The sequence below is a fragment of the Talpa europaea genome (assembly GCF_964194135.1).
Source record: "Talpa europaea genome assembly, chromosome: 2".
NCBI classification, from domain to species: domain Eukaryota; kingdom Metazoa; phylum Chordata; class Mammalia; order Eulipotyphla; family Talpidae; genus Talpa; species Talpa europaea.
This window is the reverse complement of record NC_140068.1, coordinates 36,753,865-36,898,043: the sequence shown is the minus strand read 5'-3', so window position 1 is coordinate 36,898,043 and position 144,179 is coordinate 36,753,865. Positions and strand designations below refer to the sequence as shown.

The 144,179-nt window shown below is 44.2% G+C and overlaps 2 protein-coding genes across 2 annotated transcripts; both read right to left on the bottom strand.

Annotated features, from left to right (window-relative positions):
* Positions 1–38,536: 38,536 nt before the first annotated feature.
* LOC311186970 (amine sulfotransferase-like) lies at positions 38,537–102,091 on the bottom strand (the record flags this gene model as incomplete). The annotated part of the gene is made up of 7 exons (XM_084258172.1): positions 38,537–38,658; positions 40,662–40,845; positions 45,096–45,190; positions 46,295–46,421; positions 54,235–54,443; positions 55,266–55,319; positions 102,004–102,091. 7 exons carry the CDS (start codon positions 102,089–102,091, stop codon positions 38,537–38,539), a joined length of 879 nt encoding a protein of 292 aa, XP_084114298.1.
* On the bottom strand, positions 87,467–101,703 carry LOC311167592 (amine sulfotransferase-like; the record flags this gene model as incomplete). The annotated part of the gene is made up of 3 exons (XM_084228682.1): positions 87,467–87,588; positions 94,504–94,630; positions 101,674–101,703. The coding sequence occupies 3 exons, from the start codon at positions 101,701–101,703 to the stop codon at positions 87,467–87,469; spliced, it is 279 nt and encodes a 92-aa protein (XP_084084808.1).
* Positions 102,092–144,179: the final 42,088 nt, after the last annotated feature.

Here is a 144,179-nt window from a genome sequence, read left to right as displayed (position 1 = left end):
GGGAAGATCTAGGGTTTATGGGGGCTGGAAGCTTATATAATTTGGAAGTGTCTTAAGAAACAGAGCACGGGGGCCTCCCCTGGTGGCATAGCAGTTAGCGCTGGGTTGCGAGGCTGCCCGCAGCCTCTGCAGTGCCAGTTTGATACCTGGCCACTGGCGAGGGTCCCACAAAAAAAAAAAAAAAAAAAAAGCCAGAGCACAAAATAATGAATTTAAAATTAAGTGCAAGCTATGGCAATGGGCCTACACAAAATGGTACACTGAAGCTTAAATCTCAATAGCTTCTTGATAAATATGTCTCTGATAGAAAAGGTGCAGATCTAGAGAAGTTCTAAATGCAGGTGTGTTTTTGCAGTTAAGACTGTAGCTCTAGGTTAAAGGTAATAATTTCTAGAGTAAAAGTTATCCTATTAAAAGATAAACTTTCTGGCCTCCCTGGAGGCGCAAGGGGTTAAGCACCACACTCTGAAGCAATCCACAGCCTCTGCAGCACAAGTTAGATCCCCGGGTGGCCAGGGAGCAACCCACATGGCAAGGCAGACCTCTCCTGCCTCTCCCACTGCTCCCCTCAGCAGTGTATTTCAGTCAGTCTGCCTGTTCTGTTCCCCATTCTGTCTCTGATGGATCCTCTGACCCCCCCCATCTCTGCCCTGTACCCCAGCTCTTGTATGCATAAATAAACATTTTAAAATATAAATAAATAATAAATAATAAAAAGATATACTTTCTGAAGTATTATAAACAATGGATATAAATTCAGATTTGTGAAAGACAGAGATAGGAAAGTACTTTCTAGAAAAAAATATTGGTAATTCTTAAAGGAGAAGCATGTTCCTCTCAAATGTTACTCTAAAGAAAAGCAATGTTTTCCTAAGCTAATAAAAGAATGTAATGGTCTCACACGGATACTACATTTTGTACCCAGACAAAAACTGAATGGGGGGAAATGATAAATTTCAAAATACTAGTTTGAGATATCTGACATTTTACTAAATTAAGGAAGATAATATGAGTTATAATTTGGTTGGATTCTGATAACATCATTGTAATTCTTCCTTCCACAAAATATCCAGCAAAGTCCATTGGCAAAGTAACTGGTGAAAAGTCCGCCATAACTTCAATAGGAATAATAAAACTAGGGACTCAGTGCTTCTTGAATATATAGAACATTAATCTGTGCAATGCTAAGGAATGTCAAGTTAGGAATCAGTGTTGCAAATAAAGTCAATATTGTAAACTTTAGCCCAATATGAACCTTATCTGAATGACAGTTAAGCAAAAAAGGCAAAATGAGTGCCATAGTATGATCATACTATAAAAGATACTAGAAATTCAAATATTGTTTTAATTCCAGATGTGATATGCATATCGTGTAGAAATATGCAAATCAATATGCAAGGAGAAACACTTTTTACTATACATTCAATTCATTTGTGCCTACCTATGTATTCACAAGACCTACCTTGATTATTCTATTGAATAATGCAATTTGTTCAACGTCCCCTCCCTACACTTCTGATCATTGATTTCCTACTCAATTTTTCATCTTCCAGAGCATTTATCACTTCCCAATATACTAAACATTTCTTATTTATTATATTCACTGTCTAGTATCCTCTTTCCCCACTTTACATAGGTTGCAGGAGAATAAGACTTTTAGTAGGTTTTTCCCAGTGTTTCCTCAGACAGTATCCAGAATGGAGTAGTGACTGGATACATTTGTTAGATGAGAGAATAATTGAGTAAATTTTTGCTGTTGCCTAACTCAAAAGTAAAAACTTATGATGGCCTAAGGATAAATTCAACCCATGTATTTTTTAAACTTGTAATTACATTTCACTCATTGATAACCTAAACATTTTTAATCTAAAAAGGCCTTTAGCAAGTATACATTAAAAACATGTGCTTAATTTCAAATGTTTACATAACATTATATTTATATAACATCCTTGAAACAAAATTATAGAGATGAAGAACAAATTAATGTTTGCCAGGAATAATGTGGTAGCCACATATGACAAACCCACATAAAACTACACACAAACACACACACGCACACACATGCTTGCTAAACTGGTGAAATCTTAAACTCTGGGGACTGTGCCAATGTCAGTTTTATCCAGGAGAGATTACATGCTGGGTCACAAAACAAATATCAGTAAGTTCATAAATATTAAAATCAAATCAAGTATCTTCTCTGATCACAGTGGTATCAAGAAATAAACCACAAAGAAAAGTGAGAAAAATTTCTAATGTATGGAGACTGAACAACACACCTCTGAAAGACTGAATAAATGAGGAAATCAAAGAAAAAAATTAAAAATACCTGGAGATGAAGACACAATGTATCAGAAATTATCTATCAGCAAGAGTGATACTGGGAGGAATTCAGGAACACATCAAGTAACAAGAGCTCAAATAAATAAACCTTATCCTCACCTCAATATATTAGAAAAAGAAGAACAAATGAAACTAAAACCTGGTAGGAGGCAAGAGATAATAAAAATTACAGCAAAAATAAATGAAATAGAAATCAAAAAGATAGTTCAAAGGATCAGTGAAACCAAGAACTAGTTCTTTGAAAGAATCAACAAAGCAGGGGCCTCCCTGGTGGCACAAAGGGTTAAACACAGCACTATGAAGCAATCAGCAGCCTCTGAAGCATTACTTTGATCCCCAGCCAGGGAGCTACCCACATGGCACAGCAGACCTCTCCTGACTCGCCTGCTGCTCCCCTCAGCAGTGTATTTCAGTCAGTCTGCCTGTTCTGGTCCCACCTCTGTCTCTGGTGAATCCTATCACCACTCACACCTCTGCCCTGTACCCCAGTTCTTGTATGCACAAATAAATAAACCTTTAAAAAAGAAAAGAAAAGATCAACAAAGATAAACCTCGAGTTAGACCAACTAAGAAACACAGGGACAAAACTCTATAAGCAGAATCAGAAATAACAGAGGAGATACACTACAACAGATATTTCAGACATACAGATTATCATATGAGATTACTATGAGCAGCTATATGCCAACAAAGTAAATAACCTAGATGAAATGGAGAAATTTTTAGTAAGCTACAACCCTCCAAGACTGAACTAGAAAGAAATAGAAATCCTGAACAGACAAATGACAAGCAAGAAAATTGAAACAGTAATCAAAAATCTCCTAAAGAACGAAAGTCCAGGCCCAGATGGTGGAACAAGTGAGGTCCACCAAATCTTCAAACATGAACTAATACCTAATCTACTCAAAGTTTTCCAAAAAGTAAAGAGGGAAATCTTCCAAATATAGTTCAAGACCAACATCACTCTGATATAAAAACCTGACAAAGGGGCCTCGCTGGTGGCACAGGGGTTAAAGTCTTAGCATTGTCAAGCTAGTGCCAGCCAATGCAGAGAGTTGAATCCCGACTAGGGAGCCAACCCACATGGTGCAGCAGACCTCTCCTGTCTCCCCACTGCTCCCCTCAGCCGTGTATTTCAGTAGATCCACCTGTTCTGCTCCCCACTCTGTCTCTAGTGAATCTGCTCACTTCCTGCACCTGAGTTCCTTTTACTTTTTTATCTTTGCTTACATGCATGCCTGAGTTGGATTAATATTTTATTTAATAAAAAAAATTATTATATGAAACTAATTTATTGTTAACCATGAGTGATTACTTGTTCTGATAAGCTCTAGTAAACAAAACAAGAAATAAAAGAGAAGTTGCAAAAAGTAACACTGAAATATAAAGGATCATAAGAGATTAGTGTGAGTATCCATATATGGACAACCTAGAAGAAATGAATAAATTCACAAATTATGTAATTTCCCAAAATTGAATCAGGAAGAAATAGATCATCTAAATAGACCAATCACTAGCAAGGAAAGTGAGAGTAACATAAAATTTTATTGTGGGATTTTGCATCTATGTTCATTAGAGATCTTGGTCTATAGCTTTCTTTCTCTGTGGTATCTTTGTCTCCTTTTGGAGTCAAAGTAATGTTGGTCTCATAAAATCTGCTTCTAATTTTTGGAAAAGTTTGTCAAGAACGTCTAAAAGAACTTCATGAAAAGTATGGTAGGATTCAACAATGAAACTGTCTTCTCCTGGACTTTTTTTTTTCGGTGGGGTTGGGAGGACTTTTGATTAGTCTTTGACTTTGTGAACTTGTATTTTTTTTTCTTTATGCATACAAGAACTAGGGTCCAGGCCAGAGGTGTGGGGGGTGAGAGGATTCACGGGAGACAGAGTGGGGAGCAGAACAGGCAGATCTACTGAAACAAACTGCTGAGGGGAGCTGCTGGCAATGCAGGAGAGGTCTGCTGGGCCATGTGTTGTGCTTAACCCCTTGCGCCACCAGGAAAGCCCCTGAATTTTATAGTTTTTCATTGTTCAGGTTTCTCTTCTCCTTTATTAAATGTTTGTGAAGGCGTTTTTGGAGAGATGAAGTCGCTTTTGGAGATGTTGGATTTGGAGTGCAGGATCCCTGGGTTCACTCTGGGAAAAAATTCATCAGAGCTCCCCCCTCAGTGGCACCAGTGAGTTTCCCAGGCAAGATTCTCCACCACACAGATGTTAGTTATATCCAAAAGGGCAGGTTTATTACAAAAAGGGAAAGGAGGAGAAAGACACTTGCATAGACACAGGGGGAAAACAGGCTGCCCGAAAAGGACAGGTTTGCTAAGAGAGGCCTGCATGGTCACAGGCTGGCAGCCTCAGGAGGAAGCTGCCTCTGCTGAGGGGGTCAGTGCAGAGAAGCACCAGGATGGTACAGGTCTCGGGCGGCCAGGACGGCTACTGCCCTGTGGAGGGAACACGCTGATGAAAAGAGGTGCCTGCACAGTGACAGTGGGCAAAAGGCCTGGTGCCTACCCCCCTCCCCCCACCCCAGCAAATTAGATTTGGTTTACTATTTTACAGAATTGGGATGAGGGTAGAGAAAGATGATTCTCAGTCACGATTTATACTAGTCTCTGGTCCTCTTCAGTGAGGGCTGTACCCTAAATGCCGTCCTCTGGAGGAAGGGAAAAAGCCATCCCTACTACATTGAGAACTATGATATGTTTTACACCTTATTACAGCCACACTGCCACCAAAGCCTTAACACATGTCAGGAGCTGCAGCACCAGCAAGCGCAGGCCTTCCATGCATGGTCAGCCCCCACCACCAGGACAGCAGGAAGCAGCCAGAAGATGCCAGCCCCTTTCTCCCACAGAAATGGAAGGTCACAAGAGAGAGTGGGGAGCATGATGCAGTTACAGATGACTGGTCTCTCAGATTAACATGAACCAGTTTGTCTTTCCTGCAGTTCTTGCAATTTCCCCCTTCTTTGCCACGTCTGTCTTCTTGCATTCCAAGAAGAAGGGCATTAAACAGCAGCGCTTATGAAAAAACAAACTGGCGCTGACCCCTTTGCTGACCCCTTTGCTGACCCTTGCACATCTTCCCCCCTTTTCCCCTTTGCATAAAGACCCCCGCCCTCTGCCAAAGAGCAGGACGGTGGTCTTTCAGATATGAGTCTGAGGCTCAGTCCTCCTCCTTTGTCGACAAAAACAACCACCTGCCTTTTCCTCAAACTCTTGTTTCCTTTCATTGGCTTAGGGAAACTGAGGTCACCCTTGTGTATCATGGAGACACTTAAAACCAAACGGAAAAGAATGGAAAATTCTACGCAAAGTGGAAACAGCCGATTTGGAAGAGAACCCTATTCTACACTGCAAAATAATTGAGTTAACTGTGCTTACTTGATTAAATTGGTAATGACAAGTATATAAGTGTAATCAAGTATATAAGTATATAAGTGTAATCAATGAATCCATCTATAGACGTGCAACATGGCACCTTGGCAAGCAGAAATAGAAGAAAATTCGGTCAGCGTGGATGAGAGACGCGGGGCGAGCTGAGACCACCACAGACACAAGGAGGCACAGGCGCTGGCTGGTGGCCGCGAGTCTGCGAACCCCCAGCGGCCTGCTCTCCTGAGCTGCAGCTCTGCTCCCCCGCCCCAGGCAGAGCCGCCAGGGCCCTCGGTCAGAGGCCAAGCGGTCAGAGCCCAACCTTAGGAGGTACCTTTCCAATCCACCCTGAGCTCACGGCCGGATCGCTCCGGGCCGGTTGTGCCACGAGGCGTGGTGGGGACGGCTGCCCGCCGCCCGCCCGCGCGCCTGCCCGACAGCCCAGGGGCCAAGGACCAGGGCAGGACAAGGCGCCAGGGAAGCTGCTCAGCACGCCTCGCTGATAAGAGGGAGGCCAAGACCCGCACGCGCCCGCCGGGTCTCCTGCAGCTGAGAAGCGCCTGGGGGCAGACTCCGGACCCCTGCCGGCCGGGTGATGGAGCACGTTTTCTAGCTGCACCCCTCCCTTCTCTCCTGTCCAAAGGGAAACTAAATAAGTGAAATCCATGCAAACTTAAGAAGCGGGACTCCCTGGTGGCTCCGGGGCTAAAGACTGTGCTGTGAAGCTCTCCCCAGCCACTGCAGCGTGAGTTCGATCCCCCGCAGGCCAGGGAGCTACCCACATGGTGCAGCTGACCTCTCCCGCCCCCCTGCTGCTCCCCGCAGCTGTGTATTTCAGGAAATCTGCCTGTTCTGCTGCCCACTCTGTCTCTGGTGAGTCGTCTCACCTCCGCACCTCTCGCCTCTGGCCTGCACTCCAGCTCTGGTATGCATAAAGACATAAAACTTAGGAAAAAAATCACACACACAAAAGGCAACCAACAGAAAGGGGTAAAGTGTTCGCAAACCATGTGTCTGACCAGGGCTGTATCTGCAACACTGACACAGACACACACTCTCACTCACACAAGCAATGAAACTAATGACCCCAATACACAGCAAGCAAAGGAGCCCTGTGGTCACTTCTCAGAGAAGAGACCCCATCGATGTAAACGTGGGCAGACACTTTGCCATCCTTATTCTAGGAGGGATGAAATGAAACCAGGAGAGGGGCCCAGTGAGAGAACACTCCTCACTCCTGACATGCTCCCGTGGTGGGCCCGTGGACAACAGCCCAGCAGACCCCACACACCTCCAACTGTGAACACGGACCTGGGAAACCAGGACACCCAGCCCAGAAGCACAGGAGGGGGCCAATCATGGACAGAGTAACCTCTGCCTCTGGGGCCCAGGGTGGGGGGTTCTGGCTCTTTTGGACCCTTCCTGACTTGGGGCAGCTCTTGGGCTCAGTGGCCCTGCTTTGAGACAACCCTTTTGGGCTGGGCCTTTCCCCACAGGGCGTGGGGGTGGGACGGGATCTCTGGGTGCTGGATTTGGACACCGTCTCTGTCCCATTTTCTTCGCTGCACGCTCATTATAGTAAAGTTCCACGAAAGGCCTCACGCACCAGCAGGTGTCTTATATCAAGGTGCTGGATGGCAGACCTATTGAGAATGGGCAGGTTTGGGGGTGATGGGGTGTCCTCACCCTGCCCTCCCACCCTTTGTTGGAAAGCAAGTGAGAATGACAAAGACAAACATCCTCTGAGGACTTAGCAGGTGAGGGGGGAGAAGTAAAATTCCTGGGAAAAAGAAGGGACTCTAAGAATCCAGCGAGGTAGCTGAGGGGCAGAGCAAAGGGGAGGGGGGGAACGTCAGGGACTAACAGGTGTTGGGCAGGAAAGGTCAGGTAAATAGATTGAGGTCACGGGGTGCTGTTACAGAGGGATCCTGGGTGAGGGGGTCTCTGAGGAGCGAATCCTGGATAATGACATGAATGAAGTGACACAGTGGGCTCTTCAAGCAGAGCGAACCTCCCGTGCAATCAGTCAGTCAATCAAAATTGCACAGACATGAAATTCAAAGAGGAAGAGAAAACAGAAAAGGGCTCCCTGGGGGCGCAGGGGTGAAAGAAAGCACCATCAAGCTCTTGCCAGCCACTGCAGCAGGAGATGGATCCCCCGCGGCCAGGAGCATTGCCTAAGGGGGCAGCAGACCTCTCCCGTCTCCCCGCTGCTCCCCTCACCAGGGTACTTCAGTAGATCCGCCTGTTCTGGCCGCCACTGTCTCTGGTGCCTCCTCCACAACCCTCTCCCCTAGTCTACACCCCCGTGCTTGTAGTATACACAATACATAACTCTTGGGAAAAAAAGAAAGAAAGAAAAGCTTCCTCCCCACCACACACACCTCCCACAGCGCCCAGGGACACTAAACCCGTCGTGGTTGTGAAAAGGAGGAGCCTTGTCAGGAACAGTTGCCAAAGAGGAAAGTCGATCAGAGGGAAGCGGAGGCTCTCACCCAGGGGAGCAGGTGTTGACGGTTGAAACGGGCCTGGGATTGGATTCCACATGGGAACAGAGATGATTTATTTTTTTGGGGGGGTGCGATGTGCTGGGTCCCTGGAATGTTTTGGTTAAATGCAAAGTGGAGGCCTGTGCTGAGAACACGCGGGGTGCTGGTGTGAGGTTAACTCGGCGGCGAGGCGGGTTCCGAGAGTGACCTGGGGAGCCCCTGAGCTGCTGGGAAAGTCTCCCGCGCGTTTGCAGCCACCGGAGGGTCCGTTACTTTTCCAGCGTCTCTCCCGAAACACACACGACGCTGCGATCCTTTGCGGGGAGGCCCCGAGCTGATCCAGGGCGCGCCCGGTGGGGGGCTCAGGGCCAGAGCTGGGGTCTGTGGCGTCCAGGCAGCCGCTGGGGCTCGGGCGCCGGGGCCTCTGCGGCAGCACCAGGGCTTTAGGCGCGGGAGGCGCGGGAGGCGCGGGGGCGGGCGAGGGCGCACACCCGGGCGCCGGGCGGAGTAAATAAGGCGGCGTCTCCGCTGCCGGGCGGGCTCCGGCCCCCAGCGAGAGCGGACGCGCGGCGGCCGGGACAGGAGCAGACCCCGCGGGAACGCCGGGGAGAGCCCAGAGAGAGTCCAGACCCTCCGGGCGCTGAGGGGGCCCGACCGCCCTTCAGCCCCTCCCCCCTCCTCAACCCCGCATCCGCGGCCCCTCAGCCCCCGCCCGCCTGCGCCGCGCCCGCCCGGAGAGCGCGGAGAGTCGGGGTTCGCAGGGGCCGGGAGCCTCCCCCCTGGGCTCGGGCCTCCTGCCCGCCCTGGCCCGGGGCGCCCAGCTCAGCTGTCGGGAAGAAGGCGAAAGGCCCACGCCAGCCCCCGGCAGCCCCGGGACCCTCTGTCCGTGTGCCCGGAGCCCTCCGGATCCGGCCCGGGCGGCAGGGCCCGGCGCCGACCGGAACGCGGTCCGCGAAGACCTGGGGCGGGAGCGGGGCTGGGCGGGGGCTTGGGGGTGCGCTCCTCTCCGCGTGCTCCCGACCCGGCGCCGCGAGGGGTCGGTGTGCACTGCGAGGGCCGCCAACGGACTTTGGCCCCGCTCAGAGCAGGTCTGGGTGAGCGCCCAGGACCCCGAGCCGCAGAGCGGCCGGGGAGCAGGAGCCCGACGCCCCATCCGCTCGCCCGGCGCTGACTGGGCCCTAGCCACGGACGGCGGGGACCCCCGAGCACGCGAGAGGCTGAGGCGGGGGACGCCTTCTCCGCGGTGCCCTGGGAGGGGAGCGAGGGTGTGTTCTGGCGCCCCTGGAGAATCGGGGCGGCCTTAAGTGGCCTGGGGGGAGGATCTCCGCAGCAGGCGGGGGAGTCCCAAAAAGCCGTCCAGGGACTCCCCTGGTGGCGCAGCATTTGAGCACTGGGCTGCGAAGCTGCCGGCAGCCTCTGCAGTGACGGTTCTATCTCCAGCTGCCGGCGAGGGTCCCACATGGTGCGACAGACCTCTCCTGTCTCGCCCGCTGCTCCCCTCAGCAGTGTATTTCTTCCGTCTGCCTGCTCTACTCCCTGCTCTGGCTCTGGTGAATTCTCTCACCCGCGCTTCTGACTGTACCCAGTACTTGTATAAATAAATAAATAAATAAATGGATAGATAAATAAATAAATAAAACTTTAAAAAAAAAAAAAAAGCCTCCCAGACGCGCCAAAAGCGGGCGCCGAGGTCAGGAGCCCCGAACGTGTGGGGCGCAGCTGCTCAAGCTCCCCGAGCAGCGGAGCCTCCTCCCGGCACCTGTGGGCGAGGCCCGTTGGCTGGAGAGTGAGGGTGAGGGCCGAGGATCCTCAGGGGGCGGGTGGGGCCTGAGCCTGTGGGGGACCCCACGGCGGGGAGGGGGCGGGAGGGGCCCCGTGGGGAGCGCGCTCTCCCTAGGCGGGCGGTGCCCAGGGGCAAGGGCTGGCCTGAGCGCAGGGGCCGCCTGGCAGCGGCGGTGATGAGACCTGGTGCGGCGGGGACGGCAGTGAGTACCCCTGGGGCTGGGCGGGTTCCCCAAGAGAGCTGAGGGTCTCAGACCTCAGAGTGCTCACACCTGGGGTGGGGGTGTGGCTTGCGCTGAGACCAGAAGAAGGCGCGGGAGCCAGACGTCCCTCCTTGGGACGGCGGAGTCCCCCGAGACTGAGCAGTGGTTCCCCCTGGAGGGAGCGGGGCTGTGGGGGGCAGTCCAGAAGGATCATGGGGTGGGGGGTGTGTGTGCAAAGGAGCTGCTCATTCAGCCTCCGGGGGGCCCTGGCTGGAAGGAGCCAGGTTCTGCTGTGTCTGTTGTGATTGTGCTCAGTTGCGCCGCTCACCTGTGTGGGTCGTGGCTGCAGGTGCAGTGGCCAAGGGAAAGCCAGGTGGCGATTGTGGAGAGACAGCAAATGGCTGTGTGGCCATTTGAGGGGTGGGGGAGACTGCTTCCCTTGGGGGTGTGCGCCGAGAACCTTTGTGGCCAACCCGGGGTAGTGAGAAAAAGGGGCGTTTGGGAGTGTAGGCTTCGGTCGGCAGCCTGAGGTTGCTGCAGACAGCAAGGAGCAGTAGAGACCGATGGGAGCGAAGCAACTGAAAATGGGGGTAGAGGGTGGAGGGGGTAGTGGGTCCCCTTCGGCGGGACTTCGCCCTGCTGGGCTCTGGCGCCCTCTACCCGCGCCCCTTACCGGCCCTTCCGTCGTGGGCAATGTTGGAGTCGGCCTCGGGCAGCCCGGGGCGGTGGGCGGGGCTTCTTCCTGCCCCTAAGGCCGCTCCCGGCGGCTTCTCCTTTCTGCCGCGTCAAGGGCGGGCTTTTCCCCATCAGGGGTGCCGGTTGCCCGCGGCGCGCGCGCGCTGGGGTGTCAGGGTGGGGTGATTTGCATTTCCGGGCTTGGGCCCTCCCCAGTGCCGTGACCCCACCTCCGGCCCCCGCGCCCTCCCCGGCCAGGGAGCCAGAGCTGGGGACCGAGCGCCAGTGACCGGGCGCCCTGAGCAGGGCAGCCCCTCGTGTCTGCTCACCCGGTCCTGCTCCAGGGCCGGGACTTGTAGACAAGGGAGTAAAAAAGGGGAGAGGGGCGAGGGTCGGCCAGGGAGTGCTAAGCAATCCCTGGTGATGCAGCAGCTGGAGATCTGGGGAGGCCGGGCGGGGTCCGTGCGCCCCTGCTCTGAATGGAGACCGCCCTGGCGTGTCCTGGTCGCGGCCCAGGCGGGGCCTTCGCGGCGGGCGCGGCCTCTGCGGAGGGCGGTCGGGGAGAGAAGCCCTGGCCCGCGGCGGCATCGGGACGGGCGGGCAGCCGCTGCCTGCGCAGGGAGGGAGCTGGTGGTCAGGAGCCCCCGCACCGTCCCTGGGGGCAGAAGGACGCGGCTCTGAGCTCCCTCTCTCCGTCGTGATTCCAAAGGCGGCGCCTGGGGTTGTGCCCAGCTTCACCATGAGAACTGGGGGGTCCGTTTTATGTCATCTTCATGGGCCTGTCGGGGGGGGGGGGGTCCTGACGGCGCTCTCCAACTCTGGCCAGCCCCTGCAGGACGAGATCCCCCCGCGCCGGCCAGGAGCAGCCCACAGGGCGCAGCAGACCTCCCCGGTCTCCCCGCTGCCCCCCGCAGCTGTGGATTTCAGTCCATCCGCCAGTTCAGCTCCCCACTCTGTCTCTGGTGACTCCTCTCGCACCCCCGCACCTCTGGCCTGTACCCCAGTTCTTGTGTGCATAAAGAAAGAGAGCTAGAAACATCAAGGAGGAGACGTGTCACTAAAGAAGCGTTTTATTATGAATCCGAGGTTTCGCTTGGAGCTGCTGCAGCGGGTTTTCTGAAACGCATATACAACCTCTCAGTCTCTGATAGGTGTGTAAATTGTCAGTGGCGATTGGCACCTTGTAATATTGTACACTTTCGTTGCTTGACATCTACAGCAATTGTTTCTGGAGAAAATAGGGGGAAAAGGCCTCAACAGGTTCCTATTAATGGAATTTGATGGGTTAAAATTTTTTTTCCTACATTCCAGTCTATTCCAGACTGAATAGACTGTTGGAGATACAACTGATTTTTACTAAGTTTTGGCATAATACTGGTACTTTTGTTGCATTTTGTTCTGATTCAACAAAGCTTTCTTGTTTTGACTGACCAGGACCTGTAGCAATGTTAAATTATTATTTTTTCTTTTTCCAGAAAGCTAACTTATATTTGCATTTTCTCTTCCTTTGATACCAACGCAACATGAAAAGAGTGGTAGTAATTTTTACTACTCACGTCAGTGTCTATTTTTGCATCACTTCCATAGGGTTTGTGTGTGCTTCAAACAAAAGCTACTGGAGATGAGTGTCATTGTGTGACGAGAGAGGTGTTCTTCCAAGAAGCTGAAACAGAGCCCGACCAAGAAGAGGAGAACCCGCTGCTTTGTCCACAGGGTTCCAGAAACCCCCAAGAGAGTTGAGGAAGCTGCCTCCATGGGCAGGACTGGACAACCAGGAAAAAACAAAAGCCCTGGTACCCTGGAGAAGAGGAAGCCCAGGTGGAGTCTAGTGAGACCAACTTTGTTCTTGAAGCCCACGTGGACCAGACGTCAAGAGTTCGCTCTGATCCTCTATGGATTGTTCTGACAGAGCCAGCCACATTGCTGCTTGGCTATTCTGCCCTGTGATTGTATGCAAAAATAGGTGATATGGATTAAAAGTAGATTCAGTTTGCAGACTTTTGCTATGCTGTTGAAACAATTTGGAATCAAGTTTGAGAGAGAACTTGTTTTTAGATAAGGTGAACCAATTTTAAGAATTTTTTTCCCCTATGATTTTGATATATTTGCTGTCTTGTTTTGTCTAATGCCTCCTGATGTTTGTTGTTTTATTTTTCCTTTTGGCTTGGATAATGTACTATTTTCCAGTAATGGAAAAGTGTCATACTGGACCTTCATGGACAATGCTGCTGAATAATTGTTGCTTCTCTTACATACTTTGTCACCCTGAAAAAAGACTCTCCTAAGACTATACCCTGAGATCTCTGCCACCATAGATAATGGTGGAATAAAAATTAAAAGGGGTGATTGTAACATGTGGTAGAGGGTCCTCTGGACTAAGATTTGGCATTTCACTGCTGAGACCTGGCTTTTCCAGCTAGTGCTGTCAGTGAAGTCTGGCCTATGCCCAGGCATAAGTGTTTGAGGCTGTGTGTGGGGGGGGGGAGGGGGCGCAAGCCTTATTCTGGTGTTAAGTGTGTGTGGGGTGGCCAGCTCTGTCCCCCTGCCTTGGAGCCTCACCCAATGTCCCACCTTACCACTTGAGCCCTGTCTGCACCAGTGTAAGGGCCTTCTTCTTCCTCTAGTTGCTCACCCCTGACCCACACATTCCCAGCGCGTAACAGGCTTCACTTCTTGCTGTCTCCATTTTCACTAAGCCTCACGGTTGCTGTGCACGGTTGCTGTGCAAGGTGCTCTGGAGTTGGAAGAGGGGCCTTCCTTTTCTGGCTTAGCTGAGCAGGTTTACCAGCCTAAGGTCTGTTGACACTACATGCTCTCTGGCTATCCTAAAAGGGAGTGGGCGTTTGCTGAAGACAGTGTTTCCCAGCCAGGGTTCTGTTGATCCTGAGGATGCAGTTAGTCCCAACAAGGTACATTTTTTGTATGAAAGAGTTGGGGTGGGGGGTGTGGGAGGAGGAGAGTGGGCCAGGGGGGTGGCCTGAGAAGTGGGGGAGGGCGGGAAGTGGATAGAGGATTACACCAGAGACAGAACATGAATGCTGCAGCAGGCAAACAGAGAGGCCTGCTGCGCTCTTATGTTCGTCAGCTCCCTGAGCAGGGATAGAACTCAGGCTGTAGGCGTGAAAGCGCTGAGCCTTAACCCCTAGGCCAACCAGGGAAGCCTTCAAAGTGATTGTTTTACTGCTGAGTTGCCTTTCTTAGGTGGGGGAAAGCCTGAAAATGAATGGGAACACCTAGGTTTGGGCCTCAGCCCAGCAGGAAGACTCTGGCTTAGGCCAGGTGAGCCCCAAGGGCACTAGGCTCAAGCTCAGTCAGCCTCACTCACACCTGCCACCTCATACCTGCTTATCCTGGTAGTGGGAAGGGTCCCCCATCTACCAGTGGCTAGAGAGGGGGTGTCTTCCCTGGAGAAGTGACCTCTAGGCCCCCTGCCCACAGCGTCTTTGGGACACATGCTGCTCCTGGAGGTGTGAGTTTGCGGAGGGTGGAAGTGAGGGCCTGGGTCCGACTTCAGCGTGAGCAGGTACTTTTTTCAATTCTGGGGCTTACCCTGTGGTGTTGCCCTGGTGTCTTTTGAGGTGGAAATAGTTCTCAAGTTTGCACTGAGCTTCCCTGTTGAGCTTCCCATGGTTTCCACCTCCCCTAGGCCTGACTCCACCTCCGGCCTTGTTTCCTCCCCAGTGGCAGGGAGCCAGCGCTGGGGAAAGCAAGCCTGTGACTGTGGGCACTGAGGAGCCAGCCCCTCATGTCTGCTCACCCCGTCCTGCCCTTGGGCTGAGGGCCAGGGCTTGTAAACAAGGGAGTAAAAAAAGGGGGAGATGGGCGAGGGTCAGCCAGGGACAGGGGGTGCTAAAGAGTGTTCTGAGTCCTGGTGGTGCAGCAGCTGGAGATCTGGGGAGTCTGGGCAGGGTGCCTGAGCCCCTGCCCTGCTTGGAGATCCCCCCTGGTGTCTCCTGGTTGCAGGCCAGGCAGGGCCTTGAACCGCATGGCCTCAGGCAGAGAAGCCCAAGAGGGAGCACCCCTCCGCCCCTCCCTACCCCCCCCCCACTGTCCCTGGGGGTGGGAAGATGCAGCCCACAAGGTGCAGCAGACCTCCCCAGTCTCCCTGCTGCCCCCACCTCAGCCATGGATTTCAGTCCATCTGCCAGTTCTGCTCTCTACTGTCTCTGGTAAATCCTCTCACACCCCCACACCTCTGGCCTGTACCCCAGTTCTTGTATGCATAAAGAAAGCAAGCTAAAAAAATCAAGGAGGAGACATGTAACTCAGGAAGCATTTTATTATGAATATGAGGTTTTGGTTTGAGCTGCCGGAGCACATGGGATGCAGTTACATGTGACCGGTCCCTCAGATAGGGATGAACAAGTTGGTCTCCCCCATGTCTTGCAATTCTCCCCTAATTTGACAGGTTTGTCTTCTCCCATTCCAAGGAGTTGAGAAAAGCACCTAGGAGCTCGCCCATCTGGCCCCAATCCCTTCCCCCTCCCCTTTGCAGACACTCCCTCATCTTCCCCTTTTTTCCCCTTTGCATAAAGACCCCTGCCCTCTGCCCCAAAGCAGGAGGGTGGTCTGTCAGAGTCTGCTGCCCTCCTCCTTTGTCCACAAATAATTCAACCACTTTCCTTTTCCCCAAACTCGATTTCCTTTTGTTGGCTGAAGGAAACTGAGGCCTAAGTTCAGTAACAATGGGGCAGGCCAGAGCCAGCAGCAGGATGCCACTTGGACTCTGCTGGCCACAACTCTGACTTCCCAAGGGCTGAGCAGTTGCCCGCCCACAGCAAGACGATCCAGGCCACCCTGTCACCTGGGCATCCCAGGTAGTGTCTGACCCCCGTGCTCAGAGGGAGTGACCTCTCAAGGGAGTGGGGGAGTCCCAGCAGCTGTGGGGTTTTTTCCTCTGGGGAACTTCCCAAGTCCTCCTCAGGACAGGCACAGTTCTTTTCTGTCCCCTGGATTCACCTTGGCAGAGGTGGAACCGGGGTGGAAAACCTTGGTCCCCTGCCATTTGGTGTCAGTTCCCCAGGGGTGCAGCCAAGCCCCTGGCCTGCACACATTTGGGAGGAATCAGAGTCCCTGTCAGGGAGGGGATCTGAGTCTCCCTCAATTTGGGGCTCCTTTGGTGGTGTCAGGCCTGGGGGAATGGGAAACATTCCATATTTTTGTTGGGTATCTGGTATTTGGAGTCCTGTTCGTTTTTTGTGCCAGGGATTTGGGTAGAATTAGGAGAGGCACCATGTTTGTTTCATCTGCAAGCCCCTTGGGGACAGTGTTAACTGAGTTGGGGACCTGTAGCTACCAACCCATGTCTCAGAAGCAGCTCCTATTGCTATTTCCCTGCAGGAGCCCAGGAGCAGCTGACAGTGGGGAACAGACAGGTGCTTTTCTAACACAAAAGCCAGGCAGAAAGCACTTCTTTTCCACACTGGCTGGCTCAGGCATGAGTTCCTTTTGGCTCTCCTCTTCCACAGTCTCCCCCTGACATCCAGGGTAAATAAATTGTAGAACAAAGAGGTATCAATCATCTACCTTATTGAAATTCTATAATAAAAAATGAAAATATATCATAAAATGAATGTTACCATGGACTTTATGTATGCAAGTGCTCAGCATAATGAATGCAAAAATCTTAATTATATGTTTGAGAAAGAAAAATCTTTTAAAATGAGAAAAGTAATGCAATTACAAAACTTTTTCAATATAAGACAACTATAGTATTGGGTGCTACAAGAAATGAATAAATATCCCCCCAAATTTGAAACATAATAGCCTGGAAGTCATAGGTGAAATAATGTATCAATTTTGAGAATAAAGACATATTTTAGAAAGTCTCCAAAAGTTCTGCTCCAATGATCTCTTTTGTCAGAGGGTGAAGTCTACAAATCTCCGTACCGCGACCTTAGAAAAGGCAAATGTGGGATCCTGAATACAGAGCATTTGACAAAGGACAATGATAAGGCGCATTCTGAGAACGAGATGACAAGATAAAGCAGAAATACAGGCATCGAATGGAAAAAAGTACCTGCACATGCTGCGTGGGACGCGGGCGTCACCTCCACCCTCCGCACACACTCACACCTCCAGGAGCAGCGTGCAGCGCGCCCGAGGTCACTTCTCCGGGAAGACACCCCCTCTCTAGCCACAGGCAGGCGGGGGACCGTGCCCACTGCCAGGAAAAGCAAATTGCCCCCCCCAGGCACCCCAGCCGAGGCGCACCGGGGTAACCGGCATCCCTCGTGAGGAAAAGGCCGCACACGACGAAGCAGAGCTGAGAAACCTCCAGGTGCAGCCCCAAGGTGCTGCCAGAAGCCCCCACCAACCCACTGGGCTGACGCCGGCACGAACAAAAATCGACAATGCCAGAAGTGTCGGTAGGGGGCGCCAGATCCCCTGAAAGCTAAGCCCGACTGCCGGGCCCCTGGAGCCCTCGACCCCGCCCGCTCCCTGGGCTCTCTGCATTCCCCCTCCCGTATTTTCAGCCGCTGCGCTCCCGTTGGTCCTCTTCTGCTCCTTGCTCTCGGCTGCAGCCTTTATTTTCGCAGCCCCCCAAGGGTCAGGTGTGCCGAGCAGGCATGCCCACCCCTCCCCCCAGGTGCCCACCCTCAGGCAGCCAAGGCTAAGCCCACACTCCCATAGGCTCCTGATTGCCACCGCTGCAGGTTTGCCCCAAAGGCGTTCGGCGCAAACCACGAAAGAAGCAGGCTTCCCTTACCCCTCCGTACGCCCCGCCATTTGCTGTCTCCGGACAGTCTCCACCTCGGTTTCTCTTGGCCACGGACCTGCAGCCACGACCCACACAGGTGAGCAGCACAACTGAGCACAACCGAAGGACAGGCAGCAGAAACCTGCCCCTCCCAGCCAGGGCACCCCAGAGGGCGCAATGACAAGCTCCTTTGCAGGCCCCGCCCAGGATCGCTCTAGACTGTCCCCAACAGCCCCGCTCCCTCCAGGGCAAACCACACTGCTCAGGCTCCACCGACTCCGCCATCCCAGGCGGGGGCGTCCGGCTCTCTGGCCTTCTCCCGGCTGCGGTCTCAGCGCAAGCCAACCCCCACCCCTCACCCCTAGGTGTGGCACTCTGAGGTCTGAGACCCTCAGCTCTCTTGGGGGGACCCGCCCAGCCCCAGGGGTACTCACTGCGGTCCCCTCCGCACCGGGTCTCCTCAACCCGCTGCCAGGCGGCCCCTGCGCTCAGGCCCTGGGGACCAGCTCCCCGCGGGTCGCTCCGGGGCCCTCTCCGCGGTGGGCTCCCCCACAGGCCATGCCCCCCCAACCCCGCCCCTGAGGTTCCTCCGCCCTCACCCTCGCTCTCCAGCCAAAGGGCCGCGCCCACAGGTGCCGTGACAAGGCTCAGCCACTCCGGGAGCATCCGCGGCTGCGTCCCACATATAGGGCTCCTGACCCCGGTGCCCACTCTTGGCTGCTCTGAGCCTCTTTTTGAGACTCTCCCGCCTGCTGCGGAGAACCGCCCCCCAGGCCACTGAAGGCCACCCCGGCTCTCCTCTCCCGGGGCACAGAGGATCCCCTCGCTCCCCCGACCAGGGCACCACGGAGAAGGCGTCCCCCGCCCCAGCCCCCAGAGTGCTCGGGGGTCCCCGCCGTCCGTGGCGGGGGCCCTGTCGGCGCCGGCGAGCGGGTGGGGCGTCGGGCTCCTGCTCCCCCGCCGCTGCGTCTGCGGCTCGGGGTCCTGGGCGGGCCCCGCCGGCAGCTCGCCCCCTCCCCTCCCGGTGTCCTGCGGCAGCTCCCGGGCCGCGTCTGCCTCCCGGGGGTCCGCGGCGCCTCCAGGCTCGTCCTCCCCACGCGGGCAGAGCTTCGAGGGACGCTCACCCCAGACCTGCTCCGGGCCGGGCCCAAGTCCGTCCGCGGCGAGGTCTTCCGGGTCCGCGTCCCGGTCCGCGCCGGGTCCTGCGGCCGAGCAGGTCGTGGGGGCCGCTGCACGGGCCGGCTCCGGAGGGCTCCGGGCACACGGACAGAGGGTCCCCGGGTTCCCGGGGGTTCCGTGGTTTCGCGTCCTCTCCGACAACGAGCTGGGCGCCTCGGGTCAGGGCGGGCAGGAGGCCCGGCCCGGGGCAGGCTGCCGGCCCCTGCGAACCCAGACTCTCCGCGCTCTCCCGGCGGGCGCGGCGCGGGCGGGCGGGGGCTGAGGGGCCGCGGATGCGGGGCTGGGGGGGGCGGGGGCTGAAGGGCGGAAGGGCAGCCCCCGCCCCCCCCCCAGCGCCCGGGGGGTCTGGACTCTCTCTGGGCTCTCCCCGGCGTTCCCGCGGGGTCTGCTCCTGTCCCGGCCGCCGCGCGTCCGCTCTCGCTGGGGGCCGGAGCCCGCCCGGCAGCGGAGACGCCGCCTTATTTGCTCCGCCCGGCGCCCGGGTGTGCGCCCTCGCCCGCCCCCGCGCCTCCCGCGCCTTCCACGCGCAGGGCCCAGGTGCTGCCGCAGAGGCCCCGGCGCCCGAGCCCCAGCGGCTGCCTGGGCGCCACAGACCCCCGCTCTGGCCCTGAGCCCCCACCGTGCTCGCCCTGGATCAGCTCGGGGCCTCCCCGCAAAGGATCGCAGCGTCGTGTGTGTTTCGGGAGAGACGCTGGAAAAGTAACGGACCCTCCGGTGGCTGCAAACGCGCGGGAGACTTTCCCAGCAGCTCAGGGGCTCCCCAGGTCACTCTCGGAACCCGCCTCGCCGCCGAGTTAACCTCACACCAGCACCCCGCGTGTTCTCAGCACAGGCCTCCACTTTGCATTTAACCAAAACATCCCAGGGACCCAGCACATCGCCCCTCCCCAAAAATAAATCATCTCGGTTCCCATGTGGAATCCAATCCCAGGCCCATTTCAGCCGTCAACATGTTATAGGGCAGCCGCGATACAAAACGGGGTGCCTGACTGTGGGTCCTCACCCGCGCGCTTAAACGGACTTATCAATGCTCTACTGCAGGCACTCGTGAAAGGTTAATAAAAGGTTTATTTACAAGGGAAGGGCAAATGAGGAAATGTACAACTCAGGGAGAAAAGTGGGAGGCAAAGTTTTAAATGCGTCCTACCCGATCTGCCCATCTGGAATCCCAAATGGCGCTCTGAGAGCTGGCTGCGAGCCAGGAGCCCTGAAGCCAGGAGGCGATTGAGAGACCCCAAGGCCCACGTGTTTGGTTTTTATACCCAACCTGGCTGCTTAACCCCACCCTCAGGTCCCAGCCACCTTCCCTTTGGTGGGGATGGGATTTGTCTTTCCCAATGTCCTGATGGCTTTGGTCTGGAGTGGGGGTGGGGTCCACAAAGCCTGCAAGGGATTAGCTCAGGACATCCTTTCCCCCTAGCAGACACCTGCTCCCCTGGGTGAGAGCCTCTGCTTCCCTCTGATCCACTTTTCTCTTTGGCAACTGTTCCTGACAAGGCTCCTCCTTTTCACAACCAGGATGGGTTTAGTGTGGGGGGGGGGGTGGTGGTGGGGCTTTTCTTTTTTTTTCTCAAGAGTTATTTATTGTGTATACAAGCACTGGGGTGTAGACCAGAGGTGGGGGGTGTGGGGGGGGGTTGTAGAGGAGGCACCAGAGAGAGTGGCTGGCAGAACAGGGGGATCTACTGAAATACCCTGGTGAGGGGAGCAGCGTGGAGGCGGGAGAGGTCTGCTGCCCCCTTAGGCGCTGCTCCTGGCCGCGGGGATCCATCTCCTGCTGCAGTGGCTGGCAAGAGCTTGATGGCGCTTTCTTTCACCCCTGCGCACCCAGGGAGGCCCCGTGGGGGTCTTTTCTGCTTGACTCTTACCCTTTGGAATTCATGTCTGTGCATTCATTCATTCATTCATTCATTGGTTTATTTCCCTCATGGCTGCTGATCAGTCTGTTTCCCCAGACTTGGGGCTGACTTCCTAGGCGGTGTCCTCCAAGGGGAAAATCAAATTGCCATTTCTGTGGCGGGTTATCCAATCAGCATGACTGAAACAGGGCGGTATCTCAGCTTTCCTCCCACTCTCCGCCCCCCCCCCCCCACAGGCCCCATGAACTTCGCTGACAATAAGCACATTTTCCGTGTCAGACTTTTGCGCGGGAGCTGCCTTCTGCTTGAAGCGCCCGCTGTGTCACTTCCTGGATGTCACTGTCAAGTCATCGCTCCTCAAGACCCCGCCCCCCAGGATCCCTCTGTAACAGCACCCCGCCCCCAACCTCTATCTCTTTTCCCGACCTTTCCTGCCCTACACCTGTTAGTCCCTGACATTTTTCCCCTCGCGCTGTCCGCGCTCCCCTTTGCTCTGCCCCTCTGCCACCTCGCTGGTTTCTTAGAGTCCCTTCTTTTTTCCAGAATTTTACTTTTCCCCCCTCACCTGCTAAGTCCACGGAGGGTATTTATTTGTCTTTGTCATTCTTGCTTTCCAACAAAGGGTCGGAGGGCAGGGTGAGGACACCCCATCACCCCCAAACCTGCCCATTCTCAATAGGTTCTGCCGTCCAGCGCCTTGAGACCAGACACCCGCTGGTGCGTGAGGCCTTTCGTCTAAAGGAACTTTACTACAATGAGTGTGCAGCAAAGAAAATGGGACAGATGGTTTCCAAATCCTGCACCCAGAGTTCCCTGTCCCTGGCAACACCTTTTTCCCCTCCCCCCCAAAGGCCCAGCCCAATAGGGTTGTCTCAAAGCAGGGCCACTGAAGTCCTAGAGCTGCCCCAAGTCAGGAAAGGGTCCAAAAGAGCCAGAACAACCTCCCCACCCCCCCCTCCCCGGGGCAAAGGTCATTCCATCAGATCCAGCGCCCCCTCCTGTGCTTCTGGGCTGGATATCCTTGTTGCCCAGGCCCATGTTCACAAGGGGAGAGGTGTGGGGTCTGCTGGGCTGTTGTCCATGGGGCCTGCCCACGGGAGCATGTCAGGAGTTAGGAGTGTTCTCTCCTGGACCCCCTCACAGCACTGGACCCCTCTCCTGGGTTCATTTCATCCTTCCTAGAATAAGGATGGCGAAGTGTCTGCCCACGTCTACAGCGATGGGGTCTCTTCTCTAAGAAGTGACCAGGGGGCTCCTTTGCTCGCTGTATATCGGGGTGGTTGGCTTCATTGCTCTTGTGTGTGTGTCTGTGTGAGTGCTGCAGAAGCAGCCCTGGTCAGACACAGGGTGTGTGTGAACACTGCATCCCTTTCTGGGGGTTGCCTTAGAGCTTGTGATTTTTTTTTAGGATTTATTTCCTTTATGCATACCAGAGGTGGGGTGCAGATCAGAGGTGGGGTGGGGGAGGTGAGAGGACTCACCAGACACAGAATGGGGAGTGGGACAGGTGGATTTCCTGAAATACAAAGCTGAGGGGAGCGGCAGGGGGGTGGGAGAGGTCAGCTGCACCATGTGGGTAGCTCCTTGGCTGGTGGGGGATTGAACTCATGCTGCAGTGGCTGGGAAGAGCTTTACCGAACAGTCTTTAGCCCTCACACCACCAGGGAGTCCTGCTTTTTAAGTTTGTATGGATCTCACTTGTTTAGTTTCCCTTAGACAAAGAGAGAAGGGAGGGGTGAAGCTAGAAAATGTGCTCCATCAAGGGCAAGTAACATCAGGGATTGGGAGTCTCTCCCCCCAACCCCCCGGCACTTCTAAGCTGAAGGAGGCCAGGGCAAAGGTCACAGAGATCATGGCCTCCTTATCAGCAAGGTGAGCCCTGAGCAGGTTCTGTGGTGCCTTGTCCTGCATGGGTCCTTGGCCCCTAGGGCCGGTGGAGATGTGGCCATGAGCTCAGGGTAGATTTGAAAGTCACCTCCTAAGATTGGGCTCTGACCTGGGGCAGGAACTCAGAGCTGCAGTTTGTAAGATGGCGGCCGAGCAGGCCACTCAGCTTCGCAGACTCCGGGACACTGGCCCATGGCCTGTGCCTCGTTCTGTTACAGAGCAGAGAGAGGGGCACCCCAGAACCTGCAAACCTTCCTGCTCTAATTAGTTCTGCCATCTGGCACATCAACACAAAACACGTGAGATTTCGTGAAAGGAACTTTAATACAATTAGGAAACAATACAGGAAAGGCAAAGAATATAGTTTCTAAACCAAGCACCCAAAGTTACCTGTCCACTCGTGGGTAAAAGTTCACCCAAGCAGGATTGGCCCAGAGCAAGGCCCCAAACCCTGCTACAGATCTAAAGCATCTTCCAATGGGGACCCACAGAAAAGGATCAGAACAACCAGACAAGTCTGGGAGGAAAAGAGCAAAATCAAGACAAAAACCGCCATTGTCACCTCCCCATGGGTCTCTCACCCACATCTGTTTCAACCAGTCCACCACTAACAGCCAAGTGCAGTTTCTTCATGAGTCTCTCAGCTCCATGCGCCTCCTCCAGATCTCCTTCTGGCTCTGCATCCTGCTTCCTTCCTCAATCTACTCTGCAGCTTCCTCTCTCCTTGCTCAGCCCCACCCTCCCTTTGGTGGGGCAGGGAACCTGGAACCTCCCCCTTTCCTGGGGACCACATGTTACAATCCCTTTTCATTTTTATTCCACCATATCTATGGTGGCAGAGATCTCAGGGTGTAGTCTTAGGAGAGTCTTTTTTCAGGGTGACAAAGTATGTAAGAGAAGCAACAATTATTCAGCAGCATTGTCCATGAAGGTCCAGTATGACACTTTTCCATTACTGGAAAATAGTCCATTATCCAAGCCAAAAGGAAAAATAAAACAACAAACATCAGGAGGCATTAGACAAAACAAGACAGCAAATATATCAAAATCACAGGGGAAAAAAATTCTTAAAATTGGTTCACCTTATCTAAAAACAAGTTCTCTCTCAAACTTGATTCCAAATTGTTTCAACAGCATAGCAAAAGTCTGCAAACTAAATCTACTTTTAATCCATATCACCTATTTTTGCATACAATCACAGGGCAGAATAGCCAAGTAGCAATGTGGCTGGCTCTGTCAGAACAATCCATAGAGGATCAGAGCGAACTCTTGACGTCTGGTCCACGTGGGCTTCAAGAACAAAGTTGGTCTCACTAGACTCCACCTGGGCTTCCTCTTCTCCAGGGTACCAGGGCTTTTGTTTTTTCCTGGTTGTCCAGTCCTGCCCATGGAGGCAGCTTCCTCACCTCTCTTGGGGGTTTCTGGAACCCTGTGGACAAAGCAGCGGGTTCTCCTCTTCTTGGTCGGGCTCTGTTTCAGCTTCTTGGAAGAACACCCCTCTCCTCACACAATGACACTCCAGTTGCTTTTGTTTTAAGCACACACAATCCCCATGGAAGCGATGCAAAAAGAGACACTGACGTGAGTAGTAAAAATTACTACCACTCTTTTCATGCTGTTGGTATCAAGTGGAGAGAAAATGCCAGGGGACCAAGGTTTTCCACCCAGGTTCTGTCTCCTCCAAGGTGAATCCAGAGAGCAGAGAAGAGCCGTAACTGTCCTGAAGAGGACTTGGCATATTCCCGGAGGAGAAACCCCACAGGTGCTGGGACTCTCCCCTGTCCTGGAGAGAGGGCACTCCCTCTGAGCATGGGGTGGGGTCAGGAAGACACCTGAGATGCCCAGGTAATGGGGGGGGCCTGGAGCACCCCACTGCAGGGGGGCGGGCAACTGCTTCATCCCTGGGAATTCAGAGTTGGGGCTGGTAGAGCCCAAGAGACATCCAGCTCCTGGCTGTGGCCTAACCATTGGTACGGAATGCTGGCCTCAGTTTCCCTCAGCCAACAAAAGGAAACCGAGTTTGGGGAACAAGGAAAATGGTTGAATTTGTGGACAAAGGAGGAGGGCAGCAGACTCATGTCTGACAGACCACCCTCCTGTGCTTGGGCAGAGGGCAGGGGTCTTGATGCAAAGGGGGAAAATGGGGAAGATGAGGGAGGGTCCGCCAAGGGGCCAGAGCCAGATGGGCGAGCTCCAGGCTGCTTTTCTCAGATCCTTGGATGGGAGAAGACAAAGCTGTCAAACGAGGGGGGAACTACTAGAGATGGGGGAGACCAACTTGTTCATCCCCATCTGAGGGATTGGTCATGTAACTGCATCGAATGTGCTCCAGCAGCTCAAACCAAAACCTCAGATTCATAATAAAACGCTTCCTGAGTTACACGTCTCCTCATTGATTTTTTTAGCTTTCTTTCTTTATGCATACAAGAACTGGGGTACAGGCCAGAGGTGCAGGGGTGCGAGAGGATTCACCAGAGACAGAGTGGGGAGCAGAACTGGTGGATAGACTGAAATCCACGGCTGAGGGGGGGCAGCCGGGAGAAGGGGACGGTCTGCTGCACCTTGTGGGCTGCTCCTGGCCAGCGCGGGGTGGGGGTGGGGGGATCTCGTCCTGCAGGGGCTGGCCAGAGCTGGAGCTTGCCATCTGTAAGCAGCCCCCCCAACCCGCCCCACGGGAGGCCCATGAAGGTGACCTGAAATGGTCCCCCAGTTCTCATGGTGAAGCTGAGCACAACCTGAGCTGCAGGAGAATTGGTGTGGCCATTGTAATCACCACGGAGAGAAGCAGCTCAGGGCAGCATCCTCCTGGCCCCAGGGACGGTGCGGGGGCTCCTGACCACCAGCTCCCTCCCTGCTGCCCGCCCCGCACCCCGGGCCAGGGTTTCTCTCCCCGACCTCCCTCCGCAGAGGCCACGCTGCTCTAGGCCCCGCCTGGGCTGCGACCAGGACACGCCACGGGGGTCTCAATTCAGAGCAGGGGCGCACGGACCCCGCCCGCCCTCCCCCATCTCCAGCTGCTGCATCACGAGGACTCGCTGAACCCTCTTAGCACCCCCTGGCCCACCCTCGTGCATCTCCCCTTTTCTTAGTCCCTCGTCTACAAGCCCTGGCCCTCGAGCAGGACGGGGCGAGCAGACACGAGGGGCTGGCCTCCTCAGTGCGTCCACAATCACGGGCTCTCCTTCCCCAACTCTGGCTCCCGGCCACGGGGGAGGACAGGAGGCCCGAGGCGGGGTTCCAAGACTGGGGAGGGGGACTGAGCCGCCGAACTCGTGAAGGAAGCCAAGGGAACCTCCACAGAGTCAAGGCAAACCGAGAACTCTTTCCACCCAAAGACATCATCTCCCCACAACAGGCACGGCCTGCTTCAGAAGCGGGCGTCACCTCCACCCTGCACCCCGCCCCTCCCCAGGAGCAGCATGCGCCCCGCACACGCAGTTGGCAGGGGGCCTGAGGCCACTCCCCGGGAAGACACCCCAGCCCCCTAGGCACAGGCACTCGGGTGGGGTGACCCAGCCCACTGCCAGGAAGCTCTAATCACCCCACCCAGACACCCTACCCCCAAGAGCCGCCTGCAACCTACAACCCTAAAGGGGGAGAAGACCACACCTAACCCAGCAGAGCTGAGGAGGCCCCAGGAGGCTCATCAGATGCTGCCAGAAGCCCCGCCCAACCTACTGCACAGGCGCGGGGAAAACAAAAATTGACGGCGCGGAAGCGTCGGTAGGGGGCGCCAAAGCCCTGCCTTGCCCTGCTCCCCCCCCCCCACCATCTCCCCCATTCTCAGTTGCTTCGCTCCCATCGGTCCTCTACTGCTCCTTGGTGTCTGCAGCAACCTGTATTTTCGCAGCCCCCAGCTCAGGTGTGCCGCGTAAGCATTCCCGCCCCTTCCCACAGGCGCCCACCCTCAGGCTGCCGACCGAAGCCTACACTCCCAAACGCCCCTTTTTCTCACTACCCCGGGTTGGCCACAAAGGTTCTCGGCGCACACCCCCAAAGGAAGCAGTCTCCCCCACCCCTCAGTCCACACAGCCATTTGCTGTCCCTCCACAATCGCCACCTGGCTTTCCCTTGGCCACTGCACCTGCAGCCACGACCCACACAGGTGAGCGGCGCAACTGAGCACAATCACAACAGACACAGCAGAACCTGGCTCCTTCCAGCCAGGGCCCCCCGAGGCTGAATGAGCAGCTCCTTTGCACACCCCCACCCCACCCCATGATCTCTCTGGACTGCCCCCCACAGCCCCGCTCCCTCCAGGGGGAACCACTGCTCAGTCTCGGGGGACTCCGCCGTCCCAAGCTGGGGCATCGGGTTCTCCGGGCTTCTCCAGGCTGCGGTCTCAGCGCAAGCCACCCCCCACCCCCATCTCCAGCTGTGCGCACTCTGAGGTCTGAGACCCTCTGCTCTTTTGGGGGGACCCGCCCAGCCCCAGGGGTACTCACTGCCGTCCCCGCCGCACCAGGTCTCATCACCGCCCCTGCCAGGCGGCCCCTGCGCTCAGGCCAGCCCTTGGCCCGTGGCACCGCCCGCCTAGGGAGAGCGCGCTCCCCGCGGGGCCGCTCCCTTCCCCACCCAGCCATGGGGTCCCCCACAGGCCCGGGCCCCACCCTCCCCCTGAGGATCCTCGGGCCCTCACTCTCCAGCCAACGGGCCTCGCCCACAGGTGCCGGGAGGAGGCTCCGCTGCTCCGGGAGCATGAGCAGCTGCGCCCCACACGTTCGGGGCTCCTGACCTCGGCGCCCGCTGTTGGCGCGTCTGGGCGGCTTTTTGAGACTCCCCCGCCTGCGGCGGAGAACCATCTCCCAGGCCGCTGAAGACCGCCCCGACTCTCCCGTCCGGGGGCGCAAAGAGGATCCCCTCGCTCCCCCGCCCAGGGCACCGCGGAGAAGGCGTCCCCCGCCCCAGACCCCAGCGTGCTCAGGGGTCCCCGCCGTCCGTGGCGGGGGCCTGGTGAGCGCCAGCAAGGGGCGTCGGGCTCCTGCTCCCACGCCGCTGCGTCTGCGGCTCGGGGTCCTGGGCGGGTCCCGCCGGCAGCTCGCCCCCTCCCCTCCCGGTGTCCTGTGGCAGCTCCCGGGCCGCGTCTGCCTCCCGGGGGTCCGCGGCGCCTCCAGGCTCGTCCTCCCTCCGCGGGCAGAGCTTCGAGGGACGCTCACCCCAGACCTGCTCTGAGCCGGGCCCAAGTCCGTCGGCGGCCCCCGCCGCGCGCGCCGTCCCCCCAGCGGTGCGGGGTCGGGAGCCCGCAGAGAGGAGCGCACCCCCCAAGCCCCCGCCCAGCCCCGCTCCCGCCCCAGGACTTCAGGGGCCGCGTTCCCGTCGGCGCCGGGCCCTGCCGCCCGGGCCGGCTCCGGAGGGCTCCGGGCACACGGGCAGAGGGTCCCGGGGCTGCCGGGGGCTGGCGTGGGCCTTTCGCCTTCTTCCCGACAGCTGAGCTGGGCGCCTCGGGTCAGGGCGGGCAGGAGGCCAAGGCCCCAGGGGGGAGGCTCCCGGCCCCTGCGAACCCCGACTCTCCGCGCTCTCTGGGCGGGCGCGGCGCTGAGGGGCCGCGGATGGGGGCTGAGGAGGGGGGCGGGGGCTGAAGGGCGGGCGGGCCCCACCAGCACCCGGGGGATCGGTATTCTCGCTGGGTTCTCCCCGGCGTTCCCGCGGGGTCTGCTCCCGTCCCGGCCGCCGCGCGTCCTCTCCCGCTGGGGGCCGGAGCCTGCCTGGCCGCAGAGACGCCGCCTTATTTGCTCCGCCCGGCGCCCGGGTGTGCGCCCTCGCCCGCCCCCGCGCCTCCCGCGCCCAGGTGCTGCCGCTGAGGCCCCGGCGCCCGAGCCCCAGCGGCTGCCTGGACGCCACAGACCCCAGCTCTGGCCCTGAGCCCCCACCGTGCGCGCCCCGGATCTGCTCGGGGCCTCCCCGCAAAGGATCGCAGCGTCGTGTGTGTTTCGGGAGAGACGCTGGAAAAGTAACGGACCCTCCGGTGGCTGCAAACGCGCGGGAGACTTTCCCAGCAGCTCAGGGGCTCCCCAGGTCACTCTCGGAACCCGCCTCGCCGCCGAGTTAACCTCACACCAGCACCCCGCGTGTTCTCAGCACAGGCCTCCACTTTGCATTTAACCAAAACATTCCAGGGACCCAGCACATCGCACCCCCCAAAAATAAATCATCTCGGTTCCCATGTGGAATCCAATCCCAGGCCCGTTTCAACCGTCAACACCTGCTCCCCTGGGTGAGAGCCTCCGCTTCCCTCTGATCGACTTTCCTCTTTGGCAACTGTTCCTGACAAGGCTCCTCCTTTTCACAACCACGACGGGTTTAGTGTGTGTCCCTGGGCAATTTGGGGGGTGTGTGTGGTGGGGAGGAAGCTTTTCTTTCTTTCTTTTTTTCCCAAGAGTTATGTATTGTGTATACTACAAGCACGGGGGTGTAGACTAGGGGAGAGGGTTGTGGAGGAGGCACCAGAGACAGTGGCGGCCAGAACAGGCGGATCTACTGAAGTACCCTGGTGAGAGGAGCAGCGGGGAGACGGGAGAGGTCTGCTGCCCCCTTAGGCAATGCTCCTGGCCGCGGGGGATCCATCTCCTGCTGCAGTGGCTGGCAAGAGCTTGATGGTGCTTTCTTTCACCCCTGCGCCCCCAGGGACCTCTTTTCTGTTTTCTCTTCCTCTTTGAATTTCAAGTCTGTGCAATTCTGATTGATTGACTGACTGATTGCACGGGAGGTTCGCTCTCTTGAAGCGCCCACTGTGTCACTTCCTTCATGTCATTATCCAGGATTTGCTCCTCAGAGACCCCCTAACCCAGGATCCCTCTGTAACAGCACCCCGTGACCTCAATCTATTTACCTGACCTTTCCTGCCCAACACCTGTTAGTCCCTGACATTCCCCCCCTCCCCTTTGCTCTGCCCCTCAGCCACCTCGCTGGCTTCTTAGAGTCCCTTCTTTTTCCCAGGAATTTTACTTCTCCCCCCTCACCTGCTAAGTCCACGGAGGGTATTTATTTGTCTTTATCATTCTCACTTGCTTTCCAACAAAGGGTCGGAGGGCAGGGTGAGGACACCCCATCACCCCCAAACCTGCCCGTTCTCAATAGCTTCTGCTGTCCAGCGCCTTGAGACAAGACACCTGCTGGTGTGTGAGGCCTTTCGTGGAAAGGAACTTTACAACAATGAGTGTGCAGTGAAGAAAATGGGACAGAGACAGTTTCCAAATTCTGCACCCAGAGATCCCGTCCCACCCCCACCCTGTGTGGGTAAAGGCCCAGCCCAACAGTGTTGTCCCAAAGCAGGGCCACTGAGCCCAAGAGCTGCCCCAAGTCAGGAAAGGGTCCAAAAGAGCCTGAACCCCCCCAAACCCCCCTCCAAGATGGGGCCCCCTCCTGTGCTTCTGGGCTGGGCATCCTGGTTTCCTAGGCCCCTGTTCACACTGGGAGGTGTGTGGGGTCTGCTAAGAATCTATTCCTGAAAGTGTAATCCATGAGTTAATCCCAGAAGTCATTAGGTTGGAACTAGCATGTGTTTCAGTTAAGAATTCTTAAGATATTGCTGTGTACTCGAAACATTTAATACCTTTATGCTTGAGTTTCTGAGGAATGAAAATGAAGGTGAAAATAGTAATAAGCAATGTTTTGGTTTCAGCTCCTAAGAAGCCAGTGTGGGATATAATTTCACTCCCAATTAAAAGATGCAATTAAACCCCCACTAACCTGCTAGAGGTTTCCACACTGAAAATTGAAGTTCAAGCAGCTTCATCTATTGAGTATCGAGCACCGAATACAGAAATTACAAAGACTGGTCTATAGACATAGATGGAGAGCTGTTTTGATAATGGAATCACAAATTTTCCAGGAAAGAAAAAAAAAAATGAGAACTCATCTTGGGAACATGCTGAAGGAAATTTCATATGGTGAACATTGACCAATGGAGCTCTTTATCATAGGAAATAAAGTTGAACGAAGGGCAAAAAGGAAAATGTCACTGTCATCCATTCTGTCCCCACCCACAAACACAATGTTACCCACCCCCCTGAAAAGCACCCATTCCAGAAAATCTGGATGCTGAGAGAAAGAGGGACAGGCATTCACACCAATGCTGAACATCACCTCTTTCTTGCTATTGCTCTGTTACGCCCATTCACAGGAGGGAGAATTATGAGAGCTGCTGTGCCACAAAAACAAGGGAAAAGTGAAGCATCTTGGCTCTGGCATGTCTTCTATTTCTATATCTCCTTGATCAATGTTGAGGAAAGTGATGTGTAAAGAGAAAAGACATATTGTGTGTCCCTTTTAGTCTTGCACAGAATTTTGAAAGGAAAGGAGGAAGAACAGAAAGTTGAAAAGAAAATTCAAAATTCCTCTGCATGCTGAAGAGAGGGTGAGACAGAGAGGCGAGAGGCTGCCCTTCCACTACTCACTGTTGCAGATCCACAGATGAAGAAAAATTCACTTCTATAATTTTTGGAATGATTGGAATTGATGTGCTCTTGGAAATCTATACTCCCTACAGAGTTTGTCTAGGCAATGAGGGGTATTCTATAGACTCAGCAAGCAGCCCATTTTGGAGAAATACATTGGTAAGATTTTGTTCTTACTAGGAAAAGGATATCAGACTACTCCACAGGATCAGTAGTGTTGGAGAGAAGAGATATACAGGTTTCCTGTGCTGTAATGGGAATGTAGGCATATTACTTAAATTTGGCAACTATATTGCAAACGGTTGTATTAGAAAATTACAGAAACCACTTTCTTGGACATAAAGGATGGGTTTGAAAATCTTTTAGAGCTTTCTCAGTGGACAAGTGTCCATTCTTCATGTCTTTGTTCCAAGTGGCTGCTTTATTCCAACAGTATAATGGGAGACTTTCCCTTGTACATGAGCAGAACTGGCTCCATTTTGCAACTCAGCTGACTAAAAATATGTAAGTGGAATTCTGAGTTCTCTATTCTAGTCCGTTGTTCTTGGTGTCTGTTTTTGTGCCAATACCATACTATTTGATTACTACAACATTGTAATAAAGTTGGAAATCTGGAATTATGATACCTTCAGCTTTTTTCTTTCTCAAGATTACTTTGCTAGGGATAAGAAGGATCCCTTCTTCCCCCAGGGGAATGAATACATATAGGTGCAGAAGGCCTGCAAACAATCCACATATCTGACAACTGTATTATGGGCGGGCATAAATAGGACTTTCATAAATGACTTTTATATAACTTCTTTCAACATATCTAACTGCAAGCAAATCTGTGGGAAACTGTTCACCAGAGCCCGTTCAGCACTGTTATGCCAAAACTCCACCAGGGTGCTGTGGCTATGTTGCTGGGCACTGTCTCTTACAGTTCCCTCCCTCTGGATTTCCTCAGTTCTAGAAGGCAATCAGCTAGGTGGTGATTTTGTTCTGGTCACTAGGTGGCGCCAGAGACCTGTACTTGCTGGCTTGTGCTTTTTCCCAGTGGTTCTCTGAGACACTAAGGGGGGGAGGGGAGCACCTCACATGGAGCTATTGTTCAAGTTGGGTGTTGCGTCTGCCCCGTGTTCACCAGGTGCTGAGCCCGCAGCTGTATGGATTCCGCACCCTGAATCTGCGCTCTAGGTCTCAATTCAGGGCTCTCAGATCCAAAACACAGCCCGTCACCCTGTGTAGTGCCCACTCTTATGGAGCGTCCCACGCCCTAGATGATGCCCCTGGCTCTCATTCCAGAATGTGGTCTTGCTCCACACCTTGTTTCCCTTCTTACCCCTATTTGCATGGGCCACCCACTCCTAGTATTTTGGAATCCCTGGCTTCTATCAGGAAGTTGGTGATTTTGTTCTGATCACTAGGTGGCGCCAGAGATCTTTCCTAGTATCCTTCCAGAGCTGAGCTTTTCCCCTGGGTCTCCGGGAACTGAGTGGCGGGTGGCGTGGAATGGCTCAACGGGGTGGGGTGCTGTGTCTGCCCTGTGCCGCTGGTAGTGGGGATTCCCACACCCCGATATTCGAGCCCTCGGTCTCAGTTCCGAAGCTCTCAGATCCGGGACGCGGGCGGGAGCCCAGTTCAGTGTCTGCAGAAATGGGGCCTTTTGGTCCCCGCTCCCGTGCCCAGCACTTGGGTTTAGATCACTCAGTGAGGGTCACTCACCCAGTGACGGATCCCATGTGTCTCCCCACGAACCCAGGTCAGGGGCGGGAAGGGGCAGCCTCCCTCCGCGAGTGCTTTTCCAGCGCGCGTCTGCGCACCAGCTTCTGGGGGGGCCCTGGGCTGTTTGCCGGTCTCCCCGCGGGGCCTCATCTTCCTCTAATGGCGGCCGGAGCCCTTCGCTCACCTCCGTGGGTTCCCGCCCGGTTCTCCACAGTCCCCGTCACGGGGTGCGGTGCCTGCAGCAGTTCCTTTCCCCTCGCTGTCCCGCTGGAGCTCCAGTTTCTTCTTGTTTTGTTATTTTTCCTCCTTTCTGTGGGCCCGAGGCCGTGGGCTCGTGGTGGTAGCAGGTTCTGAACTTTCCTCCCTTCTGTCCTCTTTTATGGCAACTTTCCTCCTCGGGCAGTTTGCCAGAGTCGCCTGTTTATCTTCCCTGTCCCGACTCTCGCAGGGACCTGCTGCTTTTCCTCCCTGTTAACTGGCTTTATGGGAGGACTCGCAGCGTTTCTCCGCAGTCACTGTGATCCTCACTCTCTCTGCATTCGTCTGTTTTGTTCTTTCTTTTTAAAATAAGCTCTGTCTCTTGCCTTATTATTGGAGCTACATGAAATGCTTTCCTTTTGTTATAGAGCAGCCCCGATATTGAACGCGTTCCTGGCTGTGGGTCCTCACCCGGGCGCTTAAAAGGGACTTATTAATACTCTACTACACACACACGAAAGGTAAATAAAAGGATTATTTACAAGGGAAAAGGAAAGAAGGAAAATGTACAACTCAGGGAGAAAATAGGGAAATAAAGTCTTTAATGCGTCCTACCTGATCCGATGACCTGGAAACCCAAAGTCACTCTCTGAGCTGGCCTGACGCTGCGAGCTGGCGGAGAGCCAAAATGGGGGAACCCCCCAAAGCCCACATGTCTGCCTTTTCTCTCAACCTGGCTGCTTAACCCCACCCTCAGGTCCCAGCCACCTTCCCTTTGGTGGTGATGGGATTTGGAGTTCCCAGTGTCTTTGGCTTTGGCCTGGGGTGGGGGTGGAGTCCACAAAGCCTGTATGGAATTAGCTTTAGGACATCCTGTTCCCCCTAACACTTTGATTTTCACTGTTACTTATTTTTTTATTAATTATTTTCTTACATCGCTGTTGTTTTTTGGACAGTATGTGATTGCTCCCTTCAGGCTTAGTCCCTGTGGTTTTCACAGCCCCTGTGACCCATCACCACTGCCCCTTGTGTCTTCCCTCCCCTTATTTGAGCCCCAGCCTCCTCCTCCCTGCTATAGATCTCAGATCTCTGGTCAGTATGCAAGTTTTGTCTTTCTTACCCTTTGTTTGGTTTTTCTATCTTCTACATATAAGTGAAACCATCTGATATTTATCTTTTCCTTCTGACTTATTCGTCTCTGCATAATCCCTTTCAGCTCCATCCATGTAGCTGTGAATGGCATGAGTTTATCTGTTTTGAATGCTGAGTAGTATTCCATTGTGTATATATACCATGTCGTTTTGATCCACTCGTCTGTTTGGGGCATGTAGCTTGTTTCCATATCTTGGCTATTGTAAATACTGCTACCCTAAATGTAGACATGCAGCTTTCCTATTTCAAATTAATGTATTTTATATCCTTTGGGTAGATTCCTAATAGTGGAGTCACTGGGTCATATGGCACTTCAATTTTTAATGTTCTCAGGAACCTCCATAGAGCATTCCATACTGTCTGGACCACTTTGCATTCCTACTAGCAAGTTCTTTTTTTTTTTTTTTCCTTTTACCACATCCTCATCATCTGTTGTTTCTGGCTTTTTTTTTGATATGGACCCTTCTCACTGGTGTGAGGTGGTATCTCATTGTGGTTTTGATTTGCATGAAATGCTTTTCTTGTTAGATGAATGGATGAAACAATATGATATATGCACTCGATGGAATATTATTCAGCCATTAAAAGAATGAATTCTTTAGAATTGGCAACAACTTGGACAGATCTCGAGGGAATTATGCTATATGAAATAACTCAGTCAGAAAAGAAAAAATGTTTTATGTTATCTTATATTGGAATCTTAAAAAAATAAACAAAAAACCAAGTTCATAGATGCAAAGAATAAATTGGAATTTGCTAGAGGTGGGTAAGGAGAATGGGAAAATTAGATGAAAGAAGTGAAAAGTTATGACCATTCACTTTATAAATAAATAAGTCATGCTGATGTAATATACAGCATGATAACTATGGTAAATAATTATTGCATATATGAAAGTTCTCCAAAAAGCACACCTTAAAATATCTAATCGCAATAAGAAAATGTTATAGCTCTGTATGATGATAGATGTTATAGTGTGTCCATGTTTATAATATATAAAATTATGGTGTCATTATACTTTATCCCTGAAAATATTATAGTTCTATACCTCTATCATACCTAATATGAGAATAAATGCAGAAAAATTATATAGCACAGTATCCTCAGACATATTGACTTATAGATATTTGTGAGAGTATTCTTTTGAGGGATTATATATCTGTAAATGGGAGTAAATATATATTAATCTGATAACTGTAAAAAGGAGAGTGATGTGCATATATATGAATATGTTTGTGTACATTTATAGATATTGAAAGGATTGGCTCAATAAAGAAAATGAGAGCCAGGCTACGGTTCTCACAGGCAAGAAATTTGTTGTGCTCACAGGCAAGATCTGCTGACTCCTGTGGGGGTAGGAGAAGTTGTGCCTGCTGGGGGATAAGTGCAAGCTTTTATAGGGCAGGGCCTGGCCTTGGAGGGAGGCAGAGAATGCAGAGTGGAAGTTGCTTTTCAAAGAAGTTTTTTTCTCTTAGAACTGGTTGTTCTTTCAAAGCTGCTTATCAGGGCCTGTGCAACCAGGCAGAGACAGCTCCTGGGATGCAGGTGGCAGCAGTTTCAAGTCCCCCCCATCTCTACCCCATCTCTGCCCTGGCCTCGACCTTACAGATATATCTATATATTTATTATAAATTGTATTACTATAGAAAATGTGAAATACAATATGAAAATACTATAAAATGTGCAATTTAGTCATATTTATTATAAATGGGTCAATTTATACTCCCAACATGCTTTCACTGATTTTTTTCTGAACTGTTGAATACCCAATCTACTGTTGCTCAATGCTGAATGAATAATATTGTGACGTGATGACTACCTGGTATATTCATTGAAATTAATGAGTAGATGAAAGTGAAAATCATGAAGAAACTTTGAAACTTCATTTGATACACAGGACAAGATCAACATCATCACTGAACTGATATGAGCTTTGAATACTGTGCTTCTCACAATGAATGAGTAGCAATGTTTTGTTTGTCCTGCATTATAACATTTTTCTGCTTTATGATCTTAAGTATTGACTTGGTCAGTAAAATAATAAATAAAATACTGATAAATAAAAAAACAAATAAACAAGCAAATAAATTTACTGTGATTCTAACTCTTCAAATAAAGTGAGAAAACATGAATCTAGACCAAGGGAAGGCAAGTATTGGTGACTACGTCTGAGGGGAGAAATCAAATACTCTACAAAACTGAGTAACAATGTAAGAAAATTGAAAAATTAATAAAAGAACAAAGACAAAACATTAATGTTCATGCTCACCACTACTTTTCTACATATTATTGGAAGTCCTAGCAGAGCAATAAAGCAAGAGGAAGATACAAAATTAAGCCAAATTGAAAGAGAAAATTAAGCCTATCATTGCTAACAGATGACATGATCATATACACAACAACCCGAATGACTGGTGAAAACAAAACAAAACTTGGAATCCATAATTCACAAAGTCACGGGCTCAAAAGCAATATGCAAGTGTCTATTGTGTTCCTATATACAAATCAAAATAGAAGAGAAAGAGATCAAGAAAACTCCCATTATAGTAACATCAAAAAGCATTAAATACCTAGGAGTGAACTATAAAGTAGGTGAAAGGCCTATTCAATGAAAATTATAAGATATTTGGTTTGTAAAAAGAAACCAAAGGAGAATAAGGATGTGGAAGGATATTCCTTGCTCGGATCGGAAGAAATAATAGTGTTAAAACGTCCATCTCACTCAAAGAAACAGTCAATGAAATTGCTAATCGACATTTCAATGGAATTCTTCAAAGATTAGAGCAAATAATACTAAAATTTATACAGAATAACAAAAGACGATGAAGAGACCAAGCAATCTTGACAAAAAAGAAGAGGAATGGAAGTTTCACAATCCCACAGTTTTAGCATTCTAGAAGCTCTAGGTGTCAAAACATTGCGGCACTGGAATAAAAGATGAATATATAAAATAACGGAATAGAATTGAGAAGCAGAAATCAACCCACATTTATATGGATATTATATTTTAAAGCCAAGTGTATGCTATGGGGAGAGCAGGGAAAAACATTTTTTATCCTGGAGTTCTGTTTTCACAAGCTTCCCAGTTATTCTTCCACAAGTTTCTGATTCACACTCTCAATTTTGAGCACCTAATAAAGCAAATTCAACAGCTGAGCTAAATATAAATCTTGAACAAACTGAAAGCAAAATCAAAATCGTACTAAAGGAGGGGTAAAGTTAATGCAAGTCATATTCAGATAGAGATCAGCAAAGACAGAAGCCTTTATATATCTGCAAAAGAAACAAACACATGGCAGTAGCTACACTTCAACAAAGAAATTATTGCATCACCCCTCCACATAACCACTCTCTTTCAAAGTCATAGATTAATTTTACCTGTTTTTGAATTGTATGTGATGTCATACAGTAAGAGTTGCCGTTTTTCCCACGGAGTATTATGTTTCTGCGATTCATAGAAGATATCCAGGTAATTATAATTCATATATCCTTACTGACACATGGTGTTTTCTTGTATATTACCTATTTTACTGTACATAGACCTTGGGTTGCTTCCTTTTGTTGGCTGTTATGGAGTTGGTGCATTGATATTTTTATAATTCTCAGTTTTCTAACTTTTATCTTTTATGGTACTTCTGTTTACTTATGCTTTAGAAGTTTTCCTCCATTTTAGAATTACAAAGAGATTCACTTATATTTTTCCAGTTATAGCAAATTATTTTAGTTAGATGCTTTGCTATTAAATATATTTAGAATTAGTTTAAAAGTGACATTATGTGTAAATCTTTTTTTCATGCAGATTGTTAAGTTAGTGACCTAAATAAATGATTTTGTTTTGATCCTTTGTTCTCTAATGCAACATTGTGACCTAATAAACTATTAAACATATATGTTCACACATGCAATCTTCATTTTATTTCAATATTGACATTGATTTTAAAAGAAAAAAATTAAATATTAACTCTAGAAACAAAATAATCTTAACGAGATTGCGCCCAACTTTTAAAGTGTAAATAATGTAAAATACACAGAAAAGGAAACTCAAGACATTTACAAACCATGCACAATACTTTCTGTTTTCCCCTTTTATTGCAGGCTACCTATGCAGACAATCCAGAAATAATTTAAATTTTGAAATTTCTGTTTTTTTAGTGTTCATCAAATTCATCACATCTACTTTCATCACATTATATTATTTTTATTTTATTTTGTTTTTTTAAGATCGATTTATTTATGCATACTGAGCTAGTGTATAGGCCAGAGATGCGGGGAGTAAGAGGATTCACCAAAGACAGAGCAGGGAACAGAACAGGCAGATTAACCAAAGCACAATGCTGAGGGAAGCAGCAGGTGAGACATTAGAGGTCTGCTGTGCTATGTGGATTGCTCCCTGTCTGGCCTGGGATCTGACTCTGTGCTGCAGAGGCTGTGGATTGCTTCATAGTGCGGTTCTTAACCCCTTTGCACCACCAGGGAGGCCCTTCATCACATTTTAAACACCGATCATTTATAGTTAAGATTGCAAGAGAAGCACAAATGAATCTGTATATTAAAATACACTCTGTATTAGCTGATTGAATGAACTTCTTTTGCACTGATTCTAGTTTTCATTCATATCCCAGATAAAGTTCAAGGGGAAATCTTTCATCCTACTTTTGAATATTCTGTCAAATCTTTCATTTTGTTCCACAGTTAAGTGAGTTTTCCAGTCTCCAATGGTACCTAGTGGGAAAAAGCACATGAACAACACCTCTGTGAGAAGCAGCATTATCAGGACAAAAGTTTCCTTCAATCCTTTTAATTTCTTCTGCAATTCAAGCTAAATTACCATTAGTTCTTCATGGGTTGGAAACTTTGTTTTTGCTCACACATACATGAGCTAAGAAACAAACTGAGGAATGCAGTAACAGGGAACATAGTTATATTCAACTCCCTATGGGTTAGTCTTCTACCAAACACTGCATCTATTTTAATCTTATCAGGAAAAGCAAAATCACCACCTATGGAACAATTCTTACGTTTAAATACATCTTACAAAATTCCAAAGATCATAATGGGCAAATTACCACTGTCATGTAATAGAATTTTCAAAAAAAATGCAAAAGGCAAGTATTACTTCAGTTTTAAAATGTGAAAAGAAGAACGGATTTTCAAGTAATGAAGTAAATGTCCCAGAAGGTGACAAGATCTGTCTTTGCTGCAGATTGGAATGACAGATATTTGCAACCAACATAGAACCAAAATTTTAAATGGAGAGAAACAATTTGGCATCTTCAATAATAAGAGTTTTTTTTTTTTTAATAGAGGCATGTCTTATTTATTTGTTTGTTTTGTTTATACATGCACTGGGTACAGTCAGAAGCGCGGGAGGGTGAGAGAATTCACCAGAGCCAGAGCAGGCAGAAGGACCGAAGCACACTGCTGAGGGGAGCAGCGGGCGGCAGGAGAGGTCTGCGCACCATGTGGGACCCTCCTCCGGTGGCCGGGGAGCAGCCGGGGATCGAACCGGCGCCGCAGAGGCCACGGGCAGCTTCAGGCCACGAGCAGCTTCGCAACCCAACGCTCAACCGCTGCGCCACCGGGGAGGCCCAATAAGAGTTTCTTGTGTGAACATTATTACTGGCATTTGGAACAGTTAGCAAGCTCTATGAGAAGTGCGTAAAAGCTGATATTGTTGAGCACTAAGAAATGAATGGGATAAAAATAGAACAAAAGAAGGAACACTGCTTTTTAAAAATGTTGATATCTAGAGAAATTTCAACAAGATCTTCACACACAATTAAGAATTAACCAGGGCACATCATCATAAATTTTCTCACTATATTAAATAAATAATGAATAAAACAAAAATACAGTTTATGTTTCCTGCAGAATAATGTGCATTAAACGTTTAAAACTTTCATTCTTTAGGAGCTTTAGGAGCAACATATAGTCTTTTTTTTTTAAGATTTATTTATGCATACAAGAGCTGGGGTACAGGCCAGATGTGTTGGCGTGAGAAGAATCACCAGAGACAGAGTGGGGAACAGAACAGGCAGACTGGCTGAAATACACTGCTGAGGGGAGGAGCAGGCAAGATAGGAGAGTTCTGCTGCACCATGTGGGCTGCTCCCTGGCTAGGGATTGAACTCGTGCTGCAGAGGCTGCGGATGCTTTACAGTGCTGTGCTTAACCCCTTGCGCCACCAGGGAGGCCCAGCAACATATATTCTTAACCACTCATAAATTACAAAAGCACAATGAAAATTAATTGCATACTGTTGAATAATAAAATTCATAAAAGAATAGGTTATGAGATATCAATCAGCTCATCACACTGAGGAAGTTTGACACTTGAGGAAATAATAGGCCAAATGGCCTCCCCCACACGAAATACATATGAAATAAATTTCTGCAGTAGTCTAGGGAATTTTGACATCCTCCTGGTCATATATATCCATTGTCTGCAGGTAATTCCTCTTGGCAGATTTTAACGTGTAGGATCATGTGGGTTATATGTTGGGAAACTACTATTTATTTGTCAGATTCCAGTTTGAGACTGTGTACTGAAGTCCTGTTTCAGTTTCCGGTGATACTTTTCAGGACCACATATGGTTAGGATCTTTGTCTCTAGGGCCCAACTGGCAGTACTTGGAGAGGTGTGTGGGAACCACTCCTTGTTTAGTGTGGTGGCCAAGGGTGCAAGTGAAATTTCAACATTTCTGCTTCTATAAACCAGAGCATCACCTTTGCGCAGGAAACTTCCCTCTGTTCTGGTTGGAACGACGGGTCCTAATACTTGTTCATCATTTACTAGTGGATCAGTCTTCATGGTTTCAAATGTAGACTGTTCCACAATAGTGTCTATGTCTTCTTCACTCAGCTCTTTCTCAACGAATCTGCAGATTTTTCGCACAGAACTTCTGAGATCCTGAAAGAATTGTAAGAACCTATTCAATAGATAATAAATATATGAGCTACAACCAAATATCTGTATCACATTTTGGAAAACTGAAGATATTTTACATCTCAAGTGTGACAAGGATACATTAATCTTTCTAAAAGTGTGTGCTTTTATTGTCTTTTTCTTAGAACTCCCTATCCCTTGATTTTATAAAGACAATTCATCATCATTCCTTCAGCCAGTCCTTTAATAATGTCCTAGGTGTTTTAGAAAATGTGCTTAAGAAATTTAAGAGAATAATATGTGTTTGTTAAGAGTTCACAATTTCATTGGAAGAACAAAACAGGTATAAGTCTCTGTTGACTTAACAAAGAGGTCATGATGAGAAACCCGTAATAAATTGAAAAATTTTAAGTTGAAAAAGCATTTAATTCACCAAATGTACCAACATGATATTTTGACTCAACCTACTAAAATTCCTCAGGAAACTCACAGTGGCCTACAGTTAGATGAAATATCAGATGCTAAGCCTATTTTAGAATAAAGTATTGACTATTGCCTGGCACTTACTAACACTGGAGAGGGCATGAAGGCTCTGTCCTTTGCAAGTCTGCCATGTGTATTTTTATGCTCTAATATGCTTTGTAAAGGAGTCAAACAAAAAGCAGAAAATACAAAAATTGAAGAAGTTGTAGAGAAACAGAAACCATTTTGCACTATCACTGAGAATGTAAGATAGCGCAGTCTCTATAGAAACTCCTGTACTAGTTTAGGACCCCTCAAAAAATAAAAAAAAAAAAAAATTATTACTATATGAATTTCAAATCCTATTGTGGATATTAGAATTGAAGAATTCTGTTCAAGAATTGAAAAGAAGGATTCAAAATGGTGTTTGTACACTCACCTTCATAGCAGGAATGTTTGTGATTTGCCAAAATGGAAGCCATCTATGTGGCCTATCCACACATGAGTGGTTCAGTAAAATGTGATATTTAGATGCTATAGAGTAGCACTCAGTCCTTCAGAGGGTGGAAATTTTCACATATGCTACAGCGTGGATGAATCTTGACAACAAAATGTTAACTTAAGTATGTCAGTGTAAATGGAAAAAAATCAATCATTATACTGATATGAGCCTCTGCATAGTCATAGTCATAGCAACAGGAAATAGAATGATGGCGGCCAGCAGCTGGAAGGAGTTAATTTTGGGGGGTAAAAAGTTACTGCTTTGCAACATGAAACAATTTCTGCAGATGGATGGGGTATGATGCACATCAGTATGAATATTGTTGGTGCCACAAAACAGTATTCTTAAAGTTGTTAAAATTACAAATTTTGTTATGATATTTTAGCACAATAAATGCATGGAGGTGTTGAAAACTGGAGACAAACTCACTATGTACAATGAGAGCTCAAAGAAAAGGGACATTAATAGTATCTTGTAGCAGTGAGAGCAATTTTCAAGAAGAAAAATGATTTCTTCCTATTCAGAAGGAAGGTAAGAAATGTTTCTGAGAAAACATAAGAATTCCCTCCTCAGGGTTAAATTCCAAACAACAGTAACTTGAAATGCTGTCCATAGTCAATGAAAGCTGTAAGTCAGTGTGCCTGATACTTGACAGTCACAAAGAAAATACCTGGAGAGGCAGGTTGAATACAAAAGGGCTTTGTCTGGCTTGCCAACTATGTTAGTACTTACCCTGTAGGTGATACTAGCCCGTTGAGGAGTTTGTGATTGTGAAGTAAAATCATGACCCCAGTTATCAAATTAATTCTAGAAATAATTTTACATTGAATAGTGATCATACACTCATTATATTTAAGAACACGAACACATATACTCAAAAGCTATTAGATATTAAGAGAAAAGATACAGAAGTATAGGGACTCCCTGGTGGTGCAAGGGGTTGAGCACAGCACCGTGAAGCTATCCCTAGCCTCTCAGCACAAGTTCAATCCCAGGCTGGACAGGGAGCTAGCTACCCACATGGCTCAGCAGACCTCTTCTGTCTTGCCCGCTGCCCACCTTAGCAGCGTACTTTGGTCAATCTGCCTGTTCTGTTCCCCACTCTGTCTCTGTTCGCCACTCTGTCTCACTCCCACACCTCTGGCCTGTACCCCAGCTCTTGTATGCATAAATAAATAAATCTTTAAGAAAATTCCTAAGATATTTTCAAATTAACACACATGCAGAAAAGGCATGAAACAAGTATGCAGTGTATTCAATTATGAAGTGAATGAACACTCATGATGTCAACATAGACATCAAAGTGAACATTGCCGGACCTCTGAAGCCCTACCAAAACACATGCCTTTCCCAGTATTAAGCCTTGCTCTCCCCTCCAAATCATCACTACTGTATTTGTATTGCATTTATTCCCTAATCCACTCCAGTTTGGCTTACTATGCTAGATACTGTCAGTAGATTTAATGGACAAAGTTTCAGTTATACTGTATATAAAGAGAATACCCAAATTGAAATTATTTATATACATATACATATGTATATGTTTACACATATACATATGTGTATATGTATATATTTAATGAACTCCAAATATGTATGCTATATACATATGTGTATACATATACACATGCATATGTACACACATGTGTATATATACATATACATATATAGCATACATTTCCACATATCTTCAATTGGATGCTTCTAAACATGTTAAACTCCATATATCAAAACCTATCTCATTATTGTCTCACTCTGTTTCAGTGTTCCCTAAACACCGTCATGAAAGATACCAATTTATGGAGAGGTATATGAAGAGAAACACAGAAATCATGCTGATACCTCTCTCTTTTTCATTTTTCTGATATGTAATCCCCTTCCTTTTTGCCTCATAAACATATGAAAAACCATGTATTCTTGCCGACCCAATGACACCGTCCTTGTTTAAAATACCGTGATTTTCGCTGGTCTGCCTCTGCCTTGCCATATTAACTTTTGAACTCACTAAAGGCAATGATATTCTAAAGGGACTACTTCTGTCACATTGCTCTCCTCATAACTCATAAAATGCTTATAATTAAGGAAATTTCTATTTTTTAAAGACATATTTTTGCATGCAAGAACGAGGGTACAGGCCAGAGGTGCAGGGCGTGAGAGGATTCACCAGAGTGGGGAACAGAACAGGCAGACTAACTGAAATACACAGCTGAGGGGAGTAGTAGAGTGGGCAAGACAGAAGTCTGCTGAGCCATGTTGGTAGTTCCCTGGCTGGCCGGGATCGAACTCATGCTACAGAGGCTGGGGACAGCTTCACAGAGCTGTGCTTATCCCCTTGAAACACCTGGGGAGGCCCAAAAATCTCTATATTAACATAATCTGCAGACTTGCACAGTGTGGCTCATTTCAATCTTAATCTTTCCTCACTTCTACCATGCTCTTTAACATTTGCCCTTAGCTTTCCTAAGGTGTGATGCCCTTCACTGTTAGAGGGATTTGCATTCTTTCCTTGACTTACAATTCGCTTTCTCCTCATTTACATTTGTTTACTCATATATATTATTTGGCAGTTTTCATGTAGCAATTTTTCAGAAAAGTTGCCTATCACTTTTGACAGAGCAGATCCTCTTATTCTATCTATCTAGATATCATAGTTGCAAAATTTACACAATTAAAATAGTTCCTAGTTATATAGATTTGCTTATAATACCTATCTTCCCTGTGTGATTTAAGCTCTATGGTATGGGATTCAATGACTTTTTTCTCATGATTAGTCCCAATCATATCAGGTTTTCAAAATTTTCCATGAGTAAATTATGTACTGCAAATCAACATATCAATCGAGAGAGTACAACAGTGAAGTCTAAATATTTGCTGTATACAGTTTGCTAAGACACTTTTGACTGGATGTGAACATGTAATCATTATGTGATTTCACCTGAAATCTGTGTTCAAGACTCTCTTTAATACTCAGGAAGAATTGGGTTCACAGCGCACACAATTTTCTTATACTGGTGGCCGTGTCACCCAAGCGCCATGTCATCCCTTTTCTTATAAGCTACAGCTATCTTAGACATTTGAGATTGTCTTCATTGCTCCAGATGTTTCTTTAAGGATGAATCACAAAACATGACTGTACAATGACAAGAGAGTCCTAAGGAAAAACAATGATTAAGGGATGGGCAAGAAATGAGAAACCCAAAATGAAGTTTTGATTAGGTATGAAAGTGAATAGGAGATTGTGGGTAACTGAAAGTAAGATAAGAAAGGGTTTCAAAGAAATACTGTATAGAAACAAACCTTCTCCTCTTACCTTCTTCATCTCCTCATACATCATGAAGAGAATATTGAAATCATGTCTGTGCTCATACCAGCCTCGGATGTGATCAAACCAAAGACTTCCTACCACTAGGAGGTTGGGAGGGGGAGTAATAACAAGGCAAATATGTTACAATTATTTAACAACAATCTATACTCTTTCTTTTCTCTCCTGGAAAAAACGATCTCGTTAGCCATCTCTGCTGCCTTTTTAAAATGGTGTTTTAAGGGAACTATTGCACGATTTAAATAGAAACCAGTTTTGAACTGTCTCTGTCCATCAGAATGTGGCAATGCAAAATCAGAAGACAAAAGATCTAATTTTGTCATTTCTTTTCGGTAAGCCCATTCCTTTTCTTCACATATCTTTATTTTCCCCATTATTCTCTATTTTTTCTTTGTACTTTGTTTTAATTCTAGAGCTTACTTTTAGATAGTACTGTAAAATCAAGCTTTGAAAATTAAAGGCCAGAGCTTGCCTGGGGCGCAAGAGGTGAAGACACAACCTAGAAAGCTATCCACAGTCACTGCAGAATGAATTCCATCCTCGACCAGGGAGCTACATTGGGCAGCAGACCACTCCTGACTCACCTGCTGCTCCCCTAAGTCATGTATTTCAGTCAATCTGCCTGTTCTGTTCCCCAATCTGTCTCTAGTGAAACCTCACCCCCACATCTCTGGCCTATACTCCATTTCTTGCATAAATAAATCTTTTAAAAAAGAAAATAAATATAAAAAAAGAAAATTAAAGGCCCAAAATGAAAAATAATCACCTTAGTAATGTGTCACCTAAAATGTCTCTGGAGTTAAAATTTATCCTCCTCTGTGGTGGACACATCACAGCTTGCCATATAATGCCATCGCAGAAGACAAAATGTAAGCCCACCCTGGATATCTGCTGTTCTGGAAAACATGGACCTAATTTGGGATCTAAACTTTTTGCTAGGTAGATGGTTGTTCATTCTCTTATGATCTGCTACAGCATGTCCTAAACAATATGTCTTTGTAACCTTGACATTGCAAAGTGGGCCTGGTGAAAATCATAAGAGCAAAGGGTGATACATGACAGGACCATATGCATTCTGCCTTTTATCATTCCTTCTCCAGTGTCTGAGACATGTTTCCTAATTAGAGAATGTAACTAAATGGTACATTGTCTCATAAACATGTTGCTGACTGACTAAATTCAGTTACCTTTTCCATTAAGGAATTTTTCCATGAAGCAATCTATGTTTTCTGAGGGTTCAAATGCGGTCACCCAATTTGAAAAATGATAATATGAGATCAAAATATCTTTGGGGTTTCTGTAAATGTAAATAATCTACAGAAAAAAGCAAAGTTATTTCAGTAATTATTGATTATACAGTCAGGTTTTTTTTAACACATAATGATATTGTATTATATGAATGTATGATAACTTATCTCATATAACTATTCACAATCTACTCTATGCAGTCTACTACTCATGGAAATTTTAGTGGTTCTCAAATTTTTGCCAGTACTAAGACTGTTGTAACAAAAAAATATATTCACATGATAATTCACAAAAGCTAGCATAGTGTTCAAATTCCTAGTACTTAAAAATTTATTCGTAAGGCTATTTACTATTGAACATTATCTTTCATATAGACAGTTCCAATTTACCATACCATACGTAGGCATTAAGTGATATTAGGGAAACAGTCAACGAGGCAAAGGGATTAATAAATAAGGGAAAAACCACTCACACCTGATATTGGAAGAGATAATTGTCTACATAGAAGAAAACTGAAAATGTATTTCTACCTCACACCATACATGCAAATAATTAACAAGAGGATTTAAATATGAAAGGTACACCTTGATTTTAAAAATTCAAAGGATATATTTTCAGTCATATTTTTGTGAAGAAATATGTAAATAAGAAAGAATTTATATAAAATAATAGTTGATTAATAGGGTTACATTCAATTAAAAGGATGTTCCTAATCAAAATAAACCATAAGGTTACGGAGAAACAACAAAATTTTACAGAAGGAGCACCTATGACCAATAATTAATGACCCAAATACACATGAAACTAATCATAAATAAATCTAATAAGAATTTATGCAAAGGTACAATATTTCAATGAATAAAAAATAATTATTGGCAAAAAGGTATCAACAATTGCTTAATCTCATTAATTACTAGAGAACATAAATTAAGATCAGTTTGAGATATCATTCTCTAATGACCAGATTGATAAAAATTAAAGTCTGACAGGAGAAATTAAAGACAACCAACAACTGGGTCAGGAGCAATGTGGCGGCGAAGAAACGCTGCAGAAAGTTCTCCTGTAAAAACAGGTAACAGGGCGGAAAAGCGGCAGGTCCCTGAGAACCGGCCCCACAAGATGATGGGGCCAGGAGGGCAACCTGCCCAAAGAGGAAAGTGGCCACAGGAGAGGACGAAAAGAGGAAAGCTCAGAACCTGCTGTCTTCCCGGACCCCCAAAGCCGGCGCCCTGAGGACAGAAAGGAGGAAAAAATAAAAATAAAAACAAATACAAAACACAAGCAGAAACCGGAGCTCCAGCGGGACAGCGAGGGGAAAGACACCGCACCCCGCGACGGGAACCCATGGAGGTGAGCGAAGGGCTCTGGGGCATTAAGGGGAGTTGAGGCCTGGGGGCGGGGAGACCCGCAAACAGCCCAGGGCCACCTAGAAAAGCCCTCGCGAGGGAGGCTGCCCAGGTCCTGCCCCGGTGACCAGGATCGAGGGGAGCTTTGCGAAAAGGGTTTTCAGGCTTTTCTGCCCCATTAGATTGCCCTGCCTGAAGGGGCGCCTGCATGTTGTGACGTCCTTGTAGCTGAGCTGGTTACTCTGCGGCCAGGACTGTGGCCTTGAGATACTGGCCAGAGAAGCAGAGGCAGGAGAGACGCGGGAGAGAGACGAGGGCAGAGAGAACCCAGGGGAGCCCAGAGCCCAGACTGGCAGGGGCTTGGCGGCCTGCTGGCCTCGTGCCCGCCCCACACCCCTGCGCTGTGCGCCTGCCTGGTTGCTGCACTGCATGTAAAAGCTCAAGAAAGCCTGAGAAAGCCACCAGGGCTCTGGACTCCCCTTTACCCCGTCTGCTCCATCATAGAAATCCTGCTCTGTGCCATCTGCCTCTACAGGGAGACATGCGGGGAGCAGTCACTGAGGCGAGTGACCCTCCCTGGGTGATCAAACCAGGCACCCGGGAAGGGAGTGGGGTGCAAAAGGCGCCATTTCTGTGGGCACTGAACGGGGCTACCGCCAAGGGCCTGGCTCTGAGGGCTTCAGAACTGAGAAACGGGGCACGAAATTCAGGGCGTGGGAGCCCCACGATGCTGGGGCTCAGGGCAGACCACACTCCCCTGCCACTGAGGCACAGCATGCCACTCTGTTCCCTGGAGACCCACGGGGAGAAGCACGGTTCTAGAAGGATATTAGGAAAGAGCTCTGGTCCCTGGTGATCAGAACAAAATCACCAACTTCCTGATAACTGGAAGCCAGGGATTCCAAAACCACCCTCAGGCTATCAGAGGGGGTGGGCCACGCAAATGGGGGTGACACTGGGAAAAGGCGCTGAGCAAGACCCCATTCTGGAACTGAGAGCCGGGCACCGCATCAGGGGCCTGGGACGCACCCTAAGAGTGGGCACCACACAGGGTGACAGCCAATGTTGTGCATTGAGAGCCCCGGAATTGAGAACTAGAGCGCAGAATCCAGGGTGCGGGATCACAGCTGCGGGCACAGCACCGGGTGAACTTGGGAGGGACACAGACCCAGCATGAGCAATAGCGCCTGTGTTGAGGTGCTCCCCTCCCCTCTTCCTTTCTCAGAGAAATATTGGGGGAAAAAAGCAGAGGCCAGCAAGTACAGGTCTCTGGCGCCTCCTAGTGACCAGAACGAAATCACCACCTAGCGGATTCCCTGCTGGAACTGAGGAAATCCAGAGGGAGGGAACTGTAAGAGACAGTGCCCAGCAACATAGCCACAGCATAACAGAGTTTTGGCATAACAGTGCTGGAGTGGGTCTGGTAAACAGTTTCCGACACCCATGAAGGAGTTCTCCAAAGAGAAGCCCACCAACACCGGTGGCACAATGCCCAAACACATAGAACTAATTAGAAAACAAAGAGCGGGAACAAGGATAAATATAAATAACCAAGCAAGCCCGCAGGGGAAAAACACAGGACAAAAAGGAAAACAGTCACCAGAGCTCAACACTGACATGGGAGAACTTCTCGGCCTGTCAGAGAATTAATGACCATCATGATTAAAAAGCAGAAAGAAAGTGAAAAGGAAAAAAATGATTTTAGACAAATAATCATTGAACTTAAGAATGAAATTGAGACCTTAAGAAAGGAAAGAAAAGAAATGCAGGAGATTAAAAGATTGCTGGAGGAGATAAAGAACTCTGGTAAAAGCAATGAAAACAGAGCAAAATATATAGCAATACAGGCGCACATCAAGAAAGAACTGAAAGAAACAACCTAATCTCACATCTCAAAGAGCTAGAAAAAGAACAACAAAAAGCCCTCCAGCCAGTAGAAGAAAGGAAATAAAAATCAAAGCAGAGATAAACTAAATGGAAATTTAAAAAAAATCCGAAAGATCAAGGAAACCAAAGGTTGGTTCTTTGAAAAAATAAACAAAATAGACAAACTTCTAGCCAGGCTCACAAAATAAAAGTGTGAGAAAGCACATATAAATAGGATCATAAATGAAAGAAGAGAAATCACAACAGACTCAGTAGAAATCAAAGAAAAATCAGAGATTACTTTGAACACTTACATGCAAACAAATTCAACAATCTAGAAGAGATGGCCAAATTCCTAGAATGATATAATCATCCAAAGCTGGATAAAGAAGAAATAGAGCACCTAAACAAGTCAATTATAAGCAGCAAAATTGAAGCAGTAATCAAAATACCCCCCCCCCAAAAAAAAGCCCAGGCCCAGAGGGCTTGATAAATGAATTCTACTACACGTTCAGCAATGAATTAGTGCCTATCCTATACAAACTCTTTCAAAAAATTGAAAAAGAAGGAATACTACCAAATATGTTCTACAAAGCTAACATTACACTAATACCAAACCCAACAAAGACAACACAAAAAAAGAAAATTACAGGCCAATCTCCCTAATGAACACTGATGCAAAAATCCTCAACAGAATCTAACAATGCATCAAAGGGATAATACACCATGATCATGTGGGATTCATGCCACGGGCACAAGGATGTTTCAACATAATAAAACTGATCACTGTAATCCAGCACATTAACAAAAAGAAAAATAAAAACCATATGATTATATCAATAGATGCTGAGAAAGCATTTGACAAAGTCCAACATCCATATATGATGAAGGCCCTTGTAATTCTCAGGATAAAAGGAACATACCTTAACATGATAAAACCCATATATTACAAACCCACTGCCAATATTATTCTCAAAAGAGAAATGCTGAAGAAAGATCAGGAACAAAACAAGGATGTCCTCTCTCACCACTGCTCTTCAGTATAATACTGGAAGTCCTAGCCAAAAGCAATAAGACAAGAGAAAGGCATACAAGGAATCCAAATAGGGAAAGAAGTAAAATTATCACTATTTGCAGACGATATGATAATATACATAGAGAACCCTAAAAACTCCGCAGAAAAATGACTCAAAATAATCAGCCAGTTCAGGAAAGTAGCGGGATACAAAATCAACACACAAATATCAGTAGACTTCCTACACCCAGTCCATCTATCTGAAGAAGAAGATATCAAGAAAACTATCCCTTTTATAATTGAAACAAACAAACAAAATCAAATACTTGGGAATAAACCTAACAAAAGAGGTGAAGGTCCTATAGGAAGAAAATTATAAAACACTGTTAAAAGAAATGGAAGAAGACACAAAGAAATAGAAAGACATCCCTTGCTCATGGATTGGACGAATTAACATTATTAAAATGGTCATCCTACCCAAAGCGATTTACAGATTCAATGCTATTCCAATAAAAATCTCAATGACATTCTTCAAAGAAATAGAACAAATACTGATGAAATTCATATGGAGCCACAAAAAACAGCGAATAGCCAAAGTACTACTGATGAAAACAAAGGAGAAAGGAGGTATCACACTTCCAAACTTCATGTTATACTACAAAGCCATGATAATTAAAACAATATGGTATTGGAACAAAAATAGACACACAGACCAATGGAACCAAATAGAGAGCCCAGAAATAAAGCCACACTTATATGGACAAGTAATCTTTGACAAAGGAGCAAAGCATATGCAATGAAACTTTGACAGTTTGTTCCATAAATGGTGCTGGGAAAACTAGACCACCACCTCTCACCATGCACAAAAGTTAACTGAAAATGGATAAAGAAACTGGACACAAGACTGAAACTATAAAATATATAAAGGAAATATAGGTAAAACATTAGAAGACATACATCTCAGTAACATCTTTAAAGACTCATCATCCAGGGCCTCGCTGATGGCGCAAGGGGTTTAGTGCAGCGCTGTGAAGCTGTCCGCAGCCTCTACAGCATGTGTTCGATCCTGGCTGGCCAAGGAGATACCCACATGGTGCGACAGACCTCTCCTATCTCGCCCGTTGCTCCCCTCAGCATTGCATTTCATCAGTCTGCCTGTTCTGTTTCCCACTCTGTCTCTGGTAAATCCTCTCACCACCCCCATCTCTGGCCTGTGCCCCAGCTCTTGCATGCATAAAAATAAATAAATTTTAAAAAAATGGAGCAAATATCAAAACTCTTCTGGCACTATATCCAAACAAATATTATATTATAATCCAGTAGTATTTATGCCAGAAATAGGATATTATTAAGTTAATTGTGATTTTTATTTCATTATATATGGGGGATGAGGACATATCATGTACCTGGTTGCAAAATTGGAATCTCATGATATTAGAGCTTTCTAAATTAAAAAAAAAACGTAATATGTCAAGTAAATGAACAGAAAAAGATTTCTCTTCATTCTGTGGCCCCCAAATCAAATGGAAAGAAAATGAAAATGAAAAAAAAAATGTAAATATCCTAAAAGTACTAGAGGTCAAATCAAGAGACAATTTTTCATCAGTATTATTTTTGTGGTTTTCTTCAAATTTTAATTACTGCATTAGAAAAAACCAAATGCATACATTGGAAAGTAGTGGAAAATAAAATGCATTATTGTTTTAAAGTGAAGTGCATCCTGGATAGAACATAAAGGGAAAATTAATACATCTCATTAAAAAAAAAGTAGGGAATACAGCAATGACTAAATGGACAAGATAAAAAAAATTTAAACTGTTTCTAATGTTAACAGCTATAAAAAATAAAAATACTGAAATGCAGAAAAAGAAGGTAATATACATACAAAGGACAACATAGCATATTTGGTGAACATCCAAGGAGACTTAAACACAATTACAGAATGAGGTTGGATGCTAATATTGCAATACAAATGGTTGTCCCAGAATTAAACACACACACACCAATTCCAAAAAACATTAAAAAATTGGAAGAAATAACACATTAAAATGTAAAATTAATAACGCTCAATCGTACCTGCTATAATATTTCCAACAAGAAAATAATTGCCATGTATTAAACAGATTTATCAATATTTGGATAAAAAATAAAACCAAGTAAAATCAAAGAAAAAGTAAAAGGCAGATTTTGAATGGTTCCACTCTGAGGAATGTAAACATCAGAAAAAGATACACACACACAAAATAAAAAATTGAATTCAGCAAAACAAAAATAATGGTTACCATGGGATAGGGGGAAGGGTTGAGGTGGTAGGAGGGAGGCACATGGGACATGGGCACTGGTGGTTTGATAAAGGGGAAAAAGGAAAATAAAATGCAAAATCAGAGGGAGGGACATTGGAAACTCAGTATAACAAAAAGACTTCAAAAGAGTAATGAAGGTAAATGCTTAAACAAAAAATATTATATCAATTAGCTAATTACCCTGACAAATATCATGTAATAGACATATTTCACATCACATGCAGTCAGACAGAATTTGTAATTTCATATTAAAAAAGCAAATATATAAAGTATCTAGAAAAAACTGGAGAATATTAGCGTAATCTTAATGGTGAAAAAATCTTTTACAGCAAGACACAGAGTTACAAGCAATGAAGGAAAGATAAATAGACTAGCTTTAAGGGTTTGGAATTATAAGTATAAATAAATGAGTATAAATGAATTTCATTAAAATGAAAAGGAATGAAATGAAAAGCAGGAGGAGGCACAATAGACTCTGCTGGAGGATTATGAGTGCTTTGGTGGTGGGTGTGGAGTGGTTATACCTTAAGTGTAAATATCTACCTCTAAATTATATGCAGGATTGCCGCTTTTACATTAACAGAAATAACACAACTTATAAATTAAAGGCATTTAACAGTTTAACAAGGTAAATATTAAATGAGACAATATTTGCCTTGTATAATTTTTTTCAAAATCTGTAAGTAAAAGCCAGGGAAAAATGTACAATGGACATAAAAGATATTCAAAGGCGAAGAAATATGCAAAATGATGGTCAAACTAATTAAAATCAGAATGGCTGCAAATTACTCAAGAAAGAGATTTTCTTTTACCTATCAAGGCAACAAAGAAAAAATCCAGTCATTGGTGTTGATTGGGAGAAAAAATGCATCTTGATATGCTGTTTGATGAAGTGTAAGTTGATCATACAATACATATAGGTAATAATGAAAATCACTTAAGAATTTGAATACTTACCTGAAAACTCCGCTTTCAGGGAAACATTGTCACCAGAAGAAACATGTACAGAGACATGTAACAATGCTTACTGTCATGTCGCATATACATTCGCTGCAAACTGCCTATCTAGAAAATGCCTGAAATACCTATGATTATAGAAGAAATTCTTTGTAAGCCATTGAAAAGATAGGGTTTTATGAGCTGAAGTTAAAGAATATGTCCTTAGATATTTTATCATTACACTGCAAACAATGTGTGTGGTGATCCAATTTATGTCTCTACTTATAATTGCATATTTTTGAAAAGAACACAATATCATATAAATATAATAATCACATTTGAAAGACTTTTCATGAGCACAGATGGAGACTATTGAAGAAGATATTTTTGTGAGTCATTTTGATACTTACTTTAGCTTTTTTGTTCTTGAGACCTTTTGGCACTAAGTAATAAGGCAGGTGGGTACTAAAGAGCCTAGGGGAGGGTGTTTTGGAAAAGTCAGTCTTCTCTAAGCAGTGTTCGAAGTAGGGGACTCTGATAATCACATTTATACTTTCAGTTCTATTACGACGGTTCTCAAAATAAATCAAGCTTAGTATTTGCTGAGTCCAGCGGGTACCTATTAGGAAAAATAATCTTATGTGAACCCTGAACTAATTTTAAATGATTCATGCCCATAGTAATGTTACTCTTCTCAAAAACATTTGGGTTATTCATTTTTTTCAACCACTCTAACGATTTTGTAAAATTGATTGTATGTTATATTAACATACATTAAAAAGATATAATCAAGATTTCCTAGCTCCAGGCCTTCCTGGTGGGGCAAGGGTTTAAGGAGCAACATATGAAGCTGTCCACAGCCACTGCAGCACGAGTTCGATCCCCGCCTGGCCAAGGAGCAGCCCACCTGGCACAGCAGACCTCTCCTGACTCACCCACTGCTCCCCTCAGCAGCGTATTTCATCCATCTGCCTGTTCTGCTCCCCACTCTGTCTCTGGTGCATCCTCTTAGCCTCCCGCGCATCTGGCCTATACCCTGGTTCTTATATAAATAAATGAATAAATCTTTAAAAAAAGAAAAAGATCTCCTAACTCCTCTATCTATTTGAAAAGATGTTGTTGTTCAGATTCTATAATAGTGATTCACATTATGCATGTATTTTGTGCAATCTTCCTATTTATACTGTTCTGTGATTTCCTGTGTTTCCTGTAGCTAATCTCTTTCCCAAGAGCTTTATCTTTTCAAAATATAAATTAAAGAGCTCAAAATCCCTTCACTCTCTATTTTTCTCATATTGTAATCTAGGTCTTCCCACACAATACTGAATGCACCAATTACATGAATGTAACATGACAATGTCTGGAGAATGCCTTTTGCACACATCTATTCCCAAACCAGAATGAAGGGAAATAACAAGGGCTCCCCAGTCCCCAAACTCACCAGACTTTGGATATGTAACTATGAAGACATCATCATCTCTGACTTCAAAATCATCTAGGTTTTCTAGTACATCATGATCAAGAAAAGAAGTTGAGGGCCTCCCCGGTGGCGCAGCGGTTGAGCGCTGGGTTGCGAAACTGCGCGCGGCCTCTGCGGCGCCGGTTCGATCCCCGGCTGCTCCCCGGCCACCAGAGGAGGGTCCCACATGGCGTGCAGACCTCTCCTGCCGCCCGCTGCTCCCCTCAGCAGTGTACTTCGGTCCTTCTGCCTGCTCTGCTCCCCGCTCTGGCTCTGGTGAATTCTCTCACCCTCCCGCGCTTCTGACTGTACCCAGTGCATGTATAAACAAAACAAACAAATAAATAAAGCATGCCTCTATAAAAAAAAAAAAAAAAAAAACTTATTTAAAAAAAAAAAAAAAAAAAAAAAAAAAAAAAAAAAAAAAGAAGTTGAAAAATAAAAACCTTTAAATTTAAAGAGATACTTATCTGTGCTGTCCATAATGATTTGCCTACAAGAAAATAACAGATAAAACACTTTTCAGATACTTGGTGAGTTATAATAAGGACTAGCACTCGCTGAGTGTTCAACACATGCCAAGCACCACTGACCTGTCAACTCATTTCCCAAACTAAACCCCTGGTTCCTATTAAGTCATTTAATCTTCAAAACCCAATATGCTAGAGGGATTGTTGTTATCAGTATTCTATACATTAGGAAACTAAGATACCAGGAAATAAAGATGATTTTTGTAAAATCCCATGAGTTACGTTTTATCATGATGCAAAACATACAGATGAGGAAGGTAAGAAACAGGGAATTTCAGCAAATTGTTCAAGCTTTTTAAATCAGAAATATGAAAAAAATCCCAATAGAAAGTTAAAATAAAATTAGAAGCAAAAAGTCCCAAATAGGCCAGTTCAAAACAATTGACCAAGAAAAATTTATTAGCTCTACTAAGGACTCTACTCCTGAAAGTGTAATCCATGAGTGAGTCCCAGAAGTCATTAGGTTAGAACTAGCATGTGTTTCAGTTAAGAATTCTTAAGATATTGCTGTGTACTCAAGACACGTTTAATACCTTTATGCTTGAACTCACCTCATCAATAGAGGGAGAGTGTGGAGTTATGCTTAAGAGCAGGAAAATCACTGGTATCAGAATCACCTAGTTTTCTGGGTATACATTAAGCCTCCTGATCCACTAAGAATCTGACTTTCTGAGGAATGTGGCCTCGAAATTGTGTGTTAGAAATCTCACTGTTCATCTAAGAAAATCAGGAGGAAAATAGTAATAAACAATGCTTTGGTTTCCAGAGAGATTTTCTCAACACCTGAGAAGCCAGTGTGGGATGTAATTTGGCTCTCAATTAAGACATGCAATTAAAGTCCCACTATCCTACTAGAGGTTTCCTCACCAAACAATGAATTTCAAGTAGCTTCGTTTTTTGAGAATTGAGCATGGAACAGACTGGCTGAGAAATAACAAAGACTGGTAAAGAGACATAGATGAAGAGCTGTTTTGATAACACAAATTCTCCAGGAAAGAAAATAAATGAGAACTCATCTTTGGGACATGCTGAAATAAATTTACACTGTGTAACATTGACAAATGGAGCTTTCTATAATAGGAAATAAAGTTGAATGAAAAGCCAAAATGAAAGTGTCACTATCATCAATACCTGCCCCCCACCCACACATTTTTACCCACACTCCCAAAAAACACCAAGTCTAGAAAATCTGAATCCTGAGAAAAGAAAGGACAGTCCCCACAAACACTGAATATCACCTCTTTCTTGCTATTTGTCTATAATGCCCAGTCACAGGAGAGAGAATTATGAGAGCTGCTGTGTCACAAGACAAGAGACAAGTGTAGGGGGTGAGGTGGATTCATGAAGCATCTTGGCCCTGACATGTCTTCTATTTCTTGCATCTCATTGATCAATAGTAAAGAAAGTGATGAACAGAAAGAAAAGACGTCATGTGTTTCCCTTTTAGTCTTGCACAGATGTTCAAGAAAAGGAAGAAAAACAGAAACTTGAAAAGAAAATTTAAACTTCCTCTGCATGCTGAAGAGAGGGTGAGACAGGAGAGCCGTGAGGCTGCCCTTCCACTACTCACTGCTGCAGATCCACAGATGAAGAAAATTCACTCACTTCTGCTATAATTTTAGGAATGATAGGAATTGATGTGCTACTCAAATAAATACTCTCTGCAGAGTTAGTCTAGGCAATGAGGGGTGTTTCAGGGACTCAGCAAGCAGCCCTTTTTGGACAAATACATTGGGTAAGATTTTGTTGTTACTAGGAGAAAGAGATCAGATTACCCCAAAAGGTCAATAGTCTTGGGGATAAGAGAACTACAGGTTCTCAGTAAATGTAGGCTTATTACTTAACTTTGGCACCTCTCCTACAAACACTGTATTCGAAGGTTGTAACAACCACTTCCTTGGATATAAAGCATGGGTCGTAAAATCTTTTAGACCTGTCTCGGGGGACTGGTGTCTGTTCTTTGGGGCTTTATTTTTTGCATGTGGCTGCTAAGTTTGCCCACAGCGTTATGAGAGACTTTCCTTCCCACATGTGTAAAATTGGCTCCATTTTGACTCAGCTCACCAAAAAATATGGAAGTGCAGACCCATACTATTTGATTACTACACACTGTAATAAAGCTTGAAATCTGGAAGTATGATACCTTCAGCTTTTTCCTTTCTCTAGATTGCTTTGTTAGAGATAAAAGAGATCTCTTCATTTCCCTGAGGCAGATAGTCACCATTTGCTTTCTGGTATTCTTGCTGGATTTAATTTATCACCACATTTCAAGGACCAGATAAGATCAGACAGGTCCAGAAGGCTTGGAAACAGTACACATGTCTAACAATGGTACTATGGTTGTGCATAGTTACCTTTTAAATGACTTCTTTCAACATGTCTAACTGCACACAAACCTCGTGGGCTTATTTTTTTTTTTTAAAGATTTATTTATTTACACAGGAACCAGGATACAAGAGGAACCAGACATGCAGGAGGGTGAGAGGATTCACCAGAGACAGAGTGGGGAACAGAAGAGGCAGACTGACTGAAATACGCTGCTGAGGGGAGCAGCAGGTGCGACAGGGGAAGTCTGCCGTGCCATGCATGCATCTCCCTGGCTGGTGGGATCACGCTTCAGAGTCTCTAGATAGCTTCACTGCACTGTGCTTAATTGCCTATGCCACCAGGGAGGCCCTGAAATCTCATGTTTTTGATGTTAAAACCCACTCACACCAATGAGCATTCTCACCCTGACACAAAAAGATAAAGGGTTGGGAAGTTCAAATTCCAGGAATCTGGAATAATGGAAGAAAGGTGAGTGTAAGTTTCCTATCTGGGGGAAAAAAAAGGAAATCCAAAAGTCCCTCCTGCTTTGAGGTCTCATAACAACTCTCATGCTTTCTGAGACTGCCCGCTACCTTGTGTATTCTACTATCTCTCTTAAATAAACTGTCTCTTGCTTTATTATTGAAGCTACATGAAATGCTTTCCTTATTTCCTTACAGGTTTAGTCCCTGCAGTTTTCCCACCGTCACAGCACCTGTGATCCATCACCACAGTCCCATGTGTCTTCCCTCCCCTGTTTTGAGACCTCTGCATCCCCCTCCCCAGCTATATGTCAGATCTATGGTCAGTTTGCAAGTTTTGTCTTTTTCCTGACCCTTTGTTTGTTTTTTTCTATATTCCACATATAAATGAAACCATCTGATATTTATCTTTTGCCTTCTGACTTATTCATCTTGGCATAATCCTTTCAGCTCCATCTGTGTTGCTGCAAATGGCATGAGTTTATCTCTTTTGATTGCTGAGTAGTATTCCATTGTGTATATACACCAAGAATTCTATTTGGGGGCATTTAGGTTGTTTCTGTAAGTTGGCTATTGTAAATACTGCTGCAACAAAAGTAGGCTTGCAGCTTTCCTTTTTCAAATTAGTGTATTTTGTGTCTTTAGGTAGATTCCTAGTAGTGGAATCATTAGATCATATAGTAGATCAAATTTTTAGTGTTTTGAGGAACCTCCACACAGCTTTCCATACTGTCACGACCACCTTGCATTCCCACTAGCAGTGTAAGTTCCTTTTTTCAGCACATCCTCATCAGCATCTGTTGTTTCTGGCCTTTTTTGATATGAGCCATTCTCACCAGCAAGAGGTGGTATCTCATTGTGTTTTTCATTTGCACAAAATGTTTTTCTTATAAGATGAATGGATGAAATAATATGATATATGCACACAATGGAATATTGTTCACCCATTAGAAAGAATAAAATCTTTACAACTGGCAACAACTTTGACAGATCTCAAGGGAGCAATAAAGCAAGAGACAGGAACGAAATGAATACAAATTAAAGAGGAAAAAGTAAACCTATCACTCTTTACAGAAGATGGGATCATATGCACAACAGCTCCCATGACTCTGGTAAAAACAAAACAAAACTTGGTAACCATCAATCACTAAAGTGACAGGCTCAAAATCAATATATAGTGTCTTTTGTGTTTCTATGTACAAACAACAAAATAGAAGAGGAGAAAGAGATCAAGAAAACTGCCAATGGTAACATCAAAAAGTATTAAATGTCTAGGAATAAACTAACAAAGTACATGAGAGATCTATTCAGTGACAATTATAAAATATTGCTAAAAAGAATCCAGAAGGAGAATAAGGAAGTAGAAAGATATTTCACACTCATATTGGAGGAAATAATATTGCTAAAATGTTCATCTTACTCAAATAACAGAGATACAATGAAATTGTTAATCAAAATTTCAATGGAATTCTTCAAGGATTAGAGCAAATAATACTAAAATTTATACAGAATGACAAATGGGTAAGTAAGAGACAAAGACACTAAGTCTTTTTTTTTTAAAAAAAAAAAGATTTATTTATGCATACAAGAGCTGGGGTACAGGCCAGAGGTGTGGGGGTGAGAGGATTCACCAGAGACAGAATGGGGAACAGAACAGACAGACTGACTGAAATACACTGCTGAGGGGAGCAGCAGGCGGTGTCAGGAGAGGTCTGCTGCACCATGTGGATTGCTCCCTGGCCGGGGATCAAACTAGCGCTGCAGTGGTTGCCAATAGCTTCATAGGTTGTGTCTTAACCCCTTGCTCCACCAGGGAGGCAATCTTGACAAAAAAGTAGAGGAAAAGAAGTTTCACAATCCCAAAGTTTAATCAAACTAGAAGCTATAGGACTCTAAACATTGTGGTAGTGGATTAAAAGATAAACATATAAAACAATGGAATAGAATTGAGAGCCAGAAATAAGCCCACGTTTTTGCGGAATTAATTTAAGACATAAGAGCCAAGTGTATACTAGAGGAAGGAAAATCTGTTCAATAGTTAGTGTTGCTAAAATCAGTCACTCGCCTCTCTACCATACATAAAAATTAACTCAAAAATGGCCTAAAATCACATACAGCACTGTAAAACAATGCTACCTCAATTAAAAGACAATAAGTAGCTTTTACAGATTGATAAGCCTTCGATTTCAAGACTACAGTTGATCCTGTCACGTCCTCCAGTCTGACCCAATAACTAAAAAATAACTGAAACTAAAAAAGCAAAATATTCCATAACAATATTCCAAACAATCAGAGGAATGATCTTTTGTTCACAAACCACATATGGCAAATGATGTAAAAGAACTACATTAATATTTATTAATTACTGGGGTTTCTCAGTAATGATAGTCAATGACTAAAGTATTTAATTAGCTATTTTTTCTTCTGAAAGTGGTTTCTGAGGAATTTTTTTTTGCTGAATTTAGAATTCTATCATACACTTATATCTCAGATGACCATGAGGGAAAATACCTACCCTAGGAAAATCTTGTAGAAACTTTCATTCTACTCTATGTCATTTAAGGATTCCCATCTCCCTAAATTTGATTAAAAAAAATAAAAAGGGGTCTCCCCTGGTGGCACAGTGGTTGAGCGCTGGGCTGGGAAGCTGCCCACAGCCTCTGCAGCGCCGGTTCAATCCCCAGCCACATGGCGAGGATCCCACATGGTGCAGACCTCTCCTGCTGCCTGCTGCTCCCCTCAGCACTGTGTTTCATCAGTCTGCCTGTTCTGCTCTCCGCTCTGGTTCTGGTGAATTCTCTCACCCTCCCTCACTTCTGACTATACCCAGTGCTTTTATAAATAAATAAATAAATCTTAAAAAAAATTGCAAATTGTTTCAGAAATTTTAAGAGCACAAGGATGGTAGTGGGGGAACATGAAGGTTTTGAGTAGGGAGAAACATTATTTTTTTATACTTTACTTCCATTTTCACAAACTTCCCAGTTATTCTTCCACAAGTTTCCAATTCACACTCTCTTAATTTGGGGGCACCTAATAGAAAAAAATAAACAGTTGAAATAAACAGAAATACTGAACAAACTGAAAAAAAACCCCACAAAATCTTAGTGCAGGAGGGGTAAACTGAATGCAAATCACATTCAGACAGAGGCCAGTAAAGACAGAAGCATTTATATATCTGCAAATGAAACAAACATATGGCAGTATGCTTCACTTTAACAATGATTTTGCTGTGTCATCCCCCCCTCCACGTAACCACTCTCTTTCTAAAGTCATAGATTAATTTTACCTGTTTTTGAATTGAATGTGATGTCATACAGTAAGATTTGCCATTTTCCCCACTGAAAGTTCTCTGTTGCACTTATGCTTAAGAAGTTTTTCTCCATTTTAGGAGCTACCATGCAATCCGGCAATTCCACTACTAGGGATCGACCCAAAGGACACAAAAACATTGATTCAAAAGAGCACCTGTACACCTATGTTTATTGCAGCACTATTTACAATAGGTAAAAACTGGAAACAACCCAAATGCCCAAAAATACATGACTGGATTAAGAAGATGTGGTATTTATACACAATGGAATATTATTCAGCAATCAAAAAGATAAACTCATGCCATTCTCAGCAACATGGATGGAGCTAGAAGGAATTATGCTCAGTGAAATAAGCCAGAAGGAAAAAGAAAAATAGCAGATGGTTTCACTTATAGCAGGAATACAGAGGAACCAAATAAGACATCAGTGTAAAAAATAATAACAGTACAAAACACAGCAAAGCAAAAACAGGCAATTATAAACTAGAGACATACTGCAGGGTAGGAGGAGGGAGAGGGAGGGAGGGAGGAGCACAGGAGACTGTGGTGATTGTACACGGGTGCCTTGGGGAAGGAAATTCTATGGGGACTCAATCTGAGGGGGTGGGGGGAAGCAAACATTGTTTAAAAATTTAAAAAAAAATGATAAATGTTAAACTAAAACAAGACTATACAGAAAAATAAAACTAGCAGGTTTGTAAAAAAAAAGTTTTTCTCCATTTTAGAAATAAAAAAGAGATTCACTTATATTTTTCAGGTTTAGAAAATGATTTTAGTTAGTTATTTTATTATTAAGTATCACTTAGAATTAGTTTAAAAGTAATGGTATGGATAAATCTTTTTTTCATGCAGATAGTTAAGGTAGTGACCTAGCTAAATGATTTTGTTTTGCTCCTTTGATCTTTAATGCAAACTTGTGATCTTGTCAACTACTAAACAGATACATGTGTTTACACATGCATTCTTTATTTTATTTCGACAATTCACATTGATTCTAAATGAAAAAAAAATAGTTAACTATAGAAACAAAATAATTTTAATGTCAATTTGATTGTTCCTAAATTTTATAGTGTAGATAATGAAAAAATGCACAGAAAAGAAAACCCAAGACATACAAACCACGTAGAACGATTTCTTTTTTCCCTTTTATTGCAGGCTACCAATGCAGACTATCCACAAATAATTTTAAATTTTGAAATTTCTTTTTCAGTGTTTATCAAATTCATCCCATCTCCTTTAATCAAATTTTTAACACCAATCATATATAATTAATATTGCAATAGAAGCACAAATGAATCTGTATGTCAAAATATGTTCTGTATTAGTTGATTGGATAAACTTATGTTCATTTTGTTCCCAATTTAGGATATGTACTATTGTTTTAAGCTGCTATATTTTGAGGTAAACAAAGTATTAATACACAGGCAGAATGAAATAAGTGCTTTACCATTTCCAGGCCACCTCTGATAATCCCACAGAGCAAATCACAGTAGCACAGAGAAGATCGCCCAGCAGGGAGCTCTTCCACAAACTCTATCAGAGGGTTCTTGTCTAGAATCAGGGAAAATTCATTTCTGCTGGAATTGTTACAGGTCACAGTTGGTGTAATTCCCAATTACATCTTGAAAGCAACCTAATAAAGAGGGAAAAAATTACTAAAACTTGGTATAGAACAAACATCTCTTAGCAAGGTATCCAAATACCCTGTTCTAGACTGTAAATCCCAATGGTTAAGGAGGTGGCATTTGTCAAGAAGTTTGGGTTCACACTCAGCTTTGAAATTGGCCCTGTAACTTTTTGCAAGTTTTAAACATTATAAATTCTATTTGGACCAGCTGAAGGGACTGGTTTTCTCTGGAAAAATGATTTATGAAACACAGTGTTAAGATAGTTCTTCCAAAACACTTTTTCAAAAGTAAATATCTTTCATGTGGTTAAGAAATTAAAATATGAGTAATCATCAATATACTAGAATGATAGTTGTTATATGGGACCAGCAAAAGGTAAGATCCTGAATTAGAAGGGACTCAGGACACCCAAAAGGGTGGTGACGGAGCAGAGGATGGCATGGGAAGATTAGATGTGAAAGGAGTCATGTGACCAAGGATGACAAGTCTGTGAGGAGCAAGGGCTAATGGTGGGAAGTACATATATGAATCAAGGTAACTTCTGAAAAAACTGTTGGTTAACAGGCTTGAAGAATTTTACCAACTAGTGATGGAGGAAATCTAGAATAACATTTTTTCATACTCCCAATACTGGGTCCTGGGAACAAAAGTCTGATTGGACCATTTAGCACCAGTCAGCTCATAGCTCACACCTGACTGGTCCATTCCACAATCCAGGAAGTACAATGTTACATAAAAGGTCTCTGAGGCGCAACTGCCACAACTGGCAAAAAGGCAGTTACTGAGCTCTGAGGAGCAATTGCCACAACCAACTTGTGGTGGAGCAGCAGGTTGACAACACCACTGCTCCTGCCAGCTCCCACCACCAAGATGGCTATGTTCTGGCAACACAATTACCCTGAGACCCTTAGGTCTAAAGAAGGCCATGTTCACCCAGTAGAGAATAACAATGAAAAAGAGAGATGCCCAGTCACTCTAGCTTACTTCTCAGATATTGTAACAGGGTAACAAAAAAATTGGACGTGAGTTTGATTGTGTGGCTTTGTGTGGAGTTCTTCCAGAAAGTTGAAAAAGAGCTGAACCAAGAAGTGGAGAACCTGTTTGCCCTGTTTGTAGGGTTCCAGAGACCTCCAAAGAAGGTGAGGAAGCTTGCCTCCATTGGCAGGAAAACCACCTTATCCCCTCTTTCTGGAACTACAAACTTTAATCCCCTTATTGTCTTTCTAAACTGACTTCTTTCTTCTATAAAAGTCATTGCTTGTTATGTAGATCACCACCCTGATGGTGATAGGCTGAGCCCATGAGCAAGCTGATTTCATTGATATTCATTGTTCCTGTGCTTTTGGAAAATATATATACTGGTCACAAATTCAAAGAAAATTACACTCAGATTTTCACTCTTGAAGTGTGTCTGTTTGTCATTTCTTTCACCGATGCCCTGACCACCCTGCACGCTTCTCTCAACCCTGAGGTGGCCTCATCGTCTACTGCTGTGCTGGTCCATGGCACTGCAGTCTCCAAATGCTGTAATGAATCTAGACAATACTGAATTCTAAACTAGATGAAGGCATGATGGGGTCAGGAGCAGGCAACTTGAAGCACTCTTCTGTGTTTTTCTTTTTAACATCCTTGCTTATTTTCTCACAATATAGTATTTCCTTTTTATATTTATTTATTTATGCTTAGAAGAACTGGGGTACAGGCCAGAGATGCAGGGGTGAGAGGAATCACAAGAGACAGAGTAGGGAACAGAACAGGCAGACTGACTAAAATACACTGCAGAGGGGAGCAGCAAGTGAGTCAGGAGAGGTCTGCTGTGCCATGTGGGTAGCTCCCTGGCTGCCTGGGAATCGAACTTATGCTGGAGAGGCTGCAGACTGCATTATCGATTGCATCTTAACCCTTGTGCCACCAGGGAGGCCCCCACAATATAGTATTTCTTCCCTCAGGTGTGGTCACCATAGTTTTCCCACCACCAAAGCACCCATGTTCTTACACCCTAGTCTAATGTGCGCCCCTCTTCCCCTTCTTATTCTCCCTCACTCCTCTTGTTATAGAGCAGCCCCGATATTAAACGGGTTCCTGGCTGTGGGTTCACACCCGCGCGCTTTAAAGAGACTTATGAATACTCTACTACAGACACACACAAAAGGGTTAATAAAAGGTTTATTTACAAGAGAAAAAGAAAATAAGGAAAAGGTACAACTCAGGGAGAAAATAGGGAAATAAAGTCTTTAATGCGTCCTACCAGATCCGACGACCTGGAAACCCAAAGTCACTCTCAGAGCTGACCGGAAGCTGCAAGCTGGCCGAGAGCCCAAAATGGAGAGCCCCCCAAAGCCCACGTGTCTGCCTTTTGTATCCACCTGGCTGCTTAATCCCACCCTCAGGTCCCAGCCACCTTCCCTTTGGTGGTGATGGGATTTGGAGTTCCCAGTGTCTTTGGCTTTGACCTGGGGTGGGGGTGGAGTCCACAAAGCCTATATGGAATTTGCTTTGGGACATCCTTTTCCCCCTAACACTCTCTCAAAAGTCTCAGGTCTATGGGCTGCTTTCAAGGTAGTGCCTCTCACAGTTTGTCTTTGTCTGACCTTTGACTTTTTCTCTCTAGATTCCAAACATAAGTGGAAACCATCGGGTTATTCTTTCTCTTTCTGGCTCACTTCTCTTAGTATAATACCCTCTAGGGGAGAAAATATTTGCATACCATAGATAAGACAAAGAACTGATATTGAAGATATACAGAGAACTGCTAGAACTCTACAAAAACAAGGCAGATAACCAAAGATTGGGCAAAAGAATTAAACAGACACTTATAAAAGAAGACGTTCAAGGGTCAGCAGGCACATGAAAAAACATTCAGACTTATTATTAGAGAATGCAAATCAAGAGTATGAGATACCACTTATGCCTGTTTGAATGGCCCATATGGAAAAGACCAGAAAGAACAATTGCTGGTGAGAATGTGGAGAAAAGGGAACCTTCTACACATGCAAACTGGTCCAGCCCTTATGGAAAACAGTAAGATGGTGTCTCAAAACATTAAATATGGGTCTGCCTTCAACCCTGTAATTCCACTCCTATGCATCTACCAAAAAAATGCAAAAACGCATTTCCAAAGGAAGTTGTGCACCTATATTTATTGCATCACTATTTAATATAACTAAATTATGGAGACAACCTAAGTACCCAAATACAAATGAGCAGATCAAGTATATATACACAATAGAATATTACTCAGAGATCAAGAAAGATCAAAGCCTTTTGAGGTAACATGGATGGTGAAAGGTCCATGCAGGAAGCCAGAATGCAGGAGCCAACCAGGAAGCCCACCTGGGGGGCAGGAATGTGGATACCTGCCTAGAGGACTCAGACAATGAGCCTACCCCATCCCGCTAGGAGTCTCATCTCAGACAAAGAACCTCTACCTGCCCTACAAACTTTTCCCGACCTATGAGCCCAACTACCCACCTGACCTCTCCTCGCCCTATAAAACCCTGCTTCCCCCTAACAACGTGTGCGACTCCACTGACCCCCGCCTTGGGTCTGTGAGGTCCGCCCGGGGCCATCCGGGACCTTCCCTCCCCTGAATCAGCAAACAAATCCTTTCTTTCCTAGGTTTGGTTGGATTCTTCTGTCATCGGATCCCTAATTTTGCTTTCCCAGCCAAGCCACTGCACAATGCAGCAAAAGCCTCCCTGAAGGACCTCTCCAATCCCCCAAAGAGCCCTCAGGGTCACACATATCCTTCTTCAGGCACCTGTCCTTACCCTTCCTGATCCAGAAAAGCCTTTGCTCCTGTTCACAGACGAACGTTGGGGTACTGCGGCAGGCGGCCTTTCCCAGCCTCTCGGACCAGCCCTGCATCCTATCCCTTATCTCTCCAAGCAGATGGATCCCACCGTTAGGAGCTGACAACCCTGCCTTAGAGCCCTGGAGGCGACAACTCTACTCACCCGAAAATCCCTCAAACTTACTCTAAAAAGACCCACCCATGTATATTCCCCGCACCGCCTTCAGGACCTGTCTCGCCACTCTCACTCCTTCCTGTTTACATGATTTCCATATACTGTTTATCAAAAACCCTCTAGTGAGTCTCACTCAGTCTAATTCTCTCAACCCAGCCACTCTCCTGCCTATTCTGGTCCCATTTCTGTCCTGAAATCCTGGAAGATATGCAAACTCTCCTTTGTCAGATGCCTCCTGTGCTTGTAGACTGGCAGCTCTTGTGAAGATGCACGCAGTCAGCTGTGGGCCACCTAGGCCACTGTTACCATCGATCAGCTCACCAACTGGGTGGACACCTACCCAGACAGGATTGACCTCTCCCTACTCAGGCAACTACTCCGGGAACAGGCAGACCGGTACTTACCCAGTCCTGCCTCGGATCTCGAACTCCTCAACCAACCTTCCCACCACTGCATCCAGGAGACCAAGGCCTGCTCAAATCGCATCAGCCAAAGCCACTGCAGCCTCGGTGGACCAGCCCACACACGGTCATTCTCACCACGCTATAACCTTCCTAAATGACTCTTTTGGGACTAACACCTCCTCTTGTTTCCTCTGTGCTTCCCTTTGGAGGCCTCTACTGGCAGCAGGTCCAATTAATCTCAATACCACTACGACCAAGATAACGGACGCTGCTTGCCAGACTCCCCAACTATCAGTCCCCCCATGGGACTCCAATCACAGCTACCCCTGCTATCAAACTGATGCCCTTGTCAGCTTTCATTCCTGTGCTTCTAACATTTCGGTTACTTCTGTACTCTGAACAACAGCAAAGAGAAACTTTTTCTGGTGCAATGCCCCTCTCTCTCAGTGTATTAATTCTGCTACTCCAGGCCCACGTATCCAAGTCCTCGCGGTTCCACAGTTAGCTCTGTACAGACGGTCTGAGCTAGGTTAGTTATTCTCACCACATTGGACTAAGCGGGCAGCCTTTCTTCCAATCATGGTTGGAATCAGCCTGGCATCATCGATAGCAGCTGCAAGTGGGGCCCTGGGACACAGCCTGATTTCTGCCCAGGAATTTTATAAACAAATTGATACCTCCTTAGAAAAAACCTTTGTGTCTTCAACATCATTACAAAGACAGCTCACCTCCCTGGCACAGGTCACTCTCCAAAACCGGCGGGCTCTGGACTTGTTAACAGCTAATAAAGGGGGTACCTGTCTGTTCCTCAGGGAAGAATGTTATTACTAGTAAAACCGGGGACTCCAACTCTCCGCTGACATGGTTTCAAAATCCTGTAGTGTCATGGCTCCTCCCACTCTTAGGGCCAATATTAATAATTTTATTTTTTTCTTTTTTCCTCCTTGCCTCCTAAAATTCATACAGGCTCGCATTCGGGAAATGTCTCCTACCACCTTTAACCAATTCCTTCTCCACCCATATTCTCGCATCCCTGCGGGAGACCCTCATAACCAGGCCTGAGCCACCCCCTTGATCTTCGCCCCTTTTCAGCAGGAAGTAGCCAAAGAAAGAACCATTGCCCCTTTTGGTATGAACAAAAGGCTGGTATGAAAGATCCATGCAGGAAGCCAGAATGCAGGAGCCAACCAGGAAGCCCACCTGGGGGGCAGGAATGTGGATACCTGCCTAGAGGACTCAGACAATGAGCCTCCCCCCTCCCCCTATGAGGCTCATCTCAGACAAAGAACTTCTACCTGCCCTACAAACTTTTCCCCCCCTATGAGCCCAACTACCCACCTGACCTCTCCTCGCCCTATAAAACCCTGCTTCCCCCTAACAACGTGCGCGACTCCACTGACCCCCACCTTGGGTCTGTGAGGTCCGCACGGGGCGCAATAAACTTTCCCTCCCTTTGAGAAATGTAGCCTGGCTCTCCTCTCCTTTACCGCGCCGAACCTTTCAGATGGAGCTTGAGAAATAATGCTAAGTGAAATAAATTAGAAGGAGAAAGATAAATACCAAATGGTGTCACTAGTTACTTTCTATTCCACATATTAAATTAATAGTTAAAGTAATAAATTAATAGTTGCAGCCAAGTATAAAATATACCATATTTATCCTGATTAAAGATAAAATGTATTAGCCCTTCCCAATAATTTTCTACATGGAGAGAACAGATTCAAAATTCAGGTGGTTACAGTAGATAAACTTTATCAAAATAAAAGGTGTTCATAAGCACCGCTATCAGGAATTATGTACTTATTTTTACTTTATTTCTATGTTACGATCTTACATTTTTATGACTTAGTAGTTCAAAATGTCTACTGTGTCTAGAACAGACTAAGGGTGGAAGGTGAATGGTTCAGTGCAGAAAAGAAAAGGAGAGCCAGGCTACATTTCTCAAAGGGTGGGAAAGTTTATTGTGCCCCAGGGGGACCTCACGCACCCAAGGTGGGGGTCAGTGAAGCAGCGCACATTGTTAGGGGGAAGCAGGGTTTTATAGGGTGAGGAGAGGTCAGGTGGGAAGTTGGGCTCCTACAGTGGGGAAAGTTTGTAGGGCACGAAAAGGTTCCTGGGGCAGGTAGAGGTTCTTTGTCTGAGAAGAGACTCATAGGGGGTGGGGGGAGGCTCACTGCCTGAATCCTCCAGGCAGTTATCCCCATTCCTGCCCCCCCAGGTGGGCTTCCGTGTAGGCTTTTGCATTCCAGCCTGCTGCATGGACCTTTCAGAAGGGTGATTGATTACAAAGGATATGCAGCTATATTTTGGGAAATGATGGAAATGTTCTAAAACTGGATTATAGTATTTGCAGAGAATCATTAAATTGTGTGCTAAAGACAAAACAAAACAAAACAAAGAAAAATAACCATTTAACCAAATATTTTGTTATTATTTTTTGCAAATGTTTTGTTATTATTTTGCCTGAAAAATCTATTCTTGAAAGTGTAATACATGAGTGAATTCGAGAAGTTCTATATTTATTAGGTTAGAACTAGCATATGTTCAGCTAAGAATTCATAAGAAATTACTGTGTACTCTTAGAAGCAGTATTTACTTAATCCCTTTAAAAAAAAAACCTCAAAGTTAGGCGTTTTAATGAATAAGAATAGAAAATCACTTATGTTAGAATACCTGGTTTTCTAGGTAAACATTCATGTTTCTAAGAATCAAAAGAGACAGTTATTCTGAGTTTTGAGGGAATGCAAGCTACGAATCTACATTTTAGCAACACAACTATTTACGATAAAAATAATGAGAACCCAAATAGTAATATATTGTCTTGGTTTCAAGAGAGGTTTTATTTCAACTCCAGAGAAATCAGTGTGACATGTAATTTGACTCCAATAAACGATGCAATTAAAACCCTACTAACCTGCTAGACGTTTCCTCAATGAAAACCGAAGTTTAAGTGGCTTCATCTATTAAGAATTGAACATATCATAGATTGCTCAAAAAGTTACAAGACTGGTCTATAGACATAGCGGGAGAGCTATTTTGACAATGCATCACAAATTTTCCAGGAGGAAAGAAACTAAGAACTCAATCTTAGGAATGTGGTGATGAAAACTTATACTGTGTGACATGGACAAATAAGGTTGCCTATAAGTAGGAAATAATGTTGAATAAAAGGCAAAAATGAATGTTTCACTATCATCTACCTCCTGACCGCCTTCACAATGTCACCCACACCCTGAAAAGCACCAATTCCAGATGCTGAGAGAATAGAATGAAAGCCAAGCCTCACCAACAGACTGAACATCACCTCTTTCTTGTTGCTTTGGCATGCACAGTCACATGGAAAGATTAGGAGAGCTGTTTGTCACAAATACAAGGGAAAACTGTAGGTGGTGAGGTGGATCCATGAAGCATCTTGGCTTTGGCATGTCTTATATTTCTTGCATCCCCTTGATGAATATTGTAGAAAGTGATTGTGTGAAAAGAAAAAGCTACTTTTGTGTCCCTTTTAGTCTTGGATAGATATCCAAAAGAAAGCAAGGAAAAACAGAAAATTGAAAAGAAAATTCAAACTTCCTCTGCATGCTGAAGAGAGGGTGAGACAGGAGAGGCCTGAGGCTGCCCTTCCAATACTCACCATTGCAGATCCACAGATGAAGCAATTCATTTGTGCTATAATTTTTCGACAGATAAAAATTGATGTACTGTGGCGAAATAAATAGCTCCCTACATCACTACAGAGTTTGTCCAGGCCAATGAGTGGTGGTGATCCAGGCATTCGGCAAACAGCCCATTTTGGATAAATAAATTGGGTAAGATTTTGTTGCCAGGAAAAAGACACCAGGTCTTTATCACACCATTCTATTTAAAGCTGACTATAACTACAGATGTTCCCAAGAGCCTTATAAAATCAATGTATTTAAATTCACTGTAAAAAATTACCACTTGCTTTCCAAGTGATAACCCTCCACTTCTGCTTTTGCATTTAAGTAGATATTACAGAAGATTCTGTGCTTTTTAAAAAGAATATTGCTAACCTTTTGATCAACTCAAAATGGATAAAAACTTGAATGTAATACCTGACACCATGAAATATATAGAAGAAACGTAGGCAAAGCACTCCATGACATGAACCTCAGAAACGTCTTTGAGGATTTTTCTCCAAAAGTAAGGAAAAGAGAGGAGAATATAAACAGTGGGATTGCATCAAACTAAAAGTTTCTGTGCACCAAAAGAGACAGTAATGAAAACAAAGAGACATCCTGCTGCATGGGAGAACATATTTGCACACCATACAACTGATAAGGGACTAATGTCACAGGTCTACAAGGAATTTATGCACCTCAATTAAACGAAGCAAACAACCCAGTCAAAAAATGGGCAGGAGAGCTAAGAATACACTCCAAAGAAGAAATGCAAATGACAAAGAGGCATATGAAAAAATGTGTTGCACATCAGTAGTTATGAGGGAAAGGCAAATCAAAACCACAATGAGATGCCACCTCACTCCAGTGAGAATGGCCCACATTCATAAAACAGAAACAACAAATGCTGGAAAGAGTGTGGAGATAAGGGAACCCTCTTACACTGCTGGTGGGGATGTAAACTGAATCAGCTACTGTGGGAAGTTGTGGGGAGATCGCTCAGAACACTAAACGTGGATTCAGCAATTGCACTCCCAGGAATATGCTGAAAGGACCCAAAACACTACTTCATAAGGAAACCTGAACTCCTATGATCATTGCAGCACTATTTGCAACACCAAGATACGGAGACAACCAAAATGCCCCCAAATGTGTGGCTGGATCAAAAAGTTGTCGTGTATTTATATAATGGACTATTTCTCAGCAATCAAAAAAGACAACTTCATGCCAATTATGGCAACATGGAGGGAGCTGGATGGGATTACGCTGGCCAAAATTAGTCAGAAAGAAAAAGATAAATGCCAATGGTCTCACTTATGTGTGGAATACAGAAAAACCAAACAAATGATCAAGAAAAAGTCAAAACTAGCAAGCTGACCATAGAAAGGAGGCACACAGGAAAGGAGGGGGAGGGGAATTAAAACTTGGAGGAAAGAACACAAGGGAATGTGGTGATGGCTCACCAGTGAGAACTATGGGGACTACAATGATATAAGAAAAAATTTAATTAATATAAAAGAATGTTGCTAACCTTGTGGTTTACATGGAACTTAATCATGCCAGTGAAATAGTATTTCCAGTGAAATCTTAGCTTCCTGAGATTTTGGATGGGGATCCTGCTCCACTAATCTCCTGTTCAAAATAAGAACAAAAGAGTAAATGGAAATATGGATGTGGAAGTGGCTGTGTAATTGTGACAGAAAAACCTTCTCCTCTTCCTCACACTATATAGTCAATTCATCATGTCTTTTTATATCTTGTAAGAGTTTGAAGATTCTAATCCTTTGGGAACGCATCATTTCAAATCTTTTTAAATTATACCATAACATATTTTCTAGGTCTGTGTACTCCAGGACCTAAAAGCAATGAAAACGCAGAACAATGAGTATACCTAAAGCCAACATCATGGTTTCTAAATACCAGTCTCTACTTAGTGGTTATCAGGATTGCAGATGAGGGGAAAGGAAAGTCATTGTGAAAATTCTTTTTTTTTTAAAGATTTATTGATTGATTGATTGATTAATGCATACATACATACAAGCACTGGGTACAGTCAGAAGCGTGGGAGGGTGAGAGAATTCACCAGAGCCAGAGCGGGGAGCAGAGCAGGCAGAAGGACCAAAGTACACTGCTGAGGGGCGCAGCGGGGGCAGCAGGAGAGGTCTGCGCGCCTTGTGGGACCCTCCTCCGGTGGCCGGGGAGCAGCCAGGGATCTAACTGGCACTGCAGAGGCCGCGGGCAGCTTCTTAACCCAGCGCTCAACCGCTACACCACCGGGGAGGCCCGAAAATTCTTATTATAGCGGTTAAGTAAAGAAATACACAATGTATACCAGAGACATGTTCATAAGGAAAACAAACTAGCTTGAATTACTTGTATTTAACCAATTCTTGGGGAATTTGAATATTAATGTAAATAAGGATAGTTTCATTTTCCATTCAAAATGCTTTTAATTTGATGTAGTCCGACTGTTCACTTTTGTTTTGTTGCTTTTGCTTTTGGTGTCAGATTCATAGAATCAGCACCAGACCTATTTCAAAGAGCTGTCATCCACTTCTATTTTTTCTTCTAGGAGTTTTATGATTTTAGGTTTTACATAGAGCCTGTAATCCATTTTGAGTTAATTTTTGTATACAGGAAGTCATTGGTTCATTTTCACTCATTTGTAATGTGCAAAAACTCTTTGAAATAAAGATCAACTGGGCCTCCCCTGGTGGCACAGAGGTTGAGCGCTGGCATGCGAAGCTGCCTGCAGCCTCTGCAGCGCAGGTTCGATCCCTGGCAGGCCACAAGTGTCCCACATGGCATGCAGACCTCTCCTGCCGCCTGCTGCTCCCCTCAGCAGTGTATTTTGTCAGTCTGCCTGTTCTGTTCCCCACTCTGGTTCTGGTGAATTCTCTCACCCTCCCACACTTCTGACTGTACCCAGTGCTTGTATAAATAAATAAACAAACAAACAAATAAATAAATAAATGAACAAAGAAACAAATAAACAAATATATCTTTAAAAAAAATAAAGGTCTACTAAAAACAAGAGTAGACTCAAGAAAGGTAGTTTGTAGTCTTAAGTCTATTTTCTGTGGATGTTTATCTTTTTTTTCCTCAAAGATTTATTTTATTTCTATAAGAGCTGAGGTATAGGCCAGAGGCGCGGGCGGGTGAGAGGATTCACCAGAGACAGAGCTGGGAACAGAACAGCCAGACTGAGGAAATAAACTGCTGAGGGCGGAAGCGGGTTAGTCAGGAGAGGTCTGCTGCCCCGTGTGGGATTCTCGCCAGCTGACCAGGATGGAACCTGTGCTGCAGAGTCTGCAGACAGCTTCGTAGAGCGGTGCTCAACCACCTGCGCCACCAGGAAGGCCCTTTGTGGACATACTTCTTTTTTTTTTTTTAGAGGCATTTTTTTTTTTTATTTGTTTGTTTGTTTATACATGCACTGGGTACAGTCAGAAGCACGGGAGGGTGAGAGAATTCACCAGAGCCAGAGCAGGGAGCACAGCAGGCAGAAGGACCGAAGTACATTGCTGAGGGGAGCAGCGGGCGGCAGGAGAGGTCTGCGCGCCATGTGGGACCCTCCTCTGGTGGCCGGGGAGCAGCCGGGGATCGAACCGGCGCGGCAGGCCGCGGGCAGCTTCGCAACCCAGCGCTCAACCGCTGCGCCACCGGGGAAGCCCATGTGGACATACTTCTTAAGCAGATTTAATTAAATAGCTTCTGTTTCATGACCAAGGAATTAATTAATGAAAATTATTTCTGACCTAATTTTTTTTTTTAATTGGGAAGGTGTTTATTTAAGCATGGAAATCATGATTTGGGTCCAAGGTGTGTTTCCTCAGGGACAGGGCCCAGGGGTATTTGAAAGTTTCAGCCAGGGAAGAGGTCTGAGTCAAGGCCAATTGTTGTGAAACTCTGGATTGGTTCCTGAGTCCATCTGTCTATCAATGATGGTGAGGAGAAGTTTCTAGGCAGCAGGCTTCAGGGAGGATATCTGTTGTTATGCTCAAACTGCTCACCAAATTGCTCAATCTGGCTGTTTAATTTTTACCTGAAAGTTCCAACAGAGCAGAAGTAAGGTGGACTCAGAACAGATTCCATGGTGGTCTCCTGTTGCTGTAGAGCTTTCTATTCTCCCTTTCTTTTTGTCACCATTTGCTTTATGTATTTTGGAGTTCTGGTGTTTGGTGAATTTGTTTATATATGTATCTTTTTGATGAATTGATCCTTATTATCAATATATAATGTTCTTTTTGTTTCTTGTAACAGTTTGATTTAAATCTATTTTTGTTTGCTATATAGTGATTTTATACCCATTTTTGGTGACTATTTGCTTGGAATATGTTTTTCCCTCCTTTCACTTTCAACCTCCGTGTATGCTTAGGTCTAATGTGAGTTGGGTCATATTTTTTTTTAATTTATTCATGTATGCATACAAGAGCTGGGGTGCAGGCTAGAGATGCAGAGGCAGGGTGATGAGAGGATTCACCAGAGTGGGGAGAACAGAACAGGAGGATCAACTGAAACTGCTGAGGGGAGCAGCAGGCGAGACAGGAGAGGTCTGCTGTGCCATGTGGGTCACCTCCCTGGCCGGGGATCAAACTCATGCTACAGTGGCTGCAGATAGCTTCCTAGTGCTGGGTCTCAACCCCTTGCACCATCAGGGAGAACCCCTGGATCATATTTTCTTATCCAATTGTGAATCTAAGCCCTTTGGTTGGAGAATTAATCCATTCATATTTCAGGTAATTACTGATAGGGAAGGGTGTCAGTTTCTGGACCTCTCAATTATTTGTTTGATATTTTGGTTTTTAACTATAAATTAAACTGCATCCTAAGTTTATTAGTTTTTTCTATGTCTGGCTATGATGCTTCAAAGTAATGTTTCTTATTTTTTCCCCTAAACTTTTGATTTGGAATAGTTGAAAATGAAATCCTTTTCTAAAAGATAGAGAGTTTTGTTAACTTCAGAGCCGTCACCATGATGGCTCTAAAATGATGCCTGCCAGTGTTCAAACTGGTCTTGAGCCCGAGGTCAATGGAAAATGGGATTTGTCATCCCACATCAGACTTCGTACCCTGTCCACTGACCCTGTTGACAAAGTTTATAACTTCCAGGTTGCAAAATTTCCCCGATGAGTTGACATTGATGCAAGAGTTCCATTCCACCCTTCCCAGGTTGGCAGCCATCATACTACTGCTAAAACTGGCAGTGAGAGATGTTCCTTCCTTTAGGAATAAAGACAATGACTGACCAGCAAGGTGTAGCTACAGAAGAAGAGACTTTCAGCCCCAAATCCCCTTAAGAAAAAGGGAGTAAAATCTCTCAGGGGTAATAAGACAGCCTACATAAAAGAAATTGTGAGGTGATAGGATGAGTTGTCCCAACTTCTGTTTGAGAAAGTGGATTAAATCATGGGCTGGCTAGTCTTGTCCAAACAACTTGGCCCAACACATTGACCATGATATCATGAGAGAGATAAAGAACATTAGATTCTGACTTCTGATAATCTCACAGTCTCCTGGAGGGAGAAGGCTGAGAGCCCACATAGACAGTTGGCATGAAACCTATCTGTGCATGCCCAGGCATAGCCGAACCCATAAGAAGCTATGATGCTGCTCTCCTTGCCTAGAGGACTTACCCTGTAAATATCTCCTCTTAACTCATTTGGGGAGCCAGATTATATTTTCGTGTCCCAAACTGGCTTCCTCATGCATGAGTCTCTCCAATAAAGTCTTGCCTGGTTCAACTACAATTAATGCTCTCTGGTGAATTGTTTCCCTAGAGGACAAAAGAGCCACTCTTGGGGCCTCCCTGGTAGCTCAGGGGTTAAGACAACCTGCGAAGCTGTCCGCTGCCTCTGCAACAGGAGTTTGATCACCAGCCAGCCAGGGAGCAACCCACATGGCGCAGCAGACCACTGCCGATTCGCCTGCTACTACCCTCATAAGTGTATTTCAGTCAATCTGCCTGTTTTTTTTTTTTTGGGGGGGGGTTATGCTATCATTTTTAATTTTAATAAAATAGATAATTTCATATTACATAGAGAGCAAGTCCATCCACTCATTACTGATAAAATTTTAGAAATATTTTCTATAAAAAGTTTAGTATGTGATTGGGAATGAATCCATTAGAACACGATTTCTACAGGTAGTGTTCCCATCCTCACCCCCATCCTTAATAATTTTGAGAAAATTTAAAAATACAGAAAAGTACAAAAAATAAGACAAGATATCCATATACCACAATTCAGAATTATCTAGGTATTTTGATATATTTACTTGCAGTTTTTTAAAAGAGAAATGGATGTTTATATATAAAACTCAAGTCCCCTTTAACCAATCCCCACACCCTCCCCACACGCATCCCCTTCCCTTCACCACTCTTCACAGGCAACCACTACCAAGAGTTTGGTCTGTATCCTTCCAATCCCTTTCAAAAAACATAAAAAAAATACATACATATATATCCATTATCAATATATAGTACTGAATCTTAAAGAGGGAAGTTTTAATTCAAATTTACAAAAATGTCATCGACGTCATTCCACATCTTCCTTTCTCACCATCACCGTATCTGACATCTTCCTCTGCATTCCATGTAGATCTCCTGTGATGCATGTTACAGATATACAGTATCATAAGTATTTTCCATTTTTGATCCAGACGGGCATTTAAGTTGTTTGTAACTTAACGGCTACTACAAATCATGCCACAGTCAACAGCCTGGTACGTATTTCCCAAGCATTCACACTCAGTAGAACTGCTAGATATCTTTGAATTTATCACAAGGAATGTTTTCCTCTTCCCAAAGTCATAACCATTTTAGTATATAGTATTTTCCTATTTGTTTTAATTATCTTAGATCTCAGCTTTGCATGGAGTTTATGGTCTATTTTTTTTCCTTGGAGAAAAAAGTACCTCCAGATCATTTGTTCCATAATCACCTTACCACCTGATGCCATTTCTATCATATTCTAAATTCTAATAAAAGCATATTTCTAGAATCTGCTCTGCTAAAATCGTTATCATAAAGGTCTCTTCCTTCCCAGTACTTGTAACTTAATTTTCTTATGACGTTGGTGAACATCTACACGTCTGTGCAGATGGCAGTGGTAACAAGCATAGTTTCCATTCCCAATTTTAGTGGAAATGTGCCTGGTTTCAGCATTAACTTTGCTAAAGGGTTTCTGTGAGCACAAGCTTTAAGTCATTATAATTGTCTTCTGCAGGATGAATTTTCTGGTGTCCTGTAAGTTTTTAAGCTTTTGTTCCACTCATTTGTGATGTCTGCCTTCACAACGATTATTTCTGCTGTATGACGAGGTGCATAATGATGAATGCTTTCCAATTTTCAAGATATTCACCGGGTTTTTAATGTGTATGGATTTTCTGGTGTCGAATGTGATGTGACTTCTGGCTAAAAGCTTTCCCACACTCACTGCACTGATAAGGCTTCTTACCTGTGTGTATTCTCAAATGCAGAGCAAGCATCGAGAACTGCGAGAAGGCTTTCCCACATTCGTTACAACCATAGGGCTTCTCACCTGTATGGCTTCTCACATGCACTGTAAGAGAAGAACTTTGAGAGAAGGCCTTTCCACAAACATTGCATTTGTAAGGCTTATCACCTGAGTGAATCCTCACATGTACAATAAGTGACGTTCGTTGAGAGAAGGCTTTTCCACATTCGTTACATTCATAGGGTTTCTCTCCAGTGTGAATGTTCTGATGTTTTATGAGGTACTTCTTATGGCCAAAAGCGGTTCCACACTCACTGCATTTAAAGGGTTTCTCGCCAATATGAATTTTCTCATGCTCAGTAAGATTTGATTTGCCACTGAAGGTTTTTCCACATTCCTTACACACAAAGGGCTTCTCTCCGGTGTGAGTTCTCTGGTGTCTGATGAGGTTTGACTTTTGAATGAAAGCTTTCCCACAATTCTTACACTCAAAAGGTTTCTCTCCAGTGTGAATTTTCTGATGGGTAAGGAGATTTTCCTTCTGGCTGAAGGATTTTCCACACTCGTTACATTCAAAAAGCTTCTCTCCAGTATGGGTGTTCTGATGTTTAATGACATACTGCTTTTGGCTGAAGGCTTTTCCACATTCATTGCATTCAAAAGGTTTCTCTCTATTATGAAAATGCTCATGTTCAGTGAGATTTGACTTGTGACTGAAAATTTTCCCACATACCTTACAGGCAAAGGGGATGTCCCCTCTACTATTTCTCTGCTGACTGAGGTGTGACATCTGAATGGAAGTTCTCCCACATTCACAAGATCTCTCTCCAGGATGAATATTTTGATGAATGAAGATTTACTTTTGGCTGGAGGTATTTCCACATTTCTTACATTTGTGGGACGTCTCTGTGTATGACCTGGACAGATCTCCTTTCCACTTCTTTCTCCACCATCCAGAGTTGTCTTCTCACTTCAAGAAGATCACACCGAGCTTCGTCAGTTCATTACCTTCTATCGCTGTTTTCTCCAACGTTGGACTACATTTCCCCTAAGGCTTTGCTGGTCGACTCGCTCCCTCGGCCGCTACCTCGCGAACTTGGCTGCCTTTCCCCGTTAATGATGGGGCCCTTAGAGTAAGCAGTCCTGCCTTGGAAGAAGATCAGCTCAAGCCCGATATAGGAGGCCCGGAGCGGGGACCCGCTCTTTGAGTCCCCCCCCGGGCGCAGGCTCCAACAGGCCAAGCCCAAGCGCCGAGTTACGAAGACACCATCTTATCCGTGGCTGGTCTGGCTCCGGACTACCCTGCCTGTTCTTTTTCTCACTCTGTCTCTGGTGAGTCCTCTCACCCCCCACAACATTTCTTTCTCCACATTCATTCCAATTTTACCAAATAGTTACAAACAAACTCTTTTGGAATTTAATTCTGGTTTTGATCGCCAGTTCTTTAGCATAAGTAGATTAAGAACAAAATATACCATTTTTTTTTATTTTTTTTTTTTTAGAGGCATGTTTATTTATTTATTATATTTGTTTGTTTGTTTTGTTTATACATGCACTGGGTACAGTCAGAAGCGCGGGAGGGTGAGAGAATTCACCAGAGCCAGAGTGGGGAGCAGAGCAGGCAGAAGGACTGAAGTACACTGCTGAGGGGAGCAGCGGGTGGCAGGAGAGGTCTGTGCACCATGTGGGATCCTCCTCCGGTGGCCGGGGAGCAGCCGGGGATCGAACCGGCGCAGCAGAGGCCGCGGGCAGCTTCGCAACCCAGCGCTCAACCGCTGCGCCACCGGGGAGGCCCTACCATGTATATTTTAAAAATCTGCTTTGCTGGAACTTCTCATAGGGAATCTCAGATTGAACTCTTCATGAATGACTTCTCAAGGCCCAGGAACATTCCAGGTTCTCACCATCAGACTTGGTCTGTATTACCTGTATCTTTCAGTAAGTTTCTTAGGAGGAAAGGATGTCCTAAAGCTAATTCCATGCAGGCTTTGTGGTCTCTGCCCCCACTCCAGACCAAAAGCAAAAGACACTGAGAACTACAAATCCCATCACCACCAAAGGGAAGGTTGCTGGAACCTGAGGGTGGGGTTAAGCAGCCCTGTTTGGTATAAAACCAGACACGTGGGCTTTGGGGGATTCCCCATTTTGGCTCCCCACCAGCTCCCAGCACAGCGAGCTCTGAGAGTGCCTTTTGGTTTCCGGGTTGGCAGATCAGGTAGGACGCATTAAAGACTTTATTTCCCTATTTTCTCCCTGAGTTGTACATTTCCTCAATTCCTTTTCCCTTGTAAATTTACCTTTTACAAACCTTTTGTGTGTGCCTGTAGTGGAGTATTAATAAGTCCCTTTATAAGCGCGCGGGTGAGGACCCACAGCCAGGCAACCCGTTTTATATTGGAGCTACTCTGTAACAAGTTCTTCTCTTTGAGGTTCCAAAATGTCCTGTGTTTCTGTTCCTGTGTTTCTGTGAGGGGTGAGCTGGAACTCTAAAAACAAGGTATCAGGTTGTTTTCTCTTTTAAGTCCCTGAGGTCTTCTTAGATCCATGAAAGCAGTCTAGTCTTAAATATGACATTGTATTCCAAGCAACCATGTTCCAATTGTCATTACTGAAAAAAGAATCTTATTGAATTGATGCAAACAGATATGTTGCCATTACAAAAACTTACTAAACTCATTTCAGGCTATCATGGAGAAGCAGATGTTTCAGTTCTGCTCAAGAAAGGATTCAATTTATAAGTGTTGTAGATCATAGCACAGTCCAACAAAAATAAAGTTTTCTGGAGAAGGCAAAACAAAATATTTCAAACAAAAAGTCATTTAAAATGATATTTGTCCTCCAGTGTGTGCCACAGATGATAAAAATATTGAGAATGTGTGTGCTTCAGTTACTTTGGAGGTTAAAAGATTTAGGATGGGAGGTCTCATAAGGTCTCCCCAGAAGTAGGGGTATGGATGACTAATGACTCTTAACCTAAACCCAGCTATGGAAGTTTCCAGGAATCTGAGATAGGGTCAGAAGAGATCATTATCAGGTGGGGATGGAGAATATTATCAGTCATAGAAGACCAACTGAACTTGGCTCCAAGGCAATAAATTTGCATAATACTTTCATAGAACATTGTAAACAAACACTCCTTGCCCTGGCAAAATGCCCCTCTCCTGCCCATCTATGTCTATACAGGTATTTCTTTTCTGTTTTCTCTTATCCTTTATAAAATTTCTACCTGCTGATGAGTGTGAACTGCACACACTGAAACTCATCATCTGAACCCCAAAAGGTGGAATAAAGAAACCTTGTATAACGAGCTTTAGCTTTGATTGGCTTTGTTCTAAATTGGGTAGACTCTTTGGCTACAGTGATTGTACTTCAGTGTTTTGGCAAATTTAATAGCAGTTTACATGTTTTGTCTGTATGAACATGAACTGTTTTCTTATCAACTCTGAATGTTGATGACTGGTTGGCAAAGTTGGCCAAAGACCTGGGATGTAGATAGTGAGTAGAGGGAGGCAGTTCAGCTAAATTTCGATCAGATGGGGAAGAAATAAAAAACTAAAGACATACCAAAATCCAATTAGTCTGTGGATTTACAAGAGAACAAGAGCGTGTTAACTGACACTGTGGTATGCTTTTAACATATGGGAAAAATCTGTGGGATATTTCAAGACAAAGATGGGGGACTATATTTTTGAAAAGACTTAAGAAATATATCAGCCAGTTGTATTAGATCAATAGGATTCTATTCCAATAAACAGACTGTAAAAAGCAAACCTGACAGGGCCTCCCCGGTGGTGCAACAATTGAGTGCTGGGCTGCAGAGCTGCCCGCAGCCTCTGCAGCACCGGTTCAATCCCCGGCAATGGGACGAGGGTCCCACATGGCACGACAGACCTCTCCTGCCGTGCCTGCTGCTCCCCTCAGCAGGGTATTTCTTCAGTCTGCCTGTTCTGTTCTCTGCTCTGGCTCTGGTGATTTCTCTCACCCTCCCATGTTTCTGACTGTACCCAGTGCTTGTATTAATAAATAAAAAAATAAATCTTAAAAAAAAAAAAAAGCAAACCTGACAATTGGGAAAAGACTTTCACTAACTGGATATCTGATGATATTAATAAATTTTGGGTATGTGATAATAGTCCTTATCTTTTGGAGATATGGAAGCAGGTATAGTTGAATATAATGTTTAGGATTTTCCTTCAAAATAATTCAGAATGGGCAGCAAAAAGAAACAACTTTGGCCATATGTAGCTAATACTTGAAGTACACTGGGTACGCTTACGCTTCATTATAGTAGTCTTTTTGCTTTTGTGTTTGTTTAAAAATGTCCATGAAAGTTAATAACACAACCAACCACACTAAAGAGGAGCTGAACTTGTTAGTGAATTTCACGACTCTTTAATTTGCCATAAAGTAATCGGTTCTATTTTTTTTCCAGTACTGCCTAGCTCAGTGGAACTGAGCAGGAGAGAGTATAATGACTGAATGGATTTGCTGAAGAATTATCTCCATGCAATGTCACTGGGGGATAAAACTTATTTTCTCTTCATCTCTCAGTCCTAAAGACAATAGCATGTTTTAAAAAATTTTTTTTGTGGGACCCTCGCCAGTGGCCGGGAATCGAACTGGCACTGCAGAAGCTGTGGGCAGCCCCGCAACCCAGGGCTCAACCGCTGTGCCACCAGGGGAGGCCCAACAATAGCATTTTTTATAGGTAAATGTGTTAGCATTCACACACCTTGTTGAGATAATAGGTACTCAGGACTTTTTCCCTGGTAGTACTAAATTTCTCCTGAACATGGAGTGATAGGTTGAACAACAATCTTGGAAGTCCTGTTGGCTCATCTTTTCCAGTGTATTTCTCAGGGCATCTTTGAATGCCCTGAGACTGCTTGAAAGTGGAGATGCAGGGTTGACAATTGGATGCAATTCTTTTCCAAAATACTTTAGAGCAAATCTTTTCTGAAAAAGAACAGAAACAGTCAATCTGTGAATTGTAGAAACTGCAGCGCTGAGACGGGTAGGGAGATAAAGTAGAACCCGAAATTGGATTATTTGAGAAAGCTGCTTCCTCTGAAGCAAGTCCTTCACCATCAGTAGGATTCCATTTTTTATTACAATGTTGCTTTATTGAGTGCTTTCTCCGATGACAGGTGTTTTAATATTTTTTAAATATATTTTATTTTATATAATTATATCATTTTTCATCTTTGCTCAAAGGATGTGTTTTCATTATGGTTATATTCCCCATACAATTGCATCCCCCACTTATTTTGACCCTAGTCCTTCCTCTCCCCACTGCATGTGTTTATCTCTTTTGATTGCTGAGTAATATTCTATTGTGTATATATACCACATCTTCTTGATCCAGTCATCTATTTTTGGGCATTTGGGTTGTTTCCATAGCTTAGCTATTGTAAATAGTACTACTATAAACATAGGCATGCAGGTGTCCTTTGGATAAATACCTAGGAGTGGAATTGCTGGATCATATCAAAGCTCTAGGCTTAGTAGGTCAAGAAATCTCCACACAGCTCTCCATAATGGTTGGACCAGTTTGCACTCCCACCAGCAGTGCAGGAGAGTTCCTTTTTCTCCACAACCTCACCAACAATTGTTGTTGCTCGTTTTTTTAATATGTGCCATTCTCACTGGTGTGAGATGGTATCTCATGGTAGTTTTGATTTGCATTTCCCTAATTACAAGTGATGTTGAACATTTTTTCATATGCCTGTTGGTCATTTGCATTTTCTCTTTGGTGAAGTTTCTTTTTAGCTCTTCTGCCCATTTTGGGACTGGATTATTTTCTTTGTTTTTGTTGAGTCTCATCAGCTCTTTGTAGATTTTTTGTGATCAGTCCTTTATCATTAGTGTGGGGTGCAAAAATTTTCTCCCAGTCAATGGGGTTTCTCTTTGTTTTGGTTATTGTCTCTTTTGCTGTGCAGAAGTTCTTTAAGTTGATGTAGTCCCAGCTGTTGATCTTTGCCTTCACTATCACTGCTTTGGGTGATGTGTCTGTAAAGATGTCTTTGAGGTACATGTCATGTAGTGTTTCGCCTATATTTTCTTCTATGTATTTTATGGTTTCATGTCTTATGTCTAGTTCTTTAATCCATTTTGAGTTGGTTTTTGTGCATGGTGTGAGGTAGTAGTCAAGCTTCATTCTTTTGCATGTAGCCACCCAGTTTTCCCAGCACCATTTATTGAACAAACTTTCTTTGCTCCAGTGCATATTCATTGTTCCTTTGTCAAAGATTAGTTGACCATAAATCTGTGGGTTTATTTCTGGGTTGTCTATCCAGTTCCATTGGTCCGTGTGTCTGTCCTTGTTCCAATACCATGCAGTTTTGATGATTATGGCTCTGCAGTATATTTTGAAGTCTGGGAGTATGATGCCTCCATTCCCTTCTTTTTTTTTCAGGAGGGCTTTGGCTATTTGGGGTTTTTTGGTGCTTCCATATGAATTTCATCAATAATTGTTCTATTTCTTTGAAGAATATCATTGAAATTTTTATTGGAATAGCATTGAATCTGTAAATTGCTTTTGGTAGGATGGCCATTTTTTTAAATTTTATTTTTATATTACCGATACAATTGCAACCCCAATCCCTCTTTTCCCCATCTCACCCCCCCCCCCCATAGTGTGTCTGGTTCATAGTGTTTGTTGATTTTGATTTTTTCTTTCTTACAGTTATTCTTTTTCCTGGTCCATATTTAGGTTTTCTAGATTCCTGCTATGAGTGAGATCATCCGGTATTTTTCTTTTTTCTTTCTGGCTTATTTCACTGAGCATGATCCCGTCCAGCTCCATCCATGTTGCTTGCAAATTGCATGTGTTTATCTTTTTTGATGCTGAGTAATATTACATTGTGTTATGTACCACATCTTCTTGATCCAGTCATCTATTTTTGGACATTTGGGTTGTTTCCAAAGCTTAGCTATTGTAAATAGTGCTGCTATAAACATAGGGGTGCAGATGTCCTTTGGGTAAATACCTAGGAGTGGAATGGCTGGATCATATGGAAGCTCTATATTTAGTAGGTTGAGGAATCTCCACACAACTTTCCATAGTGGTTGGACCAGTTTGCACTCCCACCAGCAGTGCAGGAGAGTTCCTTTTTCTCCACATAGGATGACTATTCTAATCATGTTAATTCTTCCCATCCATAAGCAAGGGATGTCTTTCCATTTCTTTGTGTCTTCTTCTGTTTCTTTTAACAGTGTTTTATCGTTTTCTTTGTATAGGCCCTTTACTCTTTTGTTAGGTGTATTCACAAGTATTTGATTTTTTTTGTTTCAATAATAAAAGGGATGTTTTATTTGATTTCTTCTTGCTCAGATTTATTGTTTGTGTGTAGGAAGGCTACTGATTTTTGCGTGTTGATTTTGTATCCTGCCACTTTACTAAACTGATTGATTAGTTGAACTAGTTTTTCTATGGAGTTTTTGGGGTTCTCTATGTATATTATCATATCATCTGCAAATAGTGATAGTTTAACTTCTTCCTTCCCTATTTGGATTCCTTGTATGTCTTTCTCGGGTCTTATTGCTCTGGCTAGGGCTTCCAGCATTATATTGAAAAGCAGTGGTGAGAGTGGACATCCTAGTCTTGTTCCAGGTCTTAATGGAAATGCTTTCAGCTTTTCACCATTGAGAATGATACTGGCTATGGAAAAAAAAAAAAAACAAAAAAAAACAAACAGGTGTGAGATGCTTATCTCACTATGGTCTTGATTTGCAATTCTTTATTAATAAGGCATTGCGAATTTTATCTTTTATTCTTCCACTGCTTTTATATTCAGAACTTTTACTCATTTGAGAATTATGAACAGATGCACCTATATTTCCCTAATTATTGGAAATGATTTTACTTATTTACCTCTTAAAACAACTGGAATGAGTTTAGTCAGTGATGCTATGGCTGCAGTTATTTTTCAGCCAAATGTTCAATGTTAATCATTGAGCCAACTAAACAGCTGATTCAGCTTTGATCCCTTGACCTTTAATGAAAACATGTGATCCAGTAAAATATTAAACAGATACATGTTTACATATGAGCTTTTTATTTCATTTCAATAGTCACATTGATTTTAAATGAAAAATTAAAATTGAACTACAGGAACAAAATAACTTGAATGTCAATTGACACTAAATTTTATATTGTAGGTAACAAAAATTACAAAGAAAAGAAATCTCAACATTTACAAATCATGAGGCCAGCTTTCTGTTGTCCCTTTGTAATGCAGACTACCACAGCAAACAATCCACTAATAGCTTTAACTTTGAAATTTCAGTGTTTTCAGGGTTCATCTAATTCATTGCATCTACTGTAAGCACAGTCTACTCATTTTTATCACCAAACTTTTTATAATGAACATTGCAAGAGAAGCACAAATTAATATGTATATAAAATAGCTTTTTGTACTTAGCAGATTCTGTGAGCTTATTTTGCACTGATTCTAGCCTTCATTTATATCCCAGATGAACTTCAAAGTGGAACCTTTCATCTTCCTTTGGAATATTCTGTCAAATCTTTCATTTTGTTTCACAGTCAAGTGATTTTTCCAGTCTCCAACGGTACCTAGTGGAGAAATGAAACACATGAACAACACCTGATTGGAAGCAGCATTATCAGGGCAAAAGTTTCCATCAACCCCTCTAATCTCTTCTCCAAATCAAGCTAAATACCTATTACTTCTCATGGGTTTGATACTTTGCTTTTCCTCACACATTATCAGCTAAGAAATGAACTTAGGAATGCATAAAAAAATATTTATAGTCAAATTCCTTATCTCTTAGTCTTCTATCAACTACTGCTATTCAATTATAACCATTCTCATCAGGAAAACCAAAACTAAACTATATGGGCAGATTAATACTTTAAAATATATTGTACTAAATGTGAAGCATCATAGATGGTAAACTATCACTATCATAAGATATAATCTTTAATACAAACATACAAGGTAGGTATTTCTTCTATTTTGACATTGTAAAAACAAAACATTTTCATGTAGTGAAGTCAAGATCATAGAGGGTGCCCAGATCTGCCGTTTCTGCCATTTTACTTGAAAGATGTGTAAAATCAACATAGAATCAAGTTTTTAAATGAAAATGAACAATTTGGCAACTTCAGCAATAAAAGTTTCTTGAGTAGGGAGGCCTCCCTGGTGGTGTAGGCATTTAGTCTCAGCACTATCACACTATCACAACTGTGGCCTGAGTTCAATCCCCGGCCAGGGAGTTAACCCACATGGTGCAGCAGACCTTTCCTGTCTTGCCCACTGCTCCCCTTAGCAGTGTATTTCAGTCATTCCACCTGTTCTTTTCCCCACTCTGTGTCTGGTGAATCCTCTTACCCTCCGCACCTTTGACCTTCAGCCCAGTTCTTCTGCGTATAAATCTTTGAAAAAATGTTTCTTGTGTAAACATTATTAGCATTAGTAGTTCTCATGAAAACTGCCTTATATTTGACCTAGTTAAACAAGAAGAAAGAAAAATTAATTTGAAAATGGGTCAAAAGACAGAACATTATTTTTCATTATTGTTTTAAAGATTTTTTATTTATGAATACAAGAGCTGGGGGACAGGCCAGAGTTGTCCGGGGGTGAGAGGATTCTCCAGAGACAGAGTGGAGAACAGAACAGGCAGACTGACTGAAATACACTGCTGAGGGGAGCATGGGCAAGTCAGGAGAGGTCTGCTGCGTCATGTGGGATGCTCCATGTCCGGCTGGGACTCGAACTCGTGCTGCAGAGGCTGTGGATTGATTCATAGTGCGTTGCTATCCCCTTGCACCACCAGTGAGGCCCAAAACATTATTTTTTAAATACTGATATCTAGAAAAATTTCAATGAGATTGCCACACAGTTATGCATTAATCGATGTACATCATAATAATTATGAAAACATTAATGTATAAAATATGTATGAATAAAATAGAGCCTAGATTATGCTTCTTTCAGAATGATGTATATTCAAAGGTTAAATTAAACAATTTTATTATTTAAGGAACAGTAGTTGGAAAATATATTCTTTCTTAATGCTGGATATATTACACGAGCACAATAAAAAGTCATTGCATGCTATTGAATAATAAAATTCATAGCAGATTGGGTGAATGAGAGAACAATCTACCCTTGGCACTCAAGAAATTTGACACATGAAGAAATAAACCAAATGACCTCTCCCACACAAAATATATATTAAGTAAATTTCAATAATTTTCTAGGAAAATTTGAAGCTCTCCTGGTTACATATATCCACTTCTTCAGGTAAGACTAGCAAACAAATTTTAAAGTATCAGGTCATGTGAACTAGAAAGTGATGAACATTTATTTGGCAGGTTCAAGTGTCAGGCTCTATACTGAAAACCGGTTTCAGAATCCAAGGATACTTTCAGGACCATTTACAATTAGCATCTTTGACTCTCTGGGCCTAAAAGGCAGTTCTTGGAGAGGTATGCTGGAAATACTCCTTATTTAGTACAGTGAATAATACAAGTGAAAATTCAACACTTTTGCTTCTATAAACCACCAAGCATCATCACCTTTGTGCAGGAAATGTCCCTCATCTGTTCTTGGTCCAACATCATTTTTTAGTATATCCTTATAATTTGCTCGTGGATCAGACTTCATATTCTGAAAAGTAGTCTGGTTCACAATAGCATCTATGTCATCTTCATTCAGGTCTTTCTCAACAAATCTGCTGATTTTATGCACAGAACTTCTGAGATCCTGAAAAAATTGTGAGTATACATAACTATTCATTTCATAAGAAATGGATCTGCTATAGCCTAATATTTATCTCTTTGGAAAAGTGAAAGTTGTTGATCTTATTTTAAATCTCAAGTTTGACAAGGATAGATTACTTCCTCATTCTCTCTATAAAAATCAGTCTTTTGGTTGTTGATTTTTAGAACCTCCTATTACTTGAATTTATAAACACAATTCATCTTCATTCATTCAATTATACATACATTCATTCATAGATGTTTTAGAAAATGTGCTGGTGGCACAAAAATTTAAGAGAAAAATAACATGTTACCTATGTTTGTTAAGAGTTCAAAATTTCATTTGGAAGATAGATACAGATATTTATTGGCTTATAATAAATTGGGATTATGTCCAAATAAGCACATCATTGAAAATATTTTAAGTGAAAATGTATTTAATACACCTCATGTACCAGACATAATATCTTAGCTAAACCTAATTTAAATATACTCAGAAAACTTACATTGGTCAATCCTCAACTAATGACTAGAAAACAAATTAAACTCAACACCACATTAAAAGCATTATATATAATAATCAAGAGAGATGTACTGCTGGAGTGCAAAGATGATCAGCATATGAAAATTGACCAATGTGTTAGTCCCCATATTTACAGAATGAAGGAAAAGTAAGTGCATGACCATCTCAATCCAGTCTATGAAAGTACTTCTCAATATCTAACACTTTCTCATGATAAAACACATTCCATCAATTCAAAATAGAGGGAAATTGCCACATTAAAGTCATATATGAAATGTGTACTTTGAACATCATAATCAATGGTGAAAGAGTGAAACATTTTCAGCTAAAGTCAGGAACAATCCAAAGATATTTATCCTCCTCCTATCTTCTCAACATAGTACTGGGAACCTTAGAGCAATTAGGCAAGGGAAAAAAAATTGAAAGGGATCCAAACTGAAAAAGAACAGGTAAAATTATTACTGCTCATAGACATGATTTTAGATCTAGAAATAAATCTCACCAAAACAGAAACAAATTTGGCAAAGTTGTGGGTACAAAACTAACATAAAAATTGTAAAATGGTTGTAGATATTTTAGCACAACAAATGCATTGAGATGTTTGGAAAACTGGGAACAAATAGACCTTCTGCAGTGAGACCTCAAAGGAAAGAGAGATTAATATTACTTTGGAGCAGTTAGAGCAATTTTTAGGAAGAAAAAACTTTTCCTATTCAGAAGGAAGGATAGGAAATGTCCTGGGAAAACATTAGAATTTCCTTCTCAGAGTAAAAGTTCCAAAAACCAGTAACTTGAAAAGCCTTCCAAAGTCAAGGAGATTTGACACTGGGTTCCAGTGTGCTTGGTGCTTGACAGACTCACAAGAAAATAACTGCACCTCATAATACACTTCATGTCACTACATTTACTAGACATTTTCATTTCCCATCTCAACAGCCTCAGAGATCTCAGATCGTATAGATGTTTCTTCACATGCTCGCTTTGCTTCTATGTCACTACCCAATCCGTGTTTTGCTTTTATCTCTCTGTGTCTGTCTCCTTGCAGGGCTCATCCCTTTCTACTCAAACTTTATAAAATGTTTAGTGGCATTAATGGTATTGTATTTTATTAAGGTAGCATTGGTTGACAACACTGCACGTGATTTAGAGATACAGATGCAAACCTCTTTAGATGTATATAACCACGCCACGCCCACTACAAAAGCACCAAAAATCTTCCCCATAGTCCCTGGGCTCCCCCCTTTTTTTTGCTCCCCATCCCCACTTCTTCCTCTAGTAGCCTCAATTTCGCACTCAGATTTCTAGGGTTGGATTTGGTAAGGTTTGTTAGTAAGAAATTCTAGTTCCCCTTCTCTTCTCCATCCAGGCCAACGCCTATTTCCTTTCCTTCTCATTTCCCATCTCTGAACCCCTCTTTGCATTCTAAGTGTTACCCATGTTCACAGTTTCAGTTATACTCCAAATATGAAAAAACCCAAATTAAAATCATTGATATACTTAATGCAAACATTTTCATATAGCTTTATATATACATATTATCCACATGTTTTCATTCAGATGCTTTTAAATTATCTTAAACTCCATAGGTCAAAGCCGAACTCATCCTAGTCTCATTCTGGCCTTACCCTGCTTCAGTGTTTCCTAAACACCTTCACAAATGACCTCATTTTACATAGATATTCGTGAGCCAGACAAATGCGAAGCTTCCTTAACCCTGCTCTCTTTCTCATTCTTCCTATATATATAATTCCTTTCCTTTTTACTTCCTAAACTTATTTAAACGTACCTAAAACTGCATTCTCTCCACTCTCAGTAACACCACTCTACTCCAAAGTACAACTGATTTTTAGTAGATTAACACACTGGTCTCTATCTTGCCTGTGTTCACTATTGCTACCTTTAACCCACTAAAGGGAATGATATTCTAAAAATATTAATTCTTCACATTACTATCCTCTCTTATAACTCTTAAAATGCTTAATATCAAAGAAATCACTATATTAACATAGTTTACAGTCTTTCCTTAATAACAATTAAAACAGATTTAAATTATATATACTTGCTTGGCTAATACCTGTGAGATTTAAGCTGTATCAATAAAGACCTCAGTTCTCTTTTTCTCATGATTTAGTGTCTGTCATATATATTAAATAATTTTTGATTAGTCAGTTATATATTGATTTGCAATACAATCAGTGAACTGTAAATGTGCGTTGTTTCATTTGGTTTGTTTATACAGTTTGTTAAGACAGCTTTGATTGGATACAAACATATAATCATTATGTGATTTCACCTGAAAGCTGTGTTTCAAATAAACTCATGCAATTTGCAGCAACATGGATGGAGCTGGAAGGGATCATGCTCAGCGAAATAAGCCAGAAAGAAAAAGAAAAATACCGGATGGTCTCACTCATAGCAGGAATTTAGAAAACCTAAATAAGGGACCAGGAAAAGACTAATTATAATAAAGTAAAATTCAAAATCAACAAGCAACTATAAACCAGAGATACACTGGCGGGGGGTGGGGGGGAGGAGAGGATTAGATTCAAAATAGGGGGCTGGGAATTGTATGGGAAATATAACCAAGATGAAAATGCACGCATTGTGCAAAAATTAAAAATGATATAAAATAGATATAAAATAGATATAAAATATAATATTAAAAAATTTTAAAAATGAAGAACTTGATTCACAGGGCACACAATTTCCTCTTGCTAATTAGTCATTTCATAGTGACTTTATCACCCACGCTGTGTAGTGTCCTTTCTCATATAAGCTACAGCTGCTCTAGATCTTTTAGTTTGATCTAATGTTTCAGATGGCTACATAAAAACAAAGCACAAAAGATGACTGTACAGAGAGAAGAGCATCCTGAAGAATAGTAATTAAGAGGTGGGCAGGAAATGATGAATCAGAAAAAGCAGTTTGAGAACAAATTAGTTATGAAGATAAATAGGAGAACATGGGTAATTGAAAGCAAGAAAGAAAGGATTCCAAAAAAGTAGTTTATAAAACAAACTTCTTACCTTCTTCATCTCCTCATACGTCATGAACAGAATGAATAACTATAAGAAAGTGAAAATCAAAATCAACAAAAAAACTATGAACCAGAGACACTTTTTGGGGGGTGGTGGGCGGGAGGGGAGGGATTGGGGTCAGAATGGGGGGGTTGCAATTGTGTGGGGAATATAAAAATAAAATTAAAAAAAAAATAATGCCCTAAAGTTCCATCCATTAAAAAAAAAAAAAAAAGAATATTGAAGTCATGTCTATGCTCATACTAGCCTCTAATGTGATCAAACCAAACACTTCCTACCACTGTGGGGAAAATTAATAATAATGTGAATATGTTGCACTCATATAAGAGTAAATTACAGTCTTTCTTTCTCTCCTGGAATCCTCAGAAAGAAAAGTAAAGTTACCACCACTAGACCATCATGCTGCCTTTTTAAAAATTGTATTTTGGAGAAACTGTTACACAATTTAACAGCAACCTGACTTTGGAACTTTGGCTATGTCTGTCAGAATGCAGCAATACATAAGAAGCAGTCCCTAAAACAAATTTTGATCATTTCTTTGAGGTAAGTATTCCTTTCTTACTTCTTCCACATGAAAAATAGGTTTTTATGTCTCCCTTTATTGTCTATTGTTTGTATTTGTTTTTCTTCAAAAGTTTACTCATAGAAAGCACTTTAAAATCAGATTTTAAAATTAAAGGCAAAAACTAAAAAATTACCATCTTAATAATTTTACCCTAAAATGTCCTCTGAGTTAAAGTCTTTATACATAGAATGTATAATTGTGGATTTAAAAAAAAAAAAAACAACATAAACTGTGGACAAATTTGTCAATGAACATCAACGGATTTTAAGATCTCTGGTTAACAACATACAATGCCTGCCACAGATCAATGACAGAATACAAAATAGATACCCACCCTGGACATTCACTATTCTGGAACACAGGATCTAGTTTTGGATCTAACTCATTTAAATTGCTAGTTGGTTTGTCATTCTCTTGTGATCTGTCACAATATGTCTTTGCAACAATGACAACTCCCAAAGGGGTCTTTGTGAAGACAGAAGGCTATGGAGTGGTAAAGGTGACATACAATAGTGACATACTCATTCCATCTTCTATCATTAACCTCCCTTGTCCTAAATTATGTTTCCTAAGTTTGAAAATTTGATTAAATGAATATATTGTCTCATAAACATGTTGCTTAATAAACACATGGTTACCTTTTCCATCCAAAAATCTTTCCATGAAACTTTCCAAGTTTTGTGCTTCTTCAAGTCTAACCACCAAGTTTGAAAAATGATAACATGAGATGAAAACATCTTTGGGGTTTCTGTAGACATAAATAATCTACAGAGAATGTAATGAAATAATATTAGAAATTCTTAATTATGCATTCAGGTTTGTTAAACACCTATATAATATTGAATTTTATGATTGTATGATGATTTATTTCATGCAGTACACCACTCTTGGAAATTTTGGTTGCTCTCAATTTTTTGCAAGTGCAAAATTGTTGTAAGAGATAAATTTATTCACATGACATTTCACATATGCAAGCATAAATAACAAATTCCTAAAAGTTAAATTACTTTTTTGTAGAATTCATTAACATTAAAAATTATCTTCCATAGAAGCAGTTTCAACTTATCATCTGTATCAGCTTGATTTACAACCAGGATATCATTGTCGATTAGTGAATAAGGGGAAAATTACTTAAAAGGTGATGTAGAAACAGATAATTGTCCACACAGATAATTGTCCAGAAGAAAGATGAAAATGTATTTCTACCTCACGCAATACACAAAAATAACTTACAAATGGGTTAAGGATTTAAATATGAAAGCAAACCTTGATATTGAAAATATAAAGAATATATTTTTGGTGTTGGCATTGCAAGAGATTACCTAAATAAGAACAACTTTTATAAATTTAACCGTGTTACATTAATTTAAAATTAATTGGTGGGCCTCCCCGGTGGCGCAGCGGTTGAGCGCTGGGTTGCGAAGCTGCCCGCGGCCTCTGCAACGCCGGTTTGATCCCCGGCTGCTCCCCGACCACCAGAGGAGGGTCCCACATGGCGCGCAGACCTCTCCTGCCACCCGATGCTACCCTCAGCAGTGTACTTCGGTCCTTCTGCCTACTCTGCTCTCCCCTCTGGCTCTGGTGAATTCTCTCACCCTCCCGTGCTTCTGACTGTACCCAGTGCATGTATAAAACAAACAAACAAACCAACAAATAAATAAATAAAACATGCCTCTATAAAAAAATAAATAAATAAATAAAATTAATTTGTTAACATTCAATTTAAAGGACGTTGCTAGTCATAATATACCATAAAGCTTTAAAAAAAAAAAGCACAAAATATGAGAGAAGAGAGAAAGTAGATCCACCTATAACCAGTAATAAATTAGTGTCCCAAATACACATAAAATCACTCAATAAAAAACGACATTCTTATAAGAATTTGGGTCAAATACAATAATTTCATTGAGTGAGAATCAATTATTGGCAATAAATATCAAAATGTGTTTAATCTCATTAATGATTAGGGCAATGCAAATTAAGATCAGCTTGAGTTATTTTTTTTTTCAAAGATTTATTTATTTATACATACAAGAACTGGGGTATAGGCCAGAGGTGCAGGGAGGGGTGGGGGAGGATTCACCAGAGACAGAGTGGGGAATGGAACAGGCAGACTGACTGAAATACACTACTAAGTGGAGCAGGGGGTGAGACAGGAGAGGTCTGCTGATCCACATGGGTAGCTCCCTGGCCCAGGTGGGATTGAACTTGTGCTGCAGAGGCTATGGAGACTGTGGATAGCTTCACAGTGCTGTGCTTAACCCCTTGCGCCACCAGGGAGACCCTGAGGTATGTTTTTATAAATACCAGGGCCTCCCCGTTGGCGCAGTTGATTGAGAGCAGCGCTGTGAAGCTGTCTGCAGCCTCTGCAGCATGGGTTTGATTCTCAGCCCCAGCCAGGGAGATACCCACATGGCGTGGCAGATCTCTCCTGCCTTGCGCACTGGCTGTTCCCCTCAGCAGTGTCTTTGGTCCATCTGCCTGTTCTGCTCCCCACTCTGTCTCTGGTGAATCCTCTCACCCTCCCATGCCTCTGGCCTGTACCCCAGTTCTTGTGTAAATAAAAACAAATCTTTAAAAAAAATAAATACCGGATTGATAAAATTTAAAATTCAATAGGAAAAATTACTAGAAGCAAAAGTAGGTTAGCAAAAACTACTACTACTTCTTTTTTAAAAAGTAACATCATCTTAAATAGTTGAATACTTTTCTATTGTGTGGCTTTGTAATTCTATCGCCAGGTGGTAATTTTAGGGATCCTTGGGGAGATGTGCACTGGGGCATGTAGTCAAAATTTTTCATAACAGCATGTATTATAATAACAAAGCACGGGATGCCCAAATTATTTAAAAAGGAAAGCATGTATAATTTATAAATTTTATAAATTTTACATCAGTAGAAAATAATATTGAAAATCAAGAGCAAACAAAAGCGTAGGTAAAACCCCAGGAAAAAAGAAAACAAGTGTCAAAGTTAAGTGAAATTCAGATAAATGATTCAACAGAATAACATATAGTTTCTTGGCAATCATCATAATGACAGGAATAAAAAGATGAATGCAAATAAAACATGGAGAAATAATTCATTTACATAAAAGTAGAAATCTATGAATTAAAAAACATTAACTTATGTTTTTACAAAAGAAACTAGTTCTTTGGAGGAAAAAAACAATGTAATAGAAAACATCTGATTACCTTAAATGTATAAATGGAGCACACTGCCTTTTTCATTATTATAAGTGAATGAAAAATTTGCAATTATTTAATTGGAGAAAATTTATCAGATCATGAAAGAACATTTTGTACAGTCTTTCAGTGTTCTGAACTTAAAATAAGTTGGGGAAATTAACTTTGAAAATTATAATATTGGTTTAGGAAATGGCAGCCAATTTTATTTTTTCCCAAATTTCCTGTATTTTTTGTGCTGAACAACTGAATGTAAAAGAATCAGGTGTATGATTTTAGACATCTACTATATTGGGGGAAAGCTTACAAGTTATACAAAACTTAACAGCATCAGATACTAAATATCAGGTGGTCAGTATTCAACATTTTTTTCATTATAAAAATTGTTTAACTTTTATTTATTTGGGGATTACATTTTTGCTCTTCCATATAGGTACATTTGCACTCACCCTTCACCAAACCACCTCTGCCAGTACTTCCTCTTCCTTCTTTTCCATACTCTCCACCCTCCCCCATGTTCCTTCTGGCAACCAGTAAATTCTTTCACAGTATTCCTTATTAATTTAATGGAGGGAGTCAGATTTGGATGATGCTACCTTGTTTCATGAGACATTAGCTAGGAAAGATGGGAGGGGAGAGTATCCTGTTAAAGAAACATGGAAATCAAAAGTTTCATTTTCAACAAAAAAAATCAAATATTTGGGAATAAATCTAACAAAAGAGGTAAAGGACCTATACAAAGAAAACTATAAAACACTGTTAAAAGAAATAGAAGAAGACACAAAGAAATGGAGAGACATCCCCTGCTCATGGATTGGAAGAATAAACATTATTAAAATGGCCATCCTACCAAAAGCAATATACAAATTCAATGCTATTCCAATCAAAATTTCAATGTCATTCTTCAAAGAAATAGAACAATTATTGATGAAATTCATATGGAATCACCAAAAACCCCGAATAGCCAAAGCTCTCCTGAAAAAAAAAGAAGGGAATGGAGGCATCAGACTCCCAGACTTCAAACTATACTACAAAGCCATAATCATCAAAACTGCATGGTATTGGAACAAGAACAGACATACAGACCAATGGAATCGAATAGAAAATCCAGAAATAAACCCACAGATTTATGGTCAACTAATCTTTGACAAAGGAGCAAAGAATATGCATTGGAGCAAAGAAAGTTTGTTCAATAAATGGTGCTGGGAAAACTGGGTCGCTACATGCAAAAGAATGAAGCTTGACCACCACCTCACACCATACACAAAAATCAACTCAAAATGGATTAAAGAACTAGACATCAGACCTGAAACCATAAAATATATAGAAGGAAATATAGGCGAAACACTACGTGATCTGCACATCAAAGACATCTTTACAGACACATCACCCAAAGCAGTGATAGTGAAGGCAAAGATAAACAGCTGGGACTACATCAAATTAAAGAGCTTTTGCACAGCAAAAGAGACAATAACAAAAACAAAGAGAAACCCCACCAACTGGGAGAACATTTTTGCACCCAACACTAATGATAAAGGACTGATCACAAAAATCTGCAAAGAGCTGATGAGACTCAACAACAACAAAGAAAATAATCCAGTCAAAAAATGGGCAGAAGAGCTTAAAAGAAACTTCTCTGAAGAGGAAATGCAAATGGCCAACAGGCATATGAAAAAATGTTCAACATCACTTGTCATCAGGGAAATGCAAATCAAAACTACCATGAGATACCATCTTACACCAGTGAGAATGGCACATATTAAAAAAACTAGCAACAACAAATGTTGGCGAGGGTGTGGAGAAAAAGGAACTCTTCTGCACTGTTGGTGGGAGTGCAAACTGGTCCAACCATTGTGGAAAGCTGTATGGAGATTTCTGGACCTACTAAACATAGAGCTTCCATATGATCCAGCAATTCCACTCCTAGGTATTTACCCAAAGGACACAGAAACATCAATTCCAAAGAACACCTGCACCCCTATGTTTATAGCAGCACTGTTTACAATAGCTAAGCTTTGGAAACAACCCAAATGCCCAAAAATAGATGACTGGATCAAGAAGATGTGGTACATATATACCATGGAATATTACTCAGCATTCAAAAAAGATAAACACATGCAATTTGCAGCAACATGGATGGCGCTGGAAGGGATCATGCTCAGCGAAATAAGCCAAAAAGAAAAAGAAAAATACCGGATGGTCTCACTCATAGCAGGAATCTAGAAAACTTAAATAAGGGACCAGGAAAATGAATAACTATAAGAAAGTGAAAATCAAAATCAACAAAAAACTATGAACCAGAGACACTTTTAGGGGGGCGGGGGTGGGAGGGGAGGGATTGGGGTCAGAATGGGGGGGCTGCAATTGTATGGGGAATATAACAATAAAATTTATTAAAAAAAATAAATAAAAAAAAATAAAAAAAATAAAAAAAAAAGTTTCATTTTCATTGTGATTTGAAATTCACAAGGAATAATCACATTGAAATGAATGCTGTGAATGAATGAATCCTGACTCATTCCGTGTAGAATTAGGGGAAAAGGGTAAGTGGGGACTCCCAGATGGATAGACTTGTCCACACAGCCCACTCCCAAGCCAACAAAAATCATTCTCCATCTCTAAAGGGATTCAAATTCACTTCTAAAGTGGAATAATCTGGGGAATAGGGCACAGCAAGAGGTCAGAAGAGAAAAACATCAGTAGCAAAAATACTAACAGGGGAGAAGGTACTTAAGTCCAAAGGTTTATCCTGGAGACAAAAGAACACCAACAGATCACAAAGAACTATTATCCATTTCCTGATACTTAGGGTCACTTGGGGCCCACACTTATCCCCAGCTCTCTTCTTCCCAACAATGAACTCTAGACTCCCCTGAGTCTTACCAGTTAGCACCAAGTCCTAGGATAGCAGAGCTGCCTAGAGTGCTATGGAAGCAGTGAGCCTGCAGTGGGTCCCGGGGCCCAGGTCACTGGTGCCCTCCTCTGGCCTCAGGCAGCCTAGGCTGTTTGGCTCATTGTGCCATAGAAGTATTACCTGGAAATTCCCATAGGAAACAGGTTGGACATGGCCCAGTTGGCTAATGCTCTATAGTGGCCATCTGTAACTCCTTAGTTAATTTTCAATAAGGGGCGCTACAAATTATTTAGCTGATCCTGAGCACAAACAAGAAAAAGGGGAAAGATAGAAGACTTTCAAGGGTTAAACAACCTCAGAACAGTACAGCAAGAGACAGTGCTAAACTGGGCTCCAGGGCAGGGGGAGCAACAAAACCAAATGAACAGGAGTTTGAGAAAATTAAAAACTTAGAGTGGGTATCTTCTACCAGGTATCCTAGACTGCCCTTTGCCATAAAACAGTGTTTCAAGTAAAGCAATTCAGAGGCGGGTAAGCTGGAGGCAGAGAGAGCTAATGTGAGTCCAAAGGTAAGGAGGATTCAGGTGTAAAATGGGGGGACACACAAAAGAAACAGAGTTTGGTCAATGAGCCGCAAGAGCTACCAACCTTGCTACATGTCTGACTGGAACCAAAAACTTGGCCTTAGATGGACCAGGGGTACCATTTTTGTTTAGTGTTTCAGAGGCAGCATTTCAAAGTTTACTTTTGGTTTATTGGCAAAAAAGGGAAAACTTCAGTTTCAGGTTAAGTCTATGGATTGCCCATAATTCCCTCTGTCAAGGAAAAGGATTCTCTAGCATAACCATCCAGCCTCAACTACCTGCAGGCTTCCAGTAACTACCACCTTTCTCAAATCCAGTCACTCAAAAAATGCTTTCCTGACAAATGTCCCAAAAGTTCATTAAACAAGCTGGGTTGAGGTGGTAACCATCTGGTGGTCACTTGTACAAACCCCTTCCTGTTCACAGTCACCCCCCAAAAGTCATATGCTCCAACTCAGAGCTGCATCAATTTAGAGCTGGGGGAGGGGAAGCAGGTCCAACAGGGGTGGTCCTTTGGTTTGCTGCTACACCTTACTACAGCTGCCCAAGTTTAGGAAGGATGGGAACATTTGCGAAAACTTGTGACTTGATCCACCAACCCAACCTGGTCCCCATTCTACTCCATCACAGGACAGAAATGGAATGAAAAGCGTAATAATTTCATAGCTTCAGCTTTCTAGAATTTACATCCACTTGCCGAACCTTGGTTTATTCTGCAAGGGAATACCTGAAGAGGAAGAAAAGAATGTGTTTAAAGACTTGACACATTCTCCCCTGGTTCTATCCACTTCCCAAATCTCTGACCAGGATTGTCCCTGGAATATAGCTATAAGCTGGGTCTCCCTTTTTCCTGAAGTCTCTTACCCCGGAGATGCTGGCTAAAATGCATGCAAAAACATAAATAAATAAATATTAATGTCCAAATGGGCTTTGTGAGTTTGTTAAAACCACCTGCGTGTATAACAGCAGGGATGCTGTTGAGTCCCACCATGAGCAGTGTCAAGGCCAAGGCCAGGGACTCCTAGCGCTCACCTGAGCAAGGTGAGGCAGTATAAGGTGCTCAGGTGTCACCCTGTGAATATGTGAGATGTGAGGGCCCTTTCCCTGAAGCCTCCTTTGGCCAAGACTCCCTCAAAAACCACACCAGAATGAAGAATAACAAGTGTCCCCACTCTTCAAACTTACCAGATTTTGGGTAGGTAAATATGAGGACATTGTTGCCGCAGACCAGCACAGCAGTGAACGATGAGGCCGTCTCAGGGTTGAGAGACTGCGCAGGGTGGTCAGCATTCCTGTAGCGGCTCCTTGGGGTCGTTATCTTTCAACAGGTTTCCATCTTATCTATGTCTTGGGGGGGTTTGCTGTACTCCCCCTGCTTCAGGGAGTTTTGCTGTTCTCCCCCTGCGTGCTGGTTCCTTGCCCAGCTGGACCTAGGGACCGTGGCGAAAGCCATTAGCCCTAAGGGTCACTGCAGGGGGAGGTGCAGCACATTGTCATCTCTGATTTCAAAATCATCTAGATTTTCTAGTTGGTCGATATCACTTAAAGAACGTTCAAAATTATAGCCTTTAAAATGTAATAGATACTTATCTGTGTTGTCCATAATTATTCACCTGCAAGTATAAAAAAATTAATTCTTTTCATGTCCTCAATGTTTTCTAATAATGACTAGCACTTGCTGAGTATTCAACATGTGCCAAGCTCTGCTAAAATGTCAGCTCATTCCCCATACTAAGTACTTGCACCTATGAAATCCTTTAATCTTCACTAGAACCTAATGTGCTAGAGGTATTATTGTTATCACCATCCTATAGAGGAGGAAACTAAAATGCTAGGAAGTTAAAACTGCTTTCACAAAACCCCATGAGGGAGGTTTTGTCATGATTCCACACATATAGAGGAGGCTGTTAAGGTATAGCAGTCTTCAGCATATTTTTCAAGGTCAGCCTGCTAGCAGAGCTAGCAGATCTGACATACATTTGACCAGATTCCAAGCCATTAACCTTTGAGCATCAAGTTTCTCATTTTTTTCATTCTTTACAATTTTTTCTATTGCAGTAGAAATAAGAAATTCTTCAGGGCCTCCCCGGTGGCACAGCGGTTGAGCGCTGGGTTGCGAAGCTGCCCGCGGCCTCTGCGGCGCCGGTTCAATCCCCGGCTGCTTCCCGGCCACCGGAGGAGGGTCCCACATGGTGCGCAGACCTCTCCTGCCACCCGCTGCTCCCCTCAGCAGTGTACTTCGGTCCTTCTGCCTGCTCTGCTCCCCGCTCTTGCTCTGGTGAATTCTCTCACCCTCCCGCGCTTCTGACTGTACCCAGTGCATGTATAAACAAAACAAACAAACAAACAAACAAAGAAAACATGCCTCTATAAAAAAAAAAAAAAGAAATTCTTCAATCCACATAGTTTGCTTTTCTGTTTTTTTTTAAAGAGGTGTTTACTGTCTCTGATAGAAGTTGATAGAAGTTTCTGAGGGTGTGATTTGTGATATACAGTTTCAAATTAATTGTGGAATAACTCTGTACCAGTTATACCCAATGCTTTTACTTTGGTAATGTTGCCCTCATCAAGTTGCACAATATTATATATTATATTATATATGCAATGGTTATTATTCTATTACCCAACAGAAGGGTTTTTTTAATCACAAATCTGAAAGAAATATCAATACAAAGAAAAATAAAATGAAGAAGCAAGCATTTCCAAATATATCTGTTCAAAATTTTGTCCAAGCAACCACTTCTTTATATTAGCGCACCCTAAGAAATCTATTCTTTTTTAAATGTATTTTTATTTTTTATTGAGGTAACAATAGGATCCTCCCCCATCAGGTATTACTATTGTAGTGCACCCACCACCAAATCACCCATAATACACCACAATAGTCCATGCTGCTTCCTTCCCTCAAAAATCTGTTCTTGAATATTAAATATGTGAGTGAACCCCAGAAGTTCTTAAATCTATTTGGTTTGAACTAGCATATGTTTCAGTTAAGAATTTTTCAGAAATTGTTCTGTACTCCAAGAAACAACATTAAACCCTTAACAAATAATTAAACTCAAGTGATCAATAGAGGTGTGTCAATGGTTGGAGTTTTAATGAATAGGAGTAGCAAATCATTTGTATTAGAATCACCTAGTTTTCTGGGTATATATTCCAGCTTACAACTCATAACAGACTGTTCAAGACTCACAACTAGGATCAGTCTTAACAGACTGTTAAGTTCTGAGTTGCTAAGGAATGTGACCTGGAAAGCACATTTTAGAAACTCTATCATTCACTCTAAGAAAATTAGAATCAAAGGAACAATAAAGCATTATTTTGGTTTCACAAGAGATTTTTATCTCTACCTCTAGAAAAGAAGTATGGGACATAATTTGACTCCCCAAAATGAGCCTATTAATGCCTAACTACTCTGCTAGATGTTTCCTCATTGAAAATTGAAATTCAAGAAGCTTCAACTATTGAGAAATGAGGATAAAACAGACTGATTGAGAAGTTTCAAAGACTAGTCCACCATAGACATAGATGGAGAGTTATTTTGACAATGTCATCACAAATTTTCAGGAAAAGAACTATGAAAAATCAGCTTTAGGAATATGGTGAAGGGAAATTTATACTGTGTGACATGGACAAATGAGGTTGTCTTTAAGTAGAAAATAATGTTGAATAAAAGGCAAAAATGAATGTACCACTATCATCCACCTCCTGAACCTCCTCACAATGTTACCCACACCCCTCAAATGCCCCAACTCTAGAAATCAGGATGCTGAGAGAAGAGTGACAGACAGCCCACAGAAACACTCTGAACATCACCTCTTTCTTTCTGGCTGTTTCTCTGTTATGCTCAGTCACAAGAAGAGAATTATGAGAGCTTCTGTGACACAGAAATAAAAGTGTAGGTGGTGAGGTGGATTCATGAAGCATTTGGCTTTGGCATGTCTTATATTTCTTGCATCTCCTTGATGGATATTGGGGAAAGTGATGAATAAAGAGAATAGACATTGTGGGTGTCCCATGTATTCTTGCACAGATGTTCAAAAGAAAAGGAGGAAAGGTAGAAAATGGAAGAGAAAAAATAATTCATTTGTGTGCTGATGAGAGGGTGAGAATGAAGAGTCTGTAAGGCTGCCCTTGTGCTACTCACTGTTGCTGATCCGTAGATGAAGAAAATTCACTTCTAGTATAATTTTAGGAATGATAGGAATTGAGATACTACTGAGAAATAAATACTTAGTATAGAGTTTGTCTTGGCCAATGAGGGGTGTCCCCAGAACTCAGCACACAATCCAGTTTAGATAAATACATGGCGTAAGATTTTGTTGTTCTTAGGAAAAATATATCAGGTTGTTCCCAAAAGCTCAAAAGTGTTGGAGATAAGAGAACTGCAGGTAGGCATCATATTACTGAACTTTGGCAACTATATTGCTAACAGAAAGCTGTATTTGAGAGTTACAACAACCACTTTCTTGGGCATAAAGGATGTTTAGTAAAATCTTTTTAATCTGTCTGAGTGGTGGACAGGTGTCCGTTCTTTGAGTCTTTATCGCACCAATCTATGTAAAGCTGGCTACAATTGTGGAAGGTTCCAAGAGCTTTATAAACTCACAGGGTATTTAAATTCTCTTCACCAAAAGACACAGTTTTCCCTCCCAAGTGATGCCCTTCCATTTCTGCCTTTTTCCTTTAAGTAGACATTACAGAAGATTCTGTCTTTTTTTTTTTTTTAATTTTGCAATATTTAAATTTTCTTAAGTTGGCCCTACCTTCAGTCTTGGACTTTTTATCCCATCTCAGTCATCCACTGCCTGCATAAATTGCTGCTTAATAATGAATCTCAGGGTGTCACTAAATATAGAATTTGATCCCAAGGAAGACTTTCAATCCTTTCAATATATAAATCTTCACTGTTGAGGAAAGTTGCTTAACTAAATGTCATTTAAGCTTGTAAAAGCTAAGTCTGACTCTTATTTCACTTGTTTATTAACAAGTCAATCTGTTGTGTTGAGTGGCATAGCATGAAAAGTAGAAATCAGTGGGAGTAGATGTTATTCAAATAAACAGCTTATGCAAGAAATTCTGATTTTATACAGAAACTACTATGAACAGTTATATGCAAAAAATTTCAACAATCTAGAAGAGATGGACAAATTCCTACAACTCTACAATCACCCAAAGCTAGATAAAGAAGAAATAGAACACCTAAACAGACCAATTCCAAGCAGCGAAATTGAAATGGTAATCAAACACCTCCCCAAAAACAAAAGCCCAGGACCTGATGGATTTACAGACAAATTCTACCAAACATTCAGAAACAAATTAGTGCCTATCCTTCACAAACTCTTTCAAAAAATTGAGAAGGAAGGGATAATACCAAACACGTTCTATGAAGCCAACATTACACTAATACCAAAACCGAAAATGGACAACACAAAAAAAAGTATATGCCAATCTCTTTAATGAACACAGATGCAAAAATCCTCAATAAAATTTTAGCTATCAGAATCCAATGATGTATCCATAAGATAATTCACCATGACCAAGTAGGATTTATTCCAGGGGCACAAGGATGGTTCAACATCCGAAAATCAATCAATGTTATCCAACACATCAACAAAAAGAAATATAAAAAACATATGATACTATCAATAGATGCTGAGAAAGCTTTCGACAAAGTACAACACCCAACTATGATAAAGGCTTTTGAAATTCTCAGGATGCAAGGAACATACCTCAACATCATAAGATCTGGAACAAGACAAGGATGCCCACTCTCACCACTGCTTTTCAATATAATACTGGAAGCCCTAGCCAGAGCAATAAGACCCGAGAAAGACATACAAGGAATCCAAATAGGGAAGGAAGAAGTTAAACTATCACAATTTGCAGATGATATGATAATATACATAGAGAACCCTGAAAACTCCACGGGAAAGCTAATTCAACTCATCAATCAGTTCACTATAGAAGAGTGAAAAAATCCATACTGCATCTGTGACCAACGAAATATTTTTAGTTACTTCAATATTTTATTTATTTATTTATACAAGCACTGGGTACAGTCAGAAGCGGGGGAGGGTGAAAGAATTCACCAGAGCCAGATCTGGGAGCAAAACAGGCAGAGAGATGAAGTACACTGCTGAGGGGAGGAGCCCGCTTAGCAGGAGAGGTCTGCGAGCCATGTGGGACCCTCCCCTGAGGCCCAGGATGGAACCTGCGCTGCAGAGGCTGTGGGCAGGTTCGCAGCCCAGCACGCAACTGCTGCACCACCAGGGTGGCCCCAGTTATTTCAATATTATACAAAAAAAATGATATGCTCACCTAAGAACTAAGAATATTATTAACACTTTGCCTCCTTGGAGGTATCCAAAGTTTAGTGAAATCTTAACTTTCTAAGATTTTTGGATGGGTACCCTGTTCTAATAATGGTCTGTTTAAAATATGAACCAAAGGCAAAAATGGAAAAATGGGTGTTAAAGTCTTTGTGTAACTGTCATGCAGTAACTTCTTCCTCTTCCTTACTCCACATGTACAGTTCATCTAATCTTTTTACATCTCTTAAGAGTTTAAAGAATTGAGTCAATTGGGAACACACCATTTCATATCATTATCAAATTATACAATAACATGTTTTCTAGATCTGTTTGCCATGGGGCCTAAAAACAATGAAATATAGAGCAACAAGCATGCCAACAGCAAAGATCTTGGTTTATAAATACCAATCTCTATTTAGAGGAACCCAAGGAAATGGCTGATTTCAGAGGAGGGGAAATAAAGGCAAAAGTGAAAGTTGTTATTACAGTGGAAAGTAAAATACACAATGAATACTAGAGACATGTCAAAAAAAAAAAACAACAAAAAACGAAAAAACAACCCAACAGAATCAGCTCGATTTTCTTTTTTTTTTTTTTTTTTTTTAAGAGAGGCATGTTTATTTATTTAGTTATTTGTTTGTTTTGTTTATACATGCACTGGGTACAGTCAGAAGCGCGGGAGGGTGAGAGAATTCACCAGAGCAAGAGCGGGGAGCAGAGCAGGCAGAAGGACCGAAGTACACTGCTGAGGGGAGCAGCGGGCGGCAGGAGAGGTCTGCGCGCCATGCGGGACCCTCCTCCAGAGGCCGGGGAGCAGCCGGGGATCGAACCGGCGCCGCAGAGGCCGCGGGCAGTTTCGCAACCCAGCGCTCAACCGCTGCGCCACCGGGGAGGCCCTCGATTTTCTTGAATTCAAGTAATTCTTGGGGAATTTGTATATTAAAATAAATGATAGTTACCTTTATTGGTCAAAAGCTCTTTAATTCCATAGAGTCCTACTGTTCATTTTTGCTTTTTTTGCTTTTGCTTTTGGTGTCAGATTCATGAAATCATCACAGATCTTCAAGGAGCTGATTGCCTATTTTTTCTTCTGGGAGTTTTATGACTTTAAGTTTTTCATTGAGTCATCCATTTGGAGCTAATTTTTGTGAATGTGAAGTTTACTGGTTCATTTCATTTGTTGGTATGTGACTGCCAGTTTTCCAAGTAGTGCTCATAGTCTATTTTCTTGTATCATTTTTAATCAGTCAGAAAACGGTAAATGTGAGGTTCCTCTTGTGATAATTGTTCAAGGACTATTGAGCTCTTGTTAGAAATGGTTTATGGCTTAGCTGTTGTGCTAATCAGGGTGAACTGTGAAAAACTGCTGAGGAAAAGAAATGACCTATTTTCTTAAATGAACTTGAAACCAAAATACAATGTGAAACATATTTATGTTGAATTTGGTGTTACGTTGAATGTTAATAGGAAATATGAATCTCAATATTTTTTCTTTAAAGTAATAAATTTGTAAAGTTTATTTATTTTATTATTTTAATTTCGGAGTTACATTTGTACTCCTTCGGTGTATACATGTTCCACTCACCCTTCGCCAAGTTACTCATGACAATATTCTATTTCCCTCCTAAACACTCTCCTCCCTCCCCTCTGGCCCTCTGGTAACCAAAATATTTTCACAAGATTTGGTTTTCCTGTATTTTTCCAATATATGCTTATATATGTATATCTATATATACACACACACACACATATATTTAATATATATGTATATTCCACAGATGAATGAAACCATCTGATAACTTCTTCACTTTGTGGTTTATTTCACTGAATATAACCACCTCGAGAGCCATGCATTGTTTTCCTAAAAGACACTATTTAATCCTTTTCAACACTGATGTATTGAATAAGTACTTTGTTTAGTTTGGAATGTACGCCTTATCAGATGTGTGATGTTCAAGTGTTTTCTCCCAATTTTTAGACAGTCCTTTTGTTTTCATGACAGCTTATTTTGAGATAAAGTTTTTTTGTTTGTAATCCCACTTGTTTAGTTTTGCTTTTGCTTCCCTTGCCACTGGAGTTGCATTCCCAAATTCATCTTGTGGTTACATGTCTGGTAGTATCATCCCGTGTTTCCTCTCAAGTATTTATAGTTTGGGTACTTATATCCAGACCTTAATCCATTTTGAATTAATTTTTGTGTAGGGAGTTAAGAATACATTTAGTTTTATCTTTGGCACGTGGCTATCCACTTATCCAAACTTCCCAGCCCTCCTCCCACCTGCTCCTTTCTGCAGCAGACTGTGATTTATGAAACTTAAATCTCCTGGTGAGGAGGATTATCTAAGGACCACAAGGCTCATGCTCTGTGACCCAATGGGCCTGGCAGACAGGAGGCACCTGAGGACTGTGTGTGCTATTGCCCAACTATGGCCATAGGGCATGCCCACCTCAGAACCATAGTCTCCTGCTACTTTCCAGGGCCACTTTGGAAGAAACTTTGCAAAGTATGACTTATCTGTATCTTTCCAAGCTCAATACTGAAGTGTCACAGCCTAGATAGGTACAGATTTAGGTGAGAGATTGCCTGCTTCAACACTTTATGGGGCTATTTTCGGGTATCAAGGGGACAAAAACATTGCCAGCCAGTTTAGTCTCTGGAGTGATTTCATCAATGGATCAAGAAGATCTAATACATATACACAATGGAATACTACCCAGTGATCAAAAAAAGGTAAATTCTGGCCATTTTTGGCAACATGGATGAAGCTGGAAGGGATTGTGCTAAGTGAAATAAGTCAGAAGGAAGAAGATAAATATCACATAGCTTCACTTATATGTGGAATATAGAGGAACCAAACAAAGGGTCAGGAAAAAGACAAAATTTGCAAGCTGACCATAGATCTGAGGCACCCTTGTGTGTTGGTCTTTCTTTTAAATCCTACTTTAAGACACTTTTTGCACTCAATCACTTCAACTCTGAATGAAACACTTTCTCACTAACACTTTCATATCAGGGCTCTTGCTGACTGAATATGGAATATGGCATGGTCCACACCTGTGAGAACCTTGCATGGTGGGGGAAGTCAGGTAGGGAAGATTATGGGTTCCTGATAAATGGCAGATGTAGTTTGACATTCAAGTCTTATTTCCCACTTTGATATTTCCCTCAGGAATTTTGTCACAGAGCTGGACGATAGCTGCGATATGTGGTGACGCACTAATCATCAAAGGCTAAAATCATGGCTCTGCTTGTCCCCCCTAATACGAGCCCCTTACTTTCTGGTGGATTCTGTGTGATACACAAACTTGTGAAGTTTCGAACTATGTTACAGTACACAAACTTGCCAAGTGTAGAACTATGTCACGGCTGGTTTTGTAACATACTTCAACTCAGCCAATTAAATTCAAACCCAGGGAGGTGTGCAGGGGTGGGAAGTGTGTATTTTAAAAGAACTGGCAACTTTTCCAGATTATTTGTAAAGACTTGAGGGTCATGAAAGAAAATGAGTTCAAATTCTAAGTGCTGTTTACCTATCTCTTAAAAAAGTATAAAGTGTAAACAGAAGAAAATTCTTGGAGTGTCGCCTAGACAAATGAGAGCTGGTAGAAATTGCATAAGGAGAGTACTAGCTACCAAACAGAAAATTTGATCTGTGTTTTAAATCTCTACCCATCTAAATTTTTTTATGGGATAAAAATCAAGCTACTTTAGGGAAATTAAATTTTCATCCATTATTTTTCAAATTGACTTACATAGAAAGTGGAATAGTCATTGACAAAATTGGAAGATTTTTTCATTATATAAGCATAACCTTTGTGCCTGGTCTATGTGAGGTTTCCTTTATGTTGTCACTGCCCTTCTCACATGATATAGAGGAAATGACTTGTCAATGCAAAATGTGTTAGAACTTAATATATTAATGCTTAGAGTTTGAGAAATAAATGTATGTATATATAGATATATATTTTTATAAAGATTTATTCATGCATACAAGAACTGGGGTGCAGGCCAGAGTTGCAGAAGGGTGAGAGGATTCACAGAGACAGAGTGGGGAAAAGAACAGGCAGACCAATGAAATACACTGCTGAGGGGAGCAGCAGTGAGACAGGAGAGGCCTACCTTGCCATTGGGATTCTCACTGGCCAACCAGCATCAAACCTGCGCTGCAGAGGCTGCGGACAGCTTCACAGCGCAGCGCTTAACCACCTGCGCCACCAGGGGAGACCCATAAATGTGTATTTTAAAAGAAAAAATAGTCAAAACTGTTAGAGATACAAAAGAGAACTGAAGGTAGATGGCAGTCTTGTTACTTAAATTAGGCAACTATAAAGCAAACAATGAGATGCAATTGTAATCGGTAGCAACAATATCTTGGGCATGAAAGATGGTTTGTTAAATATTTTGCTTTCAGCATTTAGAAAAATTTAAGTTACATATTGTATTGAGTTTTGAAGTGCTGAATAGGGGTCTCACATGTACAATGAACATTTCTGTAATGGCACATGCCATATCACAACAACCACTAAATGTGCAGTCACTCTCCACCCATCAAGCAATAGAAACCCCTTGACATATTCCGCATCCACACTTGCATCCCTGCCAACCTCCATTCTGAGAGTCTGAGTTTATTTTTGGTTGAGTATTGTTGAGTGGTTTACTTTGCTTCTTTATATTCCAAAAATGAGCAAAATCCTGTGATATTTGTCTGTCTTCTTCCAACTTTTTCCATTTACCATAAACAGAAAAAGGGCTACAGGGCACGCCTGTGTTGTTGAGAATGGCAAGCTTTCACCCTCTTTCACAGCTGAGTAGCTTTCCACTGTGTGTATACACCACCTCTTTACCCACACATCTGTTGTCAGGCAGTTAGGGTGTTTCCATATCTTGACTACTGTGATTCATGCTGCAATGAATATAGGAGTGCAAGTGCATGTATCCTTTTGAATTACTGTTCTCATAGTCTTCAAACCAATATCCAGATGTGGACTTGCTGGATTATATGTTCTATTATTAATTTTTTGAGGAATCTCCCTTCTATTTTCCATAATAGTTGCACCTATTCACATTCCAATGGACAGGTCACAATGGTTCCTTTCACTTCATTTATTGTTTCTAGATGATGGGAGGCAAAATAGTCATGCTTTTGATATGCATTTCCCTAATGATCAGCAATGAAAAACACATGTGCTTTTTTCTTTGATCCTGTCTCAGGGAAAGAAAACTATAGAGAAAATTATTTTGACAACTGATATTTTGGGATGTATCTATGTATATAATAGTATATATGTACATACATAGTAGTATTGAATTAACATGGCATTTTCTTATTTTGACAACTTTACTGTCTATATGTAAGAGAATGATTTTGTTCTTAGGAATTATACATCCAGGCAATTAGGGAAAAAAAGTTCATTTTCAAAACTAGTTGAGAGAGACTTATAAAGCAATTGGGGCACAATACAATGGTGATTATAAGTGAAAGGTATACAAGAACTCCTCCTTGGAAAGCAACTTTGCATTTCCATTTCTGGGTATCCACCTCAAAGAAATGAAAACCTTTGTCTTCTCAAACATGTGTGCATGACTCCAGCATTATTCCTAGTAACCCAAAGTGGAAAGTATTTGCATGGCCATCAGCTGGTGAATGAATATAATGTGCTATGTGCATGCAATGGCATACTCTTTCAGAATAAAAATTAACAAAACAGTAACATGTGGTATAAGAGGAATGATCTTGAAGCTCAGAATGACAGAGCAATAGAGGCAGAGAGATTGGGGCCTCCCTGGTGTCCCAGGGGTTAAAGTCTCAGCACTATCAAGCTATCACCAGCTACTGCAGCCCAAATTTGATCCCTGGCCAGGGGATCAAATCCACATGGAGCTAATCCACATGGCTCAGCAGACTTCTGTCTCACCTGCTGCTCTCTTCAGCAGTAGATATCAGTCAATCTGCTTGTTCTTTTTTTTTTCCAATTTTTTTTAAAGATTTATTTATGCATACAAGAGCTGGGGTACAGGCCAGAGATGCTGGGAGGGGGGTGTTGAGAGAACTCACTAGAGACAGAGTGGGGAACAGAACAGGCAGACTGACTGAAATACACCGCTGAGGGGAGCAGCAGGCGAGATAGGAGAGGTCTGCCTCGCCATGTGAGTTTCTCCCTGGCAGGCTAGGGATCAAACTCATGCTGCAGAGGCTGTGGGTTGCTTCATTGTGCAGTGCTTAATCCCCTGCGCCACCAGGGAGGCCCTCAATCTGCTTGTTCTTCTCCCCACTCTGTCTGTAGTGAATCCTCTCACCCCCTGCATCTCTGGCCTCCTGACCCAGTTCTTGTCTGCATAAATATTTAAAATGGATTTCAAAAAAAAAGTGTTTAAAAAAATAGAGGCAGAGGGCCTCCCCGGTGGCGCAGCGGTTGAGCGCTGGGTTGCGAAGCTGCCCGCGGCCTCTGCGGCGCCGGTTCGATCCCTGGCTGCTCCCCGGCCACCAGAGGAGGGTCCCACATGGCGCGCAGACCTCTCCTGCCGCCCGCTGCTCCCCTCAGCAGTGTGCTTCGGTCCTTCTGCCTGCTCTGCTCCCCGCTCTGGCTCTGGTGAATTCTCTCACCCTCCCGTCTCTCACCCTCCCGCGCTTCTGACTGTACCCAGTGCATGTATAAACAAAAACAAAGAAAGAAAGAAAACGTGCCTTTATATATATATATATAAAAAAAAAAAAAAAAAAAAAAAAAAAAAAAAAAAAAAATAGAGGCAGAGAGAAATTTAGTACATACCTGGTTTTGAGCATGGGAATAGGAGTTAACCATCAAAGACAGATTGTGAGGAATTAATTGAAGTTTTCTAAATCAGTTATGGCAATGTTTGCACAAGTCTGTCAATTATTAAAAATCATTGAATCATACACTTGAAATGGGTAATTTTTCTGTAAAAATAATCTCCTATTATCAATATAATGATTTTACTGTTAATATGGTCTCATTAAATGCTCACATTTTGGAGGTAAATTATTTTCTCTTATCTTTCACCTCCAAAACAGGTATAGTAAAAGATAGATGAGATTCTATTCTTCAGCTCAGAATTCTCACTAATGGAAATTTTAACATGATAGCTCTCGGTTCTGTCTCTGACCTGAGTCCTCTGAATAAATATACCTATAATTATATCTTTCCACTCATATGCCTCACCAAAGGAGGGGGGGGGGGATAGGATACAATGACAGAGAACATATAACAGTTTCACCAAAAATGTTTTATTTTTTGCAATCTATTTTAATTTTAAATATACATATTTTTTACATCATCTATTATCCTTCCATAGTTAGTTTCCCTTAGGTGTGCCCCTCCCGCCAATAACCCACCTCCTAGCACCACCCAGCTCTCCCATGTCTCCCTCCCCTGCCCCATCACTTCCACACCTCCCCGGCTGCCAGACACAGCTGGATGGTTGGCCCATTGACCTTGTCTTGTCCCTGGAAACTTTCCGTTTCCTGGGCAAGGACCTGAGCTCCTGGACCACAGCAGACCAGGCTGCTCTAATCCTCAGGGGCAACTGTGAGGCAGGTAGCAAGGCCAAATCATTCAGGAATATTTTGTAGGGCAGGTGTGTGGAGTGGTTCTCCAGACTCCTTGATTTTGGAGCTTCCTGTGGTATAGGAGACAGCCCAGTTTTGTCTAGGCCGGTGCGGACTCTGGGTTTCGTGCCTCCCCGTCCCCACTAGTTGTACCATCCATTGCAGTGACTGCCATGATGCTGCCTCTGAGTCTTTTTTTAGATTTATTTATGCATACAAGAGCTGGGATGTGGGCCAGAAGTAGGGGGGGGGGGTTGGGGGCTGAGAAGGATTCACCAGAGACAAAGTGGGGAGCAGAACAGGCAGATTGACTGAAATACACTGCTGAGGGGAGCAGCGGGTGAGACAGGAGAGGTCTGCTGCTGTGGGTTATCTCCCTGGCTTAGATCAAACTAAGACTGCAAAGGTGATGGCACTGAGATTTAGCCCTGAGGCCACCAGGGAGCCTCCCCCCTCACCCCCCTCCACTGTGTTTCTTGAAGCCAGTGTGAACCACAGTAAGAGTAAAACTGACTTGTGTGGGCAGAGGTTTACACACCAAATTATTGGCCTTGAGATTTAGTATCACTCTTAAATCTTATTTCGGCAGTAACAGAGTATCCCTCACTCAATAACTTCAACTCTGAATCTAAATTCTTATCACTAACACCTTCAAAGCAGTGTTCCTGCTGCCTCCATATGGAATGGGGCATGGCCCACACCTGGGAGAACCTGCCAGATAATTCAAATGCAAAGCCCTGAATCTGCTGTCCTTCTACCTCCCCCACCCCACCAGCACTAGCCACTTAGCTCCTTGGTAGGTCAGGACTTTAATTAGTGCTGTTTGTTAACTTTGGGAACTGGTGACAATCAAAAGCAATTTCCTAATTTTATGAATGATTCCTGTCTAGTTAATTTTCTGGTGCCTTGTTTTAGGATGCAACTAGATTGAGCACAAAGTCCCTCTTCTGAAAATAAATTGCTATTATGTAGATGTGAAAATGTTAGGGGGAAAGGATGTCCTGAGCAAACTCCACACAGGTTTTGTGGCCTCTACCCCCACTCCAGACCAAAGCCATCAAGACACCGGAACAACAAATCCCATCATCACTGTAGAGCAACCAGCCCAAACCAGGTAGGTTCATCACTGGTTCAAGCAGCCTCTTTGGTGTTTTAGCTATTCTCATGTTCTCCACTGTACTTCACTGCCCTGCCAAGCCATGCCATGCCGTCCTCTGCCACCCTGGCCTTATATGCCCAGTCTCTTGGCTCAAGTGTGCCCACCTATGCGTGCCCACAGCCTACTCCAGGTGTCCGCCATCAGGCCTGCATCTAGGATCCCAGGGATCCATCATTAATGTTAATGGCGGGAGGGCAGAAAAGCCTGATAATCACTTACCTACAGTCACTGAAGGGAGGGTTGCTGGGACCTGAAGGTGCAGTTAAGCAGCCAGGTTTGGTATAAAACCAGACATGTGGGCCTTGGGGTCTCTCGTGTCCTCTTGGCTCTTCACCAGCGCTCAGCATGCCATTGGGAGTCCAGGTCAGGGAAACTTGTAGCATGCATTCACCCATTTATTTCTGTAGGGCCAGCAAAGCACGGAGCAGGATCTCTATGACCTGGGCAGATGGGTTATGGAGAGTCCTAGAGCCCTCAGTGGCTTTTTCAGGGTTTTATTGAGTTTCTCACACCATTTGTAGTGCAGCACCCAGGTACACAGCAGGCAGGGAGGCCAGGGGACCAGGAGGCTGGCAGCCGTCCCAGCCCCTGCAGAATCTTCACTCTGGGCTCTCTGCTTCTCCTTTGCTGCTCTGCTGGTTCTGCTCTCGTTCTGCTGCTCTCTGCTCTTCTACTTGTTCTGCTGGCACCCCAGTGAAGCCGCCCTTATAAGCCCAGTCTTGGCCCAGGTGCGCCCACCTATGCAGGCCACACCCTACTCCAGGTGCCCGCCATCAGGCAGGCATGCAGGACTCCAGGAATCCATCATTAATGCTAATGGTGACAAGGCAGAAAAGCCTAATAATTTTTCACTTACCCTACAATCTCCCTCTCCTTCTCCCTGAATTATTGCTTTCTTCATTTCCCCTTCTTTTGTAAATAAACCCTTTATTAACCTTTTTGTGTGTGCCTGCAGTTGAGCCTTATTGTAAGTCCCTCTAAGCGCAGGGGTGAGGACCCACAGCAAGGCGGCCCATTTTAAACAAAAAGAGACCCCAACGCTCAGCAGGGCCATTATGTCTTGACTGCCTAACTGGGGCACTAACTAGAGAGACCCAGTGGGTGGATTCTGTAAGGTACAAGCCCTTCCAGGTGCAAAGTTTGGAATCCTGTGCTTTATCAGGCAGAAACCAGAATGTCACAGCTGATTTTGGAACATACTCCAATTCAGCCAGTTAACTTCAGAGGACCAAGAGGTGTGGGAAGGGGGTTTGGGGAAGAGGGGTTGTAAAGCAACCAACCCATTCTGAGCAGGTTTATGAACGGTTTTAGCAGCCACATGCTCTTCGCCGTGGTTTGTAGTCGCTCCAACACTCCTTTGTACACTCCACTCCTCCACCTTCGACACCGCACTACCACCACACCGCACTCTGCTGCACCACCCTTATATTATCAGTCTTTTAGCGCAGGTGTACCCACTTCAGGTGCCCGCCATCAGGCATGCACCCAGGATCACAGGGCTCTCTCATCTATCCTGATGGCAGAAGGGCAGAAAAGCCTGATATTTTTTTTACCTTACCCTCTAGGGGTGCTGGTGGAGAACATCTATTTTAAAAGACAGGTGTAAAGGTCAGGAATGGACACAGTGCAGGTTTTCTGATCCAGCAGACCAGGTAAAGGAGGAGTCAGAGTCCTCAGTGGCTTTTTGCAGGTCTTTTATTGGGATTCAGTGGGTACATGGCTGGCGGGCCCCCCAGCCCCCAGCAAATCTTCACTCTATCTGGGCTCTCTGGCGTTCTCTCTGCTTCTGCTTCTGCTTCTCTTGCTTCTCTCTCTCGGTTTCTCTTCGGCTTCTGTTTTGGCTTCTACTGGTGTGCCCATGACGCCACCCTTAAAAGCCTTCTCAGCCCAGGTGAATCCCATCAACCTATGCCCACACCCTACTCCAGGTGCCCGCCATCAGGCATGCATTCGGGACCGCAAGGATCCATCATCTGTCCTGACGGCGGGAGGGCAGAAAAGCCTGACATTTTTCCTTACCCTACAACAGGACAACTCTTTGTTTTTTTTTTCTTTTCTTTTCTCTTTCTTTCTTATTATGTTGTTCATTTCTGTACAATATTTTATTTCTCCCTTCAGATGTAGTCCCCTTAATTCTCATACCCCCATATCCCCGTGAACCATCACCATAGTCCCTTTCTCTTTTGCCTCTGTTTGGCCCCTCTTCCTACCCCTCCCCTGCTGTATGCCTCAGATCCATAGTTTGCCTGCAAGTGTTGCCTTTTTCTTGACCTTTGTTCAATTTCCCTATATTCAGTTTTTCACCCTTAAGAATGGTGTTAGCTGTGGGTTTGAACACCAGACAACTCTTAAGGTTTATTTATGGAGACTTCCAAAGTCACAATCATGATTAAAGAAAAGGGGGGGGGTCTCTTCTGAGTCCAAGTTCTAAATCATTGAAGCCATTACTTAAAAGAAAAAGTTAAGTGTAGTAAGTAAGAGAAAGTACTTGGAGTTTTGCCTGGCCCAGAGAGAGCTGCAACAAATTCTTTTGGTTTTGCATAGAAAAGTGCAAAGATCATCCACTGGCCATTAGGTTTGTGGTATTTTTTTTTAATCTTTTTTTTTATAGAGGCATGTTTTTATTTTATTTTATTTATTTGTTTGTTCATTTTGTTTATACATGCACTGGGTACAGTCAGAAGCGCGGGAGGGTGAGAGAATTCATCAGAGCCAGAGCGGGGAGCAGAGCAGGCAGAAGGACCGAAGTACACTGCTGAGGGGAGCAGCGGGCGGCAGGAGAGGTCTGCGCACCATGTGGGACCCTCCTCCAGTGGCCCGGGAGCAGCCAGGGATCGAACCGGCACCTCAGAGGTTGCGGGCAGCTTCGCAACCCAGCGCTCAACCGCTGCGCCACCGGGGAAGCCCAGGTTTGTGGTATTTTTTTAATGTTTAAAGATTATCATGTATTCTATCCTTCATTTTGTTAATTTGATTTATCATGTATCTATGTTGAGTCATCCTTGCATCCCTGAATAAATCTGACTTGATCATGGTGTCTGATATTTTAATGTATTATTTATGAATTCATTTTGCTAATACTTTGTTGAGGAGTTTGGCATTTATGTTCATCATAAATATTGGATTGTAATTTCTTTTTTTTTTTTTGTGATGTCCTTATCGAGTTTTGGTATAAGTCTATGCATGACTCATAAGAGTTGTTAGGAAGTGTTTCCTTTATATTCTATTTTTTCAACAATTTAAGAAGGGTGGATATTAGTTCTTTGAATCTTTTAAATATTCTCCAGTGAAACTATCTGATCATGAAATGTTGGTCTTTGATAGCTTTTTATTTTACTTTTTTTCAGTTTCTTTACTTGTGTCTGGTCAGATTTTCTGTTTTTAAGATTTCACTCTTGTGAAGCTTGACTACTACCTCACACCCTGCACAAAAACCACCCCAAAATAGATTAAAGAACTAGACATAAGACCCGAAACCATAAAATGTGTAGAAGGAAATATAGGCAAAACGCTACGTGACATACACCTCGGTAGCATCTTTAAAGACTCATCACCCAAAGCACTGATCGTGAAGGAAATGATAAACAGCTGGGACTACATCAAATTAAAGAGCTTCTGCACAGCAAAAGAGACAGTAACGAAAACAAAGAGAAACCCCACCGACTGGGAGAAAATATTTGCACACAACACTAATGATAAAGGACTGATCACAAAAATCTACAAAGAGCTGAAGTGTCTCAACAAAACACAATCAATAATCCAGTCAAAAAAATGGGCAGAAGAGCTAAAAAGAAACTTATCCAAAGAGGAAATGCAAATGGCCAACAGGCATATGAAAAAATGTTCAGCATCACTTGTAATCACGGAAATGCAAATCAAAATTACAGTGAGAATGAAACATTAAAAAAACTAGTTACAACAAATGTTGGCGAGTATGTGAAGAAAAAGGAACTCTCCTGCACTGTTGGTGGGAGTGCAAACTGGTCCAACCACTATGAAAAGCTGTGTGGAGATTCCTCAACCTGCTAAAGAGGCAGCTTCCATATGATCCAGCAATTCCACTCCTAGGTATTTACACAAAGGACACAGAAACATTAATTCCAAAGGGCACCTGCACCCCTATGTTTATAGCAGCACTATTTACAATAGCTAAGCTATGGAAACAGCCCAAATGCCCAAAAATAGATGACTGGATCAAGAAGATGTGGTTCATATGCACTATGGAATACTACTCAGCGATCAAAAAAAAAAACTCATGAATTTGCAGCAACATGGATGGCGATGGAAGGGATCATGCTCAGCAAAATAAGCCAGAAAGAAAAAGAAAAATACCAGATGGTCTCACTCATAGCAGGAATTAAGAAACCTAAATAAGTGACCTGGAAAAAGAATAACTATAGTAAAAATCAAAATCAACAAGCAACTATAAACCAGAGGTACACTATGGGGTAAGGAGGAGGGATTAGGGTAAAAATAAGGGAGGGGGTGGGAATTGTATGGGGACTATAACCAAGATGAAAATGCATACATTGTGCAAAAATGAAAAATGATGTAAAAATATATAAAATAAAAAAGAAATTTAAAAAAAGAAAAAGAAAGATTTCATTCTTGGAAGATTGTGCAGTTCAAGAAATTAAGTCATTTCTAGGTGGTCCAATTTGTTCATATAAATGTGTTCAGACTGGTGTCTTATGATTCCTTGTATTTCAGTTTTATTTCTTTGGATCTTTTCTCTTTTTAAATTAATATGTCAAACCAAAGTCTTGTCAATTGTGTTTACTTTTTCAAAAGAGTCAGCTTTTCTTCTCATTTTTTTTATATACAAAAGGACAGGTTTATTATAGAATGGAAGGGATGAGTAAAGGAGGCTTGCACAGACACAAGCAGGCAGAAAGAGTTGCCCCCGAAAGGGACAAGTTTGTTTAAAGAGAGACCTGATGGTCACAGGCTGGCAGCCTTGGGAGCAGAGCTGCCTCTGCTGCTTTGCAAAGGGAGGAGGTTGGTGAAGGGACACACCTGCATGATCACAGGTGGGCAGGAAGGCTGCTGCCTGGTTGATATTTTGTATTCCTTTTGGTTTTTATCTCATTTTTTCCACTCTGACTTTTGTTTTTTCCCTCCATTCATTGACTTTGCCCATATTTTTGTCTTCCTTTTTCTTATTCTGTAAATGTAAGGTTACATGGTTTAATATCAATAATTCCACATTGACTTTCTTTTTTAATTTAAATTTTTTATTTTGTACATCATTGTTCATTTTTAAACAATATTTGCTTCCCCCTACCCCCTCAGGTCTGCATTGATTTTCTGCGTGAACTATCTATCCTTTGATGTAAGTGGGGTGTCAAAGTTCCCTACTTTATTTTATGATATCTATGTATTTCTCCCTTTGGAACTGTTAATATTTGACTTTTCTATTTTGTTGCACCTATGTTGGGTATGTACATATTATCATTGTTATATCTTCTTAAATAAATTGACCTGGGCCTCCCTGGTGGCTCAAGGGGTTAAAGCAGGGCACTATGAAGCAATCCGCATCCTCTGCAGCATGAGTTTGATCCCCGGCCCACCAGGGAGCAACCCACATGGCGAGGCAGACCTCTCCTATCTCGCCCACTGCCCCCCCCTCAGCAATGTGTTTCAGTCAGTCTGCCTGTTCTGTTCCCCACTCTGTCTCTGGTTAATCCTCTCACCACCCCTGCACCTCTGGCCTGTACCCCAGTTCTTGTATGCATAAATGAATCTTTAAGAAGAAATTATTCTTTCAAAAAAAATAAAATTAATTGACCTGTTCATCTTTTTGTTTTATTGCAGTCTTTGTTTGAAAGTCTATTTTGTCCTATATGAGTATAGGCATACCAGCTTTCCTTTTAGTTGCATTTGCACAGAATGTTTTTCTATCCCTTCACTTTCAGTGTTGTCTCTTATCCCATATAATTTGGTCTATTTTTATACATGTAGCCACTCTGTCTTTTCATTGTAGAGGTTAGTCCATTTACATTGAAGGTGATATGTTTGTTGTCATTGTGATTTTACCAGTTGATTTCCTTTTGTTTCCAAGTTCCTCTCTGTTCCTTATATAATTCCCTTGGCTAATTATTTTATCTTTAATTACTTTGTACATTGGTCTTTTAATCTGCATTCTTCTTTTTAGGTGATTGGTCCACAACTTCTAATGTGAATATCTAATATGAGTAACCAAGTTGAATAGTGAAGAATACAATGACCCCCTCCTCCTTTGGCCAATTTCTCAGCCAAAACATCTATAAGCATCTCATACCACCTCAACCTCTTAACTGTGCTTGAACAGTAGATGCAGCACTGAATGAAGATGATAGTTGAAATAGTCATAATCAGAAATTCTCTGCCTTTTCAATACTGAGCTTTACCACAGGACACATGTTCCTGTTGTTAAAATCCAGGTACTACTGCAAGCTGATTAATGACAGAATTTGGTGGCAGTAAGGCAGATCTTTTACATACCACAACCATAGGCTCAAATAACAGCCTCTTGTGTAAGGAAACACAAGCGATTCAATCTGGCTCTCCCTGCCAAACAGACTATCTGTTCTTTTAGGAGACACAGGCTGAAGTAGATAATTACACGGCATGGTTCTATTATTTCTTTAGTCACATACCCTCTGTCTTACATACCAATTCTGTGCACTCCTTTCAAGTATAGTTTCATGATTTTAAAGTCCTCAGTATGGCCATGAGCCCTTGAGTTAACAACAGTAGAGACCTCCATATGACAGCTGCCCCTGCCTTGTGGGTTGTACTGCCCTAAGTGGCTCCAAACACATGTTCAAATAATCTTTCCTACCCCTTCAATCACGCTGTCACTTCTGATGTATACAGTAGTCATCTATTCATATCTTTGCTTGGGTGTAATTTGGTTGCATATATGAGGATCAGTTGAGCCCACCATCTTCCCAAACCACCAGAGGAATGATTTTATGAGACAAATTATGTTGCAGTTTGAGGAATCATTAGGTGTAAGACTTGTGCCAGCAATAGTCATGCATTTGCACTAAACTTGACCTACAAAGTCCTGTGATTCTCATTTAAGACCCACATTGTATGTATGTGAGGGTTAAAAAGTACAACAGTAAAGATATTAAAAAGTGTCAGGTGGCTCTTACCACTACAATAGACTAGACAACCTGAACTCTTCCGAGTTGGTAGGTGGCCACTGTAACTGGTCAATTACAGAGACTAGACGGGTACTTCTGGTGACCAAAACAATATCAATCATTAAATTTGCATAAGGACTTTCCTTTCTGGAAAGGAAGAATATAATTAGGTCACGTGAAGCCAGTCCTCCCATGGGGGGAAAAAAAATGAAAGCCATATGAAGTAAAAAAATTATTTTAAAAACCTGGGATCTCTGAAAACAGTAAGAACTAGAGTAAACAAAATTCCAGAGGGGAGAGCCCTTTTTAATTGAACTCTCTTTGGTTTTCTTTCTTGGGGCCTTTCATGGAAAGGAACTTTCATACAATTAGTGTGCAACGAAGGGGACGAATATGGTTTCCAATTCCAGCACCCAGAGTTCCCCACCCCCCAACCTGCCCCCTGTGGGGAAAGAAAGGCCCAGCCCAATAGGGTTGTCTTAAAGCAGGGCCACTGAAGCCCAAGAGCTGCCCCAAGTCAGAAAAGAGTCCAAAAGAGCCAGAACCCCTTTCTGGGCCCGGGGACAGAGGTCACTCTGTCCATGATCCAGCGCCCCCTCCTGTGCTTCTGGGCTGGGCGCCCTTGCTTCCCAGGCCCGTGTTCACACTGGGAGGTGTGTGGGGTCTGCTGGGCTGTTGTCCTCGGGGCCCGCCCATGGGAGCATGTCAGGAGTGAGGAGTGTTCTCTCCTGGACCCCTCACAGCACTGGGGCCCCTCTCCTGGGTTCATTTCATCCTCCTACAATAAGGATGGCAAAGTAAGGATGAGCTCAGGGTGGATTCCAAAGTCACCTCTAAGATTGGGCTCTGACCTAGGGACTTGGAGACTCTGACCTGGGGCGGGAAGGCAGAGCTGCAGCTCACAAGACGGCAGCCAAGCAGGCTGCTCAGGGTTCCTAGACGCCCAGGCACCACCTCGTTGTTACAGGGCAGGAAGAGGGGCACCCCAGAACCTGCAAACCTACCTGCTCTAATTAGGCTCTGCCATCTGCCGCATCAAAATAAAACATGTGAGACTTTAATGAAAAGGAAATTTAATACAATTAGGAAACAATACAGGAAAGGCAAAGAATATAGTTTCTAAACCAAGAACCCAAAGTTACCTGTCCCCTTGTGGGTAAAAGTCCACCCAAGCAGGATTGGCCCAGAGCAAGGACCCAAAGCCTGTCACAAGTCTAAAGCATCTTCCAGTAGAGACCCCAGAAAAGAATCAGAAACAACCAGACAAGTCTGGGGGGAAAAGAGCAAAATAACAAAAACTGCCATTGTCACCTCCCCATCGATCTCTCACCCACATCTGTGTCACCCAGTCCATGGCCAAAAGGCAAGCGCAGTTTCCTCATGTGTCTCTGCCTCATGAGCCTCCTCCAGGTCTCCTTCTGGCTCTGTATCCATCCTGCTTCCTTCCTTCCTCAGTCTCCTCTGCAGCTTCTCTCCCTGCTCAGCAATAACCTCCGTTTGGGGGCGGGGGGGAAGGTTGGCAGTGAACCTAGAACCTCCCCCTTTCCTGGGGACAACATGTTACAATCTCCCCTTTTAATTTTTATTCCACCATATCTATGGTGGCACAGATCTCAGGGTGTAGTCTTAGGAGAGTTTTTTTCCAGGGTTACAATGTATGTAAGAAAAGCAACATTTAGTCAGCAGTACTAACTGACAATCACCACTGACAATTTACATACCTATCAGGGACTAAGAGGTTGTATGCACATTTTAGAAAAACAATGTTAACATTTCTATACATGTCCAAGTTTCCCCATTTTCCAGGGGACCAGGCTTCCCTTCTAGTTTTACTCTATTAAGGGAAGCCAAATAGGACAAATTCATCTAATGCCTTTCCCAGGAGGAAAGGGAGAAACTTTGTGGGGTGTCTCAGGAGCTCTACTGAGTTTCCACAAGATTTCCTGTATCAACCAAATAACAGGCTACCCAATGTTCACTTGAAAATAGATTTCTGCCACTTTTAATGGCCAATAAGTTTAGAAATTTTCCAACCAACTGGCAAGCTCCCTTTACAGCTGACTAGAAAGTCCAATGTCATTTTGAGAAAACCTACTGAGCCTGATCCCAGAAGTCCCAATTGTGATCCAAAGAGGCCAGCGAATTTAGAGGAAGAAAAGGCCTTCTTCAAGTGGAGAACACTCTCTTCAGCTTACTTGACATCCCATTTTCACAGTGACTGGTAGATACTGAATTAGCTGTCTGACTAAACACGTAAGAATATGAAAAATACCAATTTTTTTTTTAATAGAGGCATGCTTTATTTATTTGTTTGCTGGTTTGTTTGCTTGTTTTGTTTATACATGCACTGGGTACAGTCAGAAGTGCGGGAGGGAGGGTGAGAGAATTCACCAGAGCCAGAGCTGGGAGCAGAGCAGGCAGAAGGACCGAAGTACACTGCTGAGGGGAGCAGCGGGCGGCAGGAGAGGTCTGCGCGCCATGTGGGACCCCTGCGCCATGTGGGACCCTCCTCCGTTGGCCGGGGAGCAGCCGGGGATTGAACCGGCGCCGCAGAGGCCGCGCGCAGTTTCGCAACCCAGCGCTCAACCGCTGCGCCACCGGGGAGGCCCGAAAAATACCAAATTTTTAAATAAGACCTGATTCCAGATACTTCCTTGAATCCTGACACAGGCACAACGTTCAGATTCACAAAGCTATTTGTACAAAGTGAGGACGAAGGAAGGCAAGGAGAAGGCCTGGTCCAGGCCCACTGCTCTCATGGGGACACCCCAGCCCTTCCAGCACCTGCCAGCGTCCATAGAGTCGCGGTAGTCCTAGGTTACCTAGAGTCAAAGCGCCCGAACTGACCCTAGATGTCAGGGTGACACTGTGGAAGAGGAGAGCCAACGGGAACTCATGCCTGAGCCAGACAATGTGGAAAGGAGCGCTTACTGCCTGGCTTTTGTGTTAGGAAAGTATCTGTCTGTTCCCCACTGTCAGCTGATCCTGGGCTCCTGCAGGGAAACATTGACAGGAGCTGCTTCTTAGACATGGCCCCCAACTCAGTTAATACCCAAGGGGCTTTCAGATGAAACTAATATGGTACCTCTCACAATTTTCACCACAACCCAGGCTTCCAAAAATGAACAGGAAACTCCAAATACCAGATACCCAAGGAAAATACCCACTGTTTCCCAATTCCCACTCTCCCAGGCCTGACACACCACAGGATCCCCAAATTGAGGGGGACTCTGATTCCTCCCAAATGTGTGCAGGCAAGGGCTTGGCGGGTATGCACCCCTGGGAGCTGACACCAAAGGCCAGGCAACCTCGGTTTTCCACCTGGGTTCCATCTCCTCCATGGCCAATCAAGGGGGCAGAGAAGAGCTGGGCCTCTCCCAGGGAGGACTTGGCATGTTCCTGGAGGAGAAACCCCACAGCTGCTGGGACTCTGCCTCCCCCTGGAGAGAGGGTGCTCCAGGGGTCGACACACAGGATGCCCAGGCAATGGGGTGGCCTTGGGCGCTGCCACGGATGTCAATTGCTCCATCTCCGAGAAGTCAGAGTTGTGGCTGGCAGAACCCAAGTGGCATCCAGCTCCTGGCTCTGGCCTGCCCCATTGGTACCGAACGCCGGCCTCAGTTTCCCTCAGCCAATGAAAGGAAATCGAGTTTGGGGAAAAGGAAAGTGGTTGAATTTGTGGACAAACCAGGAGGGCAGGAGACTCATGTCTAACAGACCGCAGCCTGGCTCTGGGGCAGAGGGCAGGGTCTGGATGCAAAGGGGAAAAAAGGGGAAGATGAGGGAGGGTCTGCAAAGGGGAGTGGGAAGGGGTCGGGGCTAGATGGGGGAGCTCCAGGCTGCTTTTCTCAGCTCCTTGGTATGGGAGAAGACCATCCTGTCAAAAGAGGGGGGAATTCTGAGAGATGGGGGAAACCATCTTGTTCATTCCTGTCTGAGGGACAGGTCACTTGCAACTGCATCCGATGTGCTCCCCAGCTCCAACCAAAACCTCAGATTCTTTTTTTTTTTTTAATAGAGGCATGCTTTTATTTATTTGTTTGCTGGTTTTGTTGTTTGTTTTTGTTTATACATGCACTGGGTACAGTCAGAAGCGCGGGAGGGTGAGAGAATTCACCAGAGCCAGAGCGGGGAGCAGAGCAGGCAGAAGGACCGAAGTACACTGCTGAGGGGAGCAGCGGGAGGCAGGAGAGGTCTGCGCGCCATGTGGGACCCTCCTCTGGTGGCCGGGGAGCAGCCGGGGATCGAACCGGCGCCACAGAGGCCGCGGGCAGCTTCGCAACCTAGCGCTCAACCGCTGCGCCACCGGGGAGGCCCAAAACCTCAGATTCTTAATAAAACTCTTTAGTGACAGGTCTCCTTGTTTTTTTTTTTTTTTTTTTTTTTTTTTTTTTTTTTTAGATTTCTTTATGCACACAAGAACTGGGGTACAGGCCAGAGGTGCGGGGTAGGGTGTGAGAGGATTCACCCCGGAGGCTGAATGAGCAGCTCCTTTGCACACCCCCACCCCATGATCTCTCTGGACTGCCCCCACAGCTCCGCTCCCTCCAGGGGGAACCACTGCTCAGTCTCGGGGGACTCCGCGTCCCAAGCGGGGGCGTCGGGTTCTCCAGGCTTCTCCAGGCTGCGGTCTCTGCGCAAGCCACCCCCCACCCCAGCTGTGCTCATTCTGAGGTCTGAGACCCTCAGCTCTCTTGGGGGGACCCGCCCAGCCCCAGGGGTACTCACTGCCGTCCCCGTCGAACCAGGTCTCATCACCGCCCCCGCCAGGCGGCCCCTGCGCTCAGGCCAGCCCTTGGCCCCTGGGCACCGCCCGCCTAGGGAGAGCGCGCTCCCCATGGGGCCCCTCCCGCCCCCTCCCCGCCTTGGGGTCCCCCACAGGCTCAGGCCCCACCCGCCCCCTGAGGATCCTCGGCCCTCACCCTCACTCTCCAGCCAACGGGCCTCGCCCACAGGTGCCAGGAGGAGGCTCCGCTGCTCGGGGAGCTTGAGCAGCTGCGCCCCACACGTTCGGAGCTCCTGACCTCGGCGCCCGCTGTTGGCGCGTCTGGGCGGCTTTTGACACTCCCCCGCCTGCTGCGGAGAACCATCCCCCAGGCCGCTGAAGACCGCCCCGACTCTCCCGTCCGGGGGCGCACAGAGGATCCCCTCGCTCCCCGCCCAGGGCACCGCGGAGAAGGCGTCCCCCGCCCCAGACCCCAGCGTGCTCGGGGGTCCCCGCCGTCCGTGGCGGGGGCCCTGTCGGCGCCGGCGAGCGGGTGGGGCGTCGGGCTCCTGCTCCCCCGCCGCTGTGTCTGCGGCTCGGGGTCCGGGGCGGGCCCCGCCGGCAGCTCGCCCCCTCCCCTCCCGGTGTCCTGCGGCAGCTCCCGGGCCCCGTCTGCCTCCCGGGGGTCCACGGCGCCTCCAGGCTCGTCCTCCCCCCGCGGGCAGAGCTTCGAGGGACGCTCACCCCAGACCTGCTCCGAGCCGGGCCCAAGTCCGTCGGCGGCCCCCGCCGTGCGCAACGTCCCCCCGCGGCGCCGAGTCGGGAGTCCGCAGAGAGGAGCGCACCCCCCAAGCTCCCGCCCAGCCCCGCTCCCGCCCCAGGTCTTCGCGGACCGAGTTCGCGTCCGCGCCAGGCCCTGCCGCCCGGACCGGTCGTGGCGGCGACTGCACGGGTCGGCTCCGGAGGGCTCCAGACACAAGGGCAGAGGGTCCCGGGGCTGCCGGGGCCTGACGCAGCTGGGCGCCCCGGGGGAGGGCGGGCAGGTTGCCCAGCCCGGGTGAGGATCCCGGCCCGTGCGAACCCAGACTCTCCGCGCTCTCTGGGCGGGCGCGGCGCGGGCGGGCGGGGGGCGGAGGGGCCGCGGATGGGGGCTGAGGAGGGGGCGGGGGCTGAAGGGCGGGCGCCCCCCCCCCCCAGCGCCCGGGGGGTCTGGACTCTCTCTGGGCTCTCCCCGGCGTTCCCGCGGGGTCTGCTCCTGTCCCGGCCGCCGCGCGTCCTCTCCCGCGGAGACGCCGCCTTATATGCTCCGCCTGGCGCCCGGGTGTGCGCCCTCGCCGGCCCCCGCGCCTAAAGCCCTGGTGCTGCCGCAGAGGCCCCGGCGCCCGAGCCCCAGCGGCTGCCTGGACGCCACAGACCCCCGATCTGACCCTGAGCCCCCCACCGTGCGCGCCCCGGATCGGCTCGGGGCCGCCCCGCAAAGGATCGCAGCGTCTTGTATGTTTCGGGAGAGACGTTGGAGAAGTAACTGTCGCTCCGGTGACTTACAACGCGGAGAGACTTTCGCAGCAGCTCAGATTCTCCCCATCTCACTCTCAGAGCCCACCTCACCGCGTAGTTAACCTCACCTGCAGCACCCCGCGTGTTCTCAGCACAGCCCTCCACTTTGCATTTAACCAAAATATTCCAGGGACCCAGTACATCGCCCCCCAAAATAAATCATCTAGGTTCCCATGTGGAATCCAATCCCCTGCCCATTTCAACTCTCAACACCTTCTCCTCCTGGGTGAGCGCATCTTCTTCAACCTGATCAACTTTTCTCTTTGGCAACTGTTCCTGACAAGGCTCCTCGTTTTCACAACCACGACGGGTTTAGCCGTGCCCCTGCCTGCGCTGGGGGGTGGGGGGGGGTGGGGAGGTGTTTCTTTTTTTTTTTTTCAAGAGTTATTTATTGTGTATGCAAGCACTGGGGTGTAGACCAGAGGCGGGGAAGGGGGGTGGGCAGGATGCACCAGAGAGAGTGGGGATCAGAACAGGCGGATCTACTGAAATACCCTGGTGAGGGGAGCAGGGGGTGAGTCAGGAGAGGTCTGCTATGACTTGTGGGCAGGGAGATCAACCTCTCGCTGCAGTGGCTGGTGAGAGCTTCACAGAGCTGTCTTTAGCCACTGTGCCACCAGGGAGGCTAGCTTTTTAAATTTGTATAGATCTCACTTGTTTACTTTCCTTTTGACAAAGAGAGAAAGGAGAGGGGAAGCTAGAAAATGTGCAAGGATGAGGAATAATTTGGATTGATTTTCCTCCATATTCAGGGAAGGACATGCCTTTGCCTGATCCCTTCACTCATTGGCTCATGAGGAGCTATCCAAGATGGCAGCCAGCCCCACATTACCTGGAAAAACTGGGAGAAGATGGTTTATTTGGCCACAGTAAAATGTGGGACTCGAATTTCTGAGACATTAGTTCTTCCTTGACTTTTGATTGTGCTAAAGAGGAGGACGAGGATTGATGCCCTACCTATATGTAGCCAAAGAACCAGATTATAACATGTGAAGGACTGCCATGTGCAGAAACCAGACAGAAGTTGTTTCTGTCACTGGACTGTGAAGACAAAAGATAAGTCAGTCTTGTAGGAGCACTCACATCTATTATATTCTTCCTTTTGTATTTTATTGGTGTTCCAGTGTCTGCACTAGTAATGATGAGCCCTTCTGCCTACACAGTGCCCACCACACCCCCATGCCCAGTATGCAGGTTCATTCATGAATGGTGGAGCAGGAAGCAGTCTGAGAGACTGGAGCAGAAAGCTCTTCGTAGTAGAACTTTCTATAAATGGAAATGGTCTATATTTGTTCAACCCAATATGGTAGCCACTAATCTCATGTGGCTATTGAGCTCGCCAAATGTGATTAAAAGTTGAATTTTTAATTTTAATTAATTTAAACTTCATGCTACTGTGTTAGCACAATGTTAGTTCAAATTAAGGATATTGTGTGACTAACCCCAGGGTCTAGAGGCAGTAAAGCAACCAAGACTAATTGGAAAACCAGCTGATTCTCCAAAATCTTTTTACCCAGTGGCCAGTTTACTGAATTGCCAATTCACTAACCTTGTTTGTTTCTTTTCTTATCATTTAGTCTTAGTCCACACGTTTCCATTTTCTTAAGGTCTTTTGGGTTTGTTTCTATTATGTTTTCCTACTGCAGCAGCAGCTATTAAGCAAAAAGAATGTGTTAATAAGATTCTTTTCTGTCCCAGAATGCATTCTTCTTAAAGATTTATTTGTTTTTAGGACAGAGCAGTAAAGTGGTTAAGTTGCCTGGTTGTGCATCCTGGCTCCACTGCTGTGTAGCCTGGGGCAAGTTTCTTAGTCTCTTTGCTTTGATTTCTTTGCCTATACAATGAGCATGATAGCAGCACTGAATTCATAAACTTGTTACCTGAACATTGTTATGAGTTAATACTTGTAAAAGTATCAGAGTGAGGGCCTCCCCTGGTGGCACAGCAGTTGAGTGGTTGAGCGCTGGGCTGCGAAGCTGCCTCTGCAGTGCTGGTTAGACCCCCACCTCCCCGCCCCCTGCCGCCGGTGAGGGGCCCACATGGCGTGACAGATCTCTTCTGCTGCACCCGCTGCTCCCTTCAGCAGTATATTTCTTCGTCAGTCTGCCTGTTCTGTTCCCCGCTCTGGCTCTGGTGAATTCTCTCACCCTCCCGCACTTCTGACTGTACCCAGTGCTTGTATAAATAAATAAATAAATCTAAAAAAAAAAAAAGTATCAGAGTGATACCTGACAAGCACTCATGTTATATGTTAGCATTGATAGAGCCCTAGAAGGAGATCCTGAGGCTCTATACATGCATGTATGTTGATAATGAGGAGTTCTTAAGAATATAGTCTAATTAATGAGAGTTCATACATGAAGACTATATTCCTGACCCAGCTTCTCATTCAACACTATAGTCTCAGAAATATATTTTTTGTTAGTCCTTATTTTCCCTCTGTCTGTCTCTCTGCAGTGTTCAGCCTAATAATAGGGAGCCAGGTAGAAAAAAAAGAGAAGCATTCCTTCAAATGCTTGCACAGAATCAAAAGGAAATGAAAAGCCAGTCACCCAAAACAGAATAGTTATAGAGCCAACCAAATGTGGGGTCACTGCCTCCTGGTAGCCTCTTTCTACCTGCTGCCTTGCTTTCAGGACCTGCCAATATGGTGCATATTCTGGGAGAGCTACTGACGCTACATCAGAGACCTTTAACCTTGGGTTTCTGAACCAGACCTCAAACCTAGGCCAAGAACACTCTGAAGACTTTGTCACTCCCCTGGGGATCTCAGACTGTCACTTTCTTAGCTCTGGAGTTGTGTAACATTACCCCCTTCACCTCCTCCTTCCCCCTGTTTGCCAATTCTGGAAGTGTTTATTAAAGTTTATTGTGAGATCGCGTATTTCATGGTCATAAATCTTAGAATGGAAGGAAACTAGTTTGCTTTTTACATAACTACCTGATAGCCTACATGTTACAAGTAGCTTGGTTACATTCTTTGAAATTCTCTGTGTGTGCTCACTCCTAGTATTTCAATGAGATGGAAGTTCTCCCAAGCTATTATGGCGGCCAGTCATCACTGAGTGCCTCTACTGTTGGTTTTGGGGCTGTGGAATTTCCAGAAACGAAGGGGAAAAAAGCAAATAAATACATTAAAAAACTAAACAAAGGAATCACCTCCAAGTACCGCATTATTGAGTACTTACCTAGGAATTGTGTTCATGCTTTACGTGCATCTTATCCATCATTACAACTCTAGTAAGTAGCAGGTATAATTATGATCCCCATTTTATAGATAAGCCAGTCAAGGTCTACATTAAACAACTTACATTCTCACTGATTAAGTTGAGCAACTTAGCATTGATGTACTCTGCATTCTTTCATTCTTTTTTTTAGTTTTTTGATTGAGGTAACATTGGTTTACATCATTGTATTTTGGAAGCACAGGATCTCCCCTTCTGGTGATGTTATCCCATCATTGATGGGAGCATCAACCAGAGCACCCATGGTCCACCATCATAATCCACTGTGCTTGTCCCTTCTCCTTCCCCTCCCCGTCTGCATGTGTCAGCTCTATAGTCCACTTTCAAGGGTTAGTTTTTGAGTTTGGCTTTATCTGACCCTTTGTCTGGTTTCTTTGTATTCCATATAGAAGTGATAACCATCTGGTATTTGTCTCTCTTCCTAACATGTTTCATTTAGTATAATCCCTTCTAGCTCCATCCATGTTGCCATAAGTGGCAGGAGTTTATCCTTTTTGATCACTGAGTAGTATTCCTTTCCATATACATACATCATATCTTCTTGAGCCACTCATCTGTTTATGAACTCCCACGTTCATTGCGATAGACTTTTCATCACCAGATGACAAACACTGGAGCCGGGGGGGGGGGGCCGGGGAGTGTGCCATGTAGGGTTCACCTATCTGGTTTTGCACAAAAAAGCTTTGGCTCAGTTGGGAAATGACATGGCTTCTCTCTTTTGCAGTGTGACGCCCACCTTCACCATGTATTTCCTGATGGACCTGGACCTGCTGGTCAGAGGTTTTGCATCAACGGTGTGGCACTGAAGTTCAAGCCAAGGAAAAGCTGACTCTGTCCAAGAGACCCCTTTCCCTTGCTACTCCCTCATTTACACCCTCAGTTTTCATAACTCATAGGAATGACTTGTTTTATTTACTGTCAAAGTAGTTTAAGTTTGTAGCTGGCAGCAGGCAAGTCACAATTTCCCTAATTTATTTATCTGGAATCAACCTTGGTCTGGGAGTGATGACAGAATTCACAAAATGACAGAGCTGTTTCCATCAAATTGACTTCTGCAGGCTTTGCTTGGGTCCAGAAGGTGTGACTGTTGGGACATTAGGCGGTGATGGACTATAAGCCAAAAATCTCTATGAAACTACCCTGAACTTCCATTGTAAGTAAGTCCTTCGTAGATTATAGAGCTAAGGGATCAAGTGCAAAGAGGAAAGAAAGCAGATTAAAGACATCACCCATCCCAGCACTGAGAAGGGCACCAGGGAGAAGGATGTAGATGGGCTATGCTTTGGGAGGCACTTATGATGATTAACAGGATGTATGATTTTTTTCCTTAAAACTGTAAATGTATCGAACATTCTAGTTTCAACCTTTTTACTCATAGATAAGCTCCAATGACAGTCTGTTAGATTTCAGTGATAATAAATAAAAGTGGTTATTAAATTAAACTTTAAAATGCTCAAATAAAATGTCATTTTTTCCTTTTAAGTCTGTGAATTTGTTCTTTCATAAAAATGCCTCTAAATCAAAAAGTAATTAGATCACATGGTGGTAGGCATTTGGTTAGACAACACTAAGAGGAAGTTGTGTTTTAAAATTGAGTCTTGAAAAATTTGCTATTGAAAATTTTAAATCATTTTGTTTGAGACTTTTTTGGGCAGAAAGGAAACTTATTCTGTTTTCTCTTTATTGGTATACATTACTTAAAGTTTCCTTTTTAAATTTTACCTTGGAAATTACAAATGTTGAATATTTGTTCTATGCCTGTTGGCCATTTGCATTTCCTCTTTGGATAAACGTCTTTTAAGATCTTCTACCCATTTCTTTCTTTTTTTAAAGATTTTTTTAATAAAGATTTATTTATTTATATAAGAACCTGGGTACAGGCCAGATGCGTGGGAGGGTGAGAGGATTCACCAGAGACAGAGCAGGGAACAGAACAGGCAGACTGACTGAAATACACTGCTGAGGGGAGCAGTGAATGAGACAGGAGAGGTCTGCAGTGCCATGTGGGTAGCTCCCTGGCCAGGGATTGATCTAACTGCTGCAGTGGCTGTGGACAGCTTCATAGGTTGTGTCTTAACCACTTGCTCTGCCAGGGAGTCCCTGTTTCTAGGCCATTTTTAACAGAAGCCCTATGGGGATTGGTCACTGCAGTTTTAAACAGTATTTCTAGTCAGCTGGCTGGGCAGAGTCACACACGCTCATGCCCGTGTGCTTGGCTCATGAATTGTTCTATGGGACCCCCATGCATGTACATGGTACCCCACCTAATGAGGGACACCCACTTCATTTAGACCAGGGGATGGTTGACAATAATATTTGGAGACATTTGTGGTTGTCACAACTGGACCGAGAGTGAGGATGCTACTGCCATCTAGTGGGGAGAGACCAGGGAAGCTCTCAGACCCCTAATAATGCAAAGAACAACTCCCCTCCCTCCATACAACTAAGAGCAATTCTGCCAGGGCCTGGCAAGTGGTGGCCAGTAAGCTCTGCTCCACAGTAAAGCGGCAGCAGCTGAGGGAGCTTCCCCACCCAGTGCCTTTCTGAGCTGCCAGTGGGATGCCCTCCCTGGCGCAGGCCCAGATGGCAGCGGGAGCCCACGCTGGCCGGGCTAGCCAGAAACACCACCTCTAGGCAGCACCCAGGCTGGGCAGCAGTGGGAAGCAGCAGGAACCTCTGGAAGCAACCTTAGCCGGCTGGTTCCACCACTAAGCAGATTTGGGCGGTCTGGAGGGAGGCAGCATATTACCTCCTGCCACCAGTGGTCCACAGGGACACAGGCTGCTGCAGAGATGCTGGCAGTGGCAGCAACAGGGATGGTGGCAGAAGGCGGTCCCCCTGTCATACCACCCACAACATGCAGCCCCGCTAGGGCCCACAGTGGCAGGGTCGCCCTGAACCTGAGCAGCCTCTGGCAGAGGATGCAAGGGCAGAGAGGCCTGTGGAGCCCTTGCCCAACATGGCGGGCTCCAGCCTAGCATCTCAAAGAGCTGTTTGCAGTTGGTATGGGCCAACAGCTCATGAGGAGCAGTTGACACTGGTGTCTGTGACGCTGCCTCTTGGTGACCGGTGATGACAGACTGGTGGCCAGTGCCATTCAGCACTGTCAACAGGTGACCAGCACTCTGTGTCCAGCTCTCAGACACCTCTGAGAGCTGTCTACCACTTCTGACCATCTAGTGTGCCCCCGATGTGGCTGCCTCTGTTGCTGTCTGGTCCAGCATCCATGACTGTCCAGCCTGGTCTTTAGACTTGAGCTGGGGCTGCTCTGGCATCATCTCAGTGGGCACCTGTGTGTACCTCCAGCTGTGGCGAGTTGGAGCCTGGCCCACTGCTTGCTGGTGTTGGTGAGACAGCACCATCTTGAAAGAGGGGCCTTTTGTTTGAACTTCTGGACACCATCTAGGGTGAGATGGCCAGCCACTTGTGGCCTTAGAAACTTTTTCTCCCCTGTTTGTTAAATCAACCCCATTGTTGTTCCCTGAGCCTGAGTGGTCTCTCACTGGTGCACTCAGGTGAGAGCCCATAGACAGTGAACTGTCCTCTCTTGGGCACCGACCTTGACCTTGCCAGATAGCAAGGTCCAGCCCTGTTTCACATGGATGATCTCCAAGCTCCCCAGAGGCAGCAGCTCCAGCTGGAAAACTTCTGCTCTAGGAAACCTGCACACTCAGCCTCATCCCTTCCCCACCAGCTGACCTCTCCTCCCATAAGTGGGCCTGTTTGGCCGCTATGCCAAGTCCAAGGCTCCAGTCTCTTCATCCTCCCCCCGCAAAAAAAATTTCTATACTCTGGGCAGGGAAGTCTTACCTTAAAAACAGACTCGTTTTATTACACGAAAAACATTTCCCTTTCATAAGAGGAATGTGAGGAGCACCCCAGAGCTGCAAGGCAGCACTCACAGCCAACTGATAGCAGAAGTGGAGGTTTCTGGACCTCTGACTCCCTGAGCAGGGGCTACTGGGCACAGGGGGTGGAGCCAAGCCACCAGACCCTAAAAACACAGAACACAGGTGGACCGCTTTGTCTTTGTTGGTTTCTGATTGCACCCACGTCTCCTCTCAGCTGTTACCATGGCCAGGGGGGTGGGGGTGGTGGTGGGGACAGACAGCACCCTGATTACAAAGGGGAGGTTCCAGCCTCCCTGCCCCACCTACTGTAGGTAGAGGGAAATATAGCAGACCATGCAAGGCCTAAGCTTCAGCTATCTCAGGAGGACAAGTTAGGGCTGTAGGAAAATTCCAGGCCAAAACAATAGAGGTTGGTATCCATCAAAAATAAGATGTATGTACCCTTTGGACCTGAAACATGGGATGTGGTGAAATGCTCCGCTGCTTGTAACAGTACAGTTTGACTTCTGTATTCCTGCTTGCTGTGGCAACTGCAAACTCCCAGGTGCAGTTTTTGGCTTTAAACTCCTTATCACCCCCTGCTTGGGGCTGCTCCCTACGAGAGGGACAGTCTCCAGCCAGCTAATAAAGGCTTTTTCTAAATTTGATTTAGACTCGGGTCTGTGCCTAGGGGGAGACTCTGCAACAGATCTGAGCTAGGAGGGGAAGCTCAAAGGAACTTGGGAGACTAGGAAGAGGCATGAGGAGCAAGGAAAAGTGAAGAAGCCGCACTTGCTTCTTGGCCTGGGACTGGCACCAGGGATTTGGGGGGACATGCATCCTACACATGAGTGAGGGACCCCATGGGGAGGCTGACAATGGCAGACTTTACTTTGATTTTGCTCCTTTTTCTTTCAGCCAAACCTGGCCCCACCTGCCCCTTTCCTGTGGGTCCCTGCCAGAAGTTGCCTTAGACCTGTGGCAGCGTTCAGGACTCAGTGGCCCCGTTTGGGCCGACCCTGCTTGATTGGGAATTTACCCATAGGGGAAGGGTGTTTCATTGAAAAACTATTTTAACTATTCTTTCTCTTCTCTATTGCCCACCAATCCTATTACAGTTATTTTCTATTGAAGGTCTTTCACACTAAGAGTATGTTTTGATTTTATGTGGCAGATGGCAGAACTGATTTAGGGTATACAAGGTTTGGGGTCTGAGGGTGCCTCTTAGTCTGCCCCCTAACACTGCTACATGCTGCTGACACTACACTAAATTTTCCTTTCCTTTTCTCACTTAGCTTTCCCTCTTCTTACTCCTTAGGTAATTCCTTTATTTTTTTTTCTCTGTCTGCATGTTGCCCTGGATTCTTTTTTTTTTAATTTTATTTTTATATTCCCCATACAATTGTAACCCCCTTATTGTGACCCCAGTCCCTCTTTCCCCGCTCCCCCATAGAGTGTCTCTGGTTCATAATTGTTTGTTGTTTTGATTTTTGATTTTTTATTTCTTATAGTTATTCTTTTTCCTGGTCCATTATTTAGGTTTTATTGATTCCTGCTATGAGTGAGACCATCCAGTATTTTTCTTTTTCTTTCTGGCTTATTTCACTGAGCATGATCCCTTCCAGCTCCATCCATGTTGCTGCAAATTGCATGTGTTTATCTTTTTTGATTGCTGAGTAATATTCCATGGTGTATATGTACCACATATTCTTGATCCAGTCATCTAGTTTTGGGCATTTGGGTTGTTTCCAAAGCTTAGCTATTGTAAACTGTGCTGCTATAAACACAGGGGTGTAGGTGCTCTTTGGAATTAATGTTTCTGTGTCCTTTGGGTAAATACCTAGGAGTGGAATTGCTGGATCATATGGAAGCTCTATCTTTAGTAGGTTGAGGAATCTCCACACAGGTCTCCATAGTGGTTGGACCAGTTTGCACTCCCACCAGCAGTGCAGGAGAGTTCCTTGCCCTGGATTCTTAAGCATGTGGTGAGGACTCTTAACCTGGGTCAACCCTGTCCTTCAGGCTTGCCCTGTAACACCTTCTGTCTCCCATTTCCTATACTCCTCTGTGCATGAGTCAGGATCCTGTAAGGGAGGAAAAGCAATTTCCCCTCTATCCTGCAGAGTTCTTGATTGAGACCTTCCTGTAATAAAAGGCCAATTAGTTGGAGGAAAATACATTTTAATAAACATGGATACCTCCTTGCATACCTGGGGAAGACCCAGAGACTCTGAGTAAGCCGCCAAAAAGGCCTCAGCCACCTCTTCAAATAACATCTTCAACTACAGACAAAGGACAGAGGATGGGGAAGTCAGTTCTGGGGGGCACCAGGGAAACCCAGCAACCAAGGGCAAGGGTGGTGTGCAGACTAAAGTTGCTGCCTCCTCCTTTGATTTTTATTTTTCCTGTTACTTGATTTTTACATTTGATCTTTTTTTTCATTTAAGGGATTTTATTAGTAACGCAAGAGAGGAGATAGTAAATGAATTAAAAAAAAGAAAGACCAAGTACTCATTACCTATTCGTGTTGAAGTGAATCTCCAGCCCAGGATGGAGCCAGCCTGCACAGGGTGTCAGTCGGGGTGTTCCTGTTCCCATGAATTGATGCTTCACCGAAAGGGCTGCTCGTCCAGTCAGCCAGACCCCAGACACCACGCAGCCAAGGCCCTGTGTTTATTTCCTTGTTCCTCGATCTTTTAAGATAATGTCAGATGTTGGTGATCCCAGCCAGTCATGCTCTATTTCAGTATTGCCACTTCCAATTCTCTATATAACTTGTTTTGGGCCAAAATTTCTCAGGAAGTGTGTCCCATCCTCCTCACCTCCAAACCACTGATGGTTTTCCCTTGGGTAAAGGACACTAAGCTCATTTCTAAATTCTAAATTGTTTTCATTTCGTGGTTTGTCCCATACACGGATAGGCGCCTACCCAGGCACCACTGTTAATTAGCTGAAGAATCTGTCCGTAGCATCTAGATTGTTGCCCTTGTTTGCATATAGAGTTCCATAGTAATCTCAGATTGTGTTTGTCTCGTGACCCAGTATGTGGTCTTTTTCTTGACCACAGTTCCTGTCTGCCGTGTCTGTTGTGATTTCTCCTCTTTCATTTATGTTCCTGTTAATTTGTGTTTTCTCCCTTTTTTTTCTTTGTGAGTCTAGCTGGAGGTATGTCTATTTTACTTATTTTTTTCAAAGAACCAGCTTTTGGTTTCATTGATCTTTTGGACTGTCTTTTATTTCTATTTTATTTATTTCTGCTTTAATTTTTGTTATTTCCTTTCTTCTACGGGCTTTTGGGTTTTTTTCTTTTTTTCTTTTACTGGCTCTTCGAGACGGGAGATTAGGTTGTTTCATTGTGTTTTTTTTTTCTTGTTTCTTGATGTGGGCCTGAATTATTATATACTTTCCTCTTTAATACTGCTTTTGCTGTGTCCCATACCTGCTGAAATGCTGTTTCCTCATTTTCATTCATTCAAGGTACTTTTTCATTTTTTCTTTGATTTCATCATTAATGTAGTGGTCTCTCAGTTGCATGTTGTTCCATTTCCATGTATAGTGGGGGTGCCTTGCTCTTTTCATAGTTAATTTCTAGTTTGATGAATTTATGGTCAGAGGACATCTTGGTATGATTTCAATCTTCATGTACTTGTTGATGTTTGTTTGGTGACCCACTACGTGATTGATCCTGGAGAATGATCCATGTGCACTTGAGAAAAGTCTGTATTCATTTTTGGAGGCACAGTGTCATACAGAGGTCTCTTAGGCCCATGTGGACTAGATCTTCATTTAGGGTAATTGTGTTCTTCTTTATTTTTTCTCTTCTTGATCTGTTCATTGGTGACAGTGGCATGTTCAGGTTGGGAAGGGAGATTTTTCCTTAATGGCACATAACTTGAAAGTTTTGTCTTTTTCTTGACTTTTTTTTCAGATTATCTGTATTCTGCGTATAAATGAAACCATAGGATATGTATCTTTTTCCTTCTGACTTATTTTTCTTGGCATAATAAGTGAATGTTAAATTTAAGAGTTTTCCAATTATTAGTTTTTCCATTTTATTGTTTAATATGGTAATTATGTTTATAAATCATTTACTTTTAAACTCTTGCATTTTTATTATGGTAGATGTATATGTAAAATAACATCAAGCAGTTTTTACTATGTTAACTACTTTTAAAAACATCCTTGTTTATTTTTTCACAATATAGAATTTCTCCCCTCAGGTGTGGTCAACATGGTTTTCCCACCACCAAAGCACCCACAGTCCTCCCATATCTGCCAAGTTCTTCTACCCCCCTTCCCTACTATCCCTCCTTCTTTTCCTTTCTCCTGCCCCCACTTCTATACTATCCCCCTTTTTCTCCTCCCCCAACCCTCCTGCTGTCTCCAATATAGAGTGAGTTTTCGGGCCTCCCCGGTGGCGCAGTTGAGCGCTGGGTTGCGAAGCTGCCCGCGGCCTCTGCGGCGCTGGTTCAATCCCTGGCTGCTCCCCGGCCACCTGAGGAGGGTCCCACATGGTGCACAGGCCTCTCCTGCCGCCCGCTGCTCCCCTCAGCAGTGTACTTCGGTCCTTCTGCCTGCTCTGCTCCCTGCTCTGGCTCTGGTGAATTCTCTCGCCCTCCCGCGCTTCTGACTGTACCCAGTGCTTGTATAAACAAAACAAAACAAACAAATAAATAAAATAAAATAAAAACATGCCTCTATAAAAAAAACAACAACAACAACAATATAGAGTGAGTTTTCAAGGGTCTCACAGTTTGTATTTGTCTGATTCTTTGTTTGGTTTGTCTAGAGTCTACATGTAAGTGAAACCATCTAGTATTTATCTTTCTCCTTCTGGCTCACTTTGCTTAGAATAATCCCTTCCAGCTCCACCCATGTTGCTGCAAATGGCTTGAGATTATCTTTTTCAATCTCTGAGTAGTGTCCCATTGTGTATGTAGACCACATCTTAATCCACTTGTCTGTTCTGGGGCATATAGGTTGTTTCCATATCTTAGCTAGTGTAAATAGTGCTGCAGTAAGCATAGGAGCCCAGGTTTCCTTTCAGATTAGTGCATTTGTGTTCTTTGTTTTTTTATCTTTAAATATTTATTTATCTATACATACAGGAGCTGGGGTGCAGGCCAGGGGTGTTGAGTGTGGGGCAGGTGAGTTGATTCACCAAGACAGAGTGGGGAGCAAAAGAGGCGGATCCACTGAAATCCACCGCTGAGGGGTCAGCAGGAGACAGGAGAGGTCTGCTGTGCCATGTGGGTCACCTCCCTGGCCAGGGGTCAAACTCATGCTGCAGAGGCTGCCGACAGCTTCCTAGTGCTGACTTGACCCCTTGCACCCCAGGGAGGCCCCTTATTTGTGCTCTTTGAATATATACCTAGGAGTGGAATTGCTAGGTCATAAGGAAGATCCATTTTTAGTCTTTTGTTGAGTTGTATGAGTACTTTTAGAGCTTTGATATTAATTCCTTATCAGATGTAGTGTGTGAAGTATTTTCTCCCATTCAGAAGGGTGTCTCTTTGTTTTGGTCACTGTCTTTTTTGCTGTACAGGAAATACAGGAAACTTTTAGTTTGCTAAGGTATCTGTTGTTTATTTTCTCCTTTAGATGTTTCTGAGATTTATGTCAGGGAGTGTTTTGCATGGGTTTTCTTCTATATATTTGATGGTTTCAGGTCTTATATCCAAGTCTTTTATCCATTTTGAGTTGATTTTCATGTATGGTATGAGATAATGATCTAGTTTCATTATTTTGCATGTGACAGTCCAATTTTCCAGCACCATTTATTGAAGAGGCTTTCCTTGTTCCAGTGCATGTACTTTGCTCCTCTGTTGTGCATTAATTGTCCATAAACAGGTGGTTTTATTTCTGGGCTCTCAATTAAATTCCATTGGTCTGTGTGTCTGTTTTTTTTCCATTACCATGCTGCTTTATCTACTATGGCTTTATACTAGAGTGAGAAGTCAGAAGCGTGATACCTTCATTTCCCCTCTTTTATATCAGGAAGGCTTTGCCTATTTGGGGTCTTTTGTATTTCCATATGAAGTTCAGTAATCTTTGTTGTGTTTCTTTGAAGAATGCCATTGGAATTTTTATTGGGGTTGCATTGAATCTTTAAATTGCTTTGGGTTGCATGACCATTTCGACAATGTTGATTCTTCCAACCCATGAGCTGGGTATATCTTTCCATTTCTTTGTGTATTCTATTTCTTTTAACAATGTTTTATAGTTTTCCTGGTATAGGTCTTTCACCTCCTCTGTTAAGTCTATTCCCAGGTAATTAATTTTTGTGTGTGAGATAGTAAGTGGGATGGCTTTGTTAATGTCTTCTTCTAGTTCATTATTTGTGCATAGGAAGGCATATGTTAACTATTTTTAAGTGCACAGTTTGGTGGCATTACATACACTCACAATACTGTCATGTCACTCTCATTTCTGAAACCAGGGTGTTCCCAAAGGCTTAAATACATCCCCCAAATAGCCCTGAGTTCTTTCTGCTCATTGCTTAACTGTTAACCAAGTCTAACTACTTTCTGTTTTCTAGCCTGGCTACATTACCAAGATGAACATGTTCTTCCCAAGCAGTTCTCCTTCTCCAGATAAAGAGAACCTCGCTGCCCAAGCCTAGTCCTTTGTCTGAAAGGTATCCCGCCTTCAGAAAGACCTGACTTAAGGATGTCTCACTTTAGGATTTCATCTGTGAACAGAGTATGTGACAAAAGAAAATAGGACAAGTCCAACCACACAAGAGCATTTTAAGCATCTGTTATTTTGGTTAACACCCATTGCCCATAGTGAGTAATATGGACAAGTCTAAAGTCATGGAACATAGAAGTTCACTTCAGCTACTCTAATGCAATGGTAAGAGTGATCTGTTGCTCAGGGATGTAAAATTAGGATCTAATGATCCACAAATCATCACATATTTGGTTAGCAATTTTATACAATATTTCTAAGACCCAGGAATATCTTACAGCTCTGTCCTCCTCAGTATCTTATGGGTACTCTCCATTTTATCCAGTGGATGAATTAAGATCCAAGGGAGATGACACAGACCTGGAAATAGCACACATCTCTTGTCCCCATATCCAAAGGACAGAGCCACACACAAGAATGGGCCCATACCCCAACTACTGGGCATGGTACCAGGGATGGGATCCACCTAGATGCCCCATTTCCAGGACCCAACCCTATGCCCAGGGCTAAGTGGTCCCACAGGGCTTGATGGTAAATTGGAAAATAAGTGGCAAACTACCCTCTATTCTTTTACTAGTTATCAATGATGAATAAAGCTACTGCTTTGTCCTTGATTTGGGACGGTCTGATCACATCAACAGCTCCCTCCCTGATGATTCCTACTGGTGGTTGCACCAGGTAGGAGTCCCACACATGTTCCTGAAGCATGGCCCTCCTTTCCTTCTCCCACCTCCACCCCTTGCTAGCCCCTGAACTTTTTTCGCTTCCACTCTGGCTGTCAGATCCCTTCCTTTGTTCTCAAACCTCAGATTTCAGGCCCAAGCACACTATCCTAAAATCTGTCAGGTTGAACAACAGTTATCTGTTCTAGATTCTATTCTGATGGAGCCATCATGAAACCAACTGGAGATCGTTGGGGAGAGAGGAAAGAGGGCCAAGGGGAGATGGTGGCCCCAACCTCCGGATCAAGGCCAGTGAACAGCAGCTCCAAAGAAACAAAAATGCAAAACTGCCCCCCTAAAAAAGAGAACTCAGCCTAACACAAATCCCCAACAGATAAAAGCAGCCTCCCGCAACCCGCAGGTGGCAACTCATTGGCGACGCCTCTGGTGGCAGGAGTTTTGCTGCTTTCGCTTCAAATAAAGATTTGCTTTGCTTTTGCCTCAAATACACTTTGCTGTGCATACTCCACTGTCTTTTCTCCTGCTTTCAACGTGGCCACTGGCTCCCCATCCCTACTGCGAACTGAGGGAGCCAAGAACTCACGGGAGATGACCAACTGGCTGTTTTGATTTTCACTTTTTTCTCCCTAGAGGCACCTGGTAGCTGCTAATAACTCACCTCCACTCGAGTTTCCTAGTCTGAAACCCAATTTTATTTTTAAAGCTATAGACCAGTGTTGAATGTTTAAAGTAAAGCAAGGAACAGGAAAATATGTATTGCACATATATAAATTAAATCTGAGTATGTAAAACAAAATGCTGATAGTG